Source organism: Empidonax traillii, unplaced genomic scaffold, assembly GCF_003031625.1.
Source record: "Empidonax traillii isolate 1590-97213 ecotype Southwest subspecies unplaced genomic scaffold, ASM303162v1 scaffold527:size1067160, whole genome shotgun sequence".
NCBI lineage: Eukaryota > Metazoa > Chordata > Aves > Passeriformes > Tyrannidae > Empidonax > Empidonax traillii.
The window spans coordinates 636819-758815 of record NW_020955720.1 but is presented as its reverse complement, the minus strand read 5'-3'; the positions used below and the strand labels follow the sequence as shown (position 1 = coordinate 758815).

General features: G+C 42.5%; 6 protein-coding genes across 14 annotated transcripts; 2 read left to right on the top strand and 4 right to left on the bottom strand.

The window, feature by feature from the left end:
* Positions 1-864: 864 nt before the first annotated feature.
* CDV3 (CDV3 homolog) lies at positions 865-23375 on the top strand. Of its 7 annotated transcripts, XR_003572711.1 has the most exons (7): positions 865-1131; positions 3556-3635; positions 5852-5991; positions 6843-7005; positions 8105-8154; positions 8286-8370; positions 8537-10219. XR_003572711.1 is itself a non-coding variant. In XM_027897050.1 (6 exons), exons 1-6 carry the CDS (start codon positions 904-906, stop codon positions 20662-20664), a joined length of 666 nt encoding a protein of 221 aa, XP_027752851.1. In that variant the 5' UTR covers positions 865-903; the 3' UTR covers positions 20665-23375. The 7 variants fall into 7 exon arrangements, 5 of the variants coding, with proteins under 5 accessions (XP_027752851.1, XP_027752850.1, XP_027752852.1 ...); XR_003572710.1 differs by having other exon boundaries at positions 8105-8370; XM_027897050.1 differs by lacking the exons at positions 8286-8370; positions 8537-10219 and adding an exon at positions 20660-23375.
* A 1611-nt stretch (positions 23376-24986) lies between these two features.
* On the bottom strand, positions 24987-48383 carry TOPBP1 (DNA topoisomerase II binding protein 1). Its single transcript, XM_027897046.1, has 28 exons — positions 48300-48383; positions 47945-48026; positions 47273-47407; positions 46561-46704; positions 45595-45776; positions 45269-45462; positions 44290-44469; positions 43894-44063; positions 43219-43382; positions 41965-42212; positions 41369-41688; positions 40415-40587; positions 39206-39417; positions 37538-37827; positions 36759-36932; positions 35604-35713; positions 34506-34629; positions 34076-34225; positions 33475-33583; positions 32667-32859; positions 31654-31880; positions 30498-30661; positions 29444-29558; positions 28762-28925; positions 27709-27849; positions 26582-26671; positions 25947-26108; positions 24987-25627 (listed from the first exon to the last, which is right to left on the bottom strand). The coding sequence occupies exons 2-28, from the start codon at positions 48023-48025 to the stop codon at positions 25484-25486; spliced, it is 4560 nt and encodes a 1519-aa protein (XP_027752847.1). The 5' UTR covers position 48026; positions 48300-48383; the 3' UTR covers positions 24987-25483.
* A 2191-nt stretch (positions 48384-50574) lies between these two features.
* Positions 50575-57253, bottom strand: LOC114064223 (C-C chemokine receptor type 5-like). Its single transcript, XM_027897071.1, has 2 exons — positions 56827-57253; positions 50575-53144 (listed from the first exon to the last, which is right to left on the bottom strand). The coding sequence occupies exon 2, from the start codon at positions 53131-53133 to the stop codon at positions 52063-52065; it is 1071 nt and encodes a 356-aa protein (XP_027752872.1). The 5' UTR covers positions 53134-53144; positions 56827-57253; the 3' UTR covers positions 50575-52062.
* Positions 57254-63976: 6723 nt separating this feature from the next.
* LOC114064221 (C-C chemokine receptor type 2-like) lies at positions 63977-69895 on the bottom strand. Of its 2 annotated transcripts, XM_027897070.1 has the most exons (3): positions 69829-69895; positions 66577-66727; positions 63977-65968 (listed from the first exon to the last, which is right to left on the bottom strand). In XM_027897070.1, the coding sequence occupies exon 3, from the start codon at positions 65955-65957 to the stop codon at positions 64887-64889; it is 1071 nt and encodes a 356-aa protein (XP_027752871.1). In that variant the 5' UTR covers positions 65958-65968; positions 66577-66727; positions 69829-69895; the 3' UTR covers positions 63977-64886. The 2 variants fall into 2 exon arrangements, with proteins under 2 accessions (XP_027752871.1, XP_027752870.1); XM_027897069.1 differs by lacking the exons at positions 66577-66727; positions 69829-69895 and adding an exon at positions 66280-66393.
* Positions 69896-83332: 13437 nt separating this feature from the next.
* LOC114064219 (C-C chemokine receptor type 8-like) lies at positions 83333-87103 on the bottom strand. Of its 2 annotated transcripts, none has more exons than XM_027897066.1 (2): positions 86981-87103; positions 83333-84790 (listed from the first exon to the last, which is right to left on the bottom strand). In XM_027897066.1, exon 2 carries the CDS (start codon positions 84779-84781, stop codon positions 83726-83728), a length of 1056 nt encoding a protein of 351 aa, XP_027752867.1. In that variant the 5' UTR covers positions 84782-84790; positions 86981-87103; the 3' UTR covers positions 83333-83725. The 2 variants fall into 2 exon arrangements, with proteins under 2 accessions (XP_027752867.1, XP_027752868.1); XM_027897067.1 differs by lacking the exon at positions 86981-87103 and adding an exon at positions 85440-85454.
* A 31056-nt stretch (positions 87104-118159) lies between these two features.
* XCR1 (X-C motif chemokine receptor 1) lies at positions 118160-119219 on the top strand. The gene has a single exon (XM_027897078.1). The coding sequence runs from the start codon at positions 118206-118208 to the stop codon at positions 119217-119219; it is 1014 nt and encodes a 337-aa protein (XP_027752879.1). The 5' UTR covers positions 118160-118205.
* Positions 119220-121997: the final 2778 nt, after the last annotated feature.

The following is a 121997-nucleotide window of genomic DNA, read 5'->3' as shown; positions in this document are numbered from 1 at the left end:
AGGGGAAGACTTCACGACCTGCCGGGGCAGCCTGTTCGGGTGCTCTGCCACCCTCAACGCAAACAAGTTCTTCCTCATGTGAGGTGTAACTTATATTTTATTTTATGGCCATTACTCCTCCTCCTGCCCCTGGGTACCACTTTACAGTCTGGCACCATCGTCTTGGCACCTGCCCCTGCGATATTTATACGCATTGATGAGACCCCTTCTCAGCCTTCTCTTCTCCAGACTCAACAGACCCAGCTCCCGCAGCCTCTCCTCATAAGAGAGATGCTCCGGTTCCTTAATAACCTCTGTGTCCCTCCGATGTACCCTCTCCAGTAGCAGGGTACAGTATTCCAGACGTGGCCTCACTAGAGGGTCCCTCGACCTGCTGGCCACACTCTTCCCGATGCGCCCCAGGATACGACTGGGCCCTCCTGGCAAGCAAGGGTGGAGGGGGGGTGTCACACTGCAGGTTCGCGGACAGCCCGTCACTCCCACACGGAGCCGATCGCTGCCCACACGGGCAGGGGCGGAAGCGGGAGGTGCCCGCTCGAGCCGGGCCCTTGCCGCGCATGCGCCACCCCGCCCCGCCCGGCCAATCCGCGGCCGCGCCGCTGCCGCCCTCCCCGCGCCCGCCCCGCGCGGGCCTCACGCGCCGCAACGTCAGCGCCTCTCGCCCCTTTCTCGGAGCCGCCCCCGGGGGGGCCGGCGGCGCTCATTGGCCGGCGCGCGGCGGCGCATGCGCGCGCAGGGGCGCGGCCCCGCCCCGCCCCTTCTGAGCCCCTCCGTGCCCGCGGGCCGCGTCAGGCGTGGGGCGCGCGACCCGCCGGGCGGGCCGGGCAGGAGCCGCCGCAGCCGCCGCAGCCGCAGGAGCGCCGCTCGCCTTGCCCGCCTCGCCCGCCCCCGCCCGGCCCCGCCATGGCCGAGACCGAGGAGCGCAGCCTGGACGACTTCTTCGCCAAGCGGGACAAGAAGAAGCGGAAGGAGAAGAGCAGCCGCAGCGCCGCCGCCGCCGCCTCCGGCGCTTCCAACGCCGCCTCCAACGCCGCGGCCGCGGGGACCCCTCGCCCGGCTGAGGGCGGCGGCTCCGGGGCCACCGCCGCCTCCAGCGCCGCCGGCGGCTCCTCGGCCAAGGCGGCGAGCAAGGTGCGGGCGGGGAGGCCGCGGGTTCCTGCCGGCAGGGGGCGCCGCCCCAGCCCGGCCATGCGGCGCCCGGGCCCGTGCGGGGCCTGGCGGGGAGCCCGAGCCCCAGCCCGGCCCCGCCCGGGACCGCAGGGACGGCGCTGCTGCTGCTGCTGCTGCCGCCGGAGAGGGGGGGGTCGCGGGAGCCCCTCGCCGCGAGTCCTGGCCTGGTGGGGGGCGTGAGAGCGGGGCCCCTTCCCCCCACCCTGCGCTCCCTCCCAGGTTTCCGGGTGCTGCGGCCGGAACCGGGAGTTTGCGGCAGGTGCCAACCCTGGGCCACCTGGGGCTGTGCGGCGTGGCCTGTGGACCTTGGCGATAAGATTTCCCCGGAGTCCGCTCTGTGCCTCGCTGCCAAGAAGGGTTTTACTGCCAGTAATTTTTTTTTTTTTTTTCTCATACCGTATTACAGCGAAACGATGAGAATGCAGGAGAAGCTTAAGTGCCCCTAGTTGAGTTAGTGCCTCTGTTTCTTCCTCCGCCCTTCTCTGGCCTGGCCCCACCATCAGCACGGAAATAATATAACTGAAATCAGAAGCAGTTATAGAAGCTCTAATGCTGTATATTTCAAAGTGAATTTTAAGAAATACTCTTTTTCCTAATGATGTTTAAATTGGGGAGATTGACATATGCAGTAGCTTTCTAACGTTTCTCTGCTTTTCGACAGAACAGATAGAACCTAAAAAATAACTTGAACCTTTTATTTCTTTTTTTCTACTTTGGTTTTTTTTTTGCCTCGATGCTGTTTTCCTTTGGGGGCTTTAACAAGAAGAGGATCTCTTCTCTGTTTTACTGCTACAAACCAAATCTTCATCTGTCCCTGTGATAATATTGTACACTCTCGGAATATAAAAAGGTGGCTTGTGAAAGGGTTTTTGGAAGTCAGATACCTTGCTTCCTTCATCGTTACATAGGGGATCAATGATTTAAGGATATTTTCATGTGCTAGATTAAATACTGAAACCCGAAGCAGTGATAAGAGATCTAATGCTGGATATTTCAAAACAAATTTTCAGAAATACTCTGCTGTTTCCTGATATTTAACTCAGAGCTTGTCAAGTGCAGTAGCCTTCTGAGTAGATCAAGGTCAGCAGTAATCTTTCAGCTGCTGTTTTACTCACTTGCTGTTAAAATAATATGTGGCTTTGACTGAAGCTTGTACTTGGATTAGAATTAAAAATCACTAAATGTGAAAGGTACATTAGCTTGGAAACTGTGATGTTTCCATGGAGATGGGGATATAAGAAATCTAAAATATTTTAGAGCTGTAGATTCATGGCTCTTCCAAAAGACTGAATCTTCAGCAGACGGTGCAGTTACATGGGGTCACTTCCTACTTCTGCTGTTACTCTAAAGCAGGTCAGAGTTTTTTTGCTGGAGATTGACAGTGTAGAAGGTCCTAGCGCAGGGCTCTAAAAGAAGCTTTATTCCCAGCTGTTCCCTGGAAAGGGGACTGTACCTTTGTCAGACCTTGTTCTCAAGGTCTTCCTATTTAAAGTAGTATAACTGCATTTTACGTAGTGTGTAGGAATTATGTAAACTATTAGTTAGGCTGTGTGTGTCTTAAAGCTGTGACTGAGAACATAGTGAGGCCTGTTTATCTGTTCTGGTCCATTTCTGGCCTACCCTAATAACCCCAGAATCTGCTGATGACACAGTAGGACAAATTAAACCCCTCTTAAGTGAGTCCCTCTTTCCCCAAACACATAATCAAACTCCTGTTTTAAAACCCTGTAGTGATGCTCTCGAAAGATACATGTTTTTGTGTACTAAGATTGCTGTGGCTTTGAAGCTGACCTTCTTACTGCTATGAAAACATTTCTAAGAAAACAAGACTGTAAACATGACTGTGAGTGTGAAAAAATCAAATGTACCAATATTAATCTCTGGCATAAATCCACTGTAAGCCATTCCAGATGTTCTTTACTGTTTTGCTCATGGAATAGGTGATGGAAAAGTAAATTTAAAGCTTTGTGTGCATTCAAGCTGTCGCAAAAGCTTACTGTTAGTGACAGAGAGAGGGTTTGCCTTGTATTTCCCTGGTCATGACTGCATGGTCGTCTTCCATGCTTTGTCTTGTCCCTTGACTTCCTAATGGATTCTTACTGAGATGATGTGGTTTTCTTTCACTTGAACGACTTCTTTGCTGGGGCATTTCTAAGGTATTGTAGTGAGTTAAAGTCAGTTTGCAGGTGCGTCCCTGGTGACATTTAGTACGTTAGGGGGAAGAGGGCGTGCAATCCTTTCCCCTCCTGGCAGTGGGTGGACACAGTTTGGTTTCTCCTGGAACTGCGCCTTCACCTTCAGTTTTCTTTGCATTACCTTAGTTACATTCCCTTTTTCTACTTTTGTTGTAAAGAAAGTGACAACTTTATTTTTCTCTTCTTACAGGAAGAGGATGATTGGAAGGAGTTTGAGCAAAAGGAAGAAATTGATTATAGTGGTCTTAGAGTTCAGTCCATGCAAATAAGGTACTACTTTTTCTTTATTTTTTTTTTCTCCAGTATAATCATTACCTATGTTTAAAAAGAATGGATTTTTTTTCTTTAGAGCTGCTATCAGGGAGTCCAGTTAAAGAGAGGTTTGATACATTTCCGATAGTATAGAATTTTGCTGTTGGGTAACTTATGTTTGACTGGTCTCTGCCAATATTCTCTATATTTGCTAATTTTCTGTTCATACTCTAGGTCTGTCTGTTCTGCTTGGGACTCAGATTTTTATTACAAATGCTCAACATTCCCCTCCATAAAGATAGTAAAGAATTTCTCTGAGGAGTGCAGGATAGTAATTCCCACTGAATCATTTGGCTACTGTTAAGGATATCTGACTCAATCTATTCAGCATCTTGAGTTTGGGAGCAAATTCCTGAACCATTGCGTCTTTATTTCAGTAAAACAAAAATATTGGTAAAGCTAGTGTCCCATGATAAGATCCCACTGGACTGCATTTATGAGTCTCACCCATGATTTCTTGTTTGCTTTCTTATTAGACATTTCCTGTTGTCTGGTCCAAAGTAGGTCTACTTAAATCTGTCCTAGTTAAGAAAAACTTTTCACTGGGTCATAAAATGGGTTTTTATGACCTCAGTCGTAGCCTGAGAATGCCAGATAATCCTGGCAATTAGGTGCCATGTCCAGATATTGATGATGTTCAAAATAATGTCGTCCTAAAATCATCATACCTGTAACCAATGCAGTAGCTGTTTTCTCCACTGTGTGAGCAGGTCTGATATAATCTTTGAATTATTTACTTTTTTGGATCACATATTTCCCCCTACCACTTTCAGTTAACTAGTCCCTTTTGGCTGTTTGCATGAATTTGGCCCACAAGCTGTCCATGCTGTTGAAGTGTCACAGTGGATAATCACGTCTGAATAGACAAGTGACCAGTGGGCTGCAGCTTCACTGACCACTGGTGCTGTTTGACTCGAAAGCCAGTACTTTGGTTTTCCAGACAAAGGCTGGCATTTGGAATGCTTTTGATGCTGTGGCAGATTTCCAGGCACATGGAAGTTTCTGTCGCAGGACTTAGTAATCACTCAGTAGATTGAAGGGAAGAGTGGAGAAGTAAATGGAAGAAAAAACCGCTAGAGGTTATAAATTAACCATCTCTGGAGATCTCTTTGCTGAAAATAAAATATAGAGTGTCTGGTGGGGTGGGTTGTTACTTGTACTGGCTCTGTTTTAGGCATCTGCTTCTGACTCGTTTAAAGTGGGGTAGTGATGGGTTTAGGCCCTTGGACCACCCTACTGTGACTGAGAATGTGTTTGGATGAACAGTAAAAGGCCATTTAGTTTTCAGAAATTACAGGCATATTTTGCTGTTCTCTGATTGCTGTTTACACAGAAAGCTTACACAGATCATGATTAGAAGAATTTGGTCTAGTACAAACTTCTGAATTGACACTTTTTTGCTGTTGAGATCAGCGTCTGGATTTTTTTCAACAGCCTCACCCTCCACATCTGTCCTATTCTACCACACAGCTTTCTGTAGTAGCTTTGACTAGCAAGTTATTTTGGCTCTCTTGAGTATTTCTATGCAAAATAAAATAGTCTAAATAAAATGCAGTCAAGCTCTTGCATAGGATTTGTCTTTAAAAATGACATGTTTTACTCTCTTGTTGATTTTTTTGATTGCCTGCTTTAAAAAAAAATCTGAGTTTGATTGTAGAATATGTGTCTATGGGTAATATGAGAGTGTTTCTCATGTGATTGCGCCTATAGGGAGCGTGAGCGCAGGACTTGCTTTTTTTCACCAATACTCCACTATTTCTTTTGCTTGACTAAAGCATTTTATGAAAGCTGGACTTGTAGACCTTTCCTGCTTTGTCTTCTCAACCCTTTCAAATGCATGACTGTCTTAGTAAGAAAAATGCCTTTAAGCTCAAAATAAGATATCAGTTTCTGTGATCACTTAGTTCAAGTTGAATTTGTCTTTTTTTTTTTTTTTTTAAGTTTTCCTTCTCAAGTACTTTTTTCCTTCTCAGTTGCCAAGTTATGTAGCAGGGTGCCAAAAATTGTTCAGATGGAATTACTAGTACAGTGATTATGGGACTAATGTAGTCTGGTTTAAGCTAGTGCCTTCATTACAGCAGCCATGAGGTCTTGTTTATGGGGATTGTGTAATCTCTGGCAAGTCTTAAACCTCTACTTGTAAGGTACTACTCATCATTTCTTTTTTTTAATAGTGAAAAGGAAGATGATGAAAGTGAAAAAAGAGAAGAACCTGGTGACAATTGGGAAGAGACTGGTGGTGGTGGTGTAGACAGATCATCTGGTCCTTGGAACAAGTCAGCTCCTGCACCGGCACCTGTTGTTGAACCAATTGGTAAATTTAACTCAGAGCTGTTTTTCCATTCGGAAGCGCATCAGGTTGAATTGAGCTGCTCACTGGGTAAAGCTCAAGGAATAGTTCAAGGAACACCCATTAACATACTAGTGGCTTATTTGGCATGTTAATAAATGAGGAAATTTTCCTGTGAAGGCATCTGAGGAACTGAATTGAATTTAAAGTGCGAGTGGAAGTGTTTTTATTTCTGACTTCAAAGGGGCAGGGGAGAAGCATTCTGTCTTTTCAGGAGATCCATTTACTATGCAATCTGCAAAATATCTGTGGGAAGCATTTCTGTTGATCTAAAAATACTGCTGTAACACTTCTGTGGATGTTCAGCCAATATCTGATGTCTAATGTGGCAGTTCTTGAGTAGGCTTCCATGGTTAGTAGCACACTTTTCAAATCAGTTCTAGGATACAGAGAACATGACATTGCAAAATTGATTCTTTAAGTAGGGTAGAACTTTAGTTTTTTATTAAATACAATTTATTAGCATCAGTGGAGGTAAACTACCGAGTCATGATCTGTGTTCAGAATATTCTTTTCCACTGAGAAATTACTGAAAAATAGTCTGATTTGTTCTTCCTTGTTTGTACAAGCAAGGAAGTAAAGTTAATTAGTCATGTTTTAATTTGACTACTGAGTATAGATTGAATTAGGTGATAGCTGATTTCCTACTTTGTCTAAAATATTTGCTTCCAAAGCTCTAAAAGGTGCAAAAACGTACTTAGAAGATTTGTAGAATTTGGGTTGTGTGTTGGTTGTTACGTTTGGTTGGGCTTATATTTTTTTCCAACTATGAATGCAAACCCGTTCTCTTGTGTAACTCTTGTCCTTGTAACTAGTTACAGAAGCCCCAGAGCCAGTCCAGACTGGTGGTGTGTACAGGCCGCCCGGTGCCCGGGAGGGCGGCAGGCCACGGAGAGCACAGCAAGGACCACCAGAAATCTATAGTGATACGCAGTTCCCATCACTGCAGTCCACCGCCAAGCTTGTAGACAGTCGAAAGTAAGTACATTCCACTGATTCCCTAAGAGACATAAGTTAACTGTCTTTTCTGAGTTCTTACATTGTGTAGGGCTTAAGCCTGAATCTTTCCACAGAGAAAGAAATTACTAAGGGGTCTTAAGTGTATTTTCCAGCTCTGTTCCCATGAAATAACTTTTGTAGGACCTAGATAGCCAAACAAGACTGCCAGTTATGTTATCTTTGATGGCTGAAGGATTTCCCTGAAGCAGAATATTTATACACTTGACAGCATCTGGTTCCCTGAGACGCTAGCCATGGGGAGGGAGGCTCTATGTTACTACCTTCAGCACACATGTAGGAAGTCTTGAGCACACTGCCTTCACGCTACCTTTAGAGGTGTGGAGGTAGTTGAAGTGGAAGAATGGGGCTTGATACAAATACAGTCCATATACTTGCTGTCTGAGCTGTGGTAAACAGTGATGAGCTCCCCAAGTTTTGCTGAAGTGTTTTGTATTACGTGGTGCTGAAGACTTGAGTCTCACCCTGCTTTTCAGTCCTGATCTTACCATAACCTCATTCGCAAGAGAAGAGATAGCTAGGCCAATACTTAATTCACTTGGGGTTTTTATGGTGTTTTGTTGGTGTTTTTTTCTTTTTTTCCTTTTTGTTATTGTTGTAATTTGATTTTTTTTTCCCTGTGCTTGCTATGCTACTGTTTAATACAGCTTAGCAGAAGCTCTGGGATTTTTTTTGGTATGGCTTTGTCTCCTTGGCAAATCAAACATGCTGTCATTGATGCTTTAGGGTTTGAATGTTACAAATTGAGTCAAGGTGAAATTCTGAATGAACATTCTGGAAATTGACTTCTGCTTTCTAGAACCTCTTTTTCATAATTGCATTTAAATTTACTTTTGAGAATGTTAATGTTGACATTTATAATCTGAATCATACTGAGTGATGAACTTGTTTTGGAGATAAGATTTGCTTGGGAATGTTTGGCTATTCTGTTAAACTTTAGACCTTAGTGTTTGTTTTGTGTTCATAATGTTTTTGTTGGGATGGGGTGGAAATAGTCTAGAAATTCACAATTCACAAGCTAGTGATAAGATATTTACTGATTACATTTATTTTCCCTTAGGGATAAAGAAATGGAGAAGAGCTTTGAAGTAGTAAAATACAAAACTAGAGGTAGGGATGAGGTGTCAAAAAACCAGGCACTTAAACTTCAGCTAGACAACCAGTATGCTGTGCTTGGGGATCAGTAGAGCCGCACACACATTACAATTAAGGAATGCATTTTTGGTAACCCTTCTACTAAGGTAACTAAACTACAGCTAACAGCTATGATGAACTTGCCACCTTATTTCTGCTGGATCTACTGCAGCGAGTGCAGACTACTTTGACGTAAGTGATTGGTTCTCCTGCACTATGGAAGCATAATATGTTGCAACTTCTCCATTGGATATGGGGCAAATTAATGTAAATGATTGAACAAGCGTCATCAGTGTTCTTTAATTGCTCAGAAAGATACCTACAGCCAGTGGTCATTTCAAAATCTTTTTATGTTCAGATACTGAGCCTTCGTAAAGGTTGACTACCTCAGACTTGCTGCACTCATTGTGGACACCATGTGGATCACAACTTCTGGAAGAGAAGGTTACAGCTGTTTTAGTGGCCATCTGAAACTTGAAACCAGCTCTACTGGATTCCTGTCAGAAATCCTGCAGAAGTCAGCCATTTGGTTCCAATTTGCTATAACAAAGATTTAAGTGACCTTAATGACAAACCTGTTTGTTCCCCTTCTGAGGAATCCTGTCATGTGTAGCCATAGCCTACTAGAGACTTCTGGAGCATACCATACCACTCATACCATCCAAGTATAACAGAGCTGTAGTTTGTTTACCTTTTTAGACAGCTGTACAGAAGTAACTGCAAAACAAATTAAAACTCATTCAGTATCAGATTTGAGGAATGATGGGTTTGAATGGTCTGTTTGCATTAGCCATTTTCACAGTTGTTTGTTTAAGCATTTTTTTTTCTATTGTCCACGAAAAAAAAAAAAAGCCTGCCTTGTTTCTGGTATCAATTTGCAGTATATTTAAACGATGATAAGATGTTGTAGTGAAATAGGGTTTATTTTGGTTTTTTGTCATGAAGTTTGTTTTTCTCACCCTAAAGCACTGAGAGTTTTTGGTTTGACACAGAGGTATCTGGACTCCAACTACAGGCTTCAGAATTTGTCCTTTAAAATGAGATACATGGCAGTAGCGATAGAAGACAGCGATAAAACTGTCTTCTATCAAAAATAATTGTTTGTTGAAGAGTGATGGTTACTTGACAACCAAAATAACTTAGCACACAGAGGGATAACTAAAGCTGGTAAGCCTGATGTGTTTGGCTACTTCTGTGAAGCGTACAGGTTCTTCGAGGCAGAAATCCTCCAAGTATGATTCATGAACAAAGTCTATTCACAGAAGGTTTAGTAATAATGGAAAGCAGTGACTTACTTAAGTTAATTTAGTGGAAGTAGGCAAAATGGCACTGACACACTGAGAATATAGGACATTGCCTGTAACTCTTGTTTTGGTGAACCAAACCTGTCAAGTACCAAAAGTGTTCTGCTGTAACTGTTTTTCTCTTCTCTGAATTCTTACACCAGAAGCAAAGTGAAGTACAACAGTGGTGTGCTCCAATGTTGAGATTTTTCAGAGTAAATGCCAAAAAATAGACTCAACATCCCCAGGAGTTACCAATGGCAAGAAAAACAAGGGAACAAAAAGTTTGCTTACATGTGTGGGAGTACTGTGTATGTGCAGAAAATGAGGATAGTGCAGGAATCACCTAATTGGGTTCCCTTTGACTAACTGCTGACTTGCTTTAAAACTGCTTCTCTGAGGCCAGCGTGGATTTTGCGGTTGACTTCAGTGGGGCTGGGGTTTCACCTGATTGTTTCGTGCACGGACTAAAACTGGCCTTGCCCTTGCAGAGTTCACTGTCTCTAAAACTTCTGCTAGAAGCTGCTATTAAAGAGAGGGCTCAAGAGACTGTTCTTAAAGTTGGAGACTTCATATGGAAACAAAACCCCGCTGAAAGACTGATACCTTGGACTCTGAGCTATGTATCTTCCTCGAAAAACCATTGTTGCCAGCCAAACTGTTGTTGTCACAATTTCTGTGGAATTCATGGTAAATGGACATGTCTCTTGATGGGGTAGAAATGTGAAGTCTTAAAACACTTTTCCTGATGATCTAAAGAGAGTGAGGTCACCATTGCACCTGAACTGAGTTTTTGTCTCCTGTGTAGGGAAGATGAGTCTATCCATTGTACCACCTTGTGATGGTGTAATACCTCCCAGAACAGCAACACATCCCTGCCCACGCAGCTCTAAGCTCTGCCCCATCTCTGCAACCAGGACATAATGCACCCCTTATTCCAAAGTATCTATGTTATGCCCAAATCTTGGACCTTCCAAGTGTGTATATGTGTGTGTGTGTATATATACACATAACTATACACAAGCACAGGCATCATTTCACTGGTCAAGGGCTGTCCCCCAAGACATCTGCTGAGTTCCTTTAGTCCCTGTCTGTGGGCTCTGCCCACCCTGGGTATCTTCCATGTCAGGAGAGCTGTTGTGCTGTCAGTTGGTTGCAGGCTGCATCAGGAGTTCACAGCTGGTGTAACTGGAGCAGTCCATACTCGTTGTCTGTGGCAGTTATGACATATGGTGGCAGTGTCATTCATCAGTCAATATTACATACACAGTTCAACATTACAGACTGTTCTCTCCTAAAAATCAGATTCCCTTGAGGTGCACATAGCATTTCCCTGTCCCTCTGCATTACCCACTGAAGTGCACCCAGGCTCTTGGGCAAAAACAATCCCACAGATGGGTTTGCCTTTGCTTGAGGCAGGACTAGTCCAAAATGTCTTCCCTAACTTCTCGTATGCACCATGGGGATTTCATCTCATAGGTACGGGTTCTGATTGGGCAGAGTCAGCGTGATTGGCAGAGCCTCTACTGTTAACTAACCAGGTGGCCTTTCCTAAATGTAGATCCCAATGTTTGAAGGTCCCACCATCCATTGCTTTCAAACAGTCCCTTGTACATTCAGCTTTCCCAGAGGCTGGTGCGCGATGAGGAATATGATACATCCACTTAGTTCTGTGCTCTCTGGCCCAGGGATCTGTGAGGCTGGTTTTGAAATGAGTCCTGTTGTCAAACCCCAGTTTGCTCTGGGGTGCTGTGTCACCACAGGGACTTGCTTGCTCTTCAAGGCCCAGGATGGTGTTATGAGTGGTGGCATGAGGCACTGGATATGTCTCCAGCCGTGCTGTGGTTGTTCCCACCACTGTCAGCACATAGCACTTGCCTTGGCGGGTTTGGAGCAATGTGATATAATCAGTGTGCCAGGCCTCCCCATATTTATATTTTGACCATCATCCCCCATACCACTGGGGGTTTACTCACTTGGCCTGCTTTATTGCAGCACGTTTCTCTGTAGTGGATAACCTGGGCCATAGTTTCCATGGTTAGGTCCACCCCTCAATCATGAGCCTATCAGTACGTTGTGTCTCTTCCATAATGACCCACTGAGCCAGAAATAATTCACCCTTATGTTGCCAGTTCAGATCTGAGATGCTTTAATCCTGGAGGCTCGATTCACCTGTCCACTGTGGTGCTCTTCAGTGAACCAAATCTTGGGTATGTGTGCATCTATATGATGCACTTTTACAGCCAGCTTCCCTACCCTGGCAGCAATGTCTCGCTACAATGCAGCAGCCCAGTCTCCACTCTCCACTGGACTTTAGCACTTATAGGACTATTAATGGGTGAGTGAGTCTTGCTGCCCACTCCCTGGTTCTCCACACATCATTTTATGAATGGGGGTGTTCCAACCTGCTTAAGTGCAGAGAGGTAAAGTGTGCTTCTGTCTAAATGTGGGAAGGAATTTAAATTTGAATATACCCGAAAGCGAGATTAAGACAGAAACAAGGTCAAATGCTGGTATCCAAAACAATAATTCAACTATATTAACTATAAAAGAGGCAGAGAGAGAAAGATGAAAAAATAAAAGTGGAAAAAGGTAAGAATAATTATTAGAAGCACAGGAAAGAGTGTTATCACCACCATGAACCAGATGCTAGATCTTGTCCTTGGTGATGGCAGGGGAGTTCTCTGTCAGGTCACTGGCTTTTTGTCTCTGCAGTGTGAGTGGAGTCCTCGCAGTGTGTGTTGGTCCTGCAGCTCATCCTGGGTCCAGCCAGGCTGGTCACGGTGCTGCACAGGCAATGCTGGGGCTCAGCTCATGTGCATCCATGGCGTGTGTGTCCGTGTGTGCCGGGCAGTGAGTGTGTGTGTGTGGGCAGGGTTTTCCACCTCTGTGCAGTGCAGCCCCGGCTCGCTGGAACGTGGGGGAATCTCTGCAGCCATGCTGAAGTCCTACAGCCACCTTGTCCATGTGGGGTCAGTGTGTCCCTATGGCTTGTGAGGGGCAGGGCTCCTGCCTTCAATCTTCCATGCAAGGTGCCAGATCCCAAGGCATGTCTTCAATCTCCACTTCCAGTCACGTCTTAGGCACTTGCTTACATAGGGTCAAATGTGGCAATGCCTTATGGCAGTCGGTAACTAAGTAGCAGGGACACATTTTACGTGCACTGCAGGCAGCTGCTGCTGTAACAGTCAAAACAATTTGCTTCCCTCATCTGGAACAAAGACAAAAGGCAATTACAAAGCATGTGCTGCTTCTACCAGTTCTTTACAGGCAGTCGCGGAGTCTCGGTTCATGTGTTGTTGTTGACGAAGCACTCTTTTGGTGCATCAGTACCTGTTCTTCAACCCTCGGCAGTCCCACAGCAGAAGACCAGGCAAGGTATTCAGCTGTCTTAATTTCCTCTGTCTCCATAGCAGCTATCCCAAAAGCCCATCAGTGCCCTTTGGGTCCTTGAAATACCCTCTCCTGAGGTAATCTACGCCAAGGATGCATGAGGCCTCTGGGCCAGTCACAATGGGGTGTTGTGGTGTTTATTCCCGGTCAGGCTCACTGTAACCTCTAGTACAGTCAGCTCTTGGGATTCCCCTGCCACCACAGAAATAGAGATGGATTCTGTCCCTACGTGTCTTGATTGCATCAGGTTACATTGTGCACTGGTGTCAACTAAAGCCTTATATTCTTGTGGGTCTGATGTGCCAGGCCACACAGTCACACAGATTTGATTGTCTCTTTCCTCCACTGGAGGTGGGGACACTCTAGTCCTTGCTCACTTCTTCTAAATATGACTTGGAGGTCCCTTCAAGAGGACTGGATAGATCATTATCCCTTCTATTCTTCCGGACTTGTTCTTCCTCTTGCCTCACGTACCCACGCTGCTAGGGCAGAGATGCGTTTTCCATCCCTCTTCCTCCTATCTTCTCTGTGGTCATGCAGGTAAAACTCAGGTTACCTCATGGTGCATACCCTCTCTCTCGAGCAGGGTCTGCTATTAGGCTTGCTGCTAATAGCAGAGACTGTGGTCTGTACTGGCAGGGCATGGGACATTTCCTGTTTAATTTACTGGAAGTCCTTGGACAGTCTCTCCACAGATGAGACACAGGCCTATATTGGGGAGGAGATACTTTCTTCATATAGCTAGAGTTTGGTAACCAAACTGTCCACTCTTTATTCTTCTTCCTTCCATGACATCACTGACAGTGAGTTGGCATATGATGATGGCATGCTCCATGGGAACTCCTGCCATGTGGTTTGGGTGCACTGGATGTCATTTGGATTTATGGGGGATTGCTCATTATTTGAATCCTTACAGATCGCCTCCAGCACAGCTAATTGCTCTGTGGTGTTCTGCAGATCTTGATGCACTGAAAGGTCATCCCTGCAAGATACCTTTCCCTCACGCAGAGCCTGCAGAGGCTGAGTTTCTGGTCTTTTCCCAGTTCCCTGGCTAATCCCATCCCAGGAAAGGGATCCTATTGTTTGGCCTCATAACCATTTAGTGTCACACTGTTGGCCACAATATCCCAGCATTGGAGCAGCCAGGTCACCAAGGACTCGCCTGACTGCGGACTGTAATGTTTTTGCCTACTTCGCAGCTCACCCAAGGATAAGGATTGGATGATTATCTCTGGCCCTGTCTCTTCCTCTTGTTGTGGTGGTCCTACTTCCTCTTCATCACTCGCTACACAGACTGATTTGGTATTGGATTTCTTCTGCATAAGGGTTGACTGCCACTGGCATAGGTTGTTCCTCTGGTTCAGCTTCAGTTTGTGGCCACAGTGCCTGTTGGTCTGCTTTCCTCCTCCTCCTCTGAGGGTGCTGTGAAGTAATGAGCAGTGCCTGGTAAAGAGTAGCCAGGGCCCAGCACATTGCATAACTTCACACATCTCGGAAATGACACAGCATTTTTCTTTCAAGTATTCTGCCACTTTTTCAGGGTCCTGTAGTTATTCAGGGGTGAACTTCCAAACCATTGGAGTAGAATGCTCCTTCAAAGCTGGCCCATTCTGTCCAACATTCCATGCCACTCATGACTATCTACCCCCATGGCAGGTCCCTGGACAACATCCCTAGAAATTTCTGTCCTGACTCTTAACACGGTGTAGGTCACACTGACTCTAAATGTGTTGTAGATGGAATAAGGAGACATTGCAGACACAGCAACAAGAATATGTTCTCCTTAATACCCAAAGGGTATTATTTTCAAAAGCTATTGTAGCAGGCCTGAAGGAGGAGAAGGGGGTGAAAGGCTGGGGAAATCACCCTCCCCTATATCCCCCACAGGCTGGCTACAGTTATTACCTCTGAATCCGCAGAGGTAGCAGCCAAGACCAGGACAGGCAAACACACTCTTTTACCCCCACATGACCTCCATTGCCCTTGATGTTATAATGCCATAGACTGATACCACACAGGACATCAACAAAGCAATCCTGATCCCTCTCCCTGCTTGAAAAAGAACGTTGTAAGGAACACACAGTTCATATCCTGAGGGTTAGGTACCACACCGACGTGAACAGACCAAGCAACATGGTAACCAGGGAGTTCTGTACTTAGTACACAAGTGCTTAGATCAAAATTGTTTCCAACCCACTTTTGGCAGATCCATTGTTATCTCAACCCTCTTGTGCCTTACCTTGGGAGCCAATTAAATGTGGTGGTTTAACACCAGATGGGAATTAAACTCCAAATAAGCCACTCCCCTTTTTATCTCCTGAGTCCTCAGCTGAAGGTTTGGCTTCCTGCCCAGTGACTTTGAGTTTAATGTACTTCTGCCCCCACCATCTCCCTTCAGTGAGAGAGGGACAAAGGGACTGTGGGTTGAGATAACAATTTACTGAAAGCAAACAGCAATGGAATAAGAAACACACAGTAACAACAACATTAATAACAAAAGTATATAAGAGAGAAGGTGTTTTACACACAAAAGGTGTTCACCACATCAACTGAATTGTATGTGGCCACTGGGACAAAAACAAGGTGGTGGACATTCATGTGGCTGGGTGGGGACACGCGGTTATTCTCAGGACAAAGACCAGCTGGCAGACGCTCTCCTTAGCCAGTGCCACATGGCCCTCCCGAGACAAAGGATGGGAGATGCTGTCTGTGGCTAACATCCCCATCCCCAAGAAAATGAAAAACAGTGGCAGACAACACCCCCAAAAGCTGGATCATCCGCATTGCACCACCTGCTCTTCTGGAGCATTGGGCTTGGCTGTGGTTCGGCTCAGCTGGGCTGGGCTCAGGCTCGCTGCCACTCCATTCCTGGACTACACCACTCTTTTTTGGAGCTGTGTCCTGGCTGCATTCACCGAGGAATAGGAAGGGATGGGTGGCGGAGGGACAAAGTCTTCAGCGCTGGTCACTGAGAGTCTACAGTGCTACCACAACTTCTCCGAGGAAGAGAGGGAACAAAATGGTGCCACTTTGGGGATGTGCTCACCTTTTCTCCCCCCAAAATCAGCCCCCCCCCCCCTCCCCGTGTGATGTGGGTGGTACAGAGTAGCCCACCCAGCTCTGAGCTCCGCCCCCTGCCTGCAGCCAGGACATCTTTATTTGAGGTTTTTGGGCATGAATTCTGGCAGTTCAAGACAACCCTGTAAAAGTCTCAAATCAAATAAAATGGTAATATACATGGATTCTGGAGTCTAATGAGTCTTTACGTTTTAGTTTGAGATCATGACCATACAGTAGCTGAGGAAAGGCAGAGCATTTGGATCTCTTAAGGGACAGGCCATGGAGCGGTCAGTCAGCCTTATGATCAGGTGGGCTCTGTTTCAGAGCTTGTAGCAGTGCATATCAATATGACTTTATTTATTCATAGAAGTTTAGTTTGATACTTGTCACAGTGTCTTCTTACTCCACCACCGTGTAGGACTGGTTTGAGATTGTGAATTGAGTACGAGTGAAGCTTTGATTTGCTTTTCACTTGGAAGTACCTCTGCTAAATTAAAGAATGGGGAAAAAAACCCAGCCTCAGGATGGTTGCTGTCACTAGAGTCCATCAGGTACTGATAACTAAAGGTGTTATTTTGGGGATTTCTCTCAAGCATATCATTCCAGTTTCTTTCTGTAGTTATGAAGAAAAAAAAAAAAACAAAAAAAACAGAAACGCAGCAGATTTCTGTAGTACAGAATGTTAAACTGTTTTAAAGTGTTCCTTTTGTTAAATAGTGCTGCAAACAACTATCAAAGTGCCAGTTGTCAGTATCTTCCTTGTACCAAGTAATTGTTCTGCATGCCTGGAATTTTGAAAGTGGAAGCTTGGTACACTTTTGAGACTCTGAAGTCCAACTTTATCTAGTTTGTTGATGCATTCATTTGAGGCATGCTAAGAATGCCCTTTTCATTCCTCCAAAATGCTGGTTGAAGGCTCATTCCATAAATGAAGGGTTGTCAGTTGTAGAAATGAGATTCTTGATGCCAGTCAGTAAAAGGCAGTTGTGTGCTGCTTCAGGAATTCCCTAGCCTGTAGCGTGATCTTATTATGGGTTACTTGTTAATTTCCAGTTTAAAGGTTCCATTTTACTTCCTCTGGGTTAAAGTAAAAGCACAGCCATAAAATTACAAACTTGCTAATAGAATATTTAAATGTCCAGTGCTTACTGGGAAAGGAACAATTTGGATTTGTGGTTCTCAGTGATACAGTTTGTATTTAAGGATGTTAAAATGCCAAAAACTAGATAATTTTGATAAAGTTTGGCTTCCCAAATGCCTGCTCTAGCAATCTGGTATCTGTATTTACTTGAGCTGATGATAAAGGTAGGGGAGGATTAGATTTGCCCCACCCCACCTCATCTGGTTCAGCTGTGCCAGGTTTAATCTTATTCGCAAATGAAGAGGAACTGACAACCAAAAGGGACTATCTCCTGTTCTTTCAGTTTTGTATTTGTAGCTTTATCAGTCATGGCCACAGCACCTCTCTTACAAATAGGTGAATTTGTAAGGATACAAACTGTGTCAGAGGCTGACACCCCAGGGACGAGAGCTTTTGGTGTTTGACTGCATCTGTCAGCTCTTGGAAACACTTACACCACACCGCGGCTGAGACACCCGTACTGTTCAGGTCAGGTAAACACAATGTAAATTTGATTGGGCTGCACATTTTGGAGTTCACTTATCTGAGATTTTGCAATAGTAGTTTTTTGTCTTTCTAATTTCTAGATTAGAAAATCTAATTTCTGCCTGGTTGAGCAGTTTTAGACTTACTTGTGGTTTTCTGTCAAATACACTAACTAAAATGGAGCAGATGATTAGACTAACAGGGCTTCATATGCTTTAAAGGTTGCTTATTTAGAAGGTAGTAATATTATTCTTTCTAAAATTGATGTGGCCAGAGAAATGGATACCTCATTTCATATGATCACTTTGTATCTGAGGCCCAAGAAACTAAATTTCACCAGAACTACTTTGAATACTTTGAAATCTTTATTAACTTTTATTGCCTGACTGTAACTTAGTTCCCAAATTATCTCTCCCTGTTTTCAGCATTTAATATCACAAATTGGTTTTAATGGTAAATAGGGGCTTTTATTTGGGAATATAAGAAAATAATAACATGCTTATTTAAACTTCAGATATATGAATTAGATGTGTACAAAGGAGAGGAAGTCTGACATATATTTGCAGATAAAGTCTTCAGAAAAAGTTCCAAAGACAGCTTGTCTGTATTGAGGTTAATATGAGAGCCTGCAAGCTCAAGCAGATGGAAGAAGAAAGGAGAGCAGAAAACAGAACTGAGGAGTCTAAGTCATAACTATCACATATCTGAAGTTTGATTTCTGAAGCACCAAGTGTAGTTCTACCATGTTCTCTTTGAAGTGAAATAGAGCAGGAAGGAAGATGAAAAAAAATTAATAAATTAGGGAGAGTAGTAATGGTGCAAATAAAACACAGGTGGTATAAGGAGAGAGGGATTAGGAAGGCTGTTTTCAAAGTGATAGTATTAAATGCATTACCTGAGGTAGGGAGTGGAGTGTAAGATGTTGGATAGGGGAAGTGCTGTGGGGGTAGGCACCTATTTCACAAGTGACAGATCTATCTGACTAAATCAGCCAAAATGTTTAAATTTCACTATTTGGGGAAGGTGTCCTATTTTATTTCTTCCTTTCAAAGAAAAGAACTGGGAAAACCTGTCCAGAGAGAAAGTAGAATTTTGCACTGATACAAAGCTGTCTGATCTGTTGTCTAATGAGAGAGCCGAGAAAGGACAAATTCCAAGATAGTCCAACAATCTTATTAGGAAATAACTTGTGTATTTAGGAAAATTAGTCTTCACTTCTGCATGATAAAAAGCTGAGATATTGTTTCAGATAGCATCTTCTAAATGGTACATATATCATGGGTTTATGTTCAGTTGCTTAGAATATGTGTTTATACAGCAAGGTTAATGAAGCTCAGTGTTCAGGAAAGTGCTTCTTAGCCAGAATGCAAATATTAAAAATGTATCACGGTATTAATGAGTCACAAGAAAAAGTAGCACGTCTGGAATATTGGAATGGGAGGTCTCATCTAAAACAACTGCGTGCACTGAAGAGAAACAAGCTGGTTTTGTAGCAAGAGCACGGGAAGCATGGGACCAAGAGAGTGGGATTTGGCTTTGTTTTTCTACTGAGCTGCTATGTTCAAGTAATTTTTCACTTTGCCTCAGTTTCCCCAGCTGTACCAAAAAAACCCAACAACCTACCTCACAGGGGTGTTGTGAGGCCAAAGCTGTTTGCCAAGGGCTGGGGCTGATGGAAGGTTCTACAGAAGACTCTAAATCTTTATTAAAAGATCTTTATATTAGCTTTCATTATAGTATTTTAATACTTCTTTGTCAAAGGCTTATTTCTACAGAATATGATATACATCCTATTTAAGTATAATGTAATTAGACTTATTTTAGTATGTATGGGTAGGGGGAAAGTTCAGGCTGAGTACTCTATCTGGTATTTCATCTCTTCAATTATCTGTGCAACCCAAGTGGCATATTAATACGAGGCTCTTTGTTTTTATGTGGAACATATTAAAGTCAATATTGCTATATTTTGTAAACTCCATGACTGAAATAAAATCCTGCTCACAGCTGATAGCCATCTTTTATAATGTGGCTGCTTTAAACTGTGTTCAAACCACGTGAACCAGAGATGTTCACTCCTAAGTGGTATTTTGTCATAGAAATGTAGTTTTCTTCCCCTTTCCATGTCCTGCTCTTTATTCTTTCATGTATTTAAGTTGAAGTGGCATGCAGGTACGGTGGAAATAGAGGAGAGAGAGTAAACTTCAAAGCTTGTAAAATCTGGTACTAAGGCAGACAGTGGTGGAAGAAGATGAGGGGAATGAAATAAAGGAAAATAATTGCCCATGGAGAGATTTCTGTGAAACAGATAAAGGAAAGAAATGATCAGAAAACAGAGCTGAGAGGGGTAAGAAGAGGGACAGGTAAGAGAGGAAGGAATGCAGATAAAGAAGAGGTGATTGCTGTATTTACTATTATCTCCTGGTTTATCAGTTAACTGCAGCTGAAGGAACATGAAGAAGTAACTTATGAATATGCCCTTGTCTGCTGTTGCTGGTGATTTCAAGGTTCATTGCTCAGCTTTTACAGTGGGCCCTCGAATAGAAGCAAAGAACACAATGGTGGCCTGCGTGCAGACAAATTAGAGCTCTGGTGGGTCCTGGACAGAGATGAGGCCCAGCAGATCTCTTCTACTACTGATATTTTTATCATTGCAGCATCTCTAAGACAGTTGTTAATGTGCATCAGCTGTGACAATTCTCTGTCAGAAATGATAACTGTTGAATTTCAACAAACAATAGCAGTTGCTTCAGAGGAAATGTGTAACTAGCTGAATAATAAGCACTGAAGAATAACATGGGGGCTTTTTTGAGTAATTATGGTGGTAACGAATGATATTCAGATCAACACATTGGCAGGTGGCTTAAAAGGACTTTGAGGTGATATCTCGTTATATGGAGGGAAGGAGAATTACTTTTTAAGATGTTTATTATCTATTCCCCTCTTAAATAAACTACCTTGGTCTTGCTGTCTTCCCAGCTACAAAGAGCTGATTCTACCATTCTCTCACCCTTTTCCTCCCTGTGTTTTTCTAATATGCTACTTTTTTTAAGGTGCTGATGAAAGAGCAGATATTCATTGAGGACCTCTAAGAGAAATAGATGCTGTAATATTTTTCCATATTGTTCTGTCTTTAATACAGCCTAACATCTTACTCGCTTTCTTGACCGCAACTTCACATTGAGCAGATGTCTTCATCAAGCTGTCCATGGTGATGCCTAGATCGTCCCCCTGAAAGATCACAACTAACTCAGAATCCACCAGAGCATGTATGAGTGGTGTAAAACCTTTCCAGTATTCATTGCCTTGGGTTAATGTTCTGTTGACATTCACTTGCCCCTTAATTGCCAAGTTTACAGAGTTAGTTAGAATATCCTGGCATTCACCATCAACCTAATAACTTCTATGGGGATTGGCTTTTGCCATCTGATGTACTGAAGTCTTCAGTTTTGTGTACATAATTCACTCTTCTTGCCAGTGATTAGCATGGCGAGCTCTTACTAATTTTTACTCAATCATCTGACCTTTTCTGTTCATTTTCCTGTCTCCTATCTTGTGTATTGACTTTTATTTCTAGCTCAGTTACAGCAATGAAGTCATTGAGTTGTAACTATTTGCTTTATTTCAAATAACTTGCCTACAGAAAACTGTTAGTTAAGATGTTATCATAAGCTTCCTTTTTAAAATTAAAACAAATCACTTATTCTGTATCTCTTTCAAAGTATGTACAACCATAGCAAAATGATTCAGGTCATAAAAACAGGCTGATAAAAGAGAAAAAATGTGTTGAGAGAGAGGTAAAACACACATGAATCTGGTCTCCCAGAGCTTAACTTCAAGGGTTTCAATGGCGTTGTTTGTCACGAAGTTGGTTTCATTAAACCTTGATTTAAGAACGTCACTTGAAGTCTAGGTTGAAACAGCTGTCAAGTGCAAGTGAACAAGGCGTGTATCAAACTTGGTTTTAATTTCCGGGTTATTCTCCTCTCTGTGGCAGAGATGAAGCAGATGTATTACCTGGGCTCTGGCCAGCAACCAGCTGGGCTCAGCCATGCTTAGTCTATATACCTGCTGTAGTATTCAACTGGACACTGAAACTAGATTATGGTATTTGAGATGAAGCAACACTGGAGGGCAGGCTTAGTCTTTGTGGTTTGTTTCATCTCTTCGTTCTCACCTTGTGCTTTAGAGAGCGTGCAGCTGTAAGTTGTGTTCAGTCTCCAAGCACTGACTGCATTTACCAGTCATGTTACATTTATAGATACAAAGGAGGTGTTGTCAGGGCAAGCCCAAGCCTGTTTAGATGCAGAGCCTGCCAGTGTCTCAGTATCAGAGAACCATATCCTAGAGAACAGCTGCTTTCTAGTACTGGTTGAGAAGAATGTACCTTGGATTTTGCATCCAAATAGCTGTGTCCGTAGGTGTTCTATTGCAGCAGTGAGTAGTATTCTGTCAAAAACCAGTTGTGGCTGCTGGGGGTTTATTAAGTTGGCAAATAGGTGTTGAGGGGTGGGGGTTTTGTTTTGGTTTTTTTTGAGGAAGTGCAGGAGGAGAATAGAGCTGAGGAATCTGACAATTGTTCGTACCCTCTCCCACACCTCTAAGAAACTCATCTCTGCTGCTACACTCACCAAAGCCATGTCTTGCCACCGTAATTCCATATTGTGTTAATTACTAACCACCCAGGAACTTTCAGGACTGATAAGTTCTTTGACCACGCACTGTGTCTTTAATCTGGGAATGAGGTATAAGGCAGACTGGCACAACAGTTTTCTAGGCAATTGGCTCTGCTTATTTTTTTTCCTGCAACTCAAAACCCAGCAAAAATCTGATTTGACCTCTCTTCACCCTAGGGTATTCCCTCCCTCCTTCTGTTCATCTACATTATTACCATGCCAGGGATTTCTTAGTCAGGTGCTTGAATTATTCACCACTTATTTAGAAAGCAGCAGGCAAGAACTCCTGAGTCTCTATCATGCTGCATTTCTTCTGTCAGGGTTGTAGTATCACAAACATTGCAAAATTGCCTAGGAAGTAAATGCAATCTCCTTGAAAAATTGAAACCTAGAGCCTCAGAGGCTACGTGGGAGCCCAATTCCCACTGAATACAGAAAAATGAAGGCAGTAGCACTGCTCACAGTACAGCACAGCTCAGCTCAGCTGTGGGAAGGAGTAGGGTTGCATGAGTTGTAACATGCTAGCTTAAACAGAACTGTCTTACCTGTACAGCAGGGTCTAGCCTAAAGCATTTTAATTTTTTTTTTTTTTTTAAAGAAGAGAGGACTGAGGGAAGAATAGTAATAGGACATCTCTAAGTGGAAAAACAAAAACAAAAACAAAATGAATTTGCTTTCAGCAATGTACCAGAATGTCTCACCACCAGACTTCACACGAAGAAATGAAGATAAAGCCATTTGAGTGATTATTGTAGTGCAAAATAATGATACTGCCTGGCTGGGAAAATGGTTGGCTGGGAGCCCATGGAGCACAGCAGAAACTGTTTCAGCAAAGTACAACATGATCTATTTCTGAGAAGCCCTGTGTGGACCCCCCAGTTAACACAGGAACCTAATGGTGCCTGTATATTTATATAATTAAGTTCATAGTCATAAATTAAGTTCAAAACCTGAACTATACATATATATATATATATTTTGTCAGTAGATTTTTTTTACCCTGGTTTACCTATCATGGCTTCTGCATATGACAACTCCTAACTGTGCAGTGCACACACCTGTTGTTGTCCTTTTGTCCCATGTTAGAGCAATGGTATCAAACTCTGTAAAGCACTTTTGTGATGTTTCCTGTGAAGAAAGCTGAAGAAAATAAATTTATCTTAACAGCACCAACTGAATTTATACCTCCCAAGTTTGTCTTGCTTTTGTTGCGTTTGTCTCTGTGTGATATACAGACAGCAGCATGCTGGATTCGAGCCTCAAGGCAGAAGAGGGGCTGGCTCTGGCTGGAACAGCTGCTTTCTGCCTTTGTTCAGCCAGCACTCCCTCTCTGTCCTCCTGCATCCCCCCCACTCCCAAGTTTAAACCAGCGTCCACCAGGGCAGTCCACACTGGAGAACAGGTAATGCTCAGATCCCAGGTTACTGGTTCCACTGGGGGTTGGTATGTGGCTGATTTTAGCTGCTCCCCTTTTGCCCTGCCCCCAGGATTCACAGCAGCTGCAGGAACTGTGTTTCTCCAAGACTTCTTTAAAGCTTAGCTAAGTGGGTCAGGGAGTGCTTTTTTTTATCTGTAAAGTGAGAGTAGCAGCACCACCCTTACACAGCAGCTTCTGGGGACTGGGAAGAAAAAGTCACAGAAACCTTAGGTCTTGCCTGGTAATATTCACATCTATTTAAAATAGCTGCAATGCAAAGCAGCATTTCAGAGGTGGAAAAGAGTGAAATACGTGAAGTACAGTTAATTCAAAGTTAATTTATAGTTAATTCAAAATGTGATATAAGGCATTTATAGCAGCATTATTTTCAGTCCATTACTGGACTTGGAACAAGTTAGAGATGTCTGACATCCTCAAATAACAAAAAAACATCAAGCTGTTATGAGCAAAAAAAACAAATCAGGTGATAAAACTGAAGTCACTGCAACTCAACATGGCAATCTTGCCACAGCCAAGTCCTCACTGATTGGGGCACAGATTTCACTTTTTAAAAATAATTAAATCCCTCACATTCATGTGCAATCCTTCGTGACAATTCCTTCCGGTCATCCTGACAGTGGGTTGCAGAGCTCGCCGACAAAACATCCGCTGCTGCACTGAAGCAGGAAGCAAGAGCAGGAAGTACAGCCTTGCACACAAAGACAAGCCGCCTTCCTATTCCCTCTCACCTGGAGACCCACAGCTCAGGTCCCTTGTCCCTTGCCCCAGCAGCAAAGGGTCAGTTCTCCCCAGCCTAGAATGATTTTCCAGGTTAAAGTGCAGGGCTCAGATGCTCGTGGCTCAGTCTTGGATCTTCAACAGATACTGATGCAAAGACTTTCTAGAAAACAAGTATTCAGCAGCTAGAAAATGAAAGTAGAGTACACCCCCTGCCTTCAAAACAGGAAGGAGGCGAATTAAATAGACTTCATCTGTTACTTATATTTTCCGAGACAACTCCACTGCTCCTGTGCATATGGATGCTGTGCTTTTCCGTTCAAACACACTGCAGCAATCCCAGCTGCTTAAATACAGCCCTTCACATTCCATGAGCACAGACTAACTCAGTGCACTCACGTACATTAAGTTCAGTAAATAGAGACCCAGACCCCACAGTTACTGAAAGGTCAAATACTTTGTCAAATATTGTAGTTATCTGACTAAGAACATTTCCAGCTCCCAGAAACAGAAGTCTTTGGCTCTGGTTTCTGCCACAGACTAAAATTTCACCTCTTGGATAACAGAGTTGGCTCCATGCTTGTTGAGCAGATTCATTAGCACTCAGAACAGCAGCACCTCAACAGCACCTCTGATCCATTGAAATAATTTATTACACCCTCTATGAGTACAAAAATTTACAAGCTCGTTTTTTTTCTCTAGCTTCCCCTTCCCCTCCAACAGAAAATACCAAGAGAGGAAAAATTAACATATAAAATCTAAGTCCATTACTGTATGCGAAATACAAAAAAATTCTTAGCACTTGGTATTTTCCCCACAATGCACAGATGAAAGATGTCATCATAAGCATCTTACAAAGTATTTCTTAACTATTATTATACAATGGTGTCCCCAAACAAAACCATTAGTGGGACAGTTTGGACATTTAGGAGATAAAGAATTTTTTGGATGAGTTCTTGCCACACTTTTAGATGCTACTGGTAACCAAAGCAATCTTTCCTATGAGTATTACTGTAAAGTTATTTTAATCTCAGGACAAATTAGAAGCGAAACTCAAAGCTTTTAATTTTTTGGGGGAGAATAAAAAATATAAATATGAATTTAAAAATGTACAAATTAAGAACAGAGAATTTGCTCAGTGTATTCTGGATCGCTTGACTCTGCTCATTTCTCCCGTTGCTTTTCTTTTCTGGGATAATCTGGTTCCAAGAGCTGTGTTATTCTGAAGGTAAGACTCAGCTTCCGGCAGGCGGTAAGAATCCACAGGGGGAGGTGGGTCCTTCAACAGAGGAAGGAAAAATGAGTGGGTTAGTTCAAGAAGCTTCTGAGAAGAAAGAAACAGCTCATTAGTTGCCTAAAACTGAAAATAACAGAACAAACATTGCACACCTAACATTTTGAATATGTCTTGTGAGCAGTTCCATACCCTGCAACAGATCCCACTGCCAGCACCAGAACATGCTACAGCAGTTAAATTTGAGGCCACAGATCAAAGCACCTCAGTACAGGCACTCAGTGGCCACAGTTCCTGGCAAAGGAGGCACGTGTTGGATTCAGGGGCCTGTGGGGTCGTGGAGAGCACCCTCAGGCACACACACCTGGATGAGATAGTCAGCGATGTACTCCGGCTTCACGCAGTTCACTCCGTGGGCCGCTGCCTCTGCTACGTTGACCCTGGCGTCATCTGGCTTCAGCTTACTGAAGTCAGCAAAGAGGTGAGTCGCTTCTTTAAAGAGAGACACAGAATGACCAGAAAACACCTACAGACAAAACACGACAGGCAAAAGCGAGTTTAGTTTTGTGTTTCTTCCCCGAGACAAAATGCGGTTCATGACCTTTAATTTCACTCATCAAATTAACCTGAAATCAATGGGAAATAAAACACCATTTACAGCTGCATTCTGTACCATCACATACCTTCCCAGAAGAGCAATCCTCCTCATCAGAGCTGGGCACAGAAATCCTATCCTCAACGCCCACCAGCACTACTGACTTGTGTGACCTCAGACAAGCTGCTCTGCCTGACCACTTGCAAAGTGAAGATGACATAGCTTTTCCCTCCCACCCTTTGACTATGTCTCAGCTACCCCGTGTAAGCAATTTAGTTCATGAAGGCCTTTTACTCACGTGAAAAATGCCCAGCACACTTTAACAGAAAAAAAACCAAACCAAACCAAAAAACAATTAAAGAAACACACATATATTTCATTATTATTTTTAATCAACTACATACTTCTGCTCCTCCTGACTGAAGAAGGCGCCTGAATCCTGCTTCCTTGGTTTGATCAACATTCAGGATCACTTTCCAGCCACTGAAAGCTCCCTGGAGAAAAGACAATTTAGTCAAAAGTTTGCTGGTACTGAAAAAGTACAAAGACTTAATGGATCTATAATTTGCCCCTTTTGAGAATATCCATCAGATGAAGACTTGCAATTACCTAGTTCTGTCTTTAAGTGTAAATGCCAGAAAAAAAATTCACAGAACATACAGCTATTGGGCCACAGTCAGGCAGCTTGCCACCAAACCCTCTCACAGCCTGCACAGCAAGATGAGCAAACCAGTGTATGAAAAGACCCTTGGCAATGAGTATGTTTTCCAGAACACCAGACACTCATTTATAGAAACTTACCTAAAAAAAAAAAAAAAATTTACTTTGAAACATTTCCTCCCCTTTCCCCCACTATGCACTTAGTTACAGTAACAGCACCAAGGGCCAAGTGGTTGCCTCCTACAAGCACTCCCAGTGGTTTCCAAGTAGGCAAAGAGGTAGGCAGGATTTGCTACAAGCATTCATTTAAAGAAGATTACTGTAAAACCCACGCAAGTCAAGATTTATCCTGATGTAACAGAAACACCACCTTCCTCTGAATACTCAGCTGCAATGCCTGATTTGAGAGAAGAGGTTATTTGGGGAGTTCAAGTCTCACTTCCAAAAATCTCACTGAAAGACTGTGGAATTTGCATCACAAAACCCACAGAAGGTGATTTAGGAAAGGTTCCAGTACCAGCCGTGGTTTCCTCATAAAGCTCAGTGAGGTTGGCTCCTCAGTCAGAGCTCTGAAGTACAAACATCATCTTCCTGGCTGAGAGATGTTTACATACATAAGTAGCCACATTCCAGCTTTGCAAAACATGAAAAACGGTTCGAAGGGGATGAGGACTTTTAATATACCAGCATAGAAAGTTTAAAGAAAACCACCCAAAATTACTTAACTGGAATATATTCAGGCAAGACATTTTGCTCTTGATAACAAGACAGGTTACCTTCCCCTCCCAGTTAAGTTTCCAAGTTTCTTGGTGACAATCCCTGTCCTGTCCACCCACAATGTACCACTTACATTACAGGAGTATCTGTATACCTCAATAATACCCGTTTCTTGCCTCCCTTTATGAATTTTTTTCCTCCACCTCATGGCTGCCAGTGCTAGTTTCTTCTGGTTTACATTGATTGAAGGCAAAACATTAAGTATGGAATTACTTCCCCACTCATAATCTTCTTCCTGGAACAACCATTAACTCGAATTACAAAGGAGTCCTGCCAACTTTACCAGCAGAAAAATAGATTTAAAAAACCCACACCAAATAGAATCCCCTCCAAAAAAACCAACAAAACAGAACCAACATAAACCCCCCCCAGAACAAACCCATCTCAATCTTGCTTTGTATATGGATTTTATTTGATGAAAACAGCTCTAAGTAAAATTAGAGATATGGTTCTTAATTGCACATACGTATCTAAATCATCTCACATTTTCTGTGACATCAAATCAAGTACACAAGCAGATTCTCATTGCAGTTATCCACAATGGAATTCAACAGCAGGGCAAAGCAACTCGCTACACTGCACACCACTGATTTTTTATTTCTCTAGTGTCTTCTAAAACAATGAAAGTCGGTTTTGCTATATAAAGATATGAACAGTCTACAGGCATTATTTTAAAGTTCACCTGGTCAGTGTAAAAGAACTGCTTGACTCAACAAAAATAACAGGGAGGTGAGGAGTCTGAAGAACTGGTGTTCAAAAATGTTTGTGCACACGGTCATACAGTTAGATTGTTTAAAACTAATATATGTCCATTTACTGAAAGGATCAACATATAATTCCCAGTGTAACAAAATCCATGTAAATTTAGCTGATACCAATAAGAATTTACCAAAAAGTACTCAAACCCCTCCATTTTCAAAAGCAACTATAAAAAGTATAGGTATTTCATTTATCTTATACCAAGAGTTTGGTCCAGAACTCATTTTCAGACAAAAACTTCCCTGAATTTGGATTCTCTAAGACTACCAAGGCTCAGTCACCGTAAACTGTTAACTGGATTTGAGAGGTTGTCTTTTCCTACTAGCACAAACCAAAAACAAATGCAAAAAGTACAACATAGTAGTGTCTCAATAATAGGGTCACTTGCCTGAACAAAGCAGCCAGCTCCTCTGCATGCCTCCAGATAGGAACGGTGAAGCACCCACTTTCCAGCTGCCATCGAAGCCAAGAATTTTTCATTTCGAAGAGGATGTCCCACAATAATGTGTGTACAACTTGGATCAAAGTACTGCTTCTCAAGTACTATTCCACCTTGAAATGAGGAATGACTTTGATTCAAATTATCCAAGAGTCACGCTAGACCACAGAGAGGATCAACTCAAAGTGAGAATTATCTGAATTCAGATAAAAATATACTGAACACAGATTTACGCTGTAAGTATTGTCATTGAAATGACATGGGCAGAAGCTGGCAAGGAAGGAGACGCAGCCAGGAAAGGGCAGTTCTGTAAAGTGCCACTGCGACACAGAGAGGAATGGGAGACACCAGAGGACAGCAGATCCTGGGTACTCCCAACAGTAAAGAATGAGGCTTTTGTGGAGACAGCTACAAGAAAACTGCCAGAAGACAAACCCATTGCTGTTTTATGGCAAAGCTGATCACTCGCACAGTAATAACACTATATTCAAGGAATCGCTCACAAGCACAGAAAGCCATGAATTTGAGACCTCAGATCTGATGAGTCACTAACAGAAGCCCTTTCTTTTCCCCAGCAAGCCATAACTGAGCAGACACATAGTATTCTTTGCATTTCACAAATATCTGGTACCTAATTCCTCAATCAGATGGGAGTAATCAAATCTTTCTTGAGGATTAAGAGAAGACAGCTGAAATTTACGGTGTTTTCCTGGTTCTTCGTCAGCCTTCTCATCCTCTGTAACAGCCTAGAAATACAGCAACAGATTTTGAAAATATGACAGAACGATTAGGTTGACAGCTGACTATGTCTCTGCCAAACATTCTGGGTTATTTTTATATTAAGTTTTCTTTTAGCTGGGATAAGCAGAATCAAATCTGCCAATCACTTGACAAAAAGCCTGGATCTTACAAAATCATCCTTGGGCTCCTGCTGGAACATCCTCTTGGTTCTCCCTTTCTTCAGGGCACAGCTGAACCAAGCTGTCATAAAAACTAATCCTCCATTCACATCCACTGAATGTGGATGAAAAAAGGTTGAATACACGAGGAAAGCAGCCCTGATCTATGACACTGCCTCATTCATTCAGACTTTCCATAAAGTCTGAATTCTATATTCCTTGACGGCCTTTCCACTAACATGACACATTATGCCTCTGAAGACACAGAGCTGCCTAAAGTTTGAGCATTAGATGATGAACTGCAGGCAAAGGACTAATCTCATTGTCCTTTCCCTTTCCCAGTTCACAATAAAACAGAATTTTATACCAGGTTTTTGGCAGAAAAATAATTGTCCGTTTGTAGCTAAACATAAAATTCCAGATACCACCAAGGAAACCCTGGCCTAACCTTTCTTCCATCATTCTAACGTGGCTGGAGGAGTTCCAAGTAATACACACAGTAACTCTTAACTCCAAAGCCCACCTTAGTGTTCCACCACTAACTAATAGGACAAGAAGGTTTATTTGTCTGAACAGACAAGCTTTAGCTATTTGAGCAAACACCATTTGTTCAAAATCTTGAAAAAAGGGGGAAAAGAAATTGAACTGCACAAAAGTAAACCACTTCAAGATTTTAAACGCAGATATTCACCTATTTTATACTTATTGTAAAGTTCAAAATTTCTTAAAGTGTCACTACATCTGTCAGAACACAAATCATCATCATAATTTCTTCATATGACAAACCTTTTCTTTGGGCTCTGGTGCCACAGGAGGGTTAGCCAGTGGGAAAGCAATGCTGGGGGCCTGTGGAGTGGGAATCAAATTATCTTTAATCGGTGTTTCAGGATCTCTACATACAGGACTCTTTGGATCTTCAATCACCTCTCCATCGCCAGCCTCAGGAAGAGCTGTGAAAGCATTGTTGCATGACTTACATAATAACATAAGAAGAATGTAATTATGGATAAAGTAAAAAATAAAAATAAATAAAAATCCCCACAACTGCTGCTACAACATATACAGTTACATTTCACCACTACCTTTCATAAAGATGCTCTTCCTTATACCACAAACCACCAACTGCAGTATTGCAGACTCATGTCCCCAAATGCCTTGCTTTGAAAGAAACCTGAAAACCTCAAATGGCCTAATTTCTCTGGCTAAACTGCACTGATTTGGTTGAACAAAAAAAATCAATTGAATGCATTTAGGTAATTTTCTTCACCCTTCTGTAGGACAAGGGCCAGTTTTCAGGAAGACTATTGCCACCAAGCAGAAACTCCCCAAGTAGGTTGGCGGCAGGAGGGAGGAAGTGAGGAGAGAGAAATAAAGGATTGCGTTATCTTGGAACAGGAAGAAAGCAAAAAACAGATGAAAGAAACACCTGGTTTTGGCAGAAAAAGCATGTTGCTTCCTTAGTCTTAGCAGTAGGCTTAAGACTTCAAGAAGAACAGGGAATATAGATAAAGTGTCTTCACTGAATCCTGACCCAAGCATGTCCACCAGCAACTCAACACATCTCGTTTTTTGGGTCTGTGAGTTTTCTTCCTGTACCCCCATTCTTCACCTATGAATATTTCCACTACAGTGAAAAAGATTTTGCTACTTGTATTCCCATTTGAGTTCCACTACACCTACTTAAAGTAGTGGTGGAAACCAGCTGTGGTTCCAGAAAAAAAACACCAAAAAACTTTGGAAGATTTTATAAAATCTTTTTTTTCCACGGTTATTTTTAGACAGGCACTGCCTTGGCGTTTGACCACAGATGGACAGAAAAGCTTCTCTCTAAAAAATAGCACCACATAATAGAGCTCCAAGATGTAAAATTGTATTTTAAAAGTCTCAAAGATAAAATGGATGCTGTCACAAAGAACCAAGGATATTGCATTTCTGATTTTACCTATAGCAGCAATCTCTGCATCAGGTACAGATTCTCTGAGGGCAGACTCATCCACGTTCTTACTGGCGTTACTCTGACCTTGCTCAGTGTACTGGGAAGAACTATTAGGCCACTGAAGGTTGCTGACAAGTCTTGCTCTCTCCTCCCTCGCAGTAGGATCGTCCCAAATGATCTGCTCACTCTGGGATGGCTCTGTGTTTGTATCTGTGAGTGCTTGACGAGACTGCCTAAGGAAAAAAGCACAGGGACCTTAAATACTCATTCTAGAAGGCAATGTGTCAATGATCACGTCAACTCTAGCATCCAAGTGACCTCATGGTCACCGGCATGGTTTGTAAAGGGAAAAATTTCAGTATAAGAGCTATTCTGGCATGCTGGCTTTGTGAACCCAAGTGTCAGCTTGGCTGAAAAAAGGCACCCAAAATATCAGTAGATGTTTTTATTATGTGCATAATAATAAGTTATTACCAAATCAGTGTACCTTACTCTTTACTGAGCCTATTCATTTGCAAATAAACACGAAGCTACATGAATAATTTTGCAAGGCTTCCGTTACTTTCTTACTGTACCTCAGCATGATAGAATAAAAATCCTATTCTCTGTTTAGAGAGAAAAGAAAAAAAGAAGAACCATTCAGAAAGACGCTTTGCAGGAATACCTACTACTTGTATATGACCTACATGCTGAAATATTGCAGCACTGCTTTCTTAAAAATCTTTAAGAACAAAAATAAAATAAACCTGTTGGCATAATTCAACTCAAAACTGAAAGCCAATCATACTATTCTGTGAATTTTTTGAAAACCAAAAGATACCCACTATGGATTAAGACAACGTTCTGGTTCTATCTAGCACATCCAGTTCAAGATTCTGAATTGTAAGAGAAGCAGCTCAAGTACATCAGTAGAGACAGGCAATACACTTGAAAACCCTGGAGACCTACTCATGTTTCAGTAAATGTCTAAACAAGCGCAGGGAGGACAAAATAAGATACACTGAAACACAAATCAATACCTGAGAGCTTCCAAGACCCTACTGCGGCCATTTCGCACAGACCATGTGCTATCAGGAGTGGTTGGAGAACCATCAAAACTGCTCCTTGAAAGGGATCCTCTTTGCCCTTGTGGTTTCACTAGTGATGTGGCAGACATGATCTCCTGCAGCTGCCTTTGGAAGTTCTCCCTCATTTCTAGTGCTTGAGTTAAAACTTAAGAGAAGGAAGAAAACTCATATAATCACAACTGTTATATTAAAACGTGAAAAGTGAACGACTGTTCACTGTTTCAGCGACAACTGGAATTCCAGTCAACCTTCCCTGGCACTGGGACAAAGACTGTACATTAAGAGAAGGAAAAGATATTTGGAAAAAAATATCTAGGAAAACTACGTATGCCCCAAGTCACCTATTCTTAGGCACAAGAAGAAAACTCCATTTGTTTGAACTGGACTGAATTTCCTCACGGGATCTAACAATTCTCCAGGAACACGTTTATTTACATAACATATCCTCCAAAAGAGCAATCTGCCATGTTAAAGATGAACTTCAGTGTTTTAAAAACAAAGACTCGGCAATTAAGTACTTTGCAATGTATGATAATGATTTTCTTGCAGGCTGTCCAAGTCTTCAAAATAGAGAGGAAAACCCTTTCCTCACATCCAGCAACAACAGCTGTACTTGACCAGTACATAAATATGGTACCTAAAAGCTTCTAGATCTTAACTCTCAGCACCTGAAACTGTAAAAGGCTCATATTGATAGTTTGATGTCCCAAAACCATTTTGAAAACATCTGAACAACTGAACACATTTTGAAAATATTTACCTCCTTTGGATTCACTGTTTACACTTTGTTCTTCCCCTGTAGTGATTCTTCCCTTTATTTGGTCATTAATTACATCATCTTCAGCATCATCTTCATCCACTGGAATAATCTAAAGCCAATGAAGAGAAGTTGATTTCTCAAATAGCAATTTTTTTTGCTTTCTAACCATGTTTGACACTTTAATAAATTCTGAAGATTATTAATCTTGCCTTAGAGTAAATCTAACATTTCTCCTAAGGCAATGACAGTAGATCAGGGAAGAGCATCATCAGTGACAACTCCTGTTCCACAGTCTAAATGTCTGCTATGGAAGTTCACATTTTGGATTTCATTACCTACAAGAGGAGGCAAAGACTGAATGTGCATCACCTCAAATTTGGAAAGCAGCTCCTGAAATGCCTATATATCCCTCCATCACCCTAGAAGAGGAATATTACGAATGCCAAAAAACCTTAAGGAACATCTGCAATATTACTATTAACTACCAGTTAAACCTGATTCAGGACATTGCTAAATAAGCATTAACATATTAATATGTTAATATAACTATTAAGTGAACCAAATCACCTCAAAGAACATGAATTCTTATCACACATCATACCTCATTTTCCTCTGCTGGGTTTCCAGTTGACTGAAGTTTACTGGAGGACGAGCGCCTGATGTCTTGCATTGCACTGATGTCCAGGCTCATTTTGGGATTGTAAGTGTGAGGGAAGAGAGATTCAGGAAGCCGTTTATATGCTTGGGCACTCTGTAATAACATCAGTTAATACGAGAAAGGTGAGGAATTGATTGAGATAAAAGAAATTTCACACCTAAAGAGCAAAATTTGTTTTCTCCTCACAGAGAACAAAGTAGAAGTGCATCAGTGAAAACAGGCCACTCAGTTTATTAGTTCTAAGCAGGATACAAAACATCAGTCCCTATACACGTTCAGAATAAATGCATACAGAATATCCACTGCCATATAACTGGTTTTAAACCTCCATTTCCCTTCACTTTTAAAAAAGGGAACAAAACAGGTTTCATACCTCTAAAAGCCAGTGCTCTGAAACAATATGTACACCCCGTTCTTTAACAGATTTGTACTCCTTATTGTTGTCATTCTGTCCTCCCTTGTAGATGAAGTGTGTTACTGTCTCATCAAAGCACCATCTAGAAAAGAGAACAAAATACAACTTGAAGACATAATTTCTATGAAAAAGTATCAGAAACCCAGCTCAGAAATTGTCCTGTCCTTTGTTCAAGTTAAAATATTTTTTTATGCCTCAATAAACAATAAGTCCACTTGCTTTGCCAGAAAAGACAGCATTCTTAGGCACAAGAATGTTTCACGACAGAACAACTTCTATGCTGTTTGAAAGCATTCCTGAAGAAAATAAAACTAAATTGGATAAATATATGGAAGAGGAGGTGTTTTGCTTTAATTTTTGTTTTGTTTTTATTCAAGTAAGTGGAGTTTTAAATTAGTTTCTGAAATGCTGTCTCATTGAGCTGCAAGTGAAATACTGCTCTTGAACAATATGTGCATGTATAGTAAGGAGTACAAAAAAACCCAAAATGAGGAATTCTAACTTTTAAACTGACAAAATCTAGTATTTGCTATTTAATGCTATTTAATGCAACTATCTTCAGCATTTCTAAGCTACTACCAAGCATAAGGCAACTTCCCTCACATCATGAATAATAATTATACTTATATAGTAAGTAAGAAAACATACAAATCAGATTTAGGGGAAGCAGAATTCTGTCTTAAATCATAAATGTTAGTTTGTAGTTTCTCTTCATGACAACCTATTTTTCCTAAGCTCTTTTAAGACTGACCTAGCTATGCTTAAATCCAGAAAATAATTTGTTTTGAGCCAGGGAGAAAAACACACAAATTCACATCAGATTCAGAACATAAAATATAAAGCGAATGATAAATCATCCAAAAGGCTACACATCTTCAAATATGAAGAAGAAAAACAAGAAAATGTCTGCATATCAGGAAGACTTTTTGAGACAGACTGATCAAGAACACAGAGACTGGGACATGGCAGGGAAAGGCACACTAGAATGTGAAGACTCATATTTATTTCAGATCACATCAGTACAGAAGGTTAGGAGCCATTTGTATTGGTTGGTACCTGCAGTCTGCTCCAAGAGAAGCTGCTACTGCATTCAGCTCCCTTTGCCTCTTAGCAAGCTTTTTACTAACATATATCACAACATCGACCAGAGGCTTGGGCTCTTCTTCCTGGTCAAGCAGCAGGGATAAAAACAGGACAGTCACTATTGGAAAGTTTCTGCATCAATAACAAAAATATGACATGCTACACTAAATGTTAAAGAAAGATATGTAATAACAACAAAGGTAAAACAAACACACTTCCTCTGTCTTTGCTGCTCCCAAACTCCATGGTCAAAACCCAGTGCTATTATCATACCATACACTAGGAATGCCAAGGCAAAAGATTCACTTTCAGCCAATCTCCTGAGAACATATTCTGCTCCTCTCACCACAGACTGAACACTTCCTGAACACTGAAACTAGGGAATTATCAAACCTGATGCCACTGAAGTATTTCACTGTACTGGAGCGAGAAAAGTAAGAATAAGAAGCTACAGAATAAGAAGTGACAGCTGTCCCTTTCTGGAGATCATTACCTTTCCTGCTCTTCCTCTACAGTAACTGGTACTAACATGGCAAGCCATACATAAATGCTCCCTCTCCTCCTACATCTTTTTGTTTTCTCTCACTAGGGTGGATTAGACTGAAGAGGTAAGATGACTACAAGGAAGAATAACACAGTATGTCTTTATAAGAAGTAAGCAACTGATCACATCTTATGCTTCCTAGTAAGAAGGAGCACCTTAAAGGCAGGAAGGCAGGAAAAGAAGACATGCATTAAAGCTGAACTCCTAACTTTAGTCTAAAACAAAATATCTAACCCTGTTCAGCTGGAGCCTGGGAATTTCTCAAGTCAGACAAAATCATCGCATTCCAATATTACAAAGTCTAAATTGGTACATATTTATATGCCATGTCACTTAGCAACTGGTTAATATTCAAGACAGTAGTGCGGAGAGTAGAAGAAGAGTTTAAAATTCTTTGCCTTCCATGAGGAAATTCTTTTATCTTGCCTTCCTTTAACTGTCATTGAAGAATGCATAATCATATGGATTTGTACTTAGATCACGAATCACAATTCAAAAACTCCTTTGTAACTTAAATCACAAAAAAATGTGGCTTTTTCCCGATTAAAGCTATGCTCCAGAAACTAAACCCCCAAATTTCCTACCGCTTCCGACTGTGCAGCAGTTAACTGAGGGCTGGCAGTAAGAGCAGCTGTGCGCCTTGTGCTGTTTGCCAGTGCCAATTTCAAGTTCCTGCCAATGACTTCAGAGAGAGGTGTGCTCGGTTTCCTGGTTCTTTGATCAGGACCTCTTGGAGTTTCCAAAGCCGCCAGAGCATCCTACCAAAAAAAAAAAAAAAAAAAAATAGAAGATACTTCTCACTCAAGTGCAAGTTTCACAAATATAATCCACAGTAAGACTTCATACTCCTAAACCAGGACGACGCACTACAGGAGCAGCTACCAACTGCAACTGTAGTACCATTGCAGAAAAGTGGTACAAGACAATTCCAATCTTAAGAGTCTGCATAAGCAAATGAAGAATAAAACAGTTTATTAATCTCTCTTTTTACTGTCATCACTGAAAACTGCCCTCAGTGGAAAAGCCAGTGGTCAAACCCAGGTATTCACGATTCCAACCAATTACTTTAATTTACTAATGTACTGTCTGAGGTGTAGGACACACAAGCATACGATGCAATAAGCACAAAGGAGCTTTGTTAAGGACACTACAGCATCTACTAGTCCATAAATTTTGTCCACAGCTTATTAACTAAAACTATATAAAAAAGTGGAGCCAGTTTTCCTGGCTTTATTCAAACGGGAAATTCTGTATGTGAACACTATAAAAATGGATAACCACTAGTTTCTGTTCTGCTTTTAAGTTTATGCACATCTTTAACTGTACTGGTTCTACAGACTAAAAAATTTGCAAAGATAATCACCTTTACATCAAAAGAAGGCTTGAACAACTTGTCCTTGGATAGAAATTTTGACGGTGTGTCAAGATGTAAAGACGGTTCTTTCTGTAGTGGTCCGCCCTGTGCAACAGGGGTTGTCTTCCCAATATGATGAGAGATGACAGCTTGGAAAGCTTTGCTCTGGAACCTGTTGATATCAAGTGGGGTCACAGCTGTTTTTTTTCCAGTTTCAAGAAGACAAGCAGGCTGTTCTGATTCAGGATGTTTAACAGTTGTTGGTGTCTTGGTAAGGTGAGTAATGAAACTCTCAGTATCTTTAAAAGGAACAGAGAAAACATAAGCAAGCAAACTAATTTTAATTCTGAACACAGACCTCACATACACTTCCATTTAAACCGCAACCAAAAGTTCACCTGATCTTTCTTTCCCTAAAAGAATAATTCATATCCCCCCTAATGAATGCTCTAAACTGACAATTACATTTTAAAAGCCAGCATGTTCAGTGTCTCTTTCAGTTAACTACTTAGTTTGCATTTCATAGGCATGAGTTTGACCCTAACTGTCTGAAAAGGAGTGAGTAACCCCCGATCCACTAACACTGTTGGCAGTTCCACACCTGCCTGTATAGCTCACATATGTCATACAACAACTAACAAAATTCTAATCCAAGAAAATGATGTAATACACAACAAAACCTTCAACACTAAAGGTAACTCCTCCTCCCTGGCTCCTTACTTCCCATGCAACTTCAGATTTCTTTTGCACTCATAACTCTGAATCACACCTCTTTAGGTCATCGTGTATATATCCAGTCCCTCATGCCTTTGGATTAACAGGACCAAGATTTAGCTAGGAATAAGCTGTTATACTTGTCCATCATAAATACTTCTAGATAGGCATGACTCACCATGTTTATAAGCTGAAGAAGATTTAACATAAGAAATGCTTTTACATTTTACTGCTCATTTCTCATGCTCCCCCACTTTGATTCCTTAAAAATGTAATAAACAGATAAGATGTGACACGCCAACAGCATACCTTGTGTCCTCTGACTTAGTGACCCATGTAATTAATTTATGAGGGCACTTTTAAAACAGGTCTGCTAACATTCAATATTACATCATTGTAGTCTGCATCTTAATATGGAAGAAATATTGCCAAATAAAAGGTGTGAAATAACTGGAAAAGGAGCAGAAGATGGGGCAGGCATGAAGGACTGAACAGAGGGACTTCATTGCAGACTAACAAGTACAAAGTTCTAAGCTGGATCTATAATCGATTCCCATGCAAGCTACAGAGCAGCATATCTGCCAAAAAGGACAAAGCTGAATCCCAACTGACCAATAGCCAAAAGACTCCACTGGCTCCAACAGACTTGCAGCAAACACACAGTATAATTTCTGTAATCATGACTCAATAGCGGAACAAAAATATAAAAAAAATACGGTTACATTGAGCAATCTGGTCTAGAGGAAGGTGTCTTTGTCCATGGCAGGGGGTTGGAACTAAATGATCTTTAAGGTCCCTTCCAACCACACCATTTTGCGAGTCCATCTTAATATTTGGAAAAATATCCTTTAGCTCTAATACTTTAAAGGTGTTAGATAAAAATATTCATCATACCTGCCTTCTTTATCGTAAACAAACAGTCACACAGACACAATCATATTTCTTAACTTGCTGATAACCAACCTTCAGCCTCTGCATTTTCAACCAAGAATTTGCTTTCATCTGCTCTCTTCCCTGTCCTTGCAGACTGCAAGAGCCAAGCTACAGTGACTGCTGGCAAATTCCACTTCTTCGCAGCTTCATACTTGGAACCGTTCGGTTCTCTCACCACAAGATGGGTACTGGCAAACATTCCTTTTTTCGCATTGGCTTTCCGCACAAAGAATTCTTGGACTCTACAATTATATTAATAAAACATTCATTTAGTCATAAAGAAAATTAATCTAGGGCACATTTATACTATTTATACTATTATAAAATGTATTCAAGCAACAGCAAAAGAATCAGTAAAATTAGACATCTAAAGCCAACTACACTCTGCATTTTACAGCCTAACTTACACGCAGAAGAAAAAGAAAAATTAAGCAGTAATGTTTTGCTTCTATCGGTATTGCAAACAATATTTCTCTTACTCCAGCATTCCTCACGTATCCCATTTTCAAATCATACGCTGGGCCTAACGTTCTTCTGTAAGATTACTGGAACAGGCTTGATTCCCTTCTGGAGTTAACATGCACCATTTCCAAATAATTAACAGCTTTCTTTTTATTACAGTTTTTCTGTTATCAAGGACACAATCTTCCAAAATGATGGCAGGACTGAGAACTCATCAGCAAATAATTTAGTTCAAACAGCCTACAAATCAGATCAAATGCTACTGTAAGCTACGCAATTTTGCTATGTCACGACTAAACATGTTTTTCTTAACGTTTTTCAAAGATCCTGATGAACTGGGAGGAAATAATTCACCATGCCAGCTCCTAAGTAATGGTGCACTATCACTGGTTACGAGGCTGAACCAGACAGTACTGAAGAAGAGGAAAAATGGTCCTCTCCTGGACAACTGATGAGCAACTCAGAAGGCCTGACACATGAAAAACTGACTTTAATTACTCTGTTCTAGAGCAGAGTAAAAAGTTATTGAGACCCAAGTCACTGGGAAATACAAGACTGAGCATATTCTGCTAGAAATTAGACTGTGTGAGTACTGACCATATTTATTTAAAGGAAAGGAAAATAGAAGAACTATATAATGATGTCTCATTGCTTCACGGCCAGGTTTTTAAAAAAAACAGAACTCAAAAGAACTTTATTATTTGTAAAGAAAAAACAAAATGTACAGTGGCAGCACATGGGCTATGTAAGAACAAGAAATGGTGACAGGAGACATACCTGGCTCCCAGCAATCCTGCCAGATAAACAAGGGAGTCTCTCTCTGCACCAGTGAACTGGCTAAAAGAAAGAACACAGTCTTCCAGAGGGGTAGCTCCTTCCATCACTAGCACTGGTGTGAAAAGTGGATTGGACCGGAGATCTAAAAGGAGCTGCTGTTCCACACATGTTATCTTTAAGAAGGTGAAAGACAAAAATGTAAATCAAGCCAAATACCAACAAAGCCAAGAATATTTCAGCAACTGTACAAGAGCATTTATGGACTCAAAAACAAGCAATCCTGCTTCCATTATTACACCTAAGACAAATTATTTCCCAAATTCTTTTTTAGACCACTTGAAGTTTGTTAAGTTTGACATACTGAGGCATTACTCAGAATTTTTCATTACTTAAGTTCCAACCCTCTGTGTTCCATCAGAGTAGTTTAAGGCATGATCTGAGGGTCTGTATAGATTTACTTCACAGAAAGTTACCTCATACTGAAAAATACTAACAGCAGGTGGTCTATATCATACGCCCTCCCTTGGTAAATATGGTTAGTATTTTCTGACTTTTAAGCTGTAAAGGTGACTTCCTCTTCTGCCACAAACAAAAAAAGCTATAAAAAGCGTGAAACAAGCAAAGATATAAAATGAAATCATTATTAGTCAAGTAGCTCCTTCTATTCACCATTTAGAGAAAATACTGTCACACCTTAAAACGACCTCTGAGTCATGACAACGAAGTCTTGTTTAAGAGTCCTATAGAAAAAGAAGTGAAACAGACTCTACAGGAACTCTACAGATGCAGAGGCTTTAAAGCATGCTTTCATTTAAGTACATTTCAAATGAAACAAGGCTAATCTCTCAGTATCTTATTTATATTTAAGTCACTAATAACTCTGTATTCTGACAAGATAAATTTCTAACATAGATACCTATTTATTTGTGGAACTGAAAAATATAACTCCCTTACCAGCCATGTATTTGTGACAACATCACCAACAGTTGGCTTCACTGTGCACCCCAGTAAAGGTACCACAGCATAGTCTGCAATGGCTCTGCTTTGCAGCGGTAGAACTTTCCCAGCATTCTCCTTTATAATATCTGCAAGGCAAGACTCGTCCTCTTCACCAAAACCCAAAAGAAGAAACGTCTTTCTGACAAATACACCTCCCTCAGCTGGTGCAGAAGACTCTCCCAAAGAACCATTACAGACAGAAGACTGATTCTCTCCTTGAACATTTGAGTTAGTAACATCATTGAAGGTTCTGGATGTTAGCTTTTCCACCTCATCTGAAAGGTTAAAGAAAAATAAAAAAACAACTGAGCATAATAATTGATTGGCAAGAACATCAAAGACAACCCAAAACAGTTTCATGAAGAAATGACAGTATTCTGCTGTTTTCAGCCAGACTGTTCTAGATAGGCCTGTTTAAATTTGATTTCTGAAACACAGTGTAGAAGTTAACATACCAGATGTGGTTAGCTTTTTAATAAGCAAATCCTGAAAACTCAATTGCTAATTATGAGCAGTTAAACTTTACACAGTATGCTGAGCCTAGAACATACCTAATGTAGAATCATTATTTACATATTGAGAGAGGAAGTCATCTTCAACAGCTTTCTGGTGCTTCGGAACATTCACAGCTTCTTTCTTTGCAAAACTGGTTTTTTTGGGAAGAATTGACTTCATTTCAGGTTGCTCCAAAATTGGGTTCTCTAACAGCTGATAGTTTAGAGGGATATAGTGCTCCACTGGTTGTAGGTAACCTTTACTATATGACTCCAGCAACCATTTTGCTGTCACTATATGAGGCCTAGAAAACAAAGTGTTATAGGAACAAGTTACAGCAGGTTTCAGACCTGTGATTCTTCTTTCCTGCTCCACAAAATACTAGTAAATACACACACATGAAGTCTGTAACTCCCATACTAAGCAAGCTCTGGGCACTCTACAAATCTCAATTTTTTTAAAATGTTTCAGTCTGAGAACAGCATTTCATACCTATTTTCTGCAACATAAATTATATCTGCCGCTGCTGGGTTGCCAAATTCTTCCTCCTCAATATATTAACAAACACATTCTAAAACCTCTTTTCACCCATACAAACAGTTGCTTTTCTGTTCACTGAAGTGACTCACAGCTGCCCAAAAATACAGCATTCAAGAGCACATAAGGATGTACTTATGAACACATGCTGTAAAGCTTCTCATTTAAATCAAGAACCGCTTAGTATTTTCAAATCAATATGTGGTTTCAAAGAATCGTGGAATGAGTTGGGTTGAAGGGGACCTTATAGTTTATCATTTAGCTCCAACTCCCCTGCCATGAGCAGGGACACCTTCCACCATCCCAGGTTGCTCAGAGTCCCATCCAACCTGGCCTTGAACACTGCCAGCGATGGGGCATCCACAACTACTCTGGGCGACCTGTGCGACCTGTGCCAGTGCCTCACCACCCTCACACTAAAGAATTTCTTCCTAATATCTAATCTAAACTTACACTCCTTCAGTTTGAAGCCATCAGTCCTTGTCCTGTCACTACATGCCCTTGTAAAGAGTCCCTTTCCATCTTCCCTCGTAGGATTCCTTCAGGTACTAGAAGGCTGCAGTTAGGTTACCCTGAAGTCTTTTCTTTTCCAGGCTGAACAAACTCAATTTTCTCAGTCTTTCCTGAGCCTGCTCCATCCCTCTAATCAATCTGGTGGCCTCCTCTGGACTCACTCCACCAGATTGATGTCCTTCATGTGCTGGGGACCCCAGAGTTGGTGGGAGAAAGAAAACAAGGTGCAAGTAGACCTTAAACAATACAGTTGTCACAACCTGTGAGCGGTCTTGTCCAGAAAGTGTTTCAGCTCATCATTATTTTCCCCCAAAATGACATGAGTAACATCTTCATTAAGTTGATTAAATCGAACACCACCACCAAAATTAATAAGTCTTCTCATCTTGTCCAACTTCCTGCCACTGAAGCCACATAGATAAATCTACAAAGAGAACAGAGCAGTAAATAAGACTTTTAAAATGTTAAAAAAAAAAAGAAAGAAAAATAAAGAAGACTATTTTGGTTTAATTTGTTTCAACTGCTGATGAACTCAAAGTGGTGCAGCTTCTGAGAAGCAGCAAAAAAGGTAAGCATTTATAATTGGCTTAACTTATCTTTGAAGATTATCTAGCAAATCTTTAATGTTTACTAATGGAATGGACCCCAAAAAAATCCAAAAGAAACCTCCACACCAATTCTAGAACCCATTCACTATAGTACTTATGTATACATGTCTATGAATATAGAATTTTATATTTATGCTACATATTTAATACAATTGTATACACACACAAATGCAGGTGCACACACAAGCTATAGCATGTGGATATAAATCTGGTATTAGTTGCTGACCATTGAAACAATTTACTCAAGCAGCAAGCGCCAGGCCTCCAACATAGTAGCTTTCACATTGTTAAGACTAAATGCGTCAAAGTATACATTGTTAAACATACTCGACAACCATCTAACAAATCTTCAGGGGCTTGAAAAGAACTTATGTCCAAGTTTTCCAGCTCATCAGGAAGAGGATCCAGTCGGCTGCTCATAACAGAACTACACGCAGTTTCATTAACACCACTCAAATTGATATTGGAAATGTGGCTGACGTCCGAAAGGGTGTGATCTTTAAATAAAATTAAAATCAAAAAAGAGACATTAGATTTGGCTCATCCCTCTGCTGCTTCACTAAACAACAAAATGTAAAGTCTGAAGAATGAAAAATACTATGTAAGCAGAATCTAGAACCCCAACCGTCAAACCAGAACTGCAAAACCAAGCACCTTGCTAATCTCAAACAATATAAATGTTTCCTGCCTTACTTTTAACATACTTTAAAACATCTTACTTACTATCAGGCTTGCTGGCATCATTCGTGGGTGTTGATGTACTGGGTGCGTTACTCAGTTTTGATCCAGCCTCTATTTTATACATTGTCTCATCCTGACAGAAGCCTTTCTTGATGCTGTCAGAAAACCACTGCACAGACACACAGTGCACATTCCACTTTTTGGCACATTCATACTTCTGACCTTCCAAAGGTAAACAGAATTTTAAAAAATCACAATCACTAAAAGGCTGAAGCTTCAGACGGTGATCGCGGAAAGATGGCTGGACATCAGAAAAATTTAGAATTTCAAATAATTTATTTTAATATGCAAGTTGTGTTATCCTGGACTCTGTTGATAAGCTGCTTATTCTCTAATTAAAGCTAGAGTACAAAATATGGATGGGCAGCTCATGGGTACAGTATGACAGGGCATTAAAGAAATAAAAAAGGAAAAAAGGCTTTAAAGCTTTCAAGCCATGGAAAAAAATGGTTAAGAAGTCACAGGATATTTCACTGTAGAGAAAGGGAGAAAAAAGAAAACCCTTCAATGCTTCTCACAATAAAACTAAAATCATTTCATCTTCCCAAGAGGAAGGAAAAGGAGCTTTCATTTTATCTTAGTATGGAGTTTGGAAGGCACAAAGGAATATCAGTTAAGAAAGCATCAGGTCATTATCCAACTTCAATCACAGTACAAATTATGTACTATCCAGCTCTCCCCAAAAAATGAATATTCTTTACCCCCTCTAGGATTCACTCTTTTTTCTTCACTTAAATACCACCTATGTCTCCGGGCTTTTTATCTCTTTTGTTCTCTCTCTCTCATGCCTTTAGCCCAAAGCAAGGGTGACCTGTGTTGTTCCTTCCAACAACAGTGACTGCCTAAACAGAAGCAGTACGAGCAACACTGAAGCAGGAGACAGTCCCAAACGTCACACTTACGCACATTTACACAACTTCAACTCAAGAAGCAAAACCAGTATTTATTCTGCCGGTCCTACCTTTCGGCTCTTGAACTATGAGGTGAGTGCATTCGTTCATCTTGAGCTGCCCTGTGTACTGCCCCCCGTGTTCAGCAGTGAGGCGCTGGACTTCCCTCCTGTCGGAGCTGCTCAGGCCGGTCACGCAAATCGTGCAGCCAAGGAACACAGGACAGGCATAGTCTTCTGTGCTGACATCCGTGTACCTCACCATGCTAAAGCAGTGAAAGGGAGAAAAGGAAAGTAGACTTTTTCTTCTGGATAAAATCAGCTAGAGAATAAAAGCAGCCCGTGTTAACATGGGAATTACCCATCCCCCAAATGAAATCGGTTTTGTTTTTTCGTACCTTTGCTGAGACTTATCCCACAGTGCCTTAACCCAAGAGGGAAGCAAAATAGGTTTCTTCAGAGAAGCAGCTACCAAGTATTTCTTACTGCCAACTTCTCCAGCTATAAGATGGGTTACTGACACATTGAGGTCTCTGTACACACATCCACCCATCATCTGCACATATTTATGAACTTCTTCCTGGATGGGCAAAAAATATTATCAAAAATTATCAAGAAAAAAGAACCTACATGACAGTCGTGTTCACCTGAAAAAAACCAAAACAAACAAAGGTAGATTTCAATTGCCCATGGTTTCCTCTAAAAAATCCATTAAAAACCCACAAAATGGATATATATGGAAGCCATAAAAACATAACTACAATTTCCATTCTATTTTCACTTACGATAAGTCAAGCATAATATATACCCTTAATAAAAACATTAACATCACACTGTACAAGTAAAATCTGACACATGGTTGACATTTTAGGCAACATTAGAAAGAGTTATAAGAATAAATAAAAATTAAACTTCTATGACAAACTACTTAAACCACAGTTGACTGGATATTAAAGTTTTACCATGTAGTTTGAGTAAACAGAAATGCTGTCTGTAGCATTGTAGTCACAGACAAACTAGCAAGGTAAGTGATAATCAGTTAATAAAAATCCCTAAACCATACATTTACTCCTATATTATTACCCCTCAAATACGATTCTATAGGCATACACTTATGTGATATATATATGTGCATGCACAGATACACCACTACGTATATGTTTATATACTACACATATTTGCAAGACTCACTCTTTCTTCATACAACTCTCTACATAATCTACACATAGTCTACAAGCCACAAAAGACTGGATAAATCTAGACAGAGGCAGTTACACAGTAGGACTGCTGCCCTTCTGAACGAGCCGTCTGCAGCAAACACCAACAACAATCAGCTAAGCAATCCATTTTTTGGAAGGCCTTACCCTGACGTCTTTCTCCAGGCTGGTGCAGGACACCGTCACGTCGGCCATGGCCATGTTGTACACGGGGTACTCGGCTCTTGGGACGCACCGCTGGGACTGCATGCAGTACAGCACGACCTGTGGTCCCACGATCCTGCAACCAAGCTGCAAGAAAGTAACAGAAAAAGCACCGAAAAAATAAGCAGAGGGTACGCTGGTATCAGGAAGGCCTTTCTTGTCCCTGAATCCCAAGGAAGGTAGGGCCACTTGGTCTGTCTTCCCCCTCCTCTAGCATCTCCAGGTAGCTGACACTTTTATTTTTGCTTTCAGCTGTGGATTTTCCACACAATCCTTGTAGATTTTCCGGCCTCAGTAAAAGCTGCAGATACTATGACTAACATGCCAGAGAATTCCAGCTGGCCTATCTTTGTCTGTTAGACAATTCCTTGCAGGTCAAACCAAAACATGTTTCTCAGGAGATTAAAAAAAGTCTAAGAACCAGCTTAGGGACTCCAGCAGAATCAGAACTGATCATACTGTTTTTCCACATGTTTAAAAATAACGATTATGCTTTGCCAGTCATCTTCTTCCATAAGGAATGCAGCAAAAGGGATGCAGTGAAGTTCATACTACTTCACTCAGTGCAAGAGAGAACGTGCAGGATGTAAGTATGGGCATGAGTGCTTCCAGACAGGAAAGAATATAGCTAGGAGTAAGTTGCTGGGTAGCATACCTTTTTGAGATGGTTGAAACCCACACCTCTAAAAGGATCACAAATGTAAAGTGATTTATCATTTTCTTTTATGCTGAGTACTGTTTCTTCTTCAAGGATCTGGAGATGCTCTTCTGACTGGAATTCTTTTATAGACTGCAGGTAAATGATGCATACAACATTTATTAACAAATCACAAACAGACAATCCTGCGCGAACTACACAAGTGCATCTCCTTGAAACAGTTCACAACAAAGGTACCATGTAAAACACCTCATGGGTGTCCCTTCTGTTCCCTTGACTCTTTTCACAACATTCTGACCTGAACATTCATCATACAAACTTTCAGGACCCGATTCTGCCACACAGGGCCTTTGGCTCCCACTAAGCTCTCAAGCTGGAAAACGATGCATGGTGTCCTCCCTAAGTTTGCTTGGTGCTTAGATGAGTGACCACCACCCAGACCTTATGGGCTACATGTCCCTTCACTAAATGTTAACAGGGTTTGAAATAGTAGTTATCTCTTGAAATAATTTCTTCAACAAACTTTACTAAACACTAGGCACCTGTGTTATGGAAACAGCTTTATTTCCAGGCGTACGCACGCGAGCTAACTTATTTTATGGCACATGCAGCTAAGTCAACCACAGAAATCCACCAAGCTCACTGACAGAGGTGACCGAGCCCACTTACCTCAAGAGCTTTGGAAAAATACTCCGAGCTCCCGGAAGACTTTATGAACTTCACAAAAAATGGCTCCTTGCTACTTCTCATCCTTTAACGGAGAAGGAAAACCCAATCAGCGCCCCGACATCCCCGCCGCACCCAGGAACTCCTCCGGCCCCTGTCTTTGTCCCTGTCCCACGGGCCCACCCCACGGCGCCGACTTCTGACGGGGACGGAGGGGCGAGGGCAGGCCAGGCCCACCGGGAGGCCCCTTCCCCACGGGACCCAAAGCACCCAGAGGTCCGTGCTGGGCAGAGTGCCCGACACTCGCAATGCCCCCACAGTTTCTCCCCGCAGCCGCCGCCCACCCCCGGCCCCTCACCCGCCGACCGGCGCCTCCGCCGCGGGCGGGAAAGCGGCGATGCCCGTACTGCGCAGGCGCGGGGCGGGGCCGGCACGGCGGGGGCGGGGCCGGCACGGCGGGGGCGGGGCCTGCGGGGTGTGGGTGGGGCGGGGGTCGGTGGTTCAACTGAGTTCCCCCGGCCCGGGGGCGGGGCCTAAGAGGAGGGGGGGCGTGGCCTTCGGGCGGTGTGGGCGGGGCGGGAGCGGCCGTTACGTGCGCGCGGGGGTAGGAGCTTCCCCCGGGGGTGGGCGGGGCCAAGAGGAAAGACGGGAGGAGAAGCTATCCACGGAATCATAGAGGGATAAGGGGTTGGAATTGGCCTCAAGGATCATCTAGTCACAAGCACCCCTGCCAAGGGTGGGATCACCTCCCACTAGACCTGGTTGCTCAAGGCCTTTATCCAGCCTGGACACGAACACTACCAGGTGTGCAACCTACTCCAGTGTCTCTCCACCCTCACAAGAAAGAATTTCATCCTAATATGTCCCCTTTTTCAGTTTGTACCCATTGCTCCTTCTCCTGTCCCTGCAATTCCTGACATATTGTTCCCCTCGAGCTTCCCAGCAGATATTGGAAAGTTGCTGTGAGGTCTCCATTAAACCTTCTCTTCTCCAGGCTGAACAGCCCCAGCTTTCTCACCCTTTCTTCATAGGGGAGTCCAGTCCCCTTATCAACTTCATCGCCCTCCTCTGGACTTGCTCCAACAGTCCCATGTCCTTCTTATGTTGTGTACACCAGAACTGTACTCAGTACTCGGGCTGGGTTCTCATGAGAGCCGAATAGAGGGTGCAAATCACCTCCCTCGCCCTGCTGGCCATGCTGCTTTTGATGCAGCCCAGGATTTGGTTGGCTTTATGGGCTGTGAGCACACACGGCCAGCTCATGTTGAGTTTCTCGTCTACCGTCACCCCCAAGTCCTTCTTCATGGGGCTGCTCTTAATCACTTCTCCACCCAGTCCGTAGGTGTGTCTGGCATTGCCACAACCCAACCCAAGTGTAGGGCCTTGCACTTCACTTTCATTCATGTAGCTTGCAAGCTCTGGGCAAGAAAGTCAAATGCTCTCCTCCCAGAGCAGGTGGCTGGAACCTGGAACTTGCTCAGGAACTAAAATTAGTGTGACTACTCCCACATCTCACTGTAGCGTCTGCCTGCGTCATTGAAGGGTGTCAATAAAGGGTCACCTGGCCCATGCATCCAGGGGACCTCCATTCCGTTCTTAGTGGCCATGAATGTTCTCTAAGGCTTGCTGCTGTTTGCATAATACTGATAAAGTCCATAGTGTGGGGAGTCATTCCATTGGAAGATACTCTTAAGAAAACAAATCACAGAATCACAGAATCGGTTAGGTTGGAAAAAGACTCCAAGATCATCGTGTCCAACCTGTGACTGAACACTACCACATCAACCAGACCATGGCATGGCACTAAGTGCCACATCCATTCTTTCCTTAAACACCTCCAGGGACAGTGACTCCACTACCTCCCTGGGCAGCCCATTCCAGTGTCTAATCAACCCTTCTGTGAAGAAATTCCTCGTAAAAAATGTTTCAAAGGAGGAAAGCACCAAAAGCGCTGATGGGGTAGTGCATGTTCGTTAAATTGAAACCTTACAGTGAGGCCGCATGGTGGCACTGCAATCTTATGAACCGAAGGGAAGTGTGTGCACAAGTACACTGTAATTGTTAGATGTTAGCCTTTCCATCAATAAGCACATTAAAATTTTTCTGTATGTTTATTTCTTTTAAAAACACAATAGTAGTCACCTAGGACTGGTGTGAATACTGAGAAAGAATGCTTTTCCCATCTGCAAAGCAAAGGTAGACAAAACTGAATATAATGACAGCCAAAATAACATACTTCTTATTAGATTACTAGTGATGTTATTTGATGGTGCTGGTTCTTAGTCCACTGGTAAAACTCTGAATTTGTCCTCCTCGCTCTTTTAGTGTTATGTATAAGAATTTATCTTCCTTTTTCAGTCTTCTGGGCTATTCTAAAAAGCAAGGAGAAAGGACAGGGTTGTTGTTGGTGGTGGTGGTGGTAAAAGGATCAAAAAGTCAAACACACATAAGTTAACCAACTTTAATGAACTGTATAATACAAAATATTATTACAGTTATTGGTAGAGTCCTTGACTGAATGTACCAGCAGTGCTACCAAATGCTGTGTTTTCACTTATCTCCTTGAATGTGGATCACAGTTTACTGCTGAAACCTGGTTTGATTTCATTTGCTGAAATGTGGTGCTGAAATTATTTAAAAGGTGGTTTAGAGAAGCTGGGTATCAGAAATTACCTTGCTGGATAAGAACAGCAAACAAAACATTCACTCTTAGTTTCCTGTCTCCAAACCTGTCCAATACCATACGTCATAGGGCAAATATAAGAAATGCTAGAAAGGAAAACTTGGCCAAAGTCAATTAATAGCATGATTATGGTATGGCCAAAATCAATTATTAGCGTGATTATGGTATATTCTTAAGCACTTGGATAGCCCCATATTTATTTTATGCTTTTAATGTACTCACATTATTTACAGGTTCTGAGCTTTACAGACAAGCAGTCATATTTAACCATCAGTTATGGAAGCTTTTATGCTCCATAAAACTCCTAAATGGCAGGAAAAAAACATTGTCATAGCTCCCAAATGATACTTGCTTCTAAAACAAAAGAGATCTGCTATGCCTTTGAATCTGTAGAACAGGGAATATTTTTACTTATTTAGATGTTTTGATAACCGTTTATAACATATGCTTATCTCTCTAAAAACATCAGTGTCAACCCTGTTCAGAAATCATTTTCACACCTCTAATGCTGTTGTGGTTTTGCAGACATTGTGACTGCACTCATTTCTTATTTTGAAGTTTTTCTCTTATGTAGGTTGGAAAAATGGCAAGCAAAATCACTGCACTAAAAAGCTATAACCCTTTTGACTCATTGTTCTTGTTTAATCTAACCTGGTTAAAGCTCCACGTACAATACTTTATTTTTAAAATATGGTTACCACACTGATTTTCTGATCAGTGATAGCACATTATGTTAGCTTTCTTAGTATGAATAGCATATAAACCAGCAGATGATTAAAAGAGAGCCTTATGACCTATCAAAGTCACTCAGTAATCAATCCCTACTAGTTAGAACTATTATGAGAAAGATCTGAGGTTAGTGCTCAACCATACAGAAAGGAAAATACACCTTGAAATACCAAAATCTGTTCTAAGTGTATGAGATTTTCCATACCACTCATAAAGATTCTGTACCACAGACCTCAGTAATTTAGCATTATTTACAGAGATACACAACTAGTAAAAAATGTGACTCTGAATTGAAATGGGTGAGGTATCTTGTGTAACATACAGTCAAGAGATGTTTCCAAAGAACCAGTGTAAACTTCTAACCTCTAGTCCACTTCAAAAAATCAGTTTATGAGACTGCTAGCTCAGGCTCTCAACCTTTGTGTGGTTTCGGGCCCTATAGTATGAAACTATACTTTTACATTCACAAAGAGAACACTTTTTTTCCCTACGTAATCCCACATTAGCACACCTATGTAGCTAAGTTAATACATCCTCTTCATTTATTTACAAATACCCAAATCTATGAGCAACTGAAAGCTTTGATAAGCATGTATTCTTTGATTGTTTTTTCAGCTGCCTTAAGGCCAATATCCAGGATAGATTCTGCAGGCTTTCTGGACAGACTTGATTTCACGAGAGTCAATTCCACTCTTTCACTAGGCACAATTTACAATGCAGCAGAAACCTCTTGTTCTCCAGTAGACTGTGTATAGGTGGAGCTAGCTCTCTCAGCTGTGTCAACGTAGAAAACAGGACAGTATTTAGAGAAGTAGGATGCAATCTGCTTTCGGAAAAAGCTGCGAAGATACTTCCTAAATTTTTCTCCAGCGAAGGCATAAATCACAGGGTTGATACAACAGTGGATCATCGAGACTGTTTCTGTCACTTGGATTGCTTTGTGCAGTTGACCATTGCCTTCACAGGTAGTGATGAAAAATGCACCTTGAAAGTCACGCAGGAGAATGCAAATGTTGTATGGTGCCCAGAAAAAAAAGTAGATAATCATGATAATGAAAATAAGCCTGACTGCTTTATGTTTCTTCTCATTCCTACATTGCAGTAATGTCTTTATAATTTGTGTGTAGCTGCAAATCATAATTAACATGGGAATAAGAAGTCCCAGGATGTTCATCTTTAAGGTCAGGAATTGCTTCCACACGTCTCTCTGCTCTGGTGGATAATGAGCGCTGCAAGTGTAGCCTGAGCTTTCCTCCTGAGTTTTGTGAAATACTATCCCAGGAACAGAAGCTAAAACAGCAACAACCCAAGTGATAGTGCTGGTGAGGATGCCGTAGGTAACTGTCCTGGCCTTCAAAGCAAACACTGCGTGCACTATGGCCAGGTACCTGTCCAGGGTCAGGAGGATTATGAAAAAGATGCCACTGTAGAAGCCAAGGAGGTAGACACCTGAGAGAATTCGACACAGCGCCTCCCCAAAAATCCACTCGTGAACTGCATAATAAGCCCAGAAAGGGAGAGAAAATACAAAGAGCAGATCGGAAATTGCCAAGTTGAGCAGGTAGATGTCTGTCATACTCTTCAGCCTCTTGTATTTTACCAGGATAAGGATAACAAGCATGTTGCCTGTCAGGCCAAATATCACTACTAAAGAATAAAGTGGTGGCAAAAGTTTTGCTGCAAAGTGTTTTTCCTCAGTTCCAGGACAAGGTGTCGAATCACTGTAGTCGAATTCTGTTGTATATGCCATGTCGGTGAAATCTGTTGTATCATTTCCCATGGTGTTTTGGTCTGGAAAGGAAGAAAAGAATGGTAAACCAGAGGAATCTCCAATCTTGGCAGTGAGGAGAACAAAACATTTTGATGACCTTATCTGGAATGTGTTTTGCTGGCGAGGACACAAACATTACTATGTTGAGGTGTGAAGGAGAATGAAATTGCAGAGCTCCCGGGAAACTCATCTCTACATCTGTGGAATTACATTGCTGCATATTGGAAGTATGCTGTGTGTCACTTCCCACGTGCAGTCTGCCTAGTGCTGTTTTCCTTCTCAGTAGGGCCTGTCAGCTGCCTGACTCAACCAGAAGCAGAGGAATGATTAATATATTCAGAGCCGTGGCTACTTTTGGTTTGGGGACTGTTGTAGGGACTGAGCTTCCCTTGCAAGAAGGAACCAGGACCTGGAAGATGAGTGTGCAGCAGAGCTGTGAAAGCCCTCAGGAAGTTTTGTTACAGTAGGAACAAAGGCTTGTGAATTTGTTATAAGCCTCTCCAGTCTCCAGAGCCTCCCCTTTTCCAGAATCCCAAGTAGGACTGTGAGGCAGGTGCAGAAGCATAGCTAGCTTTGTGTAACTTGGTCTCTGAAAAGTGAGGAGAACTGTCTTCTCACAGACCTCTGGAAAACATGGAAGAGTTCCTGTGTGCCCCATGAGAAGCTGGGAAGAGGAGTTTGTGAAGATGAGTGTCAGAGGGACCAAATGAGCTCCCTGGTCTCTTAGTGGGGAAGTGAAATCAATGCCTTTGGTAGCCACTCAAAGAGAGATACTTACTATCTGGTTAAAGGGCTGTTCTTTCTTACTGTGCCATCATGACTGATTTTATCAGGTGCTTCGTGGCAGAGTGGTGGCTGCCCATGGCAGGTTGATGGTTTTGAAATGAGCATCTTCCTGTCAATTTGATGCCTGTTCTTAGACAAAGGCAACAGACTGCTCCTGACACAGAAGATCAGGCAGCGCCTCTGCCCCAGCTTTCTGTGTGAACCCTGAGCACTCTTGTCCCACAGCAGTGTTTGCTCCTTTCCTCAGTGCGCTTTTTTCAATGGTGTGGTCTACCCTGTGTGATTGCAGGCGTCTTTTACAGACACCACATTCTCAAAACCACCACTGCATTCTCTGTGCAAGACTAAATGTAACTGAAGAAACTCAGCCCGTGGCTGGAGTGGCACAGAGATGGGCCTCTGGTCTGCTTTTTGGTAGAAGCTGATGGTATTCTATTCTGACTTAGAGCCTGTGAAATCCCCAAAGCATCTCTTTGTGTCTTTCGACAAAACTGTTCAGGACAAAGGACTATATTCTGCTGTGAAAACTGATTGCTTAGCATGCTAATGTTCTAAATCTGTGTCAAAGTGGTTGATTTAGCTAAACCTAAGCTGATGTCTTAGAGAAGGGGCTCTTTGATAGGTCTTTGTTCACTTCCCTGTGATCTTACAAATGAGGTTCTGCTGTCAGATCCTGATGGAAATTCTTATGCTGTACAGTGCAGATATGAGTCTGCCCCAAAAGAGGAAGCTTTATTGGAGCAAAATCTGCATCTTGTAAACAAAAAAAATGTTGTTTTTGCAAACCTCTTTCCCCAAGTTCCTCTTGAGTCTGGCTGTTAACTCTGCCCCTAACAATAATAAGAATGAGGACATCGATATTTAGACAGTACTTTGGCATGTTGAGTGTGATGTAAAGTTTTCTTCTGGAGAACAAGGAATAAGATAAAATCAGCAAATTGTAACAGTTTAGGTCTCAGCTTTGCCTACAGTCAACTTGGAGAAAATAAGTTTTGTCAAACTCCGCAAAGACCATCTTTCAGAAAACTCTGGCAATCTCTGTGAAACAGTTTTTTTCCACACTCATACTAACTACATGGTTATTACAATACAGAGATAATGGTTTTGTTGGTAAAGGAAGTGGCTGTGGCTCCAGTCTGTTGCCAGTAAATAAGCTGATTTTAAAGTATCTAAGGGCTTATATTTCTTAAGGGCTTATATTTCTTTCAGCAACACTTAAAAAAAAAAAAAAAAAGAAGCCACCTTTATAAAACACTATTTGGTCCAAAATACTGACTTCTTTATTTCAAAACATCATGAGACTTGAGCAGCATGTAAATATTTAATATTCTCTTCAGCTAGACCTGCTAGATCCATGTTCCATGCCCTGACAGTATGTACTTGGTACTGCATGTAGCTAAATATTCTCATTTACTATGTGCCAGTCGGCCACAGTGTCTACTGGGATTATGGGGTGAGGGACTGGCTGCTACACAGTGCCAGACTCAACACTTCCCATCTTGCTCATTTTGCACCTGCAGGATATTCCTGGATAAAAATGGGTACGAAAAACACCTTAGTCACAAACCCAGAGTGGGATTTTATGAGTATGTGATCTATATGTTTCATGCAAATATCATTGCAAAATGCTGCCTTGATAGTACTGTGATAATTCTTTTTGCAACAGCCCCTTCTTCCTGCTAACTGCTGTCTCAGTGCCATCCCTCCTTTTCATTGGCCTTATTGGAATGACAGTCACATCTTCTCTGCATTTTATCTCCTCCTTTACGAACCTCTTTGCATGCTTAAATCATGGTCTCCCCTTTGAGAGGTTCCTTCTGCTCCCTGAGCCCCGTTCCTCTAGCTTTGCCTTTGCTTTAGAAGCCTCTCCGCAAAAGTACTTACTACTCTGGATTGTGTGTAGTATCCAGCACATGCTGACAATGGAAACTGCAGATACTAATTTGGAAACCAGAAAAAGGAACTGTAAGTGGGTTTGTGCTTTATTCTATAATCTTGATGGTTTAGGAAACAGTGTGGGCCGCTGGCTAGAATGCTTCACTGGGTTAATCAGCCCAGGTTGTTTATTGAATTAGAGGGATCTGACTGGGCTTATGTTTTCCTGACAGTTAAAAAAACCCCAAAATATAGTCCATGAAAATCTCTAAAGATATTTCAAAAAGAGGTCTACATTATTGTGAATACAGTTTAAATAAATGCAGTATTTCTAGAACCCTACAATCTGCTATAGGAATCTGCTAGTCTCTGTTGCTCTGCTTGAGACTAGCAGACGTGGAGGTTTGCCATAGAAAAGATGAGCAAAGTCATGTCACTGTTTTGTGCTGAGTTTCAGGTCAGAGATTTCTGTTTTAAAAGAGGCAAAGATTTTATTAAAGCGAGTTTCAGTTCACTTGCATAGTGCTATAAAATGATAATAATTATGAAGCTGTAGCAAATGGAGGTGAAATGCTAAGATATGCTGCATGTAAACAGGATCCATGAGTCAGAGTGTCTAAAATACAACGCTGGATTTTCTCTAGTCATCCTAGGAGAAGAATAAGTACTCTTGACTCAAATAAGCTGGTTTATCTTGCAGTAATAGTTTTAAAAACTGTATTTCCAACATTGCACATCATTTTCAGGGAAAAAAATCAGAGAGGCACACTCCATTATTCTTCTTACTCTACTCAGTCTCTAGATATTTATTTCTTGGCTTACCTGGTTCCTCTACTCAAGTCTTCCAATGATTTTGCCCTTTAAAAATTGTGTATTCCATTTAACATATCCTATGTATTTCCTCAGGGTAATTTTTAAAGATGGATACACTGGCAAGATTCTACTAGTATTTTTCACTTCAGGCTTCAAACTACCTAAACAGCTACTAAAAGTTAAAAAAAAAAAAAACAAAACAGAAAACAAGAGGCAAAAATTACTTACCATATATCTTACAGAGCAAGTGATGTCTTGTATTATTACAACAGGAGTAATGCTAAACTGATTTGTCAGTCGCAAGATGAAGGTCAAAAACACCTCTTCCTGCGTGAAGAAGGATGTATCAGATTGAAAACTTCTAGCAAAAAAAAAAAAAAAAGTCTGTTTTCATTTAAAAAAAATGAAGGAGCAGTTCTCTGGTTCTCTTTTTTCTAAAAATGGGTCATCAGACGTTACTCTTCTAGCTCTGCGAGATGTGCAGAGATGTTGAAATTGTAGAGGACCCTCCAAGGAGCTGAACTCAAAGTTTCACAACCCACAGCTGTAATTCTAGAAAAAGGGGTTTATATCGTTACTTTATCTTTTTCTTTTAGCTAATCTCTTTGATCAAAAGCAGTTTACATGAGGTTCATCCCTTTACATTTTTCAATCATTAAATTTCTTTTATGTTTTTCTGTCCCTTAACAAAAAGTGGAGCTTTTGGATAAAGTTCATGCTTCTATTCAGAATTAACTGCACTTTCTTTGTCTTGGTCTGAGTTACAGTCCTTATATTTTGAGAAATTTGATTGATTCTACTTTTCTTCAACCTGGCCTTCTGGACTACGTTTTTTATTTTAACCCCTCTTATAAGATTATGACTTAGTCTATATAGTGAGTCTGACCTTTTAAAACAGCACTGTTGCTTACTTTTTGGAATTAAATTTGAAAAAAGCCTGATAAAATCTGATTTCTTGTCCATTTCTTTCCTTGTGGCTGATTCCAGTGATATTCAGAGGTAAACTGAAGTTGCACTGTGAGCAGATTTTTAGATCCTTCTTGGACATCAAAGAAACCACGCAGGAGGTGGGAAGGATACACGAAAAGCAAAAAAATAATAATGCCTTACCAGATGCTAGAGAGCCACTGAGAGAAAAACCCTGAAAATATACCCCCTCCTCGCCTTGACATCTCTTTGAAGGGTTCTGGAGTATCTCATCCTATCAACCTATTGAAGGCACTAAAGAGATGTCTTTTCTGCACTTAGTTCTTAGTATCCTTAAAAGATTTTAAAATGCCAAAAGTGCAGTGGAGATGTCCTTGTTTGGATGCTGCCATTCCTTAGTGGAACTCAAGGGAATCACAGTTTCTGAGTTAAATCTCGGATTTTGGGGGGAGACAGTAAAAAAGTTAAATGCTCACCCTGTTTTCCTTGTCAACCCTTCTTTGCATGAGGGATTATTCTTTATTCCATAGGACAAATGGATTAGCTGTTCCAATGAGTTCTTTAAAGGCTGGAGTCGCAGGGTAAAAACTAATGGCCCCTGTAGGGTATTCTAAGGTTATATTCATACTACCTTGTTTGATGGACTACAGTAGACTCCCTATACAGTCAGTGGAAAGAGTTATCTCTAAAATGTTTCCACTACACCTTAAACAAGCTCCCAGTTACTGCCAAACTTCTCTGGCAAAAAAAATTCCACTTTTGTAAAGAATTGCTATAATTCTCAAACCAAGGTATTATATCAAAATAATTTTTCAATATATAATTCCTAATCAGTCTACATACTAAAATTAACAGACATTTTAAGTATTTCTTTATGAAGCTTGCTTCATTCATTGTTTGTTGCTTGTTACATGTTACTGAACCCACTGGAGGTTCTAAAACCTTTCCTAATTTCACTCCATAGGAACAGTGGAAACAGTCTCAAACCTGTTGCTGGTTCTGAAACATGCTCCCACAAAATTTGACCCCATCATTTGAACTAGCAACAACTTAAAACTAAGGCCTGTCATAGCCTAATCTTCAGAAATAGTCCCTCGTTTCCATAGATTCATCAGCTTTATTAACCTGATTTTATTGATTCTAGCTTTTTGTTCTCATGGCTCAGTCTGGTCAGCAAGCATAGTGGGACATTTTATTTACTGATTCAAAATATTGCACACCAACAGAGGGCCTCTGTCACTCACGGTTATAGCAGCTGAATAAAGGGAGTGCTCTTGGTCTGCTCACCACCTGGGTCTTACAGCCAAATGAGAGACTCCCCAGAGTGAGTGTGCATTGCTGGGACACCTGGCAGCCCAAATACTGAGCTCACTCTGGTAGCAAGCACCTGGGCTGTGACTTTATTATCAGCACCTGTAGGATAGACACAATTAGCTCTACACCAGCTTCTAGTAAATAGAGCTCCTGGGAAACCAAGTTTGATCAGGTCTTACATGTGGCTGTAGGCGAGCCCAGGCCCCTTGTGCTGTTCATGGGGCACTGGTGTGCTGATGGTGAGTTTTTCATCAGTGCTGTTAGGATAAGATCTTTCTTTCTCTGCTCCCCTACTCCCTTCAGGCTCTCTCCAGGGGCCCCTGCAAGAGCTGGTCTCCCATCCAGTCTGAAACTCCATCACACCAGCCTGGCACTGTCCATCTCAATGCTGTCTCTCACCTCCTCTTCCCTGCTGCCTTCAGATTGCCTCCATCTAGTGTGTGTGACCAGTGAGATAGGGACAATGCAAGCAGCACATGTGTTGCTACAAGTCAGACTTTTCAACTTTTCTCAATCCCTTGCCCAACATCTCTGAAAAAGTTCAGTGCTGCTTGTCGTGAGCGACAGTGGATTTTAAGAATCTTTTCCTACAGGTAAACCTCATAATTTTACCAAAAAATTGAGGCTATTTTTCAGTTATAATAGTAACAATTCAGTGATATAGCTTCAAATTTTCCCTATTAGGATTTTACATTCAGAGATTAGTAGGAGTTATGTTTATTGGTGTGCCACTCATTCCCTCCATAAAGACATTCCTGGAAATTGAAATGAGTTTTGTTCCTCACCTATGGGGCTCAAGATGATGTACTCAGTGAGTGTGCAGTCATTTACACTGTCAAATCAAGCTACATTTGTCAATCTCTTCTATCTAGTGACTGATTATATGATGCATCTTCACAGTAATCAGTCCATCACACTGAACTATCTGATATCTAAGTGGTATGGCACTCCCACAAGGAAATATTGTCATTTGTGTGAGGTCTCCACCAGTACTGAAACGTCTGCTAGGAACACATACCAAAAGTTGATGTACCAGTGTGACACACAAATGTCATCAAGTAGGTTTATGGATACAGAAACCTGAAAATGCAACTAACAGTTTCCATTCAATTTGTTGCAAACTTGCACCACCTGAAGAAAAAACACTTGGGGGAAAAAAGAGTCCTGGGACACAATGACAAATACTTTTCTTAGGTAAACATGATACGATAGTGCACAACACTTTTCAAAAGTCTATAACTACGGCAAAGCATATTAATCCTTTTCGTCTGGAGAAGAGGTCTAATGAAGACAAGTGAACACAGACTGTGCTGTTACTTGTTCTATTTACAGCAGAATATTCAATATGTCCAAATTAGGTTTGTATTGGCATATCCTTTATTTTGTGAGTAACAAGTGTCTTTGTTTTGAAGTGGCTGATTAAAGACATTCAGCTAAAACTACTTTATTGCTTAGGGTATTTATACTTACCAGCTTTTTCTTTCGGACTCTCAACTTTTGGTGACTAATCTTTTGCTGCCACTGTAACAATCACACCCAGTTTTAGCATCTGTAAGGTGTATCCTTCTGAGGAAAATGGGGGAAAAAAATATGATGTGCCACACCCTAAGATTTCTATCATGGAGACTAGTGAAAAAAAAACAAACAAAACATTTTATACATAGGTGTAAAGGAAGCTGGGTTACAAACAACAAACTCTTCGAGGCACAAGCATTTCTAATCTGAATTAAGACTTCTTCACGTGGCTGTTTACTGGCAGGAAGGACAACTGGGTTTTTTCACCCCTACTATTTTTAGATTCTGTGTTTGTTTCTCTCTTGTAAATCTTGCACATACATAATTGTACATTGCAGTGCATATTAATTCCATTATCATGGTATCATTTTTGTTTTGGCTTTCTCCAACCTGCTCTTACTGAACTAACTGTGTTTCCTCATGCAGTGAGGAGGAAGAGAACTTTGCTCCCTTCTACTATTTTTATCCAGGCTTCTGCTATATGCTGCCTAATTTTTATAGATAAGGGCTTGCCATAGTAAAATAGATTTTACTTTTGGGCCACAGTTGTGCATTTCACATATTTTCAGCTCTCAGAATCTCATTTTTACATAGACCTTTAATTCTCACACTTCGTTTTTTTCGAGTACATTTGTAGTACATACATTCTAGGTCTAGAAGTTGGGTTTGGGGCTATCACAACTGTGCATTGAAAATGCTCCTCATTGTACATGTAAATCCTGGAGTTTTTATCAGGCAGGTTAGGAAAATCACATACCAAATTTCTTCCCAGTGCATACTAGGTCACAGAAAGGATGAAAGGAGTCTGGACAATGGCAAGGTATGTGCCGATATTGAAATAAAATACCTTGAGAGGGTTCAAAATTCACTAAAGTATAGTACAGGAGAAATAAAAGAACTTACTAAAAACAGCAGAATAACCAAAGCTGCAGGAAAAAAGAGCTGTGGCCCTAGAAAAAAGAACAAGGGACACTGTAAATCAAACTACAAAGGAAACGAAACTGTTGCTAAAGCCGAAGAAGTCTTCTTGAGCTTAGTGCTTAGTCATTAACATAGTTAAGTACCCACCTATAGGCTGTGAACACCACTTATTCACAGAAACCCCCTCTTCACAGAGCATGCAGGGTAAAGTAAGTGTGCACTGTATCTTTAAATGGAGTTGAGAGAATGCTGAGTCAAGGACTACAGCTTTAAGTTGTTACCTGTTTTGGAAATGTCGAATTTTTATTATTCAAAGTGTATAAAAATGAACACCTGTCATACTGAAAGTGTGCTAGCTTTGTGGATTCGCCACCTAGCACCCATCTCTGAGCAGATATGAAAGAAGCAAATACCACAACTCTGTGTGTGTGAACTGGCCTCTTGCGCACCAGGTGAAAGAACCCAACACCAGGACCCAGGAACCAGAAAGTGCTTTTGTGTGCCAAAGAGTAGATATAGTGTGTAACTGTGCAAACCATATATTAGCAACCCTGAAAGTTATGAACAAATGGCTCTTTTACTTCTTTCCATTTGGTTTCCATTTCATTCAAAAGGTCAGAAATCAAAATCAGAAAAAAAAAATCAGAAAAAAAAAGGGAGTGGGTATAGAATTTGGCTTATCCCATGGTGGACAAATGAGAACAGTGTGCAGGGGTATGAGGAGGTGTGGATCATAGGCTGAAAAAAGGAATGGGCACAATGAAGCAGGGAGAATGACATGGTGAAGCAGCAGCATATTTTCATACTGAACTTGAAGTTTTTAAGTCCCTTACACATAGAACTTGGGATATCAGGCACGTGGCTTGGCTGGGATCACTCTACACAGTGCAAGAAGATCTGAAATTGGCTGCAGAAAGTCTGTGGTGAATCCTGTATTTATTCCAATATTAATAAAGTGACATCTTTCTTGCCCTCTTTTATTCCTTCTCTTTCCTTATTTATAGCACACACAACCCTCTTTCTCCAGATTTCACTCGTCTAAAATCTGTGGCCCCAGACTTTTCCCAAAGCTATCGTAGTTCACTCTCCCCAAGCTTGCTGGTGGATAAAAGATGTGTCAGCTAAAGTAGCTTCTGGACTGGACAGGCAGTTCTATGCTTGCTTGGTTTGAAGTGTGGTATTGAGAGTGTTGAAACCCATGGCTGCCTCTTTTTTCCATCTTCACTCTGAGAGCAGAACCAATGCCCTTTTGCTTACAGAAGAGAACGTGGGCTACGGAGTGTACACAGTTTTGCAGACACAGGTTTTATTTATTTTTATTTCTGTTTTTATTTTATTTTCTTTATTTTATTAATTTCACTGCAATAATATGGAAACAGGAAGAAACTTAATTCCAAAAAGATAAGGATTTAAAATGGAACACAGCAGTAGTAATATCTCAGTTACAGCAAGGTTTGTATCACACTAAACTAATTTATGTTTTGATATTAAAAAGGTGCTTTTGCTTTGTTTCAGTAAGAAGTACAAAATAAGAGAAAAATATTATTTCCAAGCAAAAAGGTTTACTGTGAGGATAGATTTTGGTCTTTTGTTCAGTCTATCTGTGGCTATAAACCACATAAGGTAGCAGTCAGGTAATAACAGCTGATAGGATAAGAGCTAACAACTAATAGAAACATGCCTAGGCGTTATAAGGCTAGAGGGGGAAGAGTATTTGCACCACATAGATTAAGGCATAATCTATGCCTTAATTTAGGCATTAATTTAGGTGATACCTAAATTAAGAGGCTGACATTTCCAGGTCCTTCTACAGCCGGGCAGGGAATCTTCCCTTGAGACTATTTAAATCCTATGCCTGATTCTGCCATGGGCACTTCTTATTCTCTACTGGCCACTGAGGCAACTTGAAGAGATTTGCTGTAATTTAGATATGTGCATTAGATGCCTGATGTTAACTAGCGTGGAATCCCCTCTGGTGCCCTTACCTTGCTGGAGGTTAGTTGAACTTGCCCTTCAGATTTCCATAAACTAGTCCTTACATGCACGAGCAGTGCCCTTTGAAATAAATGGGGAGGAACATGGAAGGACAGCTCACTTGCGTAAGGAGTGCTCACCTGCACTTCTGTACAGTTTGAAGTAAGAAACTCTCTGCTATGCCACTCCTTCCTCTTCGCTGCTAGCACCATGTCCCTAGAATACCACTTTCTTTTACAGGGAAACTCCTCATAATGGAATAAGTGTATGGCCATAGGACAACATAGAGCATAAAGGTCTCGGGTCTTCAATCACCACGCAGTTCTAATTGAGGCACCAATTGGCTAGAGGCACTCTTCTCCTGGGAAGACAGAGCCAGTATGACTCCTCTGGAGTTGGCTGCTTTTGCAGTTCCCCAGGCCACTGTCTTCCTGGAAGTGTGTCCCAAACATCAGACTTACTGTGTGTGTGAAGAGCATGTTTCTCTCATACAGAAGCTTAACCTGACACACTTGTGTCACGTGTAGCCGCATAAACTCTTCCACACACATGATTTATCTGTCCAGAACTAGGAAGGCTTCCTCTCAGTACAGTGCTCATAGTCTCCAAAATCCTTCAGATTTCTGTGATATTTTGTTCATACAGAATCTTGCATAGCAAATGCTGAGTTAATTTTCATTCTGGCCTTGCAGATCTTTGCTGAAGTGCTTTTATTGGTTAAGTGTTGTTTTTCTTGGAGGGATATGATTTCTCAGAAACAACCTCATGTTTTTAAGGCTGGCATCATTGTCTTGTTGTGCAGTTGGTGTGCGCAGTTACTTGAAAAATTTGACCCACAAAAATCGCAATGTTGCTGATTAACAGCCCACACTGGAAAATGTCAGTAACAGAACAGTGATAGGACAGACATAAAATTAAAAAACTAAAATCAAAATACTGTAACTTAACCATGTTCAAAAATGACTACAATATTACCTAATTGATAAACCCTTGGGTTAAATGGTCCCAGTAAGATAAAGGTCAGTCAACTCTCCCATCAGAGGAGAGATAACTCATATTAATCCTTAAATTCCTTTTTAGTTAAACACCTTTTATTCACATGGGGAAAATGAGGAGTAGGAGGGGAAAATGAAGAAAACCAAAAGCCCCTCCTTATCAAATGCCTGACCATGTAGCAGAAAGAATACAGACACTTCCAAAAGGTACTTCACTAATGTTGAATACTGAACAGGTAGATCAATTCCCAAAGCTTCCTCCAAGTGTTTATCTTACAATGTTAACGTAACAGAAGTCAATCTTGTGAGATGACCTATTACTCCTTACTCTTTTCAATATTGTATTTCCCCCAGATAAATCTCACTGGATGGAATTTTTGTAAAGAAATGGGAGCATACTATTCTGGGTCCCATTTAAATTTTAATGTATTACAGCTATGCTATTAATATTTCCTGGGGAATTCATTGATTCTCTTAGTTTAGCAAAAGAAAATGCTGTAATCCCAGGGAACAGTTAACCACAAGAATTGAGGGTCATACAGTTTTCAGTAGCGGTTGACATAAAGATCTTAAATAATGTCAGGCAGTCCATAAGGCAAAGCAAGTGATGCAACATTTACTAACTAATGTTCTGATGCAATTTTACAGTCCAGTAGAGATGTCATGCTCTGCAGTGGATGCTGTGAATGAGGAACTGACTCTTTCTAATTTTTCACGATAAAGACTTGGACACTTTTTGCAAAGGTGCGCTGCAACATGCTTTCGGAAAAAGGTATGAAGATATTTCCTAAATTTTTCTCCAACGAACGCGTAGATCACAGGATTGATACAGCAGTGAATCATTGATATTGTTTCTGTCACTTGGATTGCTTTCTCCAGTTGGACTTTGATATCACAACTTGGAGTGAAAAGTGAAGCTTGAAATGTATGCAAAAAAGAAGAAATATGAAATGGTGTCCAGAAGATGAAGTAGAAGATCATGATGACAAAAATAAGTCTGACTGCCTTCTGTTTTTTCTCATTCTTAGATTTCAATAACATTTTAAGAATTTGGGAGTAACTGAAGATCATAATGAGCATTGGAACAATAAGTCCCAGAATGTTCATCTTTAAAATAAAGAAGTACTTCCAATTTATTGTGGAATCATTTGGATAATAAGCACTGCAAGTATAATGTAAACTTTCCTTCTGAGTTTTTTGAAATACCATGCCAGGAACAGAAGCTAAAACAGCAACAACCCAAGTGATAGTGCTGGTGAGGATGCCGTAGGTAACTGTCCTGGCCTTCAAAGCAAACACCGCGTGCACTATGGCCAGGTACCTGTCCAGGGTCAGGAGGATTATGAAAAAGATGCCACTGTAGAAGCCAAGGAGGTAGACACCTGAGAGAATCTGACACAGCGCCTTCCCAAAAATCCACTCGTGAACTGCATAATAAGCCCAGAAAGGGAGAGAAAATACAAAGAGCAGATCGGAAATTGCCAAGTTGAGCAGGTAGATGTCTGTCATACTCTTCAGCCTCTTGTATTTTACCAGGATAAGGATAACAAGCATGTTGCCTGTCAGGCCAAATATCACTACTAAAGAATAAAGTGGTGGCAAAAGTTTTGCTGCAAAGTGTTTTTCCTCAGTTCCAAGACAAGGCGCCGAATCACCATAGTCAAATTCTGTTGTATATGCCACGTCGGTGAAATCTGTTGTATCATTTCCCATGGTGTTTTGGTCTGGAAAGGAAGAAAAGAATGGTAAACCAGAGGAATCTCCAATCTTGGCAGTGAGGAGAACAAAACATTTTGGTGTTCTGCTGGCGAGGACACAAACATTACTATGTTGAGGTGTGAAGGAGAATGAAATTGCAGAGCTCCCAGGAAACCCATCTCTACATCTGTGGAATTACATTGCTGCGTGTTGGAAGCGTTGTGTGTCACTTCCCACGTCCACACTGCCTGGTGCTTCTTTCCTTCTCAGTAGAGCCTGACTCAACCAGAAGCAGAGGAAAGATGAGTCGTGGGTAGTTTGGGGCTATTGTGCTCACCAGTGTCTTTCCAATGGAATGCAGAAAGCCAGTAAGGCAGCCAGAGGAAAGCACAGTATCTGGCACACGGAGCATAGTTGTGCATCTGCTTAGGACTTGGCCACCTGCTCACTGTGCCAGTCCATCCTCAAGGAGGACCTCACTCAAGGAGGACCAGGCACAGTCCAGGTGTAAATGGTGCCTGCAAAGGCACTGTGACATGGGTGAAAAACAGCTGACAGCAGCTTTCCAGATTGCCTGTGACCCAGGAGCCTTGATGCCTATGGGAATCAGAACACTGGAAAGTACTAAACATACCTGCTGTCCTGGATGTTGCAGAGCAGAAACTCAGCAGCGTTGGTCTGGCTTAAAATGGCAAACACTGTGTCCTTTAGAGAGCCTAGGCCAGGCGTAGGCAATGGCAGCGTGCTGGTTTCAGATAGCTCTGAAATGAAAATGGTGCACAGCCCTGTAGAGAGAACAGAGGGACAAACACATTGGCAAGCGGCACAAAAAATGAGAGTTGATGTCAGGGTGGCCTCTGACATCTGTGTCTGTTGTGGCATCTTCCTGTCAGTTGAAAGACCTCCCCAGTGCTGCTTGGGGATGTAAGGAGTTTTGATTCCTTGTTTCAGTAGCTGTTTACAGGCATTATTCAGGAGCTGCAAAGTTAAGACTTGACTGAGTGTCTTGGAGGAAGCACAAAGGCAAAAGGCAGACGTGGACATTGCAATGTGTGTGCACCACAGTTCTTCATGTGATGTTGTTGTTCATCCTTTGTTAGTCAGCGTTTCCAGTGGGGCAACACTGAGGAAGTGCAAAGGCTGTGCAACCTCTCTTTCCCTTCAGTTTTGGTTTGGGAATTATTGGAGACACTGAGCTTGCCTTGCAAGGAGGAGTCAGGGCCTGGAAGGTGAGTGTGCAGCAGAGCTGTGAAAGCCCTCAGGCAAGTTCTCATACAGTGAGAGCCTCTCCAGTCACCAAAGCCTTCCCCTTTCCCAAGTCCCAAGTAGAACTCTGAGCCAGGCACAGAAGCATAGCTAGCTTTGTGTAACTTGGTCTCTGAAAAGTGAGGAGAACTGTTTTCTCACAGACCTCTGGAAAACATGGAAGAGTTCCTGTGTGTCCCATGAGAAGCTGGGAAGAGGAGTTTGTGAAGATGAATTTCAGAGGGACCAAATGCGCTCCCTGGTCTCTTAGTGGGGAAGCGGAATCAATGCCTTTGGTAGCCACTCAAAGAGAGATACTTACTACCTGGTTAAAGGGCTGCTCTTTCTTACTGTGCCATCATGACTGATTTTATCAGGTGCTTCGTGGCAGAGTGGTGGCTGCCCATGGCAGGTTGATGGTTTTGAAATGAGCATCTTCCTGTCAATTTGATGCCTGTTCTTAGACAAAGGCAACAGACTGCTCCTAACACAGAAGATCAGGCAGCGCCTCTGCCCCAGCTTTCTGTGTGAACCCTGAGCACTCATGTCCCACAGCAGTGTTTGCTCCTTTCCTCAGTGCGCTTTTTTCAATGGTGTGGTCTACCCTGTGTGATTGCAGGCGTCTTTTACAGACACCACACTCTCAAAACCACCACTGCATTCTCTGTGCACTTGAGTTCTGCAAGACTAAATGTAACTGAAGAAACTCAGCCCGTGGCTGGAGTGACACAGAGATGGGCCTCTGGTCTGCTTTTTGGTAGTCAATTCAATTACATGGCGGGCCATTCTGAGCTGCAGCATGTGAAATTTCTAGAGTGTCCTAAGCTCATGTCAGCCTACTCAGCAGTTTGAGCAAAGGCTTGATATGTAATTACAGACATTCCTGATATGTAATTACAGACCATTCAGGATCCAGAGGACTTAGTCTTGATCTGGATTTTTATCTCAGCGGATAAATATAATAAATAAATAAATAGATAAATAAATAAATAAATAAATAATCTTCTTGAATAAATTTCATTGGTTACACAGAGTTAAAACAATTTTCTCTGCGTGCATATGCACAAGTAAGCATTTATATATAAACACATATATATAGAATTGTAATATTGTAGAATCATAGAATAATTTAGATTAGAAAAGACCTCCAATATTATTGAGTCCAACCATTAACCTAACAGTATCAAGTCCACCATATACCCAAGCGCCACATCTACACGTCTTTGAAATATCTCCAGGGATGGTGACTCAGCTGTTTCCCTGGGCAGCCTGTTCCAGTGCTTGATATGCCTTTCAGTGAAGAAATCTTTCCTAGTATTCAATATAAATCTTCCCTGGCCCATTTAGCCTTGCTCAATCTTTGTGTCTGTACACAAAGAAAATAATTACATTTTTTTCTTTCTAGTTTGGAACTTATTCTGAGTTGTAACACCAGCAGAAAATAATTGTGGGAGGAGAAGAACTAAAGTTAATTGATTCCCTACAGATTTGTCTCCTTTGCCGTCCAAGTCTTAAGTCCTGTGAGGGGTTGATCCTGGCCGGCAGCCAAGCCCCTATCTAGTCACCCACTCACATCCCCTGGCAGCAGAATGGGGAAAAGAATCAGAACTGCTGAAGCAAGATAAACTTGCAGGCTAAGATAAAAATGGTTGAATAAGAAAATGAAACTGAAAAAAACCCACAAGAGATGATACAAGGACAAATGATTGTCACCTACTTACAAGCAGATGGATGGCCAGCCAGTCTCTGAGCAATACCTACTTCGGAAAAACTTCCCCTTGTTTTTTGCTGAGTATGATCCTTTTGGTCAGTTTGGGTCAATTGTTCCAGCTGTGGTCACAAATCTAAAAGACATCACCATGAGGGCTGCTGTGAGGAAAAGTAAGTCCATCCCAGTCAGACCAAGTTCACCTTCCCACTACCAAAACTGAGCTCTTGCCCTACACAATTCACACGGATACTGGCTAGAAATACAGCATGTACTGTTTTTTTTTTTTTTTTGTATACTGTCTGTGACCTGATGGGAAATCTCAGAGCGTTTGCATGGGCTAGAAGTCAGATCCTCCTCTTCACAACAAGCACAAACTATTAAAAATGTTTTCTGATATTATTTATAAAAAATTCCTTCTCGTTAGCATGCAGGCAATATTAATCACAAAGAACTCTAGAAAACTGACCTGGCTAAAAAATTCTGCTTGAAATTACTTGTTTGCATTTGACTTGATGATTTCTGAGGTCTTTTCCAACCTGGTTGATTCTATGTTTCTATGATTCTATGACTTTTTTTTTTTTTGTAATTTATCTTTAATCATTTTTCCAGTTTTCATTTTCATGCAGAAAGGAACATCTTCTGCAGAAGCTGTAGCCCTTGAAGAGAAGACTGGTTTTGACTTTGAAACCAAGACCCAGTAAGTTTTGGTAGAAAAAAAGATTTTCTACAACACTTGTCCAGTTCGATTCTCTATTCTCATATTTAGCCTTATCTACACTGTAAACCAGTTACAAGACCCATTTGCTTTTACAGAGAGTATTAGCTCTACTACTACTGTCATTAGGCACCTATACTTCCCCACATAGTGAATCTATATCTATATATACACATTAAGATGTAAAAATAAGGAAAATAAATTTAGCTACTCACTGATTTATCAAGCTGGTTTTGTCTGCCCGTGTCTTCTTCTCCTTTGTGAACAAACACATACTTAAACCCTATATCTCAAAATAGGAAACAGCACTTCCTGTGTGATCTGTTGCAAAATCTTATTACAAGAATCAAGGGTGATGTTCTTCTTTTCTGAAAGAGCTCAGTTTCCAGGCTGAGGTAAGAACTGAGGGATGAAGACTTCATGGGTGTTTACTTGTTCTGCTCCAGGTGGAACTGGAGCTGTCAGTGTCTGAACTACTGCATCTCTACAAGGGTAAGACAGGCTGGTTAAATTAAATAAAAACCCATTCTCAGGACAATAAGTATTTCTATTTGCTCTGGACACTTCTAATCTAAACTTAGTTTCAGTTTAAAGCCATTGCCCTTGTCCTGTCATTACATGCCCTTGTAAATAATTTCTTTCCATCTTTCTTGTAGGCTCCTTTCAGGTACTGGAAGGCCGCAATTAGGTCACTCCAAAGCCTTCTCTTTTCCAGGTTGAAGAAACCTAATTCCCTCAGCCTTTCCTCATAGGAGAGGTGCTCCATCTCTCTAAGCATCTTGGTGGCCCTCCTCTGCACTCACTCCAACAGGTCTATGTCTTTCCTGTGCTGGGGACCCCAGAGGTGGATGCAGTTCCAGGTGGGGTCTCACCACATTGGAGCAGAGAAGCAGAATCACCTCCCTCGCCTTGCTGGCCACGCTGCTTTTGGTGCAGCCCAGGACACACTTGGCTTTCTAGCAGTGGGTCATGTCCAACCTCTCATCCACCAGCACCCCCAAATCCTTCTCAGCAGGGCTGCTCTCCATCTGTTCATCCCCCAGCCTGTATTGATACCAGGGGTTGCCCAGATCCAAGTGCAGCACCTTGCTCTTGGTCTTGTTAATCCTCATGATATTCCCACGGGCCCATTTCTCGAGCTTGTCCAAGTCCTTCTGGATGGTATCCCGTCCTTCAGGTGTGTCAACTGCACTCCTTAGCTTCATGTAATCTGCAAATTTGATGGGGGTGCACTCAATTCCTTCATCTACTTAATTAATGAAGATTATTAAATAGTACTGGTCCCATTATGAGCCCTGAGGAACACCTCACATCACTGATGTCCATTGGGACTCTGAGCCGTTGACCGCTACCCTCCAGATGGGACCGTCCAACCACTTTCTAATCCATCTAAGAGTTCACCCACTGAGTCCATCTCTCTTCAATTTAGAGAGAAGGATGTTGTGGGAGACTGTGTCAAAAGCTTTCAGAAGTCCAAATACATGACACCTGTCACCTTTCCCTTGTCCACTATTGTAGTTACTCCAGAATAGAAGGCCATTGAGTTGGTCAGGCAGATTTGCCCTTGGTGAAGCTGTGCTGGCTGTCCCAAACCACCTCCCTGTCCTCCATGTACCTTAGCTTAGCAGAGCTGCCAGGAGGATCTGCTGTCTCTGATCTTCCCAGGCACAGAGGTGAGGCTGACAGGTCAGTAGTTACCAGGGTCCTCCTTTCTACCCTTTCTAAAGATGGGTACAATGCTTCCCTTTTTCCAGTCACCTGGGACTTCCCCTATTGCCATGACTTTTCAAATGTCATGGAGAGTGGCTTGGCAACTACATCAGCTAATTCTCTCAGGACCCTGGGATACATATCATTGTGTCCCATAGATCATTATAAACCAGAACTGATGAATAATATGGCCACTTCTCTGCTCCCTATGGAGTCTTTTCCAACTTTATAGGAAGGATACATTTTCCAAATTTTCAGGCTTTTGGCAACAGTTTTTGACTATTCTAAGACTTTAGGGTGTTTTCCTAAAGTATTCTTGAAAAGTTGTAAGACAGGCTTGTGCTATAATTATAGCTGGATTTTGTCATCATTTCCTAAGGAAAAAAAAAATCTATGTAGAGTTTCAATAAAACCAGGGATACATAACCTGAAGGGTTCTGAAGGATACATAACCTGAAGGGATCTGAAGGCTGAAAGCACAAAAATGTTTCCTGTTGATGTGGAAGGGGCTGCTTAGATTTTGCTGTAAGTATAGACAGCAAACCACTGAAAACTTTCAAGCCTGAGCAGAAAGTGCCTTCCCTATAGGGACAGAACGAATAACAGAGAAACACAAAACACATTTTCTTTCTAGACCATCTCCCTTCAAGTTTCTGTCTGAATTTGATAAGTTACGGGTTTTGCCACTCAGGACATCTCTTCCTACTCAATGTACAGGCTGCTAGTTCAGAAGTCTTGCATGCACAATTAATCTTTTGTGAACCACTGTGCCTGGTAATGAATTGCTTGGCTTGCAGGACTAAAAATCTTGCCTAAGGCACTTTATTTTTGCTGCCCCATGAAAAAGAGAGGTGGCCACCTGGAAGAGGGACTTAGCTCTTGAATGTGGAACTCCTTTGGAGTCCATTGCCCAGGGTCCACACATGGGTATCATTGTCTGGGAGTACCAAAAGTAATCCTTGACCTCTTCTCTCCCTGTGTGGTGAAGCTGGGGTTCCTTCTGCCTTTCTCAGGGACTTTCTGAAGTAACCAGAAGCTCCAGACCATTTCTAGGGAAGATCAAAGAAGAAGTCTTCCTTGGAAAACCTATGTGCTATTTTCACCATCTGTGAGGTAAGCAGCAGTCTTGAGTTTGGCAAAGCGTGTTCAATGGGTGCTTGTGGTGGTGACTCCTGACTGACAACTCTATTCTAATTTGAGAAAAAAAGAACAGTTTTGCACACATTGTCTGGAAAGAATTTTAATTCTTTTTGCCTCCAATCCAGGTGATTATATCGAAGACAAGTGGACAGTATTTTCAGGCTGCCTGAAGGAGCTCAAATTGCTCTGACCTTTGAAAATCAGGAATGGTTTCTTTCTGAAATGGTAATGCAAATAATCCAAAGCTGCTTCAGGAAGTCTGATCAAGACTAAAATACAGGGAAAAAAGAGAGAAATATTCAAAAGAAAAGAAACCTTTCATATTAGACACTCAGTTTTAGGCATCTGTGACTACATTTTGAGTTGTAGCTGAATTATTATTGTATTATGGGAGATAGAGTCTGTTAAAAAGGAGAATAGAGCCACCTGAAAATGTCTTTTTCATATATGTTGAGACTCTGAAGAAATCCAGAGGGAAGAAATTATGTTCATTGGTCTAGAAAGCATAGCCCACAAGAAATGATTGGGAAAGGAGATTAGATGATCTCTGGAGAGATCTCTCAGAGTTAATTTCTAATTATTAGTATTTTTCCTGTATGAGTTTAATGAGTATTATAAACTTATTGAACCAATATAACTGCCTAGGAGGGAGAAGTAGAGGAAACAGTGGGAGGAAAGCCTTACAGGGTCAGAGACATTGCCAGGTGAAGATTCCTTGCTGTATAAAATTAGAGTGCTGTTTAGGTTCTCCGTGCCCATATAAAATTAGAAAGAATAGTAAGAAAAGAGTACGTGAACTTCACCATGCTAATCAATTGAAATTCTATAAACAGGGAAGTACTGCTTGACTGTATCAAAGAGAAAAATCAAAAAGGAACAAAAAATTTCTGCAACAAAACTGTCTTATTCAGCTGGGGCTTTCTACAAGTTGTCACAACACTACCACTGAGAAAACTGAATCATCCTGTGCTACTATTACTCCATCAACTGCTGAATGTAAGATAATAACAATAATACTATTGCCTTAAATTTGAAATTACCAAACAGACTACCTGAATAGAAATGACTGGACCTCAGCTATATGCTACTAAGACCATACCTAAGTGATGGCCTTGCAGTTCACCTCATATTCTAGGCTTTCCACATGGAAGGAGAAATGCTGACCTCAGTCCCTGTGTCCAAGCACATTCAAGAACTTTAACCAAAGCAGGACAGCATGAGGAGGGAACATGCATACCAATGGAGTTGCTTCCTCGTTCCTCTGGTGTGCTTCAACCTGCTCTTTCATGGTGAAAATAAATGAAGTAGATGTTTTCTGTTAAAAAGAGAGCTCAATAAACACCTTAATGAGACCTGTACTGTAGACTCCTCTTGAGCACCCTCACCCACAACAGCCCTCAGCAGGCACTTTGCTGGCTGTCCTCAAGCTTAGAGAGATGAGCATGTGGCAACTTTGACTGAGCACAGGGAGGAACCCAGAGGGGGACTTCACAAGGTCTGTTGGTAATTCATTCCCAACTCCTTCAAACAATGTTGCAGGCTGTAGGAATTGCCTTTCCCACCCTTAGCTGGCAGTCAGCTAGCTAATCTAAGGGCTCCTTCTGTCCCTAAGGGATAGAGGCAGGTATTTGCAGAGGGTGGCAGACAGTTTTAAGTTATTCCACCTCAGGCTAGAATTAATCACCTTATGGAGGGAGCTCTCTTTAATGATATAAACAGCCTAGACAACAAGTTCTTAGTAGACAGCCAGCCTGCACATTGATGAAACTGTTCCAGATAACCTGGACGAAATCTTCAGGGCTTTTAGTGACAAGAAACCATTTATTTTGGAAAAACAGCAAGTCAAGTAGTTTTGATTTTCTGTTCTTAGGGACTGAGTTGGTTTTTAACATGTAAGCCTGATAATGCTGTCTACATCCTTGCTGAAGAGGAACAAGCCTATTCTGTAGATTTAAAGACCAGCCCAGCTGCTGATGCCCCTAGAAGCAGGATCAAGTTCATCTGCTTATGCCTGTGAAACCTGTATGTGTTACCTGATATGGCACAGAAGTAAGGGCTGCAAATTCTGTCTTCCTCTCCCCCTACACCTCATATCCATGTAGGTGTTCTAAAGGGCACTGTTGTTTCAGAAGAGGTAGGAAGATACATAAAAGCAAAGCAGTTTCAACTGAGGGTATATGAAAGTTGCACTGTTAGCTGCTCAGGGATCACAGTACTTGCTCAGCTATTCAACGTTGTTCACAGGAAGAACTACACCAGGAAATATCAATGCAATCTGTCCTTCATGTTAGCCTCTTGAGTGCAAACATTGTGGTTCTTAGTACACACTTCAGAATGCTTTATTCAGTTTGCAGGAGGCATCCTCCCAGCTGAGGGACTGGTTATTTGAAGTTCTTTTTGTTGCACTTCACTACTGTGCAGGACCAGGCCTTATTTAATGTACACTACCCAGCCCTTTCCTGGACTCCAGAATTTTGTTTTTCCCTCATGGTCACGCCTCTAGTTCTGTTAGGGTAATATCTAAGTGCTTCACAGATATTACAGAATTTGTCTTCTCACCGTATTCACTGGATAAATCAGTACAATTATCTCAATTGTGAAATGAGGAAGCTGAAGTCCCAAAATCATCAATAACGCTGTCAAGCATCTCTCCACTTGGGAAACCTGTTTTGTGAACTGTTTTTCTCACAGGCAAAGTATTATGCTGAAGCAGGGCTCCCATCTGTTGCAGCTGCTGGTTGTTTGTCTTCACATTGAGTCTTGGAACATGAGGAACACAACTGCAGAGGTTATCTTTGAAAATCTATGTGGAAAGGGAAGGTGCTTAAGTGATGCCCTAGAGGTAGACATTTAAGGGTGGGCAGAATAAATTCAGGCCTAAATTCCCTGGTGGAACTTGTGCCTGTCCTGTGACAAGCTTGCAGATTCCAGTGGTATTTGTGGCACAGGACCTGGAATCTCTGAAATATAAGTCTTCCTGGATTTTGCTTCTCAGGTATCTGTGGGACTGCTGAATGAAACTGAACCTGAAAGACAGAAGCATCTATCTGGTGGAACCTCCTTTATTTCTCAGAGAAGTCCCCATGGAGAGTCCAGCCTGAAGCCAGCTTGGTAGATACGTTAAATTAATTTATACACATAATGAATCTGACCCTAATCGTCTTCTGACAATTTTTATTTACAGGGTGGAGACACCATTTCCTTGGTAACCTCTGTAGAGAAAATAGAAGAAAACACTGGACTTTACATAAGTCATCAGAACCTCCTTTCTCACAGTCCACAGCAAACTAACCACACACAGTCTGTGGTACCACAGACTGCATAATCTTCTCCATTCTCAGCAAATGAGAATCACTGTGGTATCTTCTGTACTGTGGTGTGTTAAACGTTAATTACATTCTCTCTCTCTCTGTCTTTTTTTTTTTTTAAGGCAGTACTAATTGCTGTCTCATAATAGGAATGGAAGAGCTAGCTTACATCTTTGTCCACAAAGTGAGATGTTTTTCACCTGCTCTGTCAGTTGAATGGCTGTGGATAGGCTGTTTGTGCCACTGTGCAAAACACCATCAGTGTTAGCAAGAGTGACGGGAAGCCAAGTCAGTCTGCATTTGTCAAGGTCTCAGATCACATTGCAGTAGTTGGTTTACGCTGGTTTATTGAGTACATGCAAACTAGTCTGCCATTCTTCTTGGAAGAGATTGTGTAAGCGTGAAGACGAAAACAAGCCACAAGTAAGTGATGAAAGTAAAGTAACTTCAACTGAAAAGTCCTATGAGCAAGAGAATTCGAAGGAAAGCTGGTATTTCTACCTAAATTGTGCAAAGGTATGCTGAGATAAAGGCCTAGATAAAGATTGAGTGAATCTTAGGGGGGAAAAGAAAGTGTTTTCATTGCCTGAATGCACTCATTGCACTTGGTTTCACCTGAAATCTCAAAACCAAACTAACAGTGGTGTTTTTTGGGGGGGAATTAACGTTGCTCCATTTTGCCAGATTTCTTCAAGTCATAATATATTTTCAATATTACTGGATATTGGAGAAGTTTACTGTCTATTAGTGGTTTTCACACTGACCAGGGACCATTTCTTGTCTCCTAGTTGTTCATATGTTAAATGCATTAAACACTAAATGCTTACACAGTGCTTACCACTGACACTTCCAACTTCCCTCCCTCCACACATTTTATGAAAAAGACCGTCAGGGAAGACTAAGCCCCACAAACCTGGGGTTTTTTTGTCTGAAATCAGGGAGTCTCTGCCTGAGAAAAATAGCTGAAAAAAATTAGGGTCAAAGGCTCCAGACCTCAGCCATAACCTGGGAAAATCTGTATCAGAAAGCTGTGACAAGTGAAAACACAATTTGTCAGCTAGCTTGAGAGTCAGTGTGAAGGAAGAGAACAGGATGACCCATTAAGGAGGGAGACAGACTGACTAGATGCCACTGGAGTGCCCTGGGAGGGATGAGAGAGGATACCTGATTATCTTCTCCAGGCCAAGAGAAGGAAAGAAACTGCTAACAGAAAGAGAGAGAGAGAGAGAGGAGTTGGGCATAGAAGTCATCTAAAGGCTGCCGGAGTTTGAGGAGACCTCTGAGATTTTCGAGTTCTTAAAGAAAGTTGAAGTTAACAAGCTTCAGAATGTGGCACCATGAGGTCATTTCAGCAGAAATTGCAAACCACAGAAACTTTTGTATTTCACTTCTGGGTTGATTTATTAATGCATTTGGGATTTGCACAAGATAATGTATTTCAGTTATAATGTATTTCTAATTAAGAAGAGCAAAACCCACATAAGGTAGGAGAAAGAAAACAATGTGTTTCTATAGCCAAGATTCCAGTGTAAGGACTACAAATAGTTACAGTGTGTAGTCACAAATGAGCAATATAATTGATTTTGGCTAATACAACTCTTCTTTATAACTTGAACTTAAATAGGAAAGAAGGTAATATGTAGTTCTTACCTGGAACTTTTTAACTCTGATGTCAATCCCTGGAAAATATTATGTAAATCCCAATGACTGTTGTGTCCTGCCTTACTGAATTCAGTGTTGGATTTCAAATACTTGACAGAACCTGGCTTTAAATTGATTATCATACACAGACCTGTGTAATCTCAGGCTTTCAGGGCAAAGCACATTCACTCTCTCACACCTGTTTTGAGTTTCCCCAAAGGGCTGCTGTACCTCATAAATTTGTGGTACTACAACCCAGCCTGTCTACCAAGGTGTTCAATGCTGTCCAGTTGGCCTCATTTGTAGGGCAAATATAATACTCACAGTGGCCAGAAAAGAAACATTTTATACATACACACACACACACACACACACACACACACACACACACACACAAATATTCATTTATAGTGTAATTTAATTTATTAGCATTGTAATCCAACAATCATTATTAGTTTAGATCTAATTATCTCAAAAAAAGAAAGAAAGGAGGAAAAAATAATAAAGACATGAATACACCTGGGCAGAAACAACAATAGTGAAGTAATACTAATACTAATACGAATAATGATACTGATACTGCAACTGCTACTAGTAATAATAATAATGCTGCATCATCAGCAATAATAAATAATAAAATTTGTTGTCTATACCTTTTTTCTGAGTGAAATGCTTTTACTTTTCCACTGCTCCTCTGAGTCCTAAAGTCAGTGACTTCAGCCAGTCGGTCCCTCATGGAATTTTCCCTCTACACCTCTTGCTCTTTCCCTGCTTCTCAAGGCCCCTGCTTTCATACACAGACTGTACTTCTCTATGCTGCAGCATCATGTTAGGATCATGTTAGAAAGAATAACTGCTTTTTACTACTATCTGCATATAAACTGTAGGTGTGCCACAAAAGATAAGCAAAACCAGGACAGATTAAATATAGACTCCTACTCAGAAGCATTGCTGCTACAGCTAAACCAAGTAAAAATAAAGCTTTGGGCAGATCAAAATGGGTTCAGACAAAGCCAGGCTGGCAAACCTTAGCCCCAAGACCATGCACACTCAGTGCAAAGCTGGTAGCCCAGGAATGGCAATACCAACACTGTGTCACTGGGCTGCAAGGCTGAAGAAGACACTGGGGAAGCAGAGTCTCCATTTACAGGGTTGCAGAAGTCTCTCCCTTCATAGATCCCCCTGTAACAAGAATATTTCATATGGCAATACTAAGAATATATATAAATATATTTCAGAAAATTTTCATAACTTTGGAGATAGGCTAGAGAAATTCAACAGATTCTCTTTCACTTGCCAGCCCTCCACACAGGGCAGCTTTGCTGAGCTTTGGTTTTTGAGAACCAACAACCTGAGAGGTTTATATGGAGAAGCAAAGAGATGTGCTGTGAGGAAAGGACTAGGGACAAAGACACAGACTTACCCTCTAAGCATGTTTACAGCAGAAAAGAAATCAGTGTGCTAGAGACTCCTGAAAGAGGAGAGAGGAAGTAGTCCTAAGGAGTGGGAAGTCCGTGCTAATGGAAGTGACTCAGAAGAAACAAAAAAGGGCAAAGAAATCAAAAGATCAAGAGTTCTTTTCAGTGAGTTGAATTTTCTAAGTAGGAGGGGGCTAAAGCAGCTCCTGGAATTAAGAGCAGTGCCCACGTATAACTCCATGTTCTACAATATAACAGCTGTTAATGACATATTTTTCCCATATTGTTTTTAGACACCCTGTGCTTGGTTTTGTCACAGATCTTCCAACCCAGTGGCAAACTCTGAGGGTTTTTCATGTCACCCATGTCCCTACTGTAACAGACTACTGATGTCCATGTCCCTGTACTGCTGGTGAACCTGAGGGGCCCTGCAATAGTCAGTCCTGGGGACATTTTGGTGCACAAGCTGTAATAAGTGGAGAAATAGATTTATATTGTGCAGTTACAGGTACATCTCAGCAAGGTCCAGAACCAGCAGCCCTATGACTTGTTAGTCACTGCTCTCAACTGCTGTTTAGCCTGAGCACAGGACGGGCTTTTTAACCTCGCAGGTCTGTGTCTCTCTGTGTGATGATACTGTAAAGCTGCTTGGGACTGGCAGTGGTAGGGGTCTGCCTGGAGACCACTGCCCTCAGTATCCAAAGGACAGTTAGTAACAACTGGTAGGAGCGTAGATAAATTTTTCATCTCTTTGGAGGCATAAACTCAAGGTTTCCCAAACTCATCGAGAAGGCTAGCTTAAGTAATTTAGTGTTATAAGACAAAATTTAATGTGATTTTTTTTTTCCAGAGCTGTATCATCCTAAAGTATTTGCAGGATTTCTGCCATTGTATCAACAGGTGGTTTCTATGGGTTGATTCTCACTTTTGTTGTGTTGCATAAACACCTCAAATGAGAATTCTTAAGTGAGAGATAGAGAGTGATTTTAAGAAAGGTTGGATAAGTGAAACTCCAATATTTAGTCAGAAATCAGCATCTGGTTTTGACCCCCAGAAGTGAAAGAAGAAGGAAGGAAAAGTAGACGTTTTCTACAACTTATGTCCTTCTAAAACTTCTGACCTTCTGTCAACTGTCCCCATTAAGAGGGCAGAGTCCCTTAACGAGGTCACAGACCTCTACACCTGCTGGAAGCTAAGGGTAAATCTAGAATCAACCAGCATTTTACCCTGCTCTCACACCAGGTGCAGCTCTTCATTTTTCCTTATGGAAAGACGTGAGCTTTATGGGGCCAAAGCGATAGAGGGCAAGAGTGTGCACAACCTCCCACTACTGTTCCTGAGCAGGCAGAACGTCACTTGCAGAAATTTTTCTTCCTGTAGAATTCTCTCTCATGTTCACTTTTTTAATCTTGCAGGAGCCCTTGTCAAATCAGGCTTCTCGTGACCTTAGCCTGGGGAGGTGGGCCAAATGCAGCAGGTCTAAAATTCAACCTCATATCTTCTTAAGTTTGGGCTGCCCCATGGTAAGTCAGTAGAACTGAGGAACGCTATGAAAGCTGTAAGCTTGGCAATCATGGGCCAGAAAAAAGCCAGGAGGAATTATCAACAACACCACATCTTACCTTACGATTTTGCTTTTCTAACTCTCACATTTCTCTTTTGCAGTGCTTTGAACAGTATTATTACACTTCATTTATTTTAAAGTTCTGGGAGGTGTTTTTGAGGATGTTGATATTTGGACATTCTGTTGCACACTGCCAAGAGGCCTCGCAGTAGAGTAAGGTCAGACCTTCCTGTCACAGTGTCATAGACATCATACTACAAAAGGACAGAGAAATATGAGACAGGCAGGTGGAGTATTGTGAAACATGTTAGGTGAAAATCAAGAGCTAGAGACTTCAAGCAGGTTCAGACACATATTTGAACTAGCTAGGGAAATGCTACCAAATGTGAAAAGTGGTACTTAGCAGTTTAGCTGGAAATCTGATATCCATCATTTCAAAACAGTCCCTGGAGAAACAATAACTGCTTTAGATGTCCAACTTCTGATCAAAAGATCTGTTCTACAAACAGAAATAATTTCCTTATTCTATCCTTTTCTGAATAGTGATAAACTTTCCACCAATTTAATGGCATATATATTCCCACTGCCACATCCAGCACCAGGAAATCCAGGTGACATCAAACCTGAATGTTCTTTGATACTTTTGCAGTGGTATTTGCAGCTTACAACATTTCAGCACATGAAAACTAACTGGTCTGGTTATGACTAGATTGCCAAATTTCTTCTATCAGTTTTACTGAGCCCTTGAAACTGAGGAGATAGCGCATCTGCTAACTGCTTTATTCCAAGAAGGTTATTACACCTGCAGAAAAAAGCAGATTGTTGCTGACAAGTTTCTGCCTAAAAAAAAAATAATGTATAATTGAAAAAACCGCAGTACCAGCTCCTCATTAGCATTATATGAGTGTAGAGCTGTTATTCAGAACTCTTTCAGTGCATAAAAGTGCAAAAATTTTTGAACACTGCCTAGTATGTCCATAGATCCTCTCCATAGATCACATATAAGGGTAGCATAAGCTCTTGGGGTTAGAACCAGTAAGAAAAAAAAAATTTCATGTTTAGAGAAAAGGCACAATGCTTCTGAGTGTTCCGCTGTGTACAAGTGCTTGGGATGATGCTGGGTATATTTGTGTCTCTCTTCTGGTAGTTCTAACAGTTAAAGGGGCACAATATGTGCTTGTATTATTCCTTTTTGCAGCCTCATTATACAGAGAAAAAAGTCTTCTGAGGGGAAAAGTGTCCTAAGAATCTTTAATCTTGATCTGTGAGAGACTGCTCTTGAGCAGAGGCGGTGGGGCTTGGATCCACTGGATTCTTAAATACCAGTCTTTCAAACATAGCAGTGGAATATGAGGAGCAGGGGGTAGAAACTCTGCAGTGAGCCCAGCAAAGCCTATTTTTGACTTTTAGGTTAAGGTTTCCCATATCATTTGTGCTAAATTCTGTGACACACGCACAGAGAACAGTAGGAGCTGGAGAAAAGAAATAATAGAAACCCGAGTTTGACTCTTGTGTCGGAACCCGGAGACAATCCTAGTCTACTGCTGAAAAGGTAACTGCATTCATGACACAAGAGTCTCTTTGGGACATTTTAGGTTCACCCTTGCAGAATTTCATGATGGCATTGGAAAGAATCGTTCATGTCTGCTGCATATATTGGTGTGTCTTGCTTTGAATGACACAGCAACCTAAAATGAGGCATAATCTTTTAAAAATTGCAGTGCTTTTGGCTGTCTTGTCTTTCTGAAATTTGAAATTCAGCAAGACAAATAAACAATTATTGAAAAATAAGGACTTGGGGACCTTATCCCTTTTTGCTTATTATTTCCTCTGACTAACAAGACTCCAGATATGATCCAAAGTAGTGTTTTAAAACCAGAGTCCTTGAACATTATCTTTACCTAAAATCAGCCTTTTTTGGGCTTTGGTCTCTTTTTATACAACTGTCAACAAAGCGAGTTGTTTGGTGTTTCACAAATGCCCAATTTCAATCAGACAAAAAAAAACCTGCCAAAAAAGCTCCAAGGAATGAAATTACCATTCCCTGACATCTAGAGGCCTAAAAAGGTGCAGGGAACTCTACACTGACACATTTTACCCTTGAAGGCTGCTCCTTGGTGTTCTACGTCCCATGCAGTCTGGGTGGGATTGTGGTCCCCTCCTTGATCAGTCATTGTGTTTCTTCCCTGCAGTCAGAAAACCTGACTGCCAGGTTTTGTGCTGTCTAAGCTGATTTCATTGGGAAAGAAAAAATCTTCCTCAGCAGGAAAGTGGAGGTGAGACTTATTTTACTGAACAGCTTCAGGGTTCCTCTCATTTCCACCCATGTATTTTACTTGATACCCACTCAAAAATCATCCTTTCCTGATCCTAAACTCAGCTTGTGAGTCATTAGGCAGACTTTCAGGAGCCAGGAAAAAAAGGTGCAGCTGATACATTTATTCAAAGAAAGCATTTCTAATATGTCAGAAAAGATGTACAAATGTAAAAAAGAGATTGAGCCTACTTGCTACATGCCATTTTGCGATGATTATGTTTAGCAGCGAGCACTGGAAGCACAGAGTTGGAGGTCCCACAGCTCCAGAGGTGATGCTGATGTCCTGCATGCTCTGATGATGACATTTTCAAGTATATAAGCCTCCATAAGTGATTGGTACAGGGGACACCTGGAGGTACTGCTTTGTTATTTTTGGAGCCATCACCACCAAAGGCTGCCCTGGGCGGCAGCAGCTCTCTGGCTGTGGCCCTGGGGGCATCCCACAGTGAAGCAATCATGAGCTGAGGGGCCTCTTAATCTGGGAGTTGAGGCAAAGGGGGAATGGTGACAGTGACTGAGGTGATTCCCTCTTTATAATGTGAAGCATTATTCCCTCTTTATAATGTGAATTCCCTCTTTATAATGTGAAGCCTGTCCACTTCCCCACTTCCTAAAAGGGTTCCCCGTGTCTGTCCCAGGGATGTAGGGATTCAGGTATGGAACAGCTTCCACAAGGCAGAGCATATTTGGGGATTAGGCAGAAGCAATGCTTTCATCAGAGAAGAAAATAAATACTACAGGAAGCACCCTGCTAGCTGAAATGTATTAAAAGAGCTCTAAAAAACTTAATTAAAGATCGTTCTGTAGCAACCTTGCACAGTCACTATGTTACAAGTGCACCGGTGCTCTTGGGAAAATAATGTAACTTATCACATCACAATTCACAGCATATCCCTAAAGGAGGTGCGGGTATACTGCTTCTCCCAGGGGGATGCTGCGCACATGGTACACCCTCCAGGACTTCATCAGACCTCCAGCCAGCCCCTCCAGCAGCAGAAGGCAGCTCAGGCAGGCTCACATGACCCCGGCACTGTCAGACCAGCCAGAGAGCTGGGTGGGTGTTGAAAATGACTGGCCGGTCCCAGCACCTCCAGCAGGGCCGGAGAGGACACGGGCACAGGACTGAAGCAGCCCCTTAAGATGGGCCTTGAATGTCACCCCAGCAAAGGCATAGATGACGGGGTTCAGGCAGCAGTGGATGAAGGAGATGGTTTCCGTCAGCTGCAGCGCCAGGGCTATCTGGGAGCTCGCCTTGCAGTCGTTGATGATGTGCAGGCTCTGCAGAGAGTCCAGGAACAGTGCGATGTTGAAGGGAGTCCAGAAGAGGAAGAAAACGATGACAATGATGAAGATCATCTTGATCGCCTTGATCTTGTTCCGATTTTTGCATTTTTGCAGGTTTTTCAGTATCTGGGCATAGCAGCAAACGAGGATGCTAAAGGGAATCAAGAGGCCCAAGATATTGACTGCAAACTGAGAAGCAACCTTCCAGGTGTTGTTGCCTGGCGGATATGTGGGGACACACTGCACAGCCTGTTCAATTTCCAGCTCCTGATTGAACATGATGTTGGGCACAGAAGCCAAGCCAGCCACCAGCCACAGCATTAAACTGATAATTATGCCACAAGAGGCTGTCCGTATCCTCATGGCATAGACAGCGTGGACAATTGCTATATACCTGTCTATGCTCATGAGGGTTATAAAGAAAATACTGCTATAAAAACCTGTGTAATAAATGCCAGCCATTATCTTGCACATAGCATTGCCAAAAACCCACTGGTCTGAAGCGTAGTGGGCTTGGAAAGGGAGAGGCACAACGAAGAGGAGATCAGAGGCGGCAAGGTTCAGCAGGCAGATGTCTGTCATTGTCGTCAGCCTTTTCCTGGTCAGGAGAACCCAAAGGACCAAAGAGTTTCCCAGAAGGCAGAAGACAAACACGAGGCAGTAAAGACTTGGTAGAAAGAGGGATTTAAACCTGCGAAAGCTGTTTCCTTCGTTGCACGGAGCAGTGTTTTCATCATATCCATAGTCATATTCAGTTGTGCCAAGGGATTGGCTTGTGGGATTCATCTCAGATACCTGTGCAGGAAAGAGCAAATGGTAAATGGCTGGGTGTCCTGGCACAGTACTGCTGGGGTGGCTTCTGCCTCTCTCTGTGCTGTGTTGAGCCTGTGGGTCAGCCTCCAGGCAGAGAGAGGAACTGCAAAATGCGGTCTCAGTCTCGCTGGCTGGACAAGACCAGCTGTACCACACAAAAGGCTGCCTTGGCAGCCTGCCAATCATTCCTATCCACATGTAAGTATGAGCACTGGGATGTTCTTGGTTTCCCTGAAACTGCTTCGGTACCAGTGGGCTAGTCCCTCATCATTACGACGACAGGGAAAAATTCATGTTCTGAATAGTCATAAGGATAAAAAAAGGGTACAAACCCCTCCATCTGATCTAAGGATCTGGATTTTCTTGTGCTCCCTGGGGTGGGTAAGCTTTTTACCTGTAGCATAAAAACTCTTATAAATGTGTCAGGACTGAAGAAGCCATCACCCAGCAGCAGAACTGCATTTTTAGCAAGGCTGCTCAGGGCTGGATATTGGCATGGAGTGCAGAGACATGCAAGCTAGTTTTCTGTGAGTGGATCCCTAGGATCACATACAAAAAGCTCTGCAGCAGCAAGGAGTTCCCAGGGACACACAGCAGCACTTGCAGTGCCAAGCTCTGGGTTGGCACTGACCTCCAGGCAAGCTGGTGAGCTGCTTGGCTGTGCCTACTGCAATTTAGTGCTCCAGCCTGTTCTATCCAACTTCAGTTTTCTAGTTCAGTGAAAAGCAAAGCAATAGGAGAGGTGTTTCCTCTCTGTCATTTCTGAAGACTTGCAGTGAAGGTAGCTTTAAAATAGTAAAATACTGATCAGCTCTCTAGAAATGAGTCAGTGCTTCAGCTACCTTTTTTATTGTTTCAGATGTCAGTTCATGACCCCTGTAAAAGGCCATAGTTTGCCACCTTAAGTGTTCACATTTTAAGAAGTAATGATCCATTCAAAAGAATTTGGCTTGTCACAGCTAACACTTTTGAAAATTTATGCTGCGTTGTACCTGTGTTACACTTGCTTACGGGTTGACCACATCTTGAAAGAGCTTCAAAGTCACAGAGTTTCCAGGAAGGAAGAGTAATTTCTAATAATCATTGTTATTAAGCTGTAGCAATAATAGGAATTGTGATTAATTCAATAAAAGTCAAGGATGGGCTCTCCTAAATTAAAAATTCCTTCTCAGGTATAAAAAAGGAGAGAGAACAGTGCAAATTTTTATATTGATAAAGAAGGAATTATAATTCACCACTTCTTGCCTGACTGTGCCACTTGTGTGAGGGAACAGAAGGATCTGTATGCACAGCACAGAGGAGTACTGAAGTTGGTGTTCATCCTCTGCTCCAGGCATGGATGCTGCTCACGCCTCACTGACCTGCCTCAGCTTTTCTGGGGGCAACAGGACTGGTTTCAACTGGTACGTGCCATGCAGAGAAACCTATTACAAATACAGCACTCAACCCCACAGGATTCGTTATTCAGAAATAACAATGAGAGAAAAGCAGTGCTGCAATCTACATTGGTAGTGTAATTCTCTACTATACTGAGTTTTCAGCTGTAGCTAGGACATCTGCATTATTAATTTTTACTTTTTAAAAGACATAAGCCTCTAAATATTGAATGTTGAGTCACTAGATAATGCCTCTTCGTACAGCAACAGATGTTGGTAGATAATATTTCCTGCTAATGTTTTTGATGTGTGAACCTTACACACTGTGACTGTAAGCATTGCAGCGCTGGCTCACTTTTCTTAATTGCTTGTCAGGGACCCCTTAAAAGCAGTTCATAGACTGAGCTATCAAAAGTTAAAAAAAATTTTAAAAATAATTGATAATCTGTTATAGATACATAGATCTACAAATATGTAGATACATAGAGATACATAATTCTGGATTTATAGATATAAAGTGTCTGCTTTTGGCAACATTCGAGTGTTTTTTCTGAGCTGAACAGAGGATGGAGATGCTTTACTTCAGGCTACCCTTACATCGTTAATACCTTGAAAGCTTCCAACCAGGGCACAGCATTTTCCATTTTCTCCCCTCTCCACATCACTCAGCAAAACAGTCAGACTGAAAAAGCGGTTTCACAGAGGGTTTCAAGGGAGAGTTAACTGCTGCAGCTCCCTTTCCCTTGGTTGCCAAAGCTGGCCCACCAGCAGCACATTGAATATGGATGGACTTTACCTTTGACAGCAAGAAGTCTCTGCCCTCTCAGGTGGCCCCTGTCCCCTTCTCCTTCTACTCTGTTGCTCGGGCTCAGGAGTTTACAGGAGGTTCACTTCACCACTCGCAGAGACGGATGAGATTTGGTGATATGCGGGTGTTGAAGGGGCACCTGTCAGTCACAGCATAGGCTTGGAGGCCAATAGAAGATTTTGTATCTGCGATAAACAGGAAAAGAGGTGAGTGGGCTATCAAACACCTTCTGTGAAACAAAAATCAAATATGGTTCTTTTTAAAGACTGTAAATGGTGGTAGCACTCCTTTTAATGTGTTTGATAAACCCCACTTCTTCACAGCAATCCCTGACTGAAGTGAAAAATTTAAAAGTTCAGATCTCTCCACCACAGGAGACACCCTCATTAATCTGCAACTTTTTACAGAGGCTGATCTAAAATTTCCATGTCTCATTATTTTAGTTTTTCATTTTCTTCAGCTGATAACAACTTGTATATGCAGTCCATTTATAGCCCTCCCCATTAAAAATTTACTAGCTTTTTGAGCAAAATAAGAACTCACAGCTACTGACACTACTTTGCAATAATTGTTTAAGCAGCTTTTATTCAGTGGAGATATTGGGGTTGGATATGTTGGGGTTTTTTAAGATATATTTTAGTCCCTTTAGGATACATGGTAAAGGACAAAATATTGAAACAAGGACAGACTTGAAATTTTTTATTTTAATAGCTTTAAATTTTTGTTTAGTGCCATTCTGTAAACTATGATGCTTTGTAAGTCAGACAAATAATTTGCTTTTCATCCATTAATCTCAACAAGGGCTATTTTCATGATTTATAAGATCAAAGAGGATACCAGAGATTCATTCAAGAGCCCCAAAAAGGTATGTGACAGATTCAAAATATGACTGTTATTGAAGTAATTAACCTGTTCTTTGGTTGCAGCTCCAACCCAGAGCAGCTTTCCAGTTTGCTGACTGCTGCATAAACGAACAGTGAAAAAAGCTCAACACTGCAGGCAGAAAGAAAAAAAAATGTGAGAAAATGAACCGGGAAAAAAAAAAGAAATAACCCGAGGAAGGACCCAACACTAGTCAATAGCAGAGTCACAAAGAGAAGACCTGTCCCATGGTGTATTCAAAATGTTTATGGTGAGCACAGCATCAACCTGCCTCCAAATACTCAGCTGGTCTTATTACATAAGAGAGACCAGCTCTTCTTATTTAGTTTACATTTTTTTTCAGAATTGATTTTTTAACATTATTTCAACTGAAATTCATGTTATTTTATTCTAATAAATCTAATTATATGATTAATAATATGTCAATAGTATGTCCTGGTGTTATAGACACACAGTGCAACATAATGCAGCTTCCTTCTGTTTATGTTTTTGTTTAGCTTCCATTATTTCCTCTTAGGATCAAAGCAGTAATAAATTAAAGACACCCCCTTTTCCATTGTATGCTTTTTTGCATTTGTTTGGCTGATGAGTTATTAACGCTTATAAAAAAATTAAGCAATGATTTGACACGAAACAAATAAAAGAATAAAATACTTCTGCATTTTAAAATATTCATACATATTCTTAAATTGAAACAATCTTGTATTTTCTCATGAGTTATTTTCTGTTGCACAAATTATGATCTCACAAAATTACTTCAGTTCATTCAAAATGCATATTTTTCAATGGGGTAATCTCCCATCTGTGTACTGTCACCAGCCACAATACTGCATGGTCAGGCAAAGTCAGGCATGAAGCTGGAAGAACGCAGTAGGAAAACATCCAAGGAAGTGACATGTGTTTTGGAGAAAGATGGAGCAAGCAAGAAGATGCAGAGAACTTTAAAGGTGAGGAAAAGAGCTTGAAAAAAAAGCTAAGATAGAAGTGAGCATTCCTGGTGACTGATGTGGGGGGAGGATGGCTGGCTGCTGTATTTTGGGCAGACCATGGAGGAGTGGGCTGGTTTTGTGGGTAACAGCTTGGTAATAAGGAGAATGAGAAAAAAATTATGGTGATGCCAGTGTTTTAGAGGAAAACAGCAGAATCCTGGAGTGTAATGTAGCATTTCTAAGTGCAGCTCTGCTGTGTTTTGAGGAGTGATATACAGGTTTGAGTCCCTGACCCCACTCATCTTTCAGAAAGGTGTATGTGTCTGCAGTGCTTCTGGAGTGGTTGGTGTTCCTGACAGACAGCCATCTCCTTTTCTAAACAGAGGAAGAGAATTCATTAAAGGCAGCAGAGGATGTGATTTGTCAAAAGCAGTGAAAGGAATGGAGCAGAGACAGATTTAGGAGATAACAAACGTTGCTTTGGAAAGGTGCTGACTGGCAGGTGTGAAGACAGGTGGGAGGCAAAATCCACAGCACAAGGGGTGGGATTGGGGACTGAAATGACAATAATTATGATGTTGGCTGAAATGGTGATAATCATGGCGATGAAAACTAATGGGAGATGCCTGGCTTGGGGAACAGGGAAGAACGGCGCATTTTATTCTTCTCCCTAAGCTGAGCCCTACTGACTCTCCTAGAGGGACCCTGAGAGGAGCATGGGCAGACAGTGTGGTACAGATAAATAAGCATTAGTGTGTTACAAACATAATGTGCTGAAAGCTGTAGGTGTGCTAAACTTCCCTTGAAAGCTCAGAGAAAGATATCTGGTGGAGAGAGGATGGAATGGACACACTTGCAATTTTCTTCATGTCAGCTCTGATCGAGACTGTAACTTGTAACCTTCCCCACAACTTCTCAGTCTGGGAGTAGCAATCACCATGTCCTGAGTTATACAGAGGCCATGCAGGCAAACAGGGATTTTCTACAGAGCCAACACACAGCCCTTTGTATTTCTCCCGAGGAGGATAACAAAGCAGAAAATGTGGTAAATCATCAAGAGGTGGCAAGATATGAACACCAAAGTTAAAGGTCACCTGCACTTGAAAGTGCTGAACTCGAGCAGAAAGAGATGCAGAGAGGCTGTAAGGTGGCAGGAGGAGCAGTGTCAGAGATCTGGGCTCAGCCTGGGAAAGCAAAGCTGTGGAAAGGATATGTTTGCTGCATACGGACAACTCAGTGAGGACATGGCCAGGGGAAAAAAAGGGTTGTCTCACCTTACAAAAAGCACAGCCATATGACATTAATATTTACCCCCTTGAGTTTGCTAGTGGGGCACTGGGACCATGGAGCAGCTTTCCTGCGGGAGGAGAGCCAGCCAGATGGTATAAAATGGTCCTTAGTTGAGTTTGTGAGGGGGATGCCTGACATGGAGGGGACAGCAGTCATCAGGCAGTCCCTCCCAGGGCCTCAGGGATGTTCCCGAGGTGCTGAGTGAGAGCTGAGGGGGGGACAGGAACGTCTCAGATCTATTTGCTAAGAACCTATTCTCTCCAGTTCAGTTTTAGCTGGTCACCAACATCAGCGCTAATGATGCCTCTCCATACTCTTGTGGGATCTCCTGTGAGAAAGAAATACCTTACAGCAAAACAGAGACAATTAACTGTGGGTATCTCTGGTGCCCACTGGCCTATGGCCAATTTGAGTTTGGGTCTGTGCATCCACTCAGGACTGTGAGCTGTGAGAGAGAAGAGCCATGTGGCATCACCACTTGGTGAAAATGACAGTGCAGGCACCTCAGTCAACACTCAAGTTTAAAAATGCAGCTAAAATGTTGCTGTAGGAGGAGCTTTCTGTTTTGTCTTCGTATGCTTTGACAGTGGTTTCAGGGTCAGGCTGCAGCAGCAACAGCAGCCCCAGACAGACGGCAAGGACTGTGCAGTCTCCATGTGTCTGTGCACCATGCTGCTCACACTTCCCCTTTAGCTGTGCTGCTGCCATCGCCACTGCAGAGCTTCTGGTATTTACACTTGGACTTACAGTTTCTGCAGTTTTATCTTCTGCTTCGGTGGGAGGAAAAACCCATGCAGCCCTTCATACACTGGCAGACCAAAAGTGACCAGCATATCAGAATAATGGCAGACTTCCACTCCCCCAAACTACTCGGAGCCCCAGGGCCAGCGAAGTGATGCTCCTCTGAAGCCCTCTGTTAAATGGAAAGACTGTGCCAAATGCTGCAACCAAAAGGAATCCTGCTGTGAGGCAAACAGTGTGGCCACATCCTCAGCTCCTACAATCAGAAATATTCCCTAGTGGCAGAGACAGCCCATGCACACTAGCTCAGCTTCTAACACCAGTCCCAGAGAGTTTTCTTGTCCTATGCCATCACTGCAGCTCCTCAGCCTGGGGATGATCACCAGCTTAGCTGCTGCAGAACTGCTACGCCTGCTCTTGTAGAAACCTCTCCTTCCTCCTACAGACGGTCCAGATGAATTGAGTTTGAACACAGAAAGGAAACTGTGGTTACCATGAAAGACACCACCAGCAAGAATTTGCTTTGGCTTCAGGAGTGCCAGCCCTGAGGCTGAGTGTGAGCCCTGGTACGGCTCATGTTGTTCTGTAAGGCAAACGGGAGGCACCTTCCTGACACCATGGCAAAGACTCTGGTGTTGCTGGAGAAGCAGTAGGAGAAGCTGGGAATAAAAGCAGAGATACCCTACCTGGTAGGATATTTCCTGAGAAAAGACTAAGTGTTTCCTGGATCTGCTTGCTATCATAGCACCTGGCTGGAGAGTGGAGGACACATTTACCTCAATGCAATGCTTGGCTTCCGCATATTTCAGGGCTGTGGGAGCCAGCCAAGTCCGGTGCTCTTATCCAAGAAGAGCATTTTCTCTGCCTTTGCTCAATAGCAAAATAAAATCAGCTTCTTAGTCAAAAGGAGGCTTTTCCCTTTCAGATCAGCTCTCACATCTCAGAGAGCTTACTATGTCATATTAGCAGAGGGAAAAGATAGTTCAGCAGAGCAAAAAAACCCAGGATTTACTGCAATAGGGGTTATGTGATGTGTTGCTCATCTAAAATACCTTGAAAAATACCAGCAGTCATTAAGGTTGATGAGAAAAACAATGAGGACAACTCAGTTTTTCAGGAGAAGGTAAAAGTGGGGGGTCAGGGTGAGAACATCCTCTACAGCATGAGAGCAGCATGGTAGGTAGAACTTTGATGAAAGTCCCATCCTGGATTCCTTCTCCTTGCCATCTCTCTGCCCCAACAACCCTCTCCCAGGTGTCTCTGCTGCTTGCATGGACCAGCAACTACCCTCACCCAGCTGCAGCACTCTCCCTCTCGCACCCCTTTTTTCTCAGGGCAGCAGGGATGGGCAAGGGGGACACTGAGACCTGGGTGCCCTGGGCAGGAGGGGACCTGTGAGGTACAGGATGAAACTCCACAAAGGAGCTGTCTTTTGAGGAATCCTTGCATGTCTGGGTCTACCAGCATCTATTATCAACACACCATCTTAGTTGGATCGCATCATCTGGATCAAAATTGTTTATTCAGACAATTTTACCTCTACATTTCTACCCGTGTAGAGGTACAAATATGCCACAGGGCAGAATGGTTCTTTTGCTTTTCTCAGTGGGGATGATATATTTGTATGCCTGTCTACAAAGAGGTTGAGTAAGATTTTGTGACCACATGAGATTTTTTTGTGCCATCAAAAAAAGCATATTTGGTTGACTTAAAATATCTCTGAGAGTTCCAAGTTGTTTGGGAGAAGGATTTCCCCCTCCAAATCAAGTAAAAAAAATAAAGAAGAGTCGCAATACTTTATTCTGACAAGTTCCAGAAAAAACATTGCCATTTATCATTTTCAAATGTGTCATTTTCAAATATAGTTGTTTTTTTTTTTAAATAAAACCCTCCTTTTCTAATTCTTCTTCCTCAAAAACAAGCAGATTGCGCTTCAGAAATTTTCCAGTAGAACTAAGATGTGTCTGTTCTGCTGATAGTAGGCAGAAATTTTTATTTTTCTTTTTGGCTTGGTCAGCAAAAATATTTACACCCTCCGCCAAAGTGGAGTTGTATTACAGTAACAAAGTGCTTGTGTCTGCAGACGTGCACAAATGTGCGCAGAAAAAACCTATTTGGCATTTTTCTGGCTTTCTCTCCTGCAGCAGATGCTCAGTGCAAAAAAATAAAGGCTATGAGCCAGAGAGTTCTCCAAAAACTGTTGCTGAGGTTGTATAGGAGAAGCAGCTGGAGGTGTTCAGTAAGATCTGGACCAGCTTACTCTGCTCCACGCTCTACTTTTCACTGTTGGCACCAAAGCCACAAGGATTATGGCTTTGACAGCTGCAGCCTTGCACAATCGCTTAGTTTCACGCAAGCAGAAATCTCTGTGTTGCAAAACTCCCAGCACAGTAACTCATTCATAGTGGTGTCAGCAGTGAGTGGAATTTTCTCACTCATGCTTTACAACAGGGTAATTGTAGGACAGAAAGAAGTAAACAAATATAGAGTCTCTGAGAAAAAAATCTTCCCCATCTGCCCCTTACCTGATGCTTTTTTTTTTCCTTACCCTAGAGGACTTAGCTTTTTAACCCTTTGCTGTCTCAAAGCTTCCATTCACCACTGCATGGGTACCTCATAGATTTGCATCTGACAGTGCTTTGCCTAAGGAGGGACAACAGAGAAAGATGAAATCAGTTAGAACAGAAAAATCACATATGACAGGGCTGCATGAAACACTGGGACATCATATGTCCCAGGTCTTGAAAGCAGGGGCAGTGTCCTGTCCCACTGTTACTCTTACTATGCTGTTTTTCAGCCTGCTCCTAAGCTACTGCTTTCTCCCCAGCTTCTCCTTGCAAACCATCCCAGTGCTTCTCCAGGCTCACTCGTAGTAAATTTGCCTTAATACTTAATCTAAAACTCTCCTGGCATAATTGAGTCAGTTATTTACCTGACCCATGGAGGAACAATTACTTCTAGCTGCTTTAAAATATTCTAATATCATGTTTTCCTTCAATCTTACCAGCTCACAATCCATTTTTTATTCCCTTTAGGCCATGCTTTCTAAATTGTTAAAAGTAACCACTTTTTAATTGTGAAAAGTAATCACTTCTTCAGTGACTGTCCAGTTTTCCTTAATCTTCTTTGCATTACAGTGCCCAAAACTGGTAAAGCAGACTGGAAGAGTCACCTGCCTGGGGTAGCTGTTTCCTTTTGCAATCACGTAGAACTGGTGACTCACAGTTCCCTTAAGCTGGATGTCAGCCCCAGATCCTTTTCTCCAGAAGTGCTGCCCTCCCCACACTGTGTTTGTGGCCTCATCTGACCCTGCCCATGTGCAGAAGTGGGCATTTGTTCTTAATGCACTGCAGCCCATCACTGTCAGGCTTTTTCGCCTGTCAAGGTCAATTGAGAAGCCATCCTGTCCCCCAGTACATTTGCACCCCTTCCCAAGGTGGTGGCATGTGTCAAAATAGAAAGATCAGGAGTTTGTCTGACCACCTGTGCACCCACATAAAGGTTGTTTGAGGTGCTCAGAAAGCTTGCTAGCTCTGAGGTTTGAGATACCACTGCTTTGTCTGGCTGGTGTGAGGCTGAAACTGAGGTTGGTTTGACATAGCTGCCTCTTGGCAGATCTGTACCTCTCCCTGCTCTTTTTATTTTCTTGCAGCCAGCCTATTGCTTCAAGTGCTTTCCGGCAACTGTAATGACACTGTCTGGCACATAATTCCCTGTCTGGCACATAATTCCCTTTCTGGCAGAAGCTGATGTTTCCCCATCAGATTATCAGGGCTTCCTGTGCTGTCTATCTGCCCGGTGCTCACCACCAGACCTTGGCACTGACCATACTGGTTCGGAGCAAAGGCGGCCACTAGCCACCACCAGCACTGCTGGGTCATCCTGCACCAGCAGTGTCCACTTGCAGCTGCTCCAGCCTGCCCAGCCCAGCCAGAGCACAGCTCTACTCTTAACACCCAGCCCAGCCAGAGCACAGCTCTACTCTTAACACCCAGCCCAGGAAACGCCAGTCAGAGACCACTGAAAAGCACAACAGACCTTCCTGCTGCTGCTCAGGGCTTTCTTTTCATGGTTCACTGACTCTTCAGGTGGGAAGTTTGTGAGCTCCAGCACAGAAACCAGGTGGGATGCTTCCCACCACAGCCATGCTACCTGAAACTGTGCAACACTTTTTGTCTCTGTGAGTGCAGATAAACCAGGTGCTGCTTGGGCATGAGTAAGGGCACTCAGTTAGTTACTTAGTTAAATGATGAGGCTGGTTCCTGTCACGGTTTGGGCTTGGCACCACTCACACTCTCTGCCCTCAGGGAGCAGCAGCAGCAAGTGGTGCAGACCACCAGACTTGCTCCCAAGTGCAAGTCCAGTGCCTTCCCGCAGCTGGGTGCCAGTGATACCCCTGCAAGGGCTCACTGCCACACTGCACTGGCTGTGCCACTTCTGCCTCTCAACTGGCCTCAGGCCGTGCCATTCCAGTGGCTGTGAGGAATCATGGGGCCTCAGGATGGGAAACTTCTCATGTGGGCGCTGGTGCTCGTGTCTGTCTCTGGAGTGGAGCTTCACTTTTGCGGCGGGAGCCTCCTGTAGAAGCAACTCCGGATGCTTATCAGATTTTAAAAGGAAAAAAAGGTTTCAACACATGAAACCATGCTCTTAAAGCACGGAAATCTATGTGGTTTAGTACTGGTTGATGACTCAACCAGTCTTACGGACTTAGGGACCCTGGTTTCAGCCAGCCAGCCACTGGTAGGCTACTCTCAGCACAAGAGCGATCACATACTAAAATCTGGGCAATGGTCCCAATCCTGCTGGTGCTTCCCATACAGACCAGAGTGCCTACAATTTCAAAACAGACATCTGTGTAGCATTGTTCTGTCTTTCCCATCTTCCTTCAGGATTCTGCTGTCACCAGGGGCATGAAAAGAGGTTTTGCTGTGGTAACACACACCTGCTACACTGCTGTGGTCTGAGAGGTGTGAAGAGAGCTAGGCAACGCCGCTGACAAACCTTTATCTGAGTTGCTGGTAAACAGGAAGCTGATGAGCAGCTTTATTATTTTTCTTTGGGTTTTAGGTTCTTTTGTTTGTTTTTTGCAACTATTCTTTTTCATTTAGTTCATCAAGGCATTTTTTTTTGCCACCTCTTGCAGCAAACGTGCAAGATACCCAAAGTGTTGAAAACCTCAAGGTTCACTCAACCCGCTCTACGAGGGATGGTGAGTCAGAGGGCCTGGCAGTGAAGGTATCACAATGGCATTGGCAAAAGCTGGAAGCTCATGGGTCAAGCTCGCAATGGTGAAAGTGAGGCTAAAAGAGCAGAATACAGATAACACATTTTTAAGCAGTGATCCTAAGTTCAGCCTGGGGGGCGCTTTTTACTGATATCAGAGATTTCAAACTTTTTCTGGTCAAGACAGCCAGGGACACAGGTCTCCACAGAGCTGTAGACCTTGAAGGCTCTTGGGAACTCATTTTCAACACCAAAGACCCAGCCTGTCCACATCAGGAACATCCACCATCCACACACTGCAAACGAGCACAGCTGCTGTGCTGAGCCATGTGTTGTGGAGGAGGGAAGGCCAGTGCTCAACACCTCAGCCAGCATGGACCCAGCAAGTCATCCAGACACATCAGGAGCAAGCAGGACAGACTGTTTAGCAGATACTCCCAGCTTGTCCTAGGCTGAAGGCAGCAGTGCAGGTACCGAACCTGCAGGGATCAATTCTCACCATATTTAAACTCTCTCCTGATCTTGCATGGTGCTGCTTGAGAGAACAAGCAAGTAATCAAGCCCCTGCTGCTTAAGGGGAGACATGCCAAGGTTTGCCAGCAGTAACACTGGTAGGACAGGATGAAGTCAGGGGGAGAAGTGAGGGAGAGGGGAGGCATTCCTCACACCACAGCCTGAGGCTGTAAACGTGATTTCGGCCACAGCACAGCTGACCTTGCACTGACTGAAAGGAGTTTGGTTTTTTGCATCAGCCCTTATTACACCCTCTTCATCACAGCAGCAAGGAGAATCTCTTAGGCTGGTCAGAGTAATATAGAGCTCCTTTTCCCACCACCTACACCATCCTCCTTTCCTGTGGGCTGGGGATGGATATGCACAGCTCAGTGAAGATAATAGATACAGCCCAAAATGTTTTGAAAAATACCACATCCAGCAAGAAGTTGGGTTGAAGAGTAGGAGGAGTCACTTTCCGGTATGCAGATGCATGGGTCAGGTTTCCTTCTCATTACCAAACTGCAGCTTCATGTTTTTCTGGTGTAGGTTTCAAATGAGTGGGATAAAAGAGATGAACTTTTGCCACTTTATAGCTAAAATCTACATTTCCTTTTATGACACATAGATTTTCTTTTGCTAACTCTTTTCTAATATGCTCCAATAATTCCAAGGACCATCAAGACTTCCTACCTTATAGGATGGTAGGCAGAGGAGTGAAAGGTCAAAAGTTTCATTAACCTTTTGAGTGTGTTTCTGAGGAGGACCTAACTCAAGACCAGCTTTTATAGACAAGACTAATGGTAACATATCCACATTTCTTGGACAGAGCAAAGGACTTCTGAGAAATCCCAAAGCCAGGAGTGAAGCCACAATGCTTTAGGGAATCTCTGAAGAAAAAGAAAGTTCTTGAATTAATCTCAAATAAGGTCCAAAACAACAACAAAAAAAGTGGTCTGGGTGTTTATGTTTCCTTAACCTAAAGTACTCTCTGCTTGCTTCATCTTTATTTTACCGAATACCCATAAAATCAGTGATTCCAAACTTCAGAAACCCTTCCCAGTGTCAGGTCTCATTAAAGAAGAGCTCAGAGCATAGGTGGGGGCAGTCAGCCCTGGGAAGCCTTTGTACCTCAGTTTGCCAATGATAATCACTGCAAGCTGGGATGGAACAGAACAACCCTCCTTTTTTCCTGCTGTGTCTCATTTGAGTTTGGGAAAATTGAAAACAAAATTAAAACAGAAATTCTCCTCTATAATGGAATAAAATAGATCCACAATCCAAGGCAGAAAAGCAAAATCACATTACAAAAAAAGAAAGAAGCACAACATTTTGGGGTTTTCTTTGCCCTTTGGAATGTGAATAGGTATTCTGATAAGACATCAAACAGCAACTGACCACATATACCACAGGAGGTTCACATTTAATGTACTTCCCAGTGCGGCATCCTAATGAAAAATATGAGTGTGCTCCCATCATGATTTCATTTATGCTCTCACTGTTAAGCTTGGTTTAAAACACACCTTTTTACACTACCATTGCACAAAAGAAGGAGGCATAAAGTAAAATTACATGTTTGTCTCCAGGCTCTCTAGAAACCTGTGACGAAAAAGGGGTCATTCAATTACTTGTGTTAAAAATTCAGCCCCAGGAATAATCTGCAACCCTGACATCCAGCCTTGCTTTTAATATAAAGTTGGTTTTTAGTTTATCTTATGTCTACAATCTTAAATTATGGTCTGAGGGTGCTGGTGGCCAGCTAAACAACACAAATGTCCTTCAGATGTTAGAGAACCACGTGAGAAGTAGCATTCAGCACCCTCCACCAAACTGCTGATCCCAAGGGTGCTTGGTGGTCCTCCCAGAAACTTTTCAGCAAATAAACTTACATAGGCTTTTGGGTATGCACACAACCAATAAAAAGCTAACTGTGGAAGCTGGAAAGGATTTTGGGAGGTTGGTCTAATGAAACACAGCCGTAACTACAGTTAGCACAGCTCCTGTTTCAGCATGGCTGTACTGTCCTGAAGCACGCATTACAGGGGACACAGCAGGGAGGCCTGCCTGCTCTGGTTAAAAATCAATCTAAGGAAAAAAGAAGCGGCATCCAATCTTCCAGCAAACAAAAAGTTTTCAGCAGCATCAGCAAAGCCACTGGCCCACTATGTGGTGCAGGGCTGAGCAGCAGACTGTGGGGAAGAGAGGTGGCAGGGCAGGCAGCTGCTGCCTGCTGTTGCCCTGAAATCCCGCTCCGGCTCCGTCGTGGCTGCAGTGCTGTGGATGGTGCACTGAAAGAGGAGGTTTACCTGTGGTATGAGAGCAGAAGGCAGAGAATTGCTGCTCACAGAGAGAAAATCATGCTGTCATAAAAAGCAGCCAACCCTGCTGACAGTCAGGGACACACAGGTCTTACACTTCATTTGAAATGTTGGCAGAGACCTAGACAGGTGAGAAAGGATCAGCCCTTTGGCTGTCACTAAAGTGTGACGACACAGCACCTGAGCTGAAAACATCCCCAGAGTGCCTGAGTTTCAAATCCTCTCTTATGTCTGACACAGGCACTAGGAGCTGGATTACAGAAGGTGAGAAGCACCGCAGAGCTGACAGATGCACCTAGTCACTGTCATCCAGAGCCATGGGTGCAAAAATACAGGGATCAGCCAGGGGACAAGGACTGACCAACCTTCAACATAGTCACTTCCAAGACAGTGCAAACACAGCTGCAGGAGGAGGAGATGTGCAGCGGCAATTAGGCTCCCCAGAGTCTAAAAAACCCAGGCAAGTGTCAGAAGGAAAACAGCAGGCTGTCCCAAAGATAAAATACCACCACCGGTCAGTCCCCTTGTAGTAAAGTGCCAGGGTTTGGGCAAGCTTTCCTCAAAGCTGGGTTGGTAAAGCAAATTCCCATGCCTGTGAGCATTACCTACCTCCCAGCTCGGCTCTGCTTCAGCGTCCTCCTCCTCCTCGGCCAGCAGCGCGCACTTTAGTGGGATCCGTGCAGGAGTCCGTGAAGGAGCAGCTTTCACTGCTGCAGTGTGGGGCAGCAGCTGCTGGCTCCTGGGGCTGTAGGGATGCCCAGATGGTGGGAACTGGAAGCTGGCATGTGGACAACTCTCGCTGTCTTTGGGCATCGAAGTTTCCCCCTTACCAAATAGGCAGATACAATCCAGTTTTCTGGAGAGAATGTTTCTGTGTGTTTCAATATATGAGGGCTGTTGCCTCCCTGACTGCTGCAGCTGTCACCCAGCTTCTCTGTCTCTAATTGTGAGATGGGGTCCTAGAGTGCCTACGGCTTTCACGGTACAACATTAAAACAGGGAAAATGCTCCATGTTAGAGCAATGCTGGAGTAGGAAGCATAGTGTGGGTTCTCCAGCCCACACAACTACAAGTTAGGTTTTTCTCCCCCTTACACAGCCCCTTTCTCTGAATAGTCCTTTAGTCTCTGCTGGATGCCACCATGGGATATCAGGGGCAGCCTCAAGCAGAGGACAGTAAGGGGCGTAAAGGTGCCCCAGGAAGAGCAGAAGGAGGAAGGATACAGACAGCATGTGCTGATGGCACCTGTTCTGGGGTTCACCAGCCTCTGTTGCCCACAGCCCTCCAGCAAGGGATGTCTCCACAACTCAGCTTGCCAGCCCACTGAGCACAGCCGCTCCCCTGCCAGCCCCTCACTCCTGCACACAGCTGCTTGTCTGCCTTCGTTAACACGGGCTCAGCCCAGGAGTCAAAGGGATCTTTGCTCCTCTTTTCTGTCATCCCGGGTAGCCTGTTGGCCATGAACTGCAAAGGCAAAAATCTGAGATGAGCGATGAACTTGCGCAAAGAAAGCGAAGCAACGGGAGCACAAGCTCATGGCATGTTGAGGGGAGATCTAGGGAGGCCACAGGCAGCCAGTACAGGGCAGAATAGGCGGTGCAGCACTGATAAGGAAACAGAAAGCAGGCAGTGAGGATGAACATCTTGCATGCTTCTTAGCCTTGGCCACACTTGAGCAGATCTTTCTTTTTCTGTGCCCTGAGACGCTCCAGCACCTCTTCCTCATCTGCTGCACCACACTGACTCAAGGAACCAAGCTCTGCTGCCAGTATCACTGGCTGGGCACAGAACTGCAACCAGCTAACCCTTAACTTCACCTGCTGTAAACCGAGAGCAGGATCTGGCCCCAGAGCACGTGGTTCCCCTTTGTGCAAAATCTGTTTGACTATGTGCCCCGACTTCCATTTTTGGCATCACAGCTGTATAGCTGTCTGGCTCTGCAGAGCTGGTGGCATAATTTCTGCTCTGCTACCAGCAGAGTTCCTCCTCACATACTCTCCAGAAAAGAGGAGAAATCCTCCAAAACACACATGCCTTCTCCCATTGCCCTCTAGCTCTCCAAAGTTATATAGGCAAAGTACTGTGAAGGTCAGACCTGCCCATGAGTGGTGCTCATCAGAGGACAGGGAACTGGAGCCAGGTCGTGGCAACCAAGGGTGCAAATAATCCTGTAAGACTCCCCCCATCTACCTTGGACCAAGCTCATTGTCTTCCTGCCTTTTATCTCACTCTGAACTGCTCGTTCTGCAGTGTTATTTCTTGGCACCCTTAAGACGTTATTTTCTCCAAGGAAATGTTCAGAAATAAGCTGAAGTATCTCAGGAAGAGGTGAATTAGGGAAATCTTTGCAGGAGCTTTCCCTTCTGGGGACAGTTTCAGCTCACACCATCACCAGGATCCAGTCACAGCCCCACAGACAAGAAGGACATGGAGGCCTCCAGCTCAAATTCCAGTGGTCAAAAATTAACTGATGAGAAAGAGATGGGTCAACCTGGGGCAACTACAGCAAGGCTTGTGCTGTAGCATTACTCTTGTTTTGGAGAATTTTCCACAGAGCCAACAAATCCAGTTTTCTGAGGTAGTGTAAATTAGCTGGACTCAGAGCCTGCCTCTGGCCTGAAGGCCTGACTCCAAAACCCATCCTGTTTAAATGTCTTGAGTGTTCACCATCATGCATTAGACTCTGATCGTCATCACAGGGTGGTTTGTGTTGCAGCACCCAGTGCAACAAGGAGCAGAGGTTGCAAAACAGCGTGAGGGAAGGAAAGAGCCAGACCTAAGATTGCAAGCGAAGTACTGGGAAGAGGAAGACGCATTGTGGTCCAGAATGTCCCTGCCCACATTGCCCCTGCCTGGTTTTATTTTTAAAATTAACATTAAGAATATATATATTTGTTCATCTCAGTGGCTCCAATTCCACAGCAGAATGCCTGTTCAGTCCTGGGTATTTCTCCTCCCTTTTCATTTTTCCTGTTGCATCTCAGCAGATCAGAGAACCACAGGGTTAAATTTACCCACGTGAGCGCACTCCAGTGACCACAGTGATTTGTTCATTGTCCTTATCCCACAAGCAGAACTGATTGCAACCCTAAGAGGTTTTAAAGGGCAGGTGGTTCTTACCTAAGGTTTCAGCTTTGTGGCTCTCATCAGGAAACTGTGATTTGCTGAGAATAGTCTCTGTTTTCCAATCATCTCCAGTCCTGAACTCCAGCCAGCAGAGGTTAAGGTGTCCCTAGTGGCTGAGCTATCCAACATTGCAGATTTGGAATGGGATAAGACCCTCCATAGGGTCACATTGCTCAAGGGTGCATGAGCATCTTCTGCAGTCCTGCTCTGAGAGGTCTGGGCAAGCTCCCAGACACCACTCAGAGCTGGACCAACCAGGCTCCCATGACACCCTCTCCTCCAAAATACCACCTTGTAAGGAGTCATCCTAAAGAAGAGGGGCTGGTCGGATGTGTGAGGGCTGGGTGCAGCTGTCCCTGTCGACCATTACCAGCCCTGCATGCACAGCCTCACACATGCCAGGAGGGGCAAGAAGAGACCCCACTGCAGGCACCATGTGTATTTCAGCTGAGCAATCCACTCTACCCTGCAGAAAAGCTTATCCCATCACCTGGGCAGTCACCAAAGGCCAGGAGCAAGAAACCTCTGGTGCCAAATATTCAGGAAGAAAGATGAAAATGGTGGTTACAAATCTGATTTCATCCTCCATTTATTTAACTGTCCAGGCAGAAGAGGAGGGCAAAAAGAGATAAGCGAAGTATGGTTTTGACAGCAACCCATTGCTACACTTTGTCAGGTCCTCTTAGTGTCCCCTAAAGAGTACAAGTCAACTCTGCCATCTTCGGCAGAGAAAATAGATGGGGGGGGACAAATGGGGAAACTGCAATATTTCAGCTAAGGCTGTTTCTTGGTTTCACGATGACTTCAGTAAAAGTGCAGGAAGCGAACAAAAATGTACTAGTCCCTGCTCTAGGAACATGCAGTTATGCTTTGACTAAGTTTCTAGAAAAGATGAGTAAGGTTGTTCTGTCTTCAACACAATTTAAAAGCAGGTTTTAGAGAAACTTGTATGCAAATGGTTATACTGCAGGTGATATAAATGGCTTGTATTAATTTAGCTTGCTTTGATGGGAGGAAGGCATGAAGCTGATACAGAAATACATGAATAGATGAAATCAGACTTAAATCAAATTGAGGTTTCACTTGCATGGTTTTGTGGTGCTCTAGCTAGATCAGCTCATAGCCACCCATTTCGTGTATGGTTAGACAAAGCTTCATAACTTTTTGCCAGTGACTGCTGGCAAAACTAGGCACTAGTTGTAAAGCCACTTTCCTCACCAGTTTAAGCTGCAGAGGCTTTGAAGATGGAGAGTTCCAGAGGCTAGCGTCTTTTCAAGGTGTGGCTTTATTTTTGGCTGGCTCTTTGTAGCAGGAGAGGTAAACCTACTGCCATTTCAGGAGTTTTGTTCACTCTCTGCCTCAGCTGTACTGAGACTGAAAAGTCTGGTTTTACTCAGAGGGGTCCCTGCCTCTCTAGGGTCAAAGCTTTCCTCAGCCCCAAAGTGGAAATAAAACTTTAACAAACATGTTTTCGTCAAAGCATTCCTTTGCCATTTGAGGTAGAGAGATGTTAACAAAATCAACCTACACTCAGGAAAACCACTTCCATGATTAGTCATACTTAATCTGCCAGATATCAGATCTCTTCACTAAGCTGTAGAGCTTTCAGGAAAACCAGAAGAGTCAAGCCTGCCGTGTGCTGTAGACACAGGCAGAATTTCCCCATCTTTTTTGCCTATTTTTAAATTTCCGAACTTCCCTTACATCTGATAAGGATATACAAGCCAGAGTGCAAAATTTGTCATTTTTCCTCTATCATCATTAAAAAAAGATAGACCTTGCTCTTCCAGCATGAAAGAGCAGAGTTATACACTACTGCTCGAACGCCTACGGGGACAGTCCCAGAAAATCCTAGATGAAGGATTGAAACAATAATACCTAAATTTGAAATAGTGTTTTGTTGGTGATTGTAGTGGATTGACCCTGGGTACCCACTGAAGCTGCTCTCTCAATCTCCTTTGCAACTGGACAGAGGAGAGAAAATACAGTGAAAGGTTCATGAGTTAAAAGCCAGGAGAGGTCACTTACTGATCACCATCCTGGGCAAAAGAAACTCAAAGTGGGGATGTTAATTATATTTATTACTAACAGGATCAGAGCAAAAGAGTGAGAAGTAAAATAATCTTAAAAACACCTTCCCCCCACCCTTCCTTCCTTCTAAGTTCTACCTCCTCCCCACCAGTGGTGCAGGGAGACAGGGAATGGGGATTATGGTCAGTTGTTGTTTCTGCCACTACTCAGAGAGAGGAGTCCTTCCCCTGCGCCCTGTGGGGTCCCTCCCATGGGAGGCAGTGCTGCACAAACTTCTCCAGTGTAAGTCCATCCCACGGGAAACTGTTCTTCATGAAACTGCTGTCCCGTGAGTCACTTCTCTGTGGGGCACAGTCCTTCAGGAACAAGCTGCTCCATCACGGATCCACCCCAGGCCCACAAATCCTACCAGGAAAAAGGTAGGTAGGTTTCTTCACCCCAATGGTCCTCCATGGGCTGCAGGGGCACAGCTTCTCCACCACGATCTTCACCATGGGCTGCAGGGGAACCTCAACTCCAGGGCCTGGAGCACCTCCTCCCTCTCCTTCTGCACTGACCTGGGTGTTTACATTGTTGTTCACACGTTTTCACTCTGCTCTTCCCTAGATGCAATTTTCATCTGCCCAACAACTCTTTTTTCCCTTCCTCGATATGTTACCACGGAGGCATTGCTATCACTCCTGATTGGCTCCACCTCGGCCAACAGTGGGTCTGTCCCGAAGCCAGCTGGTATTGGATTTGCAGGACACGGGGGGAAGTGTCTAGCAGCTCCTAACAAAAGCCCACCCTGTAGCCCCCACCCCTCCAAAACCTGGCCACACAAACCCAGTACAGCGTTACAAGCTGCGATCTGCCACTCAGTTTTGTAACTAGATATTCACAGAAAATGTTTCATCAGTTTCTCTAATCTCTCCTTCACTTGAATTCCGGTTGACTTTTAGTGGGGTTATTTACTTGTTATCTTAGAAGTATCACTGAAGCCAAGGGACTGTCCTTACATGGTAGATAAAGCCTTAATGACAACAGTTTTCTCATAATCCTTTTACCTCTTCCTGCTTTTTCTGCGTTCTTCTGTAACCTACCTTACGGAGATATTTAAGAACATCTTAAGGAATAATTCATAAATATTTTTAATAATTTTAAAGAACGTCAAGAATAATTTAATTTCTTATTCTAAGAACAAATTAAGAGTGTTTAAAGAATTTGAGTGTTAATCAGCAATGTGGATACGCCCAGTGCAAGCCAAGACTGGCCAAGTATAAGGGTGTCTTTGAGAAAGGGAACGTTGAAACCTAATTATCGTGTTATCATGGTATGTGGTTTTTATCAGATAGAGTGTGAAAGTGGCTGGTGGTGGTGGAGCTGTAATGAAAGGACATGCTATCTTCTTATCTAAAATTCAAGCAAAAAAATAACACTTTTGTCCATCAGACTTGGGCAGGTGATGCCTCTCATTTGGAAACACTGTGAGCAAGATTCTCCCAGAGAAGGTTCAGGCAACAGTTTGTCATTCCTCCTGCCGAGGGGCAAGTTGCAGACAAGGGCAGTGAGGCACAAGGATGCATGGCTTGGATGCTGGAGCAAGGGCACCTTGCACCTTCCACGGGGCCAGGGTGGTCTTCACCCACCTGAAGAAGGGGTCCCCGCTCCAGAGGGTGCCAGTCTGGCCTGGGCAGGCAGAGGAAATGGGGCAGCACCCACCCTGAGTCAACATCATCTGCCACTGCCCAGCCACAGCCCTGTCCTGTCAGCCCTGTGCATGGCTGAGTCACTTCCAGCAGCCTCCGGGAAGTTGTGGAGGTGGGGAGCACTTAGCAAATAATTTCAGCTGGAAAATAAAAATAAATAAATTAAAAAAAAAAAAAAGGAAAATGTTGTGAGAAGTCAGCACGCAAGATTTCATCTTCTAAATGCAAGGCCTGCCTTTCTTCATGTTCTGCCCTTGCGGTTTTGCTTGAAAATAAGGTTTGCACTTTGAGAAATGAGAACACCACCGGGTTATTGGAGTGCCCTTCTGCCTCCCCCTATGAAACACTTGGGTTCTAAACATATGGGTGTTTTTCTCACTTTTTCAACAAGAATAAACCCCAAATGTTTTCATTTCAAGTGTACCTGAAAATACACTGTTGCTGCCAAGGTTTCAGTCCGGCTTCAGAAACTGAACCATAAATTACACATGCAGACACAGCTAGTGCTTAGAGCCTCTCATTCAGCGTTCACACACACTAGATGGAGGCAATCTGAAGCAGCAGGGAAGAGGAGGTGAGAGACAGCATTGAGATGGACAGTGCCAGGCTGGTGTGATGAAGCTTCAGACTGGATGGGAGACCAGCTCTTGCAGGGGCCCCTGGAGAGAGCTTGAGGGGAGCAGAGAAAGAAAGATCTTATCCTAACAGCACTGACGAAAAACTCACCACCAGCACTCCAGTGCCTCACAAACAGCACAGGGGGCCTGGGCTCATCTACAGCAACATTTAAGACCTCATCAAATCTGGTTTCCCAGCAGCCCTGCTTATCTGCTGCTGGTGTAATTGTGGATGCATCTGCCTGCTGAAGAGCAGATACTCATCTAATCCTCCCTTTGCAACAGAGCTACGTCTATCAGGGGACCTTGCAAGTGAGCTCTTGGGCTGCTGAGGGAAGGCAAGAGTTAGCCCTGTTCAAGTGTGCCACCTATAGCAAACCATCACCACTGCACACAGCCGGCACCCTGCTCCCCTCTGCAGAGCCACTGAAGACACAATGGGCCCAAGACTCTTGTATAATATGCTGGTCCTACTGCAAAAAAACAGACAAATCCCTTGGCTCACAAGCCTTTTTTTTACAGCTCTACTTACAGATCTAAAAAAATAAATAATATCTATAAAAATGCAGCAAAACTTGAACGGACACAGAATCATTAATTTGGATTGAGAAGCACAGCACTGCTGTTGAAGGGCATGGGCAGGGTGATCTGTTATCTAACAGGATGGCTATCAAAGCTAATCCCTCTGCCATGTGTAGGGACACCTACCATTAGACCAGGTTGCTCAGGGCCCCGTCCAGCCTGGCCTTGAGAACTTCCAGGGTCAGGGCATCCACAATTTCTCTGGATAACCTGTTCCCATGCCTCACCATCCTCATAGTGAAGAATTTCCTCCTAATATCTAAGTCGAGGGAGGCACAGGTACAGTGCTACTAGATCTTACACTTCATATTTTTACATATTGAGAAAGAATTCTAATTTGGGGGGGCACTTCTTTTATTTTTTTTATGCTTTTTTTTCCTTTATTTCTTTCCATAAAATTATTTTTACTTGTATATGATTTAAGTGACTCAGCTCCGCCCCTTTTTTTTTTTTTTGCCCTAACAGAAAGACAGCAGAATATGAACATGATAAAAAAGAATAGGTTGCTATCTGCTAGGAATCAGAAGGGTTCTATTCAAGTCAGAAAAAGTGCTACCAATTTATTTCAGCTGAGAAGCCCCTAATAACTGCCTCTTAATGGAGGAGATGCCCTGGAGTTCCTCCAAAAGCTGCAGTTAGTACCTATCATGGTCCATCCCTAAAAATTTATTCCTTATAGTCAAGGCTCAGTTTTTGTATCCTGGACAATGTCTGCTACAGGCTGAGAAAAGCCTTTATCAGCCAGACTTTACCTGCAGCAAGAGACTGTGTCTTTTGTCAGAAAAAGAGACATTGGTGGGAAAAGCAACAACACAGTGGATGGAGAGCTGAGCTATTTGATAACTCAATCATAGAGGAAAATCTGAAAGTGAAGGACTTGCTGAGGCTCTTCTACAAGTAGAAGAGCTCTCCAAGTGTCTTGGTTTTTCATTCTGTGTCAGCTGGTTTTTTAAAACTTCCTTCTACAAACCTCACTTTGCTCACATCAACCACCTAGTGTTACCAACGGTTTTATACAACAGCAGCTTGCGGTAGGGGTCAGCAAAAGTTGGCCTTTTTGGCGCTGTGCAAAATTCCAAAGTAAGGGAAAATTGCTTTTTGTTTCAGGAAAAGAAGTGGTGATTTGTGACAAAAAAGAAACAAAACAGAAATTGCTCTGAAATAATACAGGTTTTAATTCTGGTTGAGATGGGAAGGCTCACTTAGAGCTGAGGTCTGCATTTCCAGCCAGCTGTGGCATCCAGATCTGAACAGGGGGTTTGGTGGTGCAAGGTCCTGACCCCCATTAGGACAGAGTTACACAAAACCTGAAACAAAGCTCAGGAGTGGTCCATGAAGCCCACTTGCTTTGTTTTACACGACCACGACCGTACAGGGCTTTGGCTACACGTTCCGAGAAGGACAATCTGCCACAGAGCCCCTGACCAGGTGGTTTGCCTTGCCCATGTCCTTCATGTTTGGCTGCCTCTTGCCCAGTGAAGGAGCAGCCTCTGCAGGCACACTGTGTGCTTTTGCAAATGCATGCTTGGTCCCACTTGCACCATGCAGCCTCTCAAGTGCCTGCTGGAAGATGGAGGTTGAAGGTTTGCTCTCTGCTCCGCAGTCAGCTCAGCTTCTGGAGAAGAGGTACCGACAAGTACAAAGGTACCTCTGGGCACTCAGGGTGCTGGCTAAACTGCACAGCAAAATCCAAGAGTTTTGTGTCTGAGTCTTAAAGCCTTTGCAGGGGAACCTAAAAGCCTTGTCCTCCCTGGAGCTGAGACATCAGGTGTCTGATTCTTTGGACTAGGAGAAGGTAGGTGGGATCACATCCCAGTTTTGAAGAAGGAAATGCATTTGTTAATTCTATGTCCTCAGTGGATTCTTCATGTCATCCATGGATAATTACCGTGAATTTCCTTCCACATTACTATCCACAAATGTATTTAAAATCTGTTTTAAGTAAGGAACAATTTGAAAAGTGAAAGGATACAAGGGTGCTGTTTTATAGATTATTTCACCTTTACACAAACCTGGAGACTCGTGCTGACAGCTCCTCATGGTCTTACTGCCTTCAGCTTCTTGCCTTTTTGTTTTCTGCCCTTTAATCTGAGTGAAGGAGTTGGCCACACTTCTCAGCTCACAAACTTGATTTTCCTTGAGAGACACAACAATGGTTGTTTCACATGGTTTGAGCATAATATGACCAAAGAGGAAGAATATGCCTCTCCCAGACAAATTGAACAGTGACTGAGTGACAAACTGACCTGAGTGACAAATTGGCCTGAGTGACTGGAGCTATCTTGAGGTAAACATAGTGCAATCTAGGAGCTAGGAAACAGTTTCGGGAAGAGCATGCTAACCCTTGCTGCATAAAGTATTGTTTGTCCTCACTGAACTTACCACAAGATCTCGCCAAAGGGCAGATGGCCAGAGATGTTATGAAATGGCTCAGGAACTGGAATATTAAGATTTCGTCTCAGTTCACCAGTGCTTCATGCACAGACCCCCTGACGTTACCTCCTGCTGTGAAATGTGGGCTACAGCTGACTTTTAGCTAAAGAACCCCTTATGTGGGTGGACTCGCTGCTGCTGGCCACCTGCTTGCTCGTACTTTGGTGCTGAAATATGTGCACACAAGCGACATGGCGTGGCAGATGGAAATCTGCAGATGCCTTCTGCAAAGTGGTAAAGAACTGCGAGATGCCTCTTGTAACAGCAGCGAATCTTCAATATAAGGAAATGAGCAAAATGATAGAGAAAAAATTGTAGGGCTTTGAGACCAAGTCAGATCTAGCAGGATCCTAAGAACTGCTGGGCTCAGGCTGAATGTTTCAGCCAGCTGTATTTCAGCCCAAACCTTTGAAAGGAACAGCTGTGCTCACAGGGGTAGCCAAGGGAAAGGATTTCTTTTCTGAAAAGCCTATTGAGAGGAAAGCATGCACTGAGTCTGTCTGCCAGAAGATGAGTCTCACCTGGTGGCAGGGACCAAGCACCGTCCAGGGCTATCTGAACTGCAATCAGTGCAGGATCAGCTTGAGAAGTCATTGTTGTTGCAGTTGTTCTGGGGAACTGGGGGGAAATATTTGAAGACATGGGTTCCCCTCTTCAAATAAATCTTTGCAAATGCACCACTCCTGGGCTGTGCCTCTGGCCTGTGAGCAGACATGGCACACCAGGAGGAAGTGCTGGTGTTTGGGGAAGTAGCAGCTAAAACAGCACAGGATTGTTTTCAGTTGTGGTCAGTTGTTTCTGATGCAAGTTATTAATTGCCTCATTGTTAACGTAAACAGTGCTCTGAATGTACTATGTTTAGTGGTTTTTTTTATCAAATATGATTTATTTTGCTCTGACTCATCAGACAAAGAGAGTTGGGAAACAGTGGCTGTACTTTGGAAATGTCCTTCCACAAGGAAACTTCTCCTGCCCTGTCTTCTGTAGAACTTAATTTTAATTATGAAAAGCTTTGCTTTCCACAGTCAGCTTTCTTTTCCCAAAGTCTGACTGAGCCAAACCCATCACTGAGCCACTTTCCCACCACCTTTTTAGATGCTGTCAGGTTATCAACCCAGTAAAGCCTCAGGCCATTTCCTTTTCCTGTTCTCCCTTGCAATTTTTTTTTTTTTTTTAAAAGCTGTTATGCTCCTGAACACCCTTCATTTCTCTCTTTTCTCTGATTCCAAACTTTACCCAAAGAACAGTTCCGGCCTTTGGTTCTCTCCAGAAGCAGATGGCGACCCAGAGCAAAGAGATTTTTTTTGCTATATACAATCTTCTCCAAGACTTGATGGAAATGAGTGGTCAGTGGTGAGCAGAGTGGTTTCTTTTGCCTTTGTTTGCCATCTGGTTTTCTAGCATCAGCCTCTTCATGGGCTGCAGTGAGAAGTGGCAGTTTTGAGGGCCCAGTAATTCAGTAAGTGATGGCAGCAGAGAGAGTAGCAGAGCAGCAGCAAGGTAGGCTCAGATGCCCTTTACCTCCATGGCAGGTCCACAGCCTCAAGAATTCTGTGCCAAAGATTGCCTCATCCAAACTGCTGACAGACCACCAGCAGCTGCCACCTTGAGAAAAAGCAGGGACAGCAAGGCAGCCAACAAAGTTGACCTAGTGACAGGCAAATGCCATGGTGTGACTTGTCTCATGTTGAGCCACCTCTGAGCGCAGGAGACTGCTTGCACATCAGGTCTTAATCCCCACAAGAGCTGCAGTGTGTCCATTCAAGAGAGCAACTAGCAGTTCATACTGGTAGAAGAGGGACCATCACACAGCCAGTGGAGAGGGCGATGCAGTGATGCTTTCTTCATTGACCTGGCTGCAGCCCTTTGTTCTTCTGTCCTGCTTCTGCTTCTGCAGGAAAAGGATCCCCTTCACTGCCTCAGCTGGGTGCCACCCTGTGGGAAGTGTGCAGCAAGGGCTCCCAGCATGGCCAGGGCTGTCCACTGGGAGAGGTAGAGGCACACAGGGTTATACCCACCTGTGTCTGGGTGCCAAGGAACACTCAGAATCAAGGCAGGCAGTAGCTGAGGCCAGCAAATACCAGTAGGGTGAATAAGGCAAACTCAGGCTCTGTGCTGTGCTGCAAATTGTAAGGGATGTGATGAAGGGAAAGCAAAACAAAACTGGTTACAAAGCAGTGACATACAGAGTTATGTTGTTTGCTTCCTTATGCTACACCCCAGCCTTTCATTTTGTGCAAACATGACACAGTGGGTAGGATTTTCTCTCTTTCTCTTCTTTCTCCCTTTGGCTAAAGCCTTGTGACTTCCGTGGACTTGTGACTTTAGCATCAGAATGTCTTCATGAGTGTAAATAGCCTGATATCAGCAAGCCCATTTCATAGTCAATAAAAACAGAGATGGGCTGCACTGTCAGGGATGAGGACATCCTCTGTGACAAAGCTGGGCTCCCGCAGCAATGTTGCTCAGCCCTCTCTCCAGAAAACACACCTCCTTCTGCCTGCAACCACAGATGCTGAGGCTGCCCCTGTCCCCTTTCCCCAGGTCATATCCCAGGGCCACAGCCAAAATCATGACTTCAGGAGCAGCACTGCACTCCCTTGTACATAATGATCACATCAGTAGCTGCCAGTGTAGTTTCTGACTGTTTCAGCATCATTCCTGCAGCAATGGGCTCAGCAGAAACACTGGAAATACCACTCAAGATGTGGTACATTAATTCTCTATACATGTGGCTTATAATCCTCCTAGGAAAAAAAGGTGCATATCGCTTAAATACACCAGTAACAATGGAATTCTATAGAAAAATACAACCCTGTTCTTCACATTGTCTCTGAGCCATAAAAATGAGTTCATGAACTTTATATGGAGGCTTGAATTTTGCTAAACTTTAGAGTGAAGACATATGATTATTTATCCCAAAAGTGTGATGTGCTCCTTTGTCTTAATAGTTGTCTTTATTTTGCGACTGTAAGAACTCGAGAGAAAATAGAGCCAGCTTCTTTACACACATTTTACTTGAAAGACTTCTTATTCAGCTTTAAGACTGCTATTTAAATATAGCGTAGTGTCTGGTGAGATCTTTTAAGGACAGCCCAGTCTTCCAGTACTTTGTCAGACAGATAGGTGTACATCTGCACAGACAGAGACAAGGGTGGATGGGTGGGTGTCAACATTTTGTTGGCAGAAGAAACCTGCAGATATGTTCTGCTTTAGCCAGAAAAATAAGAAGTGGATTTGCTTGCTTTTTACTGCCAACAAACCCAGAACCAAAGTGATGCTCTTTTCATGGCCAAATAATGGAACATTTATATTTTCTACGGAGCAGATGGGAAAGTGATATGTCATGTCACTGCTGTCTGGATTGAGAGAAACAAGCTAGTGTTCAGTGTCTGGAAGGAGTGTTACTATTAAGACAAATCAGAATTACATGTCAGACACAGGGATCAATGCAAGCTCTTTGTTTGCAAAAAATACACTATAAGATCTCACTTGTCTATGCTGTAGAAATAAGCTTTCCCACTCAGAAAATCCCAGGAAGCTCCAGTTTTCTGTTTCCTCACAGCCAGTTATTGAAAAAAGGGCTATTTCTTATCATCCCTGGGGCACTTACTTACTCATCCCATCTCTGCATGAACTACCAGAAAAAAAATGGCCAAACCCTGCCTGGCTGCAAGAAAGGAACAACGCCCTCTCCTTAGCACCATCCAGCCAAATTAAGGGGGTGGATTGCTCCTCACCCTTGCCCTTGAGAACATGGGGAATACCCAGAGCTGGAACCACGATGGCACAAACCCTGCTGCAGGAAACCACAGGCAGGATAACAACCACCCTCGCTTCCACACAAGCCTCCTTGGCTAAGGTCGCTCCTGCCTGTGCCCTGCTGTACAGTTGCTGCCCAGCTGCTGTCCAGCTGCCGACACCACATCCTTTCTGGCCAGCCTTAGTGCCAGTAAAACCCACTGATCAAATAGACATGGGGTCGTGGTCTCATCATCATGCACCACGGACCTCCAGGTCATATGCCCTCACCCCAGCACCCCTTAAGAGGGCACACAGGAGCTGCTGCAGTGCCCCAGAGAGACCCCCCAAATGCCAGTGTGTTCTAATTACAGTAGGTAACCCACAGCGACATATTTGTTCCCAGCTGTCCTTCTGTCCAGAGGTGTGGTTTGGGATGGAAGTAAAGGCAGAAGCTGATTTAAAAGTAGAGTATAAATGCCGTGGGGTTTTTTTTTCCTCAAAAAAACTCTGGTACAAAGGAAGCTACGGCAAAACTGTGATAAAGGGCCCAGAGGGTGCAACTGCAGCTTTTGGAAAAGGGGAAGCTAGAAAGGGAGAGAACACAACATCATAACCTCTTCCTCAGTGTAAAAACATGCTAATTTTACCTCCATGGCAACTTTGGACGAGGAGAAGGGTTGTTGCTTAAGCAGTGTTGTGGCAGGACTTCTAAACAATATCATTCTTTACATGGCAAGTCCCAAAAGCATCAATTCTGCCTGTATACACAGATACCATAAGCTGATCCTGCCTTGGCTGTAGTGATACTTAATATGTAAATTTGAACTCCTGGGTATGTTTCAGAATGGAGTCCAGTCTCTTAATTTGGCATGTTTCTGCTTGCCTAGGCTGCGGTTATGCCAGAGTTGAAGGTCAGGATTGAAGGGCAGGGTTTGGGGGGGAACAGGAGATCACCAGGAAACTGGGCTGACTGTGAGCGTTGTACCTGCCTTGTGAAACCTGTGGGGCATGAGTGGAAGCACTGGTCTCAGAAAATGACCCAAACTCAAGAGCAGGTTTTGCTTTAAAAATAAAGAGTGTCCTTGAGGAGCTGGGCTTCTTGAGGCTTTGCAAAACTGAGTTGGGCAAGGGAAGTTCTACTGACTTTTCACTTTACCCATGCCCTGAAAGAGTTTGTTACCATGCGCAAATCTCCTCTAAGGCAGATAAAAGGTTCATCCACCAGCACAGACCCCACTGTCCAGAGTACATTTGTGCTTTGGGCCATGTCTACATCCCAATCATGGCTTCCAGGACTTGCCTGTCCATGTGACTCCAAGACAGATATCAGTCATAGTTAGGGTAGTAGAGATATTAATGTGTTTTAGCCTCCTTTAAATCAAATGGCTTCTCCATTAACCTGTTTGAAAAACTAAAATCCCTTCCTGCCAGAAAAAAATCACGTTTGGGATTTTTTATTCCTATCCCAATCTGGAACAAGAGATTGGCTAAGGAAGAAGTTACCACAAAAAATTCCAGTTTAGGGGAACAGAAATTTATTTTCTGAGTCAACCTTTGTTGCCTGGGTAGCTAAAGGGCAAACCAGCCCACAAAGCCAGATAAATTTTTTTTTCCCCTCATGAGAAACCTGGAGAACAAGCTGTGAAACCCAGATTACTTTTTGAATAAAGCCAGTAAAAAATGCCATCAGTACATGCCTTATGGTAAGGGGCATTAATTTTCCAATAAATATGAAATTAACCTCAATTTGCCTGTTAAACTGCCAGGTAAAGAGGGCTGTATCAGCTGCCTCTGCCTGGGGAGGAGACTGGCATAGAAAAGAGTGAGGGGTGATGTGACTCCTGCCAGTGCTTCTCTGACATTCCTTCGACTGACTGCAAAGCGAGCAGACAGCTCCTCCCAGCCACTCCTTCAAATGCTCAGTTTGAAAATGAAATAAACTGATGAACAATATGTACCTTCAGCTGAAGGAAGTCTGACTGAATTTTCAAAGAAAAGGAAAATTGAACTAATGGCCACCAATAATATCACTTCCCAATTTCTGTATTAGAATCCTTTTTTTTTCATGATGCTCCAAGGCAAAGCACAGCACAGCTAGAAAATGTAGGCTTCTGGAAAAGCAGGTTTTTTGGATAAGAGGGAAATGAAGGTGTAATGCCTTGCTGAGTGCTCTTCAGAAGGGCAGGAATGACTTTAAACTGTATGATATGTTTTTCCTCTGTTCCTATTTCTCCTGACAACAGAAAATGAGGTGATTTCCATCTTTCAGCCAACTTCTGCTCTCAGTTGCACCATTATATATACACCGAAAACAGTTGCATGATTTGTATTTCCTGTTTGATGCCAACAGGTTATTAGCCTGTTGATTCGACCATATGATTTTTTATCTCTTTCACATTATCTTAGCTGAAAATCCATGCACAGCATTTCTTACTTATAGAGTAGAAAGGGGGAATTAAAATACAGTAGAGCAAAAAAGCAGGGTTTGATTCTAGGTGTTTTGAGGTAAAAAAGAAAAGATCCAAGTGCCTTAGGTTTCTTGCAATGTTCTTCTTACCATTGCTGGCCTGATGGAGGGCACATAATCCTGATCAACCATCCAGGAGGGTTGATGCTTTGTAGGCTGGAGCTTCCATCTGTAATTCCCTGGAGCCTGCACCAGGCAATATGGCACAGCATGATGTACCATGTAGATCAGTTATCACTGAGCACACAGTGCAGAGCTGTGTTTACTCTGAGAACGCTGAGCCACTTCCAACGGCGAGTCAGCAGTGAAGATCCTCCCTCGGGGTCTCACCTGCACTGGGAGCACAGTGCAGAGGTCTCATGCTCCAGGCAGCCTGATATCACTGTGAACAATTGGGTGCATCACCTGCAGGGTCTGGCCCTGCAGAAAACGGAAAAGAAGGAGCCAGTTTGCACGATTTCAGATTCCTCGGTGGACAGGAAGCAAGCAGGAAAGCTGAGGATACCATCCTGGGAAAAGTGCAGTAGCTGAGGAAGAAAGCCCAACAGCATTTTTCTACATACTCTGGAAATACTGGACACAAAATCAGAGGAATGATACCTGTCCCCTTGCAACCACTCCTCTGGTTTCTCCCAAAGTGCAAGACAGAGCCTTTTAAGTCAGGTGGGTAAGATGCCAAAGCACACAGAGATCTGGAAATGGAAACAGGAGGAGTTTCTGACAATTTCCAGTCACATGGAAATGCACCTGCCTTCCTGGACACTCAACATCAGTGCTCTCAGGGAAGATGGACACAGGAAAACAGAGACTGTTTGGACTGTAAGAACTATTTACCATCTCCTATCATCTGAACTGTGAAGAAAATAGATGGGTTGATGTACTTGTTCTGTTTTGGCACTTAACTGTTACCTGACATAACCTCAAAATACTTTTGCAAAATGGTTCTTTCCCCCTTGCAAGTGTTGCTCAGCTCCTGACAACAAGCAGGAGGATGAGCAATGCTCCACAGCAGATATCTGGTCTCTAACCACTGCCTGCCCTTCAGCAGGGATGGGAGGAGCAGAATAACACAAAGTGATGCAGGACAAGATGTGCAGGTCAGAATAACTCCCAGAGGTATAGAGTTGGGGCTGAGGTCTTTGTGAGAAAATTCCTGCATCAGGGGCCAGCAGGAACTGCAGCAGAGGCAAGGAACAGCCCAGCAGCAGCCCTGCTAACTGTGTAGCTCCTGGCAAGTGGCAGTCCTGCTCTGGGGCTTACTGTCACTGAGTGGCCAGCATGGAGGAGAGTGTAAGTAGTGAAGACACTGGTCAGCACTGTCACCTTATCCATGGAGCACCTGCCAAGAGGCTTCTTTGCTCCCCTAGGACTGCTGCTGAAGATGAGTCATACCACCCAACATGAGCTGAAACAGGATATGATGATGGTCAAGGCCTCAATCTAACCTATTTATTGCTTAGGTGTCATCAGTACTACCAAATAAAACCAGAGAGGATGACTGCCTTGACAAGGACTTCTCCTGTATGCCTGAAGATTGCAGCATGGAGCCAGAAGCACCTTTCCAGTTAGGACTGTGACTCTGGTGGCAAATGTTCCAGGGCTGCTTGCTGTCACAGTACTGAGTCCCATGCATCCCTTGCCTCCAAAACTGTGTAACCACATCCCAGTGAATAGATGGCCCCTGACTTGTGCTGCCTGTGCCACGTTCTCGCTGACCTGAACCACCTACCCCCATGTATGGCATTAAATTAAATCAGGATCCAAACATGGTGCTGCAGGTAAATCTTCATCTGGGATAAAGTGAATTTAGACTTTTAACCACTGGTTGGAACCACTGTTGATTTTTCTGGACCTATTTTTTAGCTTAATTTCATAAAGAAATGAGGCTACTGATGGCGTATGTTCACTTGATTGTGTGCCATCTTTCAACAGACAGGCAGCACCCCAGAAAAGGAGTTTGATGTGATCTCTGCTGCTGCTGCTCTCCAGAGAGTCAGCAGGCCACAGAGATGCACAGTATGATGATGCTTCTGCCAAAGCTTGAAGATGTTTAAATATCAACAAAACTCAAGATAAAAAACTGTAAGAAACAGTAAGCTTCTCCTGTTCTTAGCGCTTACACTTGTTGATACTGGTACTGCTCAGCTTTTTAGGTTTATGCAGTGCTGAACCTCGATGACAAAGAATCATATATCCCATGAAGTGCTTAGGAGTTCAACACCATTCCAGAAAACTGAAAAAACAGTAGCACATCTGAAAGTCTTGGCACCTCAGATATTTACATCAAAAAACAGTGCACCCTCATCCTTCACATGGTAGAAACTTAATAAATGATAGTTGTCACCAACCATATTGGTTCAGAAGCATCTTAGTTTCTGATTTCTTAAGTATTCAAGATCTTGAAGTTGCTTTGAAGGTAAATTTTTTGTATGTATCTGGTCGTGCTCCAGTCATAAGAAGAAATGAGTCCTTTTTCTCCCAAAACCAGGACAAACAAGGTAGTTTCACTGCTTCTTTTTTTGTCTTAAAACAGAAACCTCCACAGTAGGAGTTTAGCTGTTGGATTCATTTTCACGAAAGGTTTTGTTTGATTGTTGCAGTCCTGTGAAGTAGCTGCTGGAGAACAGTGCAAGATTTCCACGGACAAATGGAGGAAGAATATTATTCAGCCAATTTAGGTGATAATTACTCATATGAATACATCAATGAAAGCAACATCTGTGAAATGGGTGACTACTTCATATTTAACACCCATTTCACTACTGTCCTCTACACTCTGGTATTTTTGCTCAGCCTGCTAGGAAACACTTTAGTGTTATGGATCCTATTCAAATATGAAAACCTTACATCTTTAACAAACATCTTCATCATGAATCTCTGTGTCTCTGATTTAGTTTTCTCCTGCATGCTGCCTTTTTGGATAGTGGACCAGTCTTTCGGATGGATTTTTGGTGAGTTCCTTTGCAAAGCGGTGAATGCCATTTTCTCCATTGGCTACTACAGCGGTGTTTTCTTTTTGACTCTCATGACTATCCTACGGTACTTATGTGTAGTGAACCCCCTTTCGACTCTGAGATCCCTGACACAGTGCTACAGTTTTCTGGTGTGCTTGGTTGTTTGGACTGTTAGCGTACTAATTGTGGTTCCCGAGGTGATTTACACCACAGTGCAAGAAGACTATGAAGGGGACAGGACCTGTGATTACGCTGACTGTAAATGGAAAAAGGTGGACATTTATCTGAGAAACATACTCTTCCTGTTTTCCTTTGGAGTTATCGTATTCTGTTACTTCAAGATTCTCATAATCCTGCTCAGAGCAAGATCTCGCAGAAAGCACAGAACTGTGAAACTCATTCTCATTATTGTGGTGGCTTTTTTCCTCTGCTGGGCACCTTACAACATCCTCAGCTTTCTGATTAGTTTTCCACCAGCTACCTGCCAGTATGCAAAAGACTCCACTCTTGCCTTTCACATCAGCCGTACCATTGCCTTCTCCCACTGCTGCCTCAACCCTGTGCTCTATGTGTTTGTTGGAGTCAAGTTCAAGAGGCATTTGGCACAGTTATGCAGTCGCTGCTCACACTGTGGCAATGGTCAAGTCTCCAGCCCCCGGATCTGCTCTCAGGGTAAATTCCAGCATGAAGGTGCGTCCATCTACTGAAGCAAGGCCTAATTATTAGGATGAATCCTGGAAGAACTTTCAGATTTTGGATGCCACGGAAAATATCTAATTCTTAGAGGTACTTGCCTGGAAAGACACACAAATTTACTCTTTGTAAACATGCTGTGTATGGAAAATAACAAAATGTATTTGCAGTGGGATGGAGAGTTGAGAATGCTGAGAAATTACTTCATTGGCCTGTAAGTCTTAACTTCAAATTTTTTGCATAATGAGATGGATTTTCTTTCATTTATACTGTTTTTAAAAGAAAAAAAATATGCTTATTCCTTTGGACTCTAAAACATCAAGTTTTAACATAAAGATTGGTGTATATCTCTTTCTTGCCTGACTTAAAATACTTGGATTGTATAAAGCAATGGACACACAAGTATTTTCATAACTTTTAATGCTGTTCAGTGTTTATCAGTCAAAACTCAGTGGTCTTTTCTGGGCAGGGCTTTGAGGATTAACTGTCCTGACAACAGCTACAAGACCTCTGAATTTCTCAAGTTCCCAGTGCAAATGTTCTTTTATCTTTTGGTAGACAAATATATACATATAAAACTAGATAAGTATAAAAGCAGTATTTTGGGTCTGAAACGGAAAGTTTGGGAGAGCCCTAGAAGGAACACAAGCTGTTAAGCAGATACTTTGTTAAGATAATTAGTTTTACTCCTGTTACTGCTCCTTACTGCAGGATTCTTCCAGTCTTTGAATACCCCTTTAAAGTGGTTGCAGTGGACTGATAGCCCATCTCCTGAGCAGTGCAGGAGCATATTTGCCTCTAAATGCTCTTTCCCTCCTTTTCTCCCTTTGCAATGGTACTGAAAAAGAATTAAACTTCTATAGTGCAAAACAAATGGCTTTGTAAATAGCAGGATAGAAATAGCTTGCTTTATTTGTAGAATTATATTTGGCTCTTTTTTTTTTTTTTTTTTTTTTTTTTTTTTTTTTTTTTTTTTTTTTTTTTTTTTTTTTTTTTTTTTTTTTTTTTTTTTTTTTTTTTTTTTTTTTAATGGAAAACTGATATTCCTCTTCCTGCTAGCTCAGTAGGTCTTTTTTCCCCAGGGAGTGTAAGATGTAGTGTGTACTCCAGTGTAGCTGAATGACAAAGCCCCTGTAAACCAGAATACTTCATTTCCTATTATTTGTATAGAAAGTATTTGTATAGTTTTGATGTGGTATCAAGCAATGGTTTGGCAGTGGTTCTGAACAACAATTTGGCTTTTTGGGCATCCATCTTAAAATGTCTATGCTTTTTCTGCACTGTTTCATTTGATCTCTAAAGATCATGTGGAGCAGACTGCAGATTCTTCACGGCTGTCCTGTAGTTGACAAAAAGCAGAAACTCAGATATTTATGAGTATATCCAGAAGCAATAATACCTAAGCAAAAGCCTAAGAATGGGGCAAACATGTATGACATAGTCCCAAAAAGTCTTCCTAGGGCTTGCCCATGGTTTCCAGTTTGTTGCCAGAACAAAGTGATCACATCATGTACCTTATCATCAGATGAGCCTTTGTGAACAGATCAGTCCTGGTATCCCACTACTACAGTTACAGACTAAAACTTAAAAAATTAAAGAGGTTACTAATTAACACGACAGGGGAACTCACTTGCGTTCAAACAAACCACAGAAAGGTAGAAGTTGTCATTTTTGCTGGCTGTGGTGGAGACCAGCCTTTGGATCTTGTCTCCTGATAAGAAACACTTGAAATTAATGTGGTTGCCTCTATGCACTTCAAGAGACTTCGGACTGGGGACTCAATACCTCAGATTAGGAAGAGATAATCTATTGAAGAACAAATGAGTCCAAATTCTTCTTCTTTTCTGGTAAGCCAGGACCACTTCACAGGCACCAGCAAAGCTCTACAAGACAAAAATACTGTGACCATGAGTACAAGAAGGACTTGTGCACCTACATAATTTCAACTCATAGTCCTAGAGCCACACAACCCTGAAATGTTTACTGTCAATACATTTTATATTTATCTTTAAAGAGTTGAGAAGTATAAGGGAAGCATGGAAGACAGAAATGATCCTGCTCTGTCCAGTTTTCAACAAGTTATTAAAGTCTATTTGTTGCTTGAGTATATTTAGTTACAGTGTGTCTGAGCATGTAAAGGGAATGCTGAATTCTGCCTGACTGTATTGCTGCCATAACCAAAGTAACTCACAATGTGGATATTTTGCCTCCTGATATAATGAAGTGGTACTAATAAACATTCAGAAATTCAATGGAATACTGTGTTGTAAGTATTGTTCTCAGCCTTTGGTAACTGTCTATAATAAAAAAAGGTATTTTTAATTGAAGAAGTAATTATGAATTTTCATAGTTTAATTTGGCTTGGAAGAGACTTCTTGAGGTCATGCAGTCCTCCATGCTGCTCACAGAAGTTCTGTCTTCCCTGTCAGCAAAGGTTGCATCAAATTCTGATGATCCCCTTCATAACTAGGAATTTCATAACTCCTCTGGGTCCTTGTCCCAATGCTTAACAACTCTTAGGGTGGATTTTTTCCTTCTACATGAACAAAATTTCTTTTCCTGCAACCTGGTGATATTGCATTTTCCCTTGCCTTCTCTATGCCTTTACATTACGTACTGGAAAAAAGCCAATAGATCTCCCCTAAGCATTGTTGTTTTTTTTTTTTTTTCCCTGGGACTAAACATAACCCAACCAATCTAGTCTCCTCATACATCATGTACACCCACTCCCTGTAAGGCACTGGGAGCTGTATCCATTGTCAAGAGGAAATATGTTGTTGTTTATACACATA

Coding starts and splice junctions, on each gene's coding strand:
- LOC114064223 (XM_027897071.1), bottom strand. CDS start 53,133: ATGGGAAATGATACAACAGATTTCACCGACATGGCATATACAACAGAA.
- LOC114064221 (XM_027897069.1), bottom strand. CDS start 66,364: ATGCACAACTATGCTCCGTGTGCCAGATACTGTGCTTTCCTCTGGCTG. Junction 65,969..66,279: donor ATTCCATTGGAAAGACACTG/GTGAGCACAATA, acceptor CTTCCTTTCCAG/ACCAAAACACCATGGGAAAT.
- TOPBP1 (XM_027897046.1), bottom strand. CDS start 48,025: ATGAGAAGTAGCAAGGAGCCATTTTTTGTGAAGTTCATAAAGTCTTCC. Junction 45,463..45,594: donor TGGGATAAGTCTCAGCAAAG/GTACGAAAAAAC, acceptor TCACTGCTTTAG/CATGGTGAGGTACACGGATG. Junction 35,714..36,758: donor CTGCTGCACAGTCGGAAGCG/GTAGGAAATTTG, acceptor CTGCTTGACCAG/GAAGAAGAGCCCAAGCCTCT.
- CDV3 (XM_027897048.1), top strand. CDS start 904: ATGGCCGAGACCGAGGAGCGCAGCCTGGACGACTTCTTCGCCAAGCGG. Junction 1,132..3,555: donor CGGCCAAGGCGGCGAGCAAG/GTGCGGGCGGGG, acceptor CTCTTCTTACAG/GAAGAGGATGATTGGAAGGA. Junction 3,636..5,851: donor GTTCAGTCCATGCAAATAAG/GTACTACTTTTT, acceptor TTTTTTTAATAG/TGAAAAGGAAGATGATGAAA.
- LOC114064219 (XM_027897066.1), bottom strand. CDS start 84,781: ATGAATCCCACAAGCCAATCCCTTGGCACAACTGAATATGACTATGGA.
- XCR1 (XM_027897078.1), top strand. CDS start 118,206: ATGGAGGAAGAATATTATTCAGCCAATTTAGGTGATAATTACTCATAT.